Raw genomic sequence first — 128969 nt, 5'->3', positions numbered from 1 at the left:
GTCCATTTTCTTTTTCTTTTTGGGTTTCATATGATCTCGTATACTTTGAAAAAATTGTCTTTTAGTTTTGCCTATGTAAAAGCCACCACACCGGCATTGGGCAAAATATACAATGCCTGGTGTTTGACAGGTGGCTCCATGGTCATTGTAGTATCGAGGCTGGCAAGCTGCCCGGGCGCATGCGCACAGGCGTCTCTACGTCCGCCTCGAGCCGGTGACGTCACACGCCGGCTCGTTGTAGGACTGATTTATACCGGCTCATTAGGCTGTCAGATCAGCCTGAGCCGGAGGGAGACACTCGCTCTCTGACCTACGAATTGGGAGATAAGACGGTATACATCTGGATGCATTATTTTCTCATTTACCTCTCTGTCATTCTTGGACTCTGCACCAGTCTGGTCTGATTTGGAGACTGTTAGCCCATACCACTCTGTGTCACGGCTGGTGTCTATATCTGTATCTGTGTGTCTTGGCATCGCTGAGCGGGTCTACTATACACATACTCGGTCTGTGTTAGGTTATTCAGGTGTGAAGAGCTTCATTCCCCGTCATCTGTACTGGCTATTACCACACTTACTCACTTCCCTGCTGATGTTCAGCCATTAATTCGGATCAATCAGCTAAACTTCACAATGCCTTCACTCTTTCTTCACAGGCAAACTCATTAATCCACTTGTAGCCAAGGAACTACACAATACTTCATATAACTATCTATATTTATTTATTTATTTATTTATTTATTTCAGGTACTTATATAGCGCCGTCGATTTACGCAGCGCTTTACATATACATTGTACATTCACATCAGTCCCTACCCTCAAGGAGCTTACAATCTAAGGTCCCTAACTCACATTCATACATACTAGGGACAAATTAGACAGGATCCAATTAACCTACCAGCATGTCTTTGGAGTGTGGGAGGAAACCGGAGTACCCGGAGGAAACCCACGCAGGCACAGGGAGAACATGCAAACTCCAGGCAGGTAGTGTCGTGATCGGGATTCGAACCAGCGACCCTTCTTACTGCTAGGCGAGAGTGCTACCACCACACCACTGTGCAGAATTTTTTCATTCCATTTCTCTGTTCCCTTCAAAGAATAATCTTAGATTAAAAATTCCCCACCTTTATTATTTTTTAGTCTGCCTTTGCAGCCAACTCTACATAGGGTCTGACCAAAACCCTCCAATCGTCATTGTTCTTTAAGGACAATCTGATAATCAAACTAATATAAAACTCAGTGTGAGTATATACTTATATATTATTATTTTAGTGAGAGATGCTCAATTTCCTTCCCCATTTCCGGTCCCATCCCTTTCTCCCCCTCCCCCCCCCCCTCCCTTTCCTCCCCCTCCCACCTCCCTCCCCATTTCCTTCCACTTCTCCACACTAACTTATTATTCATATATTCAATTCAAAATTTAATATCATGGTAATTTCAATGTCCCCCAGTGTCTCACTATCAGCCCTCTATGACCTTGCCAAATTGACCCCCTCGGATTCTGTGTTTTTGGGATAAAGTCAGGGGACCGGCCAGGTGGTTTATGGGTGTAACCATCGCATGGGGTAAGTGCCTAGTTTCTTTAGGCAACTGGGTTCATAACCAACATTGATACTCTGTATGTATAATTTTACAGTGATTATCAAACTGTTGTTATAATTCTGTTTTTTTCTGTTTATCTAGTGGTCTCAATTTAATAAATCTCTTGCACATCCCCTGAGGAAGCTAAAGTAGCGAAACATGTCGGGCTAGTGTGCAATACCTTTTGCTGCGATTTATTACTCACCTGTATAAGATGTTCATAATCTCATACTGTTTATCCACAGTATTCATTGTCTGTTTTTTCTCTTAAGCATATCATGTAAAAAAAATTATGTTTTATCTATAACAAGTCAAGTATATATCTATATGTCTGACACCGTAAAAATCCCCCTATCCCCTCTTTTGATAAGCTTCTAAATGTTGTGCATAAAATGCCAGGACAGTTCAAAACCCCCCAACTGACCCCATTTTGGAAAGTAGACACCCCAAGATATTTGCTGAGAGGCATGTCAAGTCCATGGAATATTTTATATTGTGACACAAGTTGCGGGAAAAAGAAAATTTTTTTTTTTTTTTTTGCACAAAGTTGTCAATAAATGATATATTGCTCAAACATGCCATGGGAATATGTGAAATTACACCCCAAAATACATTTTGTTGCTTCTCCCGAGTACGGAGATACCACATGTGTGAGACTTTTTGGGAGTCTAGCCGCGTACGGGACCCCAAAAACCAAGCACCGCCTTCAGGCTTTCTAAGGGTGTAAATTTTTGATTTCACTTTTCACTGCCTATCACAGTTTCGGAGGCCATGGAATGCCCAGGTGGCACAAAACCCCCCCAAATGACCCTGTTTTGGAAAGTAGACACCCCAAGCTATTTGCTGAGAGGTATAGTGAGTATTTTGCAGACCTCACTTTTTGTCACAAAGTTTTGAAAATTGAAAAAAGAAAAAAAAAATTTTTTTTTCTTGTCTTTCTTCATTTTTAAAAACAAATGAGAGCTGCAAAATACTCACCATGGCTCTTAGAAAATAGCTTGGGGTGTCTACTTTCCAAAATGGGGTCATTTGGGGGGGGTTTGTGCCACCTGGGCATTCCATGGCCTCCGAAACTGTGATAGGCAGTGAACAGTGAAATCAAAAATTTACGCCCTTAAAAATCCTGAAGGCGGTGATTGGTTTTCGGGGCCCCGTACACGGCTAGGCTCCCAAAAAGTCCCACACATGTGGTGTCCCCATACTCAGGAGAAGCAGCTAAATGTATTTTGGGGTGCAATTCCACATATGCCCATGGCCTGTGTGAGCAATATATCATTTAGTGACAACTTTGTGCAAAAAAAAAAAAAAAATTGTCACTTTCCCGCAACTTGTGTCAAAATATAAAATATTCCATGGACTCAACATGCCTCTCAGCAAATAGCTTGGGGTGTCTACTTTCCAAAATTGGGTCATTTGGGGGGGGGGGGGTTGTGCCATCTGGGCATTTTATGGCCTTCAAAACTGTGATAGTTAGTGAGGAGTGAAATCAAAAATTTATGCCCTTAGAAATCCTGAAGGCAGTGATTGGTTTTCGGGGTCCCGTACGCGGCTAGGCTCCCAAAAAGTCCCACGCATGTGGTATCCCCGTACTCAGGAGAAGCAGCTGAATGTATTTTGGGGTGCAATTCCACATATACCCATGGCCTGTGTGAGCAATACATCATTTAGTGACAACTGTTTGTAATTTTTTTTTTTTTTTGTCATTATTCAATCACTTGGGACAAAAAAATTAATATTCAATGGGCTCAACATGCCTCTCAGCAATTTCCTTGGGGTGTCTGCTTTCCAAAATGGGGTCATTTGGGGGGGTTTGTACTGCCCTGCCATTTTAGCACCTCAAGACATGACACAGGCAGTCATAAACTAAAAGCTGTGTAAATTCCAGAAAATGTACCCTAGTTTGTAGACGCTGTAACTTTTGCGCAAACCAATAAATAAACGCTTATTGACATGTTTTTTACCAAAGACATGTGGCCGAATACATTTTGGCCTAAATGTATGACTAAAATTGAGTTTATTGGATTTTTTTTATAACAAAAATCAGTTTATAGCGCAAAAAATGAAAACCGCAGAGGTGATCAAATACCATCAAAAGAAAGCTCTATTTGTGGGAAGAAAAGGACGCAAATTTCGTTTGGGTACAGTATTGCATGACCGCGCAATTAAAGTAGTTAAAGCGACGCAGTGCCAAATTGTAAAAAGTGCTCTGGTCAGGAAGGGGGTAAATCCTTCCGGGGCTGAAGTGGTTAAGAAGTTAAAGACAAAAAGAAACAAGAATGAGATCAGTGAAAAGTGGAAAACTTTATAAATCACTACAATGCAATAAAATGATCCTAAGTGTGTATGTATATTCTCAAATAAACGTTATTTCCATAAAATCAAGCAGTCTCTACCTTTTGTCACAGTTGCACCTTCACTTTTTACATTTCAAATTGTACCAGCAAGGCAATCCGTTATTGCACATAATATTTAGTAAACCCACTGCCAGGAATGTTTTCATTGCGTGAATCTAGCGCACATCCCAAACACGTACTCGCCTCAACACCATGCACAGTGTTCTTGACAATCCCCCAGAAAGGTCCTTTAACAGGATGGGATCTAGCTGTTTCGTTGTGAACTGTCTAGTTCTTATCCTCATAAAGGATATTGAAATAATGCAGAAAGGTCCTTTAGCAGGATGGGCGCTAGCTGTTTCATTGTGAACGGACTAGTTCCCATCCTCATAAAGGACCTGTATTGACTTAAAGCAGAGTTACACCCGGGGGGGGGGGGGGGGGAGTCAGCAGCTACAAATACTGTAGCTGCTGACTTTTAATATAAGGACACCTACCTGTTCAGGGAGCCCACGATGTCAGAACCCAAAGCCGACCCATCTATCAGCTCCGGGTGCAGGCGCCGACATCCTTACTAAGGGAAACAGGAATTGAAGTCTTGTGTCTTCATAGCCTGTTTCCTACTGTGCATGCACGAGTCGTGCGCCGCTTTCTGAATGGACCCGTCATATTCTGGGACACACACAGGTCCCGGGGGGGGGGGGGGGGGCACCAAAAAAAGTGGAGGTCACGTACCTCGCTGCAGGGCCATGGGACATAAGTCCTGAAGAAAACATATCAAAAAGGTATGAAAAAAGATAAATATCCAAAAACGAGGGGGGGTGGAGTGTGCTTTTGTTTCAAACAGAGTTCAATTTTTGCCTGGAACTCCGCTTTAATGCAGAAAGGTCCTTTAGCAGGATGGGATCTAGCTGTTTCATTGTGAACTGTCTAGTTCCCATCCCTATAAAGGGCCTGAGCACTAGGGGGCAAAAAAAGTCCAGGGATTGGAACTAGCCGGCTCACACTGAGCAAGCTAGATTCCATCCTCAGAAAGGACAAGGGCCATCTGCGGGATGGGAACTAGTCGCAACCAGTTCCCGTCCCTTTATATGACCTGTATATTAAAAATTAAGAAAGGTCATTTAGCAGGATGGGAACTAGCTCCTTTATAGTGAACCGTCTAGTTCCCATCCCTCTATTTGACCCGTATGGTAATAATGAAGAAAATAGGATTTTTGACTTACCGTTAAAACCATTTCTCTGAGTTCATTGACAGACACAGCGCTTCCTTATTCAGATTCATAGGGTTATATCGCCCCCTACAGGAGTAGGACACTAGGCAGAAAAAAAAGACTTGGCTATGGCCATGTGCAGTCCTAGGTGATATACACCCCTATCTCTGCTATAGGCCTTCAGTTTTGTCATAAGCTGTGTCAGACGCATTAAAAACCCCATAGAGGGGTGAGTGCTGTGTCTGTCAATGAACTCAGAAAAACGGATTTTACGGTAAGTCAAAAATCCTATTTTCTCATTCATTCATTGACAAACACAGCGCTTCCTTATTCAGAACCATAGGGATGTCCCAAAGCAGTGCCAAACATGAGGGGCGGGGCAGCCAACAAAAACCAGGCCAACCAGACAATCTGGAGCTCAACGAGAACACCTAGAGCCCAACCTGAACAGCAAGAAAACCCCTTCATGAGGGAAAAATCCTCTAAACCACAGCCTGCAGAACCTTGTGGCCAAAAGAGGAATCCGCAGATGCCAGCACATCCACTTTGTAAAATTTTGTAAAAATGTACACCAACGACCAGGTGGCCGCCTTGCACACTTGCGTCACTGATGCCTGATGACGGAAGGCCCAGGAGGCACTCAGCGCCCGAGTAGATTGCGCCTTCACGGGAAGGGAGGAACCTGACCCCTGACAGAATAGGACTGAGTCACCGTCTGTCTGAGCCATCTAGAAATGGTCACCGAGGAAGCAGACAGCCCCTTCTTTGGCCCGTCCGCAATCACGAACAGGGAGTCTGACCTCCGAAAGGACTCAGTGGCCGCCAAATACACCCTGATCGCCCAAACCACATCTAAGGTGTGTATGGCAAATTCCCTCGGATGTTGTGGCCTGGGATATAGGGAAGGCAACACAATGTCTTCATTTAAATGAAAATCAGAAAAAACTTTTGGAAGGATAAGGACAAAAAACCACCTTGTCCTTATGAATCACCAGGTAGGGCGTGCGACAGGATAGCGCCGCCACTTCCGACACCCTGCAAGCAGAGGTGATAGCCACCAAGAAGGCCACCTTCTGTGACAGAGTGAGCGTGGGAATTTCTTGATTATTTTCAAATGGAGGCTTCTGTAGAACCGAAAGCACCAGATTCAAGTCCCATGGTGGCAAGGGAGATCGCACCAGTGGAACCACATGTCGCACCCCCTGAATGCTGGTACGCACCAGGGAATGCGAAGCCAGGGGGCGTTGAAAGAAAACCGCCAAAGCCGTCACCTGGCCCTTGATGGTACTCAAGGCCAAATTATTTTCAACGCCCCTCTGAAGAAAAGTCAAAATCCGAGCCACCGAAAAGGAACGTGGGTGAAACCTCACTGACTCACCATGAAATGTTCGCTTTACACGTCCAATAATATACCTTCCTGGAAGTAAACTTTCTAGCTTTGAGTAGTGTCGGAATCACAGGCGCAGGTAAGCCTCTATCTTTCAACAGCCAGGCAGTTAAAACCAGTGATGGTAAAGCAGGGTGGAAGATTGGCCCTTGGGATAGCAGATCCTCCCCGAGAGGCAGCCGCCAGGAGCACCAGGTTGGCGTACCAGGACCGATGAGGCCAGTCCGGGGCCAATAGAATGACCGAAATTCCTTCGGCCTTGATCCTGCGTAATAGCCGAGGCAGACGCTTGAGAGGAGGAAAGGCGTAGATCAGACGATACTGGCCCCAGTCCACCAGAGGGTCCCGAGACCTGGCCACAAACCTCCGCACCTTCCCTTTGACCCGGGATGCCATAAGATCTACCTCTGGAGAGCCCCAACACAGACATATCTATTGAAATACCTCCTGGTGAAGGGACCACTCCCCTTGGTCCAACAATTGTCGACTGAGGTAATCCGCCTGCCAGTTGTCCACCCCCAGAATGTGGACAGCAGAGATGGCTGGGACGAAACGCTATGCCCACAGGAGAATGCCTGCTACTTCAAGGCCCGCTAACACAATCCTTGTTCCTCCCTGGTGGTAGACAAAGGCCACCGCCGTGGCATTGTCCGACGATCCATATCGGGAACCCCTGAAGTCGATCCGTCCAATGATCCAGAGTCTGATCGCCCAGAGTTCCAAGATGTTGATAGGTAGCCTGGATTCCTCCAGCGTCCAGTGACCCTGAGCCGAGCTCAGGCCCAGGACTCCTCCACACCCGGACAGACTGGCATCGGTGGTGACCACCGTCCAGTACAGAGGGAGAAAGGATTTCTCCTGGCGAAGAGCCGGGGAATGAAGCCACCAGATGAGGGACCCTTTGGTTCCTTGGCTCAGCCGAATCTGACTGTTCAGAGACCCTGGACATTTGTCCCATTTTATGATCTGACGAGACAGATGAAGCAGGGGAAGGAGGGGGATGCTTCTTGCTAGTCTGCTGCCCAAGAGCCACCTCCACCAGGGACACAAAGTACCGTCAGTACGTCAACAGATGTCTGGGACCCAGAGGGACCTGCAGCCTCTGATAGGGGGTCAGGTGGGGAAACATGCTCCTGAGACTCCATAGAGGGAAGAAGAGACCCCCCACACCAAGAGCGACCACTGCAAAGGGACACCCCCCTACCAGAACACCAGAACACCCCACAGCCTGCAGCAGAGAGAGGAAGGGACCCCACCAGACTCACCACCCCACCGGCCTAGCGCTTGCTGCCTCAGGTGTAGACCCGCACACACGTGGCATCCGAGCAAGAGGATAACACAGGAGCCAGCACCGGGTTAAAAGGAGGAGCTTCCACCTGTTAAAAACGCCGTCTGGGCTACACAGTAATTGCCGCTGCCTGAGCACAAAAAACACCAAATCATGGCCGCCGAGCTACACAAACATGGCCGCCAGCCATAAAAAGTCAGCAGGCACTAGTGGGAAAAGACGCCGGCTACAGAAAAATGGCTGCCGGATGCGCTACACGAGGCTGACACAGCCCCAGGAAAGCCTGAGAAAGAGAGAATCCGGGCACCAGACCCCCGGGAGCACCCAGTGCCTCCCCCTCCCCCCGGTAAGCACTGCACCTGGCGGCGCGCACCCTCTGCCCACCAGTACTTAACCCCATCCCCCAGGATCCATCATGGCACCACACTACCTTACATAGAGGAGGGAGGGGGAAAGGGGGCTACCAGGGGACCTCCAGGGACCATCCACCCCAGGAAGAGAGGGTGCAAGGGCGGAGGGAAACCGACCGACCAAGGGAGGGGCCCGTGTCCACCGCAAACCTACCAAAGGGGAAAGGGGGGACATTTACTCACCATACCAAGACCAGGCAGGCACCGCTCCAGACAGAACCTCCTCACCACCGAAGTGGGGGCTGTCGGCCATGAGGGACGCTGTGACTCAAGCCGAGACCTGGTCGTATGCGACCTCGTGAGGTCCTTACTCCTGACTAGGCAGAAAAAAACTGAAGGCCTATAGAAGAGAGGGGGGTGTATATCACCTAGGACTGCCCATGGGAGTAGCCAAGTCTTTTTTTCTAATCTATCAATGGGTCCGCGCTTCAGACTTTTAAAACACTGCTGCCCCCCTATGCAAGTAGGGAACACCTCAGTGATACCCCAAAAAGGTTAAAAACAGAATATAGGAGATGGCGCTGTGTAAATGTGAGTGTTTAAAGTGCCAAGTGCTTTGATGCGTAGCACAATCCTACCTCAATACAAAAAATATAAAAATAAATATAAAGTAAAATAAAAATTGTGAATTGACCAAAAATTAATCAATATTGTGGGGTGATAAATCCTTAATGGAATTGCAAGTACTTATAATCCCATACATTAAGCAAACTCAATCCTAATATTGTCTAAATTGTGAAACATGTGTTAACAAAATCCACTAAAAATGCAAAGTGACAAGTATCGAATCTAAAAAAAGTTTGGTTGTCAGACCACAGTGCAACCCACACAGTGCAATAATGTGCAAATACCGTTGAGAATCGAAACCAATCTATTATATATGAAAATGTGTATCAAAAAATGCATCATGAAAAAATATTAAAAAATATTAAAAAAATTTATATGTATATAGTCCCAACAGCTATATAATACAAAAGTTCATGATGGAGATACAATTGCAGTGCAATAAATCGTGTAGCGTGTTTCCCAGAAGTTTCTTCTTTAGCAATGGAGATCCATGCAATAATTTTTAACAATTTCCCCCAATCTGATTGCACTCACCGGAGCTCCCTGCCCCTGCAGGGGTATGAGCGTGTGATGTTAATCCTTAGCCTATAATCGCTCCGATCTCACCGGTGCCAGTATTCTTCCACTCAGCCCAATCCAGGAGAACCACTCGTTGAGGAGGGGAGGGGGACTCACTGCCCTTTGCTGTAGCACAGATCCCAGCCAGGCATCCACTTTCATATGTTTAGATAAAAGAAAAAGATTCCTTCATAGCGTAACTTTGTTTCTAATTAATATTTTATTTGTGTAATACAGTCCAACGACTGAATCCACTCAAACCAAATATAAAACGTTTAAAATTGGCATTAAATCCACAGAGAGGGAGCTCACAGGCTCATTCGGTCCGGGGACGCAGCGCTGCTGCAAAAAATACCGCTTGCGTTCCACCGGCCTAGTTTCTGGAACCACGGTGTGCGGAAGTGACGTTGTACGTGCCAAGATAGTCCCACCTTACGCGTTTCGTTTTCGTCATACGGACGTCATCGTAGGCGCTGCCATCTTGGCACTCCCAACGTCTTTTATTCAGGGTGTAGTCATCAATTTATATTTGGTTTGTGTGAATTCAGTCGTTGAGTGGACTCAGCTCCGGTGAGTGCAATCAGATTGGGGGAAATTGTTAAAAATTATTGCATGGATCTCCATTGCTAAAGAAGAAACTTCTGGGAAACACGCTACACGATTTATTGCACTGCAATTGTATCTCCATCATGAACTTTTGTATTATATAGCTGTTGAGACTATATACATATAAATTTTTTTAATATTTTTTAATATTTTTTCATGATGCATTTTTTGATACACATTTTCATATATAATAGATTGGTTTCGATTCTCAACGGTATTTGCACATTATTGCACTGTGTGGGTTGCACTGTGGTCTGACAACCAAACTTTTTTTAGATTCGATACTTGTCACTTTGCATTTTTAGTGGATTTTGTTAACACATGTTTCACAATTTAGACAATATTAGGATTGAGTTTGCTTAATGTATGGGATTATAATTACTTGCAATTCCATTAAGGATTTATCACCCCACAATATTGATTAATTTTTGGAGTCAACGAGGAGAACCTTCAGTACGTGTAGAAGGCGATCAGAGATCATGGCTTACTACAATCACCAGACTCGTCCTCATGGCGTTCCTGATCAAAGCTTCCTCGCCACTAGGTAAGTATCTCTGTGTGAAAAAATCTCACTCTTTCTGGTTTAATGGCAATGACCCCCTATAGAGAAGCCACGCATAAGCAGCATGAAGGTCTGTCAGGCTGGGTTCACACCATCGCTGCATTCCGGCTCACAGCAGGGGTCCGGTGTGTCCTGGTTCAACGTTTCAATGTTACAGCCTTATTCCAAAATGGATTAAATTCGTTATTTTCCTCAAAATTCTACAAACAATACCCCATAATGACAATGTGAAAGAAGTTTGAAATCTTTGCAAATTTGTTAAAAATGTAAAACATAAAAAAAATCACATATACATAAGTATTCACTGCCTTTGCCATGACACTCAAAATTAAGTTCAGGTGCATCCTGTTTCCAATGATCATCCTTGAGATATTTCTACAATTTGTCCAACTGTGGTAAATTCAGTTGATTTGACATGATTTGGAAAGGCACACACCTATCTTTATAAGGTCCCACAGGTAACAGTGCATGTCAGAGCACAAACCAAGCCATGAAGTCCAAGGAATTGTCTGTAGACCTCTGAGACAGGATTGTATCGAGGCACAGATCTGGAAAAGGGTACAGACAAATTTCTGCAGCATTGAAGGTCCCAATGAGCACAGTGGCCTCCATCATCTGTAAATGGAAGAAGTTTGGAACCACCAGGACTCTTCCTAGAGCGGGCCACTTGGCCAAACTGAGCAATCGGGGGAGAAGTGGCTTAGTCAGGGAAGTGACCAAGAACCTGATGGTCACTCTGACAGAGCTCCAGCATTTCTTGGTGAAGAGAGGAGAACCTTCCAGAAGAACAACCATCTATTCAGCACTCCACCAATCAAGCCTGTATGATAGAGTGGCCAGACTGAATCCACTCCTCAGTAAAAATCACATGACAGCCCGCCTGGAGTTTGAGAAAAAAAATTCTCTGTTCTGATGAAACAAAGATTGAACTCTTTGGCCTGAATGGCAAGCGTCAAGTCTGGAGGAAACCAAGCACCGCTCATCACCTGGCCAATACCATCCCTACAGTGAAGCATGGTGGTGGCAGCATCATGCTGTGGGGATGTTTTTCAGCGAAAGGAACTGGTACTAGTCAGAATCGAGGGAAAAGGAACTAGTCAAAATCGAGGGAAAGATGAATGCAGCAATGTACAGAGACATCCTTGATGAAAACCTGCTCCAGAGCACTCTGCACCTCAGACTGGGGCGCAGTTTCATCTACCAACAGGACAACGACCCTAAGCACACAGCCAAGATAACAAAGGAGTGGCTACAGGACAACTCTGTGAATGTCCTTGAGTGGCCCAGCCAGAGCCCAGACTTGAACCAGATTGAACATCTCTGGAGATATCTGAAAGTGATTGTGCACTGATTCTTCCCAGCCAACCTAATAGAGTTTGAGAGGAACTGCAAAGAAGAATGGGAGAAATTGTCCAAAATAGGTGTGCCAAGCTTGAAGCATCATACTTACTGTGACCTATGGTTTGTTTAGTGTGCTGCTCAGGCTCAACCACAATGGGGAGTAGTCTGGGTGATGCTGCAATCACTGCAGGGGTGCGAGCAAGGGATGGAGCTCTTCCCAGCTCCTGTAGTCACTGGAAGGAAGAGAGGAAATATCACTGGTGCCTCACATCCATGGAGTTCTATGGTGGTATGAGAGAGACAACGTCAGCATGGGCTCCCCCCAGGCCACGCCTCCATGTTTTACTCCACCCCCTGGAGCTTAGTCATGGGAATCCCCATGACTAAGCTCCGAGGAATGGAGTGAAACGCGTTGGGGCGTGGCCTAATGGGAACCCAAGCTGAGGTTGTCTCTCCCATACCACCATAGGACTCCGTGGATATGCAGCACCAGGGATCTTTCCTCTCTTCCTTTCAGTATCATCATACTCACAAAGACTTGAGGCTGTAATTGGTGCCAAAGGTGCTTTAATAATGTATTGAGGAAAGGCTGTGAATTCTTATGTACATGTGATTTTTTTCGGTTTTTATTTTTAATACATTTGCAAAGATTTCAAACAAACTTCTTTAACATTGTCATTATGGGGTATTGTTTGTAGAAGTTTGAGGAAAATAACGAATTTAATCCATTTTGGAATAAGGCTGTAACATACCAAAATGTGGAAAAATTGAAGCGCTGTGAATACTTTCCGGATGCACTGTATATACTTATACAGTACATAGTAGCTGAGAATTCTTCCTTAGACAATACATAAAAAGGGTTAATCCCTGAAGGGGTTAAGGAAGACTCAGAGGAGTGCTGAAACTCAGGGGATAGTGATCCAAGCTGTCATTGTCAGGTCCTATAAAGGGGACACTGCAAAACCCCCAGCACTGTTAGTGGATCACAAGCTGGCCAGTAAGGCCCTGCAGCACCTCCCCAAGTACATCAGAGGATAAAAAGGCAGGATCCAGGGAGCATATTGCTAATACCAGTTTTCACACCTCCAATAGGCATAACCTCTAAGGGGTCTTCAACAACAGGATTTCCGCCAGACAGGTGCACTGTGGCCCTGGACCTGTAAAGCAGTCTGCGATTGCATAATGCAGAGTCCAGTGCAAAAAGACACATTACAGGCTGGCCCCCATTTCTTTTTTCCCAGCAGGGTCCAGATATGGCTTCTGAGGCAAATTAAGGGATTGACAAATCTGGAAAGCTAAAAAATGACCCCTTCTGGCTCTGCAACTTTTGATAGAACTTGCTTTATCAAAAATAAATCTTGATCAAAGGAAATTTTTTTTTGTCTCTGAGAAGAGTGAAGACATAAGTGAGACATACTGAGAGTGGGGGGTTATACTGGGCTGTCCAATCTCCTGAAAGCAGCAGCATAACCCAATGTACCTAAATTACGTCATCCTGTGTGCTATAATATACAATTAAGAGATGTGAAATATGTAGGCTTTGGTTTTAGGACTTTGTTGATTTTAACACAGAGTTTGTTTAACGTTTCAATAGGGCTCCATTAATCACAATTAATTAAGCAACAACCACAAATGAGGATGAGGCTGTTGCTAATAGTGACATGTTTTAAAGTGTTTTCAGTGATGGGTAAAAAAATAAAATGTTGATTACTATTGCCAGTGCCATTGCCATTGCCATTGCTTTTCCTAAGTACTGGGTTTCACATGTATGGCACAGCCTATGGTTATAATACTATAAACATCTTAGATGTTTTTAATTTTATGGCTATACCACAGTATGCAAGTCACAGTGTGAATGGTTTGGGTTTGTTTTCCTTCACATGGAATTCTATACATGTGGTATAGTACAAATCACATGAAATAAATGCAGCAGTACAAGCACAAGGGCAAGGGCCTTATAAGCACATAGTTCTGTTGAATGAATCAAAGTTGCACAGCCTTTTGTTGAATGAATCAAAGTTGCACAGCCTTTTGTTGAATGAATCAAAGTTGCACAGCCTTTTGTTGAATGAATCAAAGTTGCACAGCCTTTGTGCAAATTCACATCAAAAGATATGTCAATAAAAACATGTGGTAACGTGATCTAAAGCAGTAGTGGGTAAGCTGTCAGAAGAACACTTGGAAAGATCCCTGAATTTTTGTTTGTGGCCTACAGATAGCCATTATATAATATATTTTACTAGTATACAAGTTATTTTTTAAAAAAAAGACTCAAACTTGTGAAATCTGTGAAAGTGCTTTTATTTAATACAAAAAAATAGTAACAGACAAGATGATCTTATTTGATTATCACAAGCAAGAAATGTGAAATTTATTGACGAGGCAAAGTGACAGACAAAAGAATAATATAGATGCAATTCAAAGATTTACTTCTAATAAAAGTTAAACATACACAGCTACGAGCAAACATACAGTACAGAATATTGAAAACACAGTTTTCACTTTCCTGAGAACCATACATAAAAATGTCTCAGCATTTGTTTAGCTGTTATTTTAACTGCTGTGATTTTACACAATTATTTCATGTGACACTAATCTCACCCCTACACTCCCTGACATATACATGATATATAGACTGTAGACTGATGTGCTCTGTAATCCAAGATAATACCTTAGTTATTGAATATTACTCAGTAATGTCAGGCTTTTCTTCTAAGGGTTGGAATGTCCCCTGTAGGCACATATGTGATGTCATAACCGTTATTCACATAAGTGTGGAATGATCACTTAGCCTGAGGTGTGTCTGCTTGGAAATCAAGAAAATGATGAGGTCAACTGGGAAGGTATACTGTACTAATCAAAAACTGCCTTCCAGTTTTAAAGTTATAGACCTGTGTTTACCTTCATCGTTTTGCTGTGAAGCTAGTCATTTATTTCGCTGGTTCCTTGATTTATATAAAAAATATATACTTAATAGGCAACAAACCTAGTTTGGGTACATGCAGAATATTATCTGCTGCAAGTACATTGTAAGAAGTATGACTTTAGATAAATACTGATATAGTAGCTCTTGTATATGAACATACTTGGTCTTCAGCTGAGACTTTTGAAAGATACCTTGCCAAAAAGCCCACTTTTTCCTTTTATGCTATGCTCCCTTTCCCTGAGCTGTTGTGGTGGGTACGGACAAGTGCCACAGTTAACATTAAAGGAAACGTGAAAGTGATGGAGGACCAAGCATTTCAACAACTGCGAATGTTGGAGCACAAAGAAGTGATCTATTAAAAAGATAGTATAATATGAAAGATCATACAAAAAGGTAAAATAGAAGCTCAGTGCATCACTTTGCCCAAAACACATCTTCAGAGACAAAAGGTGTCAGGCCAAATGTTTTTACCCCCGGGCGTCTTGCAACCTCCAACATGGCCCTAGAGGATAACCATTTTCAGCAAAGCCTGGGCCTTGGGGCTTAACTCTATGTACTTTTCTAGTAATGACTTTAGTCCCTCAAGATGTGTGTAATATCTATGGAACATAACCATTACTAATTTAAGGCTTTCGCTATTCAAGAATGAATACAACACTTTCCTATTTGCTCTATTAGGTGTTTTAATTTCTATATTTATATTGGTTTCCAAACATTGTTGGACATTATTGACATGATATAATGAGATTCCTTAATATGACCAACAGTGTATTTTTGAAGAAGAAATTACAGAACATTTTGTTTATAAGAACATGGTGTATGATGTATATTATATTTACAATGCTGTGAAAAAGTATTTGCCCCCTTTCTGATTTTTTTTTTTTTTTTGCATATTTGTCACACTTAAATGACTCAACAAAATTTTTTTATTACACAAAGATAACCCAGGTAAATACAAAATGCAGTTTTTAAATGATGGTTTCATTTATTAAGGAAAAAAAGTTGTCCAAACCTGCCTGGCCTTAGGTGAAAAAGTAATTGCCCCCTAAACCTAATAACTGGTTGTGCCACCCTTGGCGGCAACAACTGCAATCAAGCATTTGCAATAACTGGCACTGAGTCTTTCACATTGCTGTGGAGCAATTTTGGCTCACTCTTCTTTGCAGAATTGTTTTAATGCAGCCACATTGGAGGGTTTTCCAACATGAACAGACTGTGTAACGTTATGATACAGCATTTCAATTGGATTTAAGTCCGGCCTTTGACTAGGCCACTCCAAAACCTAAATTTTGCTTTGTTTGAACCATTTGGAGGTGGACTTTCTGTTGTGTTTCGGATCATTGTCCTGCTGCATAAATTCACTTACATTGATTTTCTCATGTAGCGCGAATTGAGGCGACTAGGGACGACTTGAAGTCGGATCCAAACCAAAATTGCCCCTGTGTGAATGGGCTCTAACCCAAGTGCACTTGAGCTTGAGGTCACAAACTAATGTCCGGACATTCTCTTTTAAGATTTTCTGGTAAAGCTCAGAATTCATAGTTCCATCAATTATGGTAAGTCGTCCAGGTCCTGAAGCTGCAAAACAGCCCCAGACCATCACGCTATCACCACGCTTCCCAACATCTGACTGTTGGTATGATGTTCTTGTTATGAAATTCTGTATTAGTTTTATGCCAGATGTAACAGGACGCACACCTTTGTGTGTATATATATAGATATATATATATATCTATATATATATAGATATATATATATATATATATACACACTTACATACATATACATATATTCTCTTTCATGAAGCAGACACTTATTCACAGTACAGTTGCAACAAGTGTCTGTAGTGTTTGCCTTTGGAAAAGCAGTTGCTTGGATGAGAGAAATTGCAAGGACACTTTCTGGAAGCCATGTGGATACAGGACTTCACCATATACTGCAAAGAGAATTTATGCTGGATTATACAATCAGAATTTAATTCAGTGGCATTTGGAATATGTGGGTGAGCAATTTTGCATATGTACCTGGAACACATATTTCCGTCAAGCACTATAACATTTGATAGCTTTGCTGTGGGAAGGCTTATATAATTTACCATGTGATCTACAACCCAATATACTGCTGATACTGGATTTTTAAAACATTAAAGGGCAGCCTATGGGATTACAAATATTTTATGAAACAACATCCTCTGACAGTGATTTGGAATGTTCTGTAAGGTGACTTGTACATGTGCATGAAGGCAATCCAAGTTAAAATCAAAATAAGGATTTCCTCCAGACACTGATGTACACTCTAGGACATTTATTTGGGCAGCAATAAAAATCACATTTGATAATTTTTATGTATATTCAGCGTGGTTGTGTTTACACACGAATTGTATTTTTAATATTGATTGATACAGGCATTGTATAATATATTTTGGGGAATAAAGTGTGTGGGACCTATGTTCTTATATTTAAAGGAGATTTACAAATGTACATAGCAAAAGATTGTTTTATATTTACATTTAGATTATCCATGTGTCAACAGGTTTGGGATAACTTTATGACAACTGTGGAATTGACAATTGACCCACAGAAAATATAGAAGACCAACACAATACAGACAAATCTAATTATCAATGATACAATTAGCAGATAGAAAAAAAATAATGTTCTTTGTTAAACTATTGGGCACGGGGAAAAAAACTGTAATCTTTTGGACTGCACGTATCCCATGGCATTATTCAAGTTCTGACCACAACATTTTTCTAGCGAAGACATTTTCATTACAGTATGCCCTTTCTCAGCAGTGATCTACCATGTACCTCCAAGCTTCTATGCCACACATACATAAATAATACATAGTTAACATAACATTCCTCTTTAGACATAAATAAATCAGATTTTCTTCTCATGCTCCAAATGAAAATAACAGGCACAGTAAAGGCAAAGTACATGTTCACAGCTCCATATAATTTTACCATTTCATTACATAACGGAAATACACATCTTTTTTACATCTCAGACAATTTCTTCCTCTTATCTTCATGTATCACAGTACAATAACAAAAATTAGGTAATAGTGGGGTGTAATAAATAAACGAGCAGGTGTATTTCATGAACAGAATATTCAAGTACCATTACAGGCTGTTCTATTAAAAAAAAAAGGATTACAACCTCAGTTAGGATATGATGCTAATTGCATAATGAATTACAGTCAGGTCCATAAATATTGGGACATTGACACAATTCTAATGTTTTTGGCTCTATACACCACCACAATGGATTTGAAATGAAATGAACAAGATGTGCTTTAACTGCAGACTTTCAGCTTTAATTTGAGGGTATTTACATCCAAATCAGGTGAACGGTGTAGGAATTACAACAGTTTGTATGTGCCTCCCACTTTTTAAGGGACCAAAAATAATGGGACAGATTAACGATCATCCATCAAACTTTCACTTTTTAATACTTGGTTGCAAATCCTTTGCAGTCAATTACAGCCTGAAGTCTGGAACGCACAGGCATCACCAGACGCTGGGTTTCATCCATGGTGATGCTCTGCCAGGCTTCTACTGCAACTGTCTTCAGTTCCTGCTTGTTCTTGGGGCATTTTCCCTTCAGTTTTGTCTTCAGCACGTGAAATGCATGCTCAATCGGATTCAGGTCAGGTGATTGACTTGGCCATTGCATAACATTCCACTTCTTTCCCTTAAAAAACTCTATGGTTGCTTTCGCATTATGCTTCAGGTCATTGTCCATCTGCACTGTGAAGCGCCGTCCAATGAGTTCTGAAGCATATTGCTGAATATGAGCAGATAATATTGCCCGAAACACTTCAGAATTCATCCTGCTGCTTTTGTCAGTAGTCACATCATCAATAAATACAAGAGAACCAGTTACATTGGCAGCCATACATGCCCACGCTATGACACTACCACCACCATGCATCACTGATGAGGTGGTATGCTTTGGATCATGAGCAGTTCCTTTCCTTCTCCATACTCTTCTCTTCCCATCACTCTGGTACAAGTTGATCTTGGTCTCATCTGTCCATAGGATGTTGTTCCAGAACTGTAAAGGCTTTTTAGATGTTTAGCAAACTCTAATCTGGCCTTCCTGTTTTTGAGGCTCACCAATGGTTTACATCTTGTGGTGAACCCTCTGTATTCACTCTGGTGAAGTCTTCTCTTGATTGTTGACTTTGACACACATACACCTACCTCCTGGAGAGTGTTCTTGATCTGGCCAACTGTTGTGAAGGGTGTTTTCTTCACCAGGGAGAGGATTCTTCGGTCATCCACCACAGTTGTTTTCCGTGGTCTTCCGGGTCTTTTGGTGTTGCTGAGCTCACGGTGCATTCCTTCTTTTTAAGGATGTTCCAAACAGTTGATTTAACCACACCTAATGTTTTTGCTATCTCTTTGATGGGTTTGTCTTGTTTTTTCAGCCTAATGATGGCTTGCTTCACTGATAGTGACAGCTCTTTGGATCTCATATTGGGAGTTGACAGCAACAGATTCCAAATGCAAATAGCACATTTGAAATGAACTCTGGACCTTTTATCTGCTCCTTGTAAATGGGATAATGAGAGAATAACACACACCTGGCCATGGAACAGCTGAACAACCAATTGTCCCATTACTTTTGGTCCCTTAAAAAGTGGGAGGCACATATACAAACTGTTGTAATTCCTACAACGTTTACCTGATTTGGATGTAAATACCCTCACATTAAATCTGAAAGTCTGCAGTTAAAGCACATCTTGTTTGTTTCATTTCAAATCCATTGTGGTGGTGTATAGAGCCAAAAAGATTAGAATTGTTTCGATGTCCTAATATTTATGGACCTGACTGTAAATATAGATGCCTTTTAAATCAGTTTCATGAACGTCTGCAGGTCCTTCACGGTTTCATTCACAAGTTTGTCAATTAGCAACAGTTTAAAACAAAATTTTGTGAGTTGTCTCATAAAATATTTTAAAATCGGAACTTCTAGGGTTCATGAACAAAAACAACTCAGGGCAGTATTGTCTCAGACTGTGTTTGTTGCTCCCAACCTTTTTGAAGCCTTATGCCATGTACACACGGGCGGACTTTTCGACCCGACTGGTGCGACGGACCGAAACCGGCGGACAATCCGACCATGTGTGGGCTCCTTCGGGCCTGCAGCGGACTTTTTCGGTCAAAAATCTGATGGACTTTAGATTTGGAACATGTTTCAAATTTGTCTGATGGACTCGAGTCTGGTCGAAAAATACACTCATCTGTATGCTAGTCCAACGGACGAAAACCCACGCTAGGGCAGCTATTGGCTACTGGCTATCAACTTCCTTATTTTAGTCCGGTCGTACGTCATCACGTACGAATCCGTCGGACTTTGATGTGATCGTGTGTGGGCAAGTCCGTTCATTCAAAAGTCCGTCGGAAGTCTGTCAAAAGTCCGTCGAAAGTCCGTCGGACCAGTCCGGTTGAAAAGTCCGCCCGTTTGTACGCGGCATTAGGCTCTAATCATGTGCTTAAAAAAAAAAAACTTGTAGAAATCTATGCGTTCGGTGCCTTGCATAGAGATTAGGGGGCAGCGCATGAAGATTAGGGGGGCAGCGCCCCTGGGCCACTTATTTGTAGTGTGAGGCAATGAATGGAGAATCTAATTTGTTGTCATAGAGCACAAGGAGTTCAGACAATTCTTCTGTAAAAGGACACCTGTGTATGATTGCTACTGCTGACCCTCCCTCTCAGAATGCTTAATGTCTTGACCTGACTGAAGCATGCAGGTTAGCAAATCAGAATAAAGTTTGAACTCTTCATCTACATACTTGAGTCATTCACTCAAAGTACTGAAGCTATTCGATCAGCATCACATCAAATAAACTTGCATTTTCAGAACAAGAGAGAGCAATGGTAGCCTACATATTCACTCAGTACAGGTTCCCTTCATTAGTGTGGTGTACAGTTGTTAGAATTTAACAAAATTGACCAATATTTAGTACATGCATGTCTATCCAGCCAGCATCAACACAAGTGAATATATAAAGAATGCCCACTTGCATATTTTTTGTGTATTCTAAATGCAAACGTATAGTTGATAAGGGCCTTTTTTATTCTTAATGCTAGCTATTTACATCAATACATTTCAGCTAAGGTAGCAGAGATATCACTGTTTCCTATGCTATTCCTTGCATATCAGTATAGCGAGTATTGACAGGCAAGCATTTCAGAATTTTAGTTTGAAGTTAAATATCTTTTATTAGACTGGCAAATTTAGGCGCCTAAACCTGCTGAAAGCATGCAAATTGCTCAATTTGTTTGTAAATGCAGTTGTGTGAGTTTTTTTTATAGTTGCTCTTTTGGCCCTACTTTTCCTGTGGGTCACAGGAGTCCACTTCATTCTGCACTCCTGTGACCCATATTTAGTTGACAGTGGGCTAAAGTCCACTGTTGGCTGATGTCACTCAGTCAGTCCAGGCTCTGGAGATATTCTAACTTTAATGTCAGGATCCACCCAGATGCCTGGATGAGCAACTGGCTCAGCCTCTCAACAAGCCGCCAAGAGCCTGAGCCAGCCACTGCCACTGCCTATGCAGCCCAGCGCTCCAGTGAGCACTGGAGGGGCAGAGCAGAGTCGGTGACTGATAGTGCTGCATCCACCTAGGTGAGTATGTAGTTTTTTTTTTTACTCCTGCTTTCCTTGAGGCCTTTTCAAACAGGATGACAACTAGGTCCCAATGCTGCATCACAGTGGTCACCCCTGTGTCTCTGTGGTCAGTCCCCCCTGATGGTTGATTGTCAGCTGTTCTAACCATTTAGCGTGTTAGAGGGTGTGGAAAAATATGATCTACTGTTAGGGTCATAGGTAATAAAACTTTGTTGCAGTAGGAATTCGGGAAAAGTAAAACTGCTTTACAATTTCTAGAAAATTCCACCTGAGATGGGGTGCCTGGCTGGTTTAACCTGCAATTGACTGGGCAACATCATTAATTTAATACTGTTATACTCCACAATAAAATAATGGCTACAACTTAATGTCTTTCATAGCAGTTGTATTCAAACCTGGTCCTCAAGGCTGCTCCTACAGTGCTTTTTATAGAATCACAATAATCAATGTTTTCGTACACAGGACTGTGTTAAATTACTTATACAAGTACTAAACTATTTACCACATTTACCCTATACACATAAAAAACAATTCAGATGCATTTATAAAGTAGTGAATATGATATTCACCAAACATTTTCTGCAGTTGAATCTTGGCCATTTTTGATTCACCTGCAGTGATTGGTGAATGTCACATTTACTGTTTTGTTATGATTCTTAGTAGCATTTACCACAGAGCATGCTTTAGCAAATGAACAAATGTTTTTTTTTTTATTATTTAAATGCTTTTTGTAAGTTATTGCTCAATGCTAGCATTGTCTATTTCATCAACTACTTTGTACAAATTTACACTATTTAAATAATGTTGACTTTGTTACTTAGTAACTTCAGTTCAGTTTTGAAAACAAAAAATTAAGACCATCTCTTTGTACTATTTCAATCTAAATCAACTACACAATACAGCCCCAATGCCCTTTCAGAAGAAATATATTTGCTCTACTGAGGGTTTCCATCTATTTCTGGAGTAACAAATTAAATACAAAAGGAAAATGGGTTAAATGGTGGAAAATCCATTTAGAAAAAGGCATTACAAGAATTTCTTTGTTTCTGAATTGAGAACGAGTGGTGACTTTACATCCACCTGTTACCCAGAATCAGAGTCATTTTTAGACATATGACATATGTAAAAAAACATGCCAGCACAGTACTAAGGATTATAAGGCTTTAGGACATCTCATCTGTGATGGCTCTTTTCGACAGGCCAGAGGTTTAAGATTTGGCTAAATAGCAGGCAATTTGCATTGTTCTATAATTGCACTAAATACATTACTGGGTTGCAAAATGGCTTGAAACCTTAACCTCTCTCTAGCCATTGAAGGACTGCAAGCCTGTTCAAGGCAGATTGTCAGAAATATATTATATTATAGTTGGGATTTATGCTTAACAGAAATAAAATAGTACCAAGAACCAGCTTGGTTCTCTACTTACACTTGCCTTTGTTTTACCATACAAATGCATAAAGTAAAAATATAATTTACAGCAATTTGAAAAAAGTATAAAAAGGGCTAACATTTTCATAAGGACTCAGCCCAGCTGAATACATAGACAATTTTGTCTATTCTATTTGGATGCAATATATATCCAACAGCATTCACGCATTAAAAATATCAAAAAAATATTGTATTATACTACTGACTATACCCAAACCGCTGTGTTCATATCAAATCCACTGTACATGGCATCATCTTTTCTCTGATCGTTTTTAGAATATGTTTTATTAATTGTGATACATTTTCTAGTTTTGCCTGATTTATCAACTTTGATTTTCATGTCAGTTTGTGATGGGAAATAAAAGACACTTTTTTGTTTACTGGTCTTCTTACTCCTTTTAGTTATCTGAGATGTTTGAGCCTCCGGATGTAGCCAGCCTGGCTTCTCTTTGAGAAGTTTATCCCTGTCAGGACGCACACTTCTTAGGAATTTTTTGAAAAAGTTGGCTGTAAGGGAGAACTTTTTGTAGATCTCCTGAGATCTAGTGGCATTAAGTAAGCTTTCATTCTTTTCTCCTTTCTTTTCCATCTCAGGCAAATCTAGCCAGTTTCCAACAAGATCTGCAAATATATTGTCACCCAAGATAAGAGGCTGTCTGTTTCGGCTTTGTGACATAAGTGAAGATGTCCAGTCATTTGTATCATCATATATTGATTCATCACTGCATTGCTCTTGCCCGAAATATGAATAGGTGACATTGTTCAAATGGTGGCTTTGATGGACAGCACCTGGGGCGTGTGGTTCAAACGGGGGACACGTTTCTACCGGAGGCAAGACAGAAGATGATGTACATATAATGTCAGTCTGTCTTCCTCTTGCAGACAAAACCTGATGACCTAATTTTGGGCCTGGCACAGGAACAAAGTTAAGTGAGCTGTCAGCCAACGAGCTGTTGTCTGGACTTCCCCCACTTTCCATTGGCTTTGCAGCCTGTTTGCTGGATTGATGCCTGACCTCAGGGGCTTCTGTTACACTCAGACAATACTGATTTGCTCTCATACTTTGGAGATGGTTCTGTTCCCCTGAAATTTCCAGCTGCTCTAGAGCTGCCTGGACCTGGAGGAGTTTCAGTTCCTGGAGTGCTCCCATCATACAGTTCATCTGCTCTTGCAAACCTTCTCCAAATTCTCTCATTGACAGCTGTGGAAAAGAACATTAGAGCTCTAGTTACATCAAGGCAGATATAGCATAGTTAAAAATATATGCAACGGTATAAAGATTAGGAGGCTAAATCTGGACACATATGATGAAATTCTGTAAGGGAATAGACACTAGGGTCAGATAAGGAACATGATGAAACTCACAAACATAAACGCTCAGGGAAATTATACATTTTTTTAGTTGGGTGTTGTTTATTTTATGATAAGTAATTACTAATACATGAGGCAATCAACAACCATTTTAGTGTACACACCTTACAGTCTCAAGATCTGTATGCTATTATTTTTTTTTAATAGGATGCTTTAGTCATGTCAGTCCCACAGCCTCTTCCCCATAAGTCATAGAGCACCCTTTTCCTTCTGAGATGTGTTGGTTCAACACTTTGGGGTTTATTTACCAAAAGTCAAATAGGCTGTTCACTTTGCATGGGAATTCTTCCTTTAGTTTAGCGCATGTAGCAAAAAGTCACATTGCAAATACCCAATCATGTGTAAGGAAAATAAAGAAATGTTCTTTTTGATTGCACATGGTTGGATGATGGAAGTAAGAAGAGCTTCACCTCATTCACTAGGCAAAGGGAAAACTTTATACTTCTTTAAACTTCTTTAGTAATCAGGTGGTCACTGCAGGAGAATCTTCCTGGTACATTTGTTTTAAATTATAGTGACTGATTAACTACTTCCTTTCTCCGTCAGGGTCACCCAGGGTTCTGTTCTTAGTCCTCTCCTATTCTCAATCTACACCTCATCCCTGGCTCAAGTGATAGCCTCCCATGGATTTCAATATTATTTCTATGCCGCTGACGACACCCAAATCTATCTCTCTACCCCTCAGCCCACAACAGCAATCTCCTCATGCATCAGTAATTTACTGACTGACATATCAGTTTGCATGTCACACCACTTCCTCAAACTCAACTTGTCCAAAACCGAGCTCATAATATTTCCACCCCCGTGTGCCCCTTCCCCTGACCTTTCTATCAAGATCAATGGCAAAACCATCAACCCATCCCCGAAAGCCAGGGTGCTAGATGTAATCCTGGACTCTGAACTCTTTTCCAAAGCTTGCCGCCTCAACCTCTGCGACATCTCCAAAATGCATCCTATCCTAACCAATGACACCACAAAGCTCCTAATCCACTGCCTGGTTATCTCTCGCCTTGACCATTGCAACTCCCTGCTCATAGGCTCTCCCCCTTAAGTCCATCATGAATGCGGCTGCCAGACTCATCCACCTTACAAACCGCTCTGTTTCTGCTACCCCTCTCTGCAAATCCATCCATTGGCTGCCACTCAGCCAATGAAATAAATTCAAAATACTAACAACTTACAGAGTCATCCACAACTTTGCCCCCAGATACATCACTAACCTAGTCTCAAAATACCAACCTAATTATTCTCTAGTTCCCTTGTCACCTCCTCCCATCCTATGGAATTCAGTACCCCAGTCTGTCTGACTATCTCCTAATCGCTTTTTGGCAATTCTTGAAAACTTTTCTCTTCAGAAAAGCCTACCCTGCCTCCACCTAACAATTGTACTCTTTTTTTTTTTCCATCAGCCCACCCCCAACAGTTCTTACCTTTTGTATCACTTGACCCTCCCTCCTAGATTGTAAGCTCTAATGAGCAGGTCCCTCTGATTCCTCCTGTATTGAATTGTATTGTAATTGTACTGTCTGCCCTCATGTTGTAAAGCTCTGCACAAATTGTTGACACTATTCAAATCCTGTATAATAATAATAATATTCCTTTTAGCTGACACATTTTTTTCAGGCCCTCAAAAAATGTCTAGCAGAGGTGTAAATTAGTAGGAAAACTCAAATTAATTTTTAGCACAACTTTTAAATATTTATCACATCCAAAACATAACTGATGATATCTTCCAATTACAAGGCTATTGCATTTTTTACATAGCATAGCATAAGTGGTTGATGCTCATGAAATAAATGACTGGAAATTCCTTTTGCCATGACTTGGAAATATAGTGTTACATAATGGCACAGAGAACATTTATTGAGCACTCTGGAGCAGGACTGGAGACCAAGGGGATGATTGATTAGGCTCTTTGCGTTTGTACTAAATTGGCTGTCATTAGCAACTGTAAGTTGTAGCACCTACTGGGGACCCACCACAGCATTTAGGATCGGGTGCTGTCTTAAAACACATGTAATTGCAGTATCATTTTAAAATAATGCCTAAAACACAATAGACTAAAGAGTGATCACTTATGTCCCCTTCATTTTCTATCCATCCACTTAACTATTATTGGGTAGAAAATAATTTTCTTAGTAGGGCTCAATTTTCCATCCTGAAAAAAATAGCTAAAAGGTTAATTCAAATGAAACAATGTTCTAGTGAGTCAGTAATTTATGCATGTATTCTACTCCCCACAGTAAAAACATTGTTTCCACAGTATACAGTACTCAGGGAAGTTATGACTGTATATAGCATGTACATTGTTAGAATGTTCAGAGCACCCTTACTTACAAATGTGCTTCTCTATTAGCCCTTGCACAAAAAGGCCTTTTCTTGTGGCTTTCCCCAGGCTCAGTTTTGCTAAAGGTTGAGTAAAAGCTGGAGGGAAGAACATTACATTTTCTGAGACAATTCTTTATGTAGAGCAGGATATATTATTTAGGATGATAAAAATAACTACCATCAAAAAAAGCAAAGCACAATATTAAACCATTTTGCATTCACAACATTTTTTTTATTTTTTCCACACATGTTAAAATCTGCATTTTTTTCTAGAAAATTTTTTAAAACACCTAAAAAATTATATTTTATGAAAGCAGAGATCCTGTAGAATAAAATGGTGGCATCTGCAATTTTTTTATTTTGCACAATGTTTGTGCAACTGTTTCTCAAATCTATATTGTCATGATAAAAATATGCTAAAATAAATTTTCGTGCAAACAAATGCAACAGGGATGATTTACTAAAGGCCAATAGATTTTGCAAAGTGCAGTTGCTCCAGGGCTTAGTGATGAGGTAAAGCTTCACTTTGCTAAAAATGCCCAATCACCTGCAAGCAAAAAAAAAGATAATAAATAAATGAATCAAATGCATTTTTGCTTGCACATGATTGGATGATGCTCATTTACTAAGCTCTGAAACAACTGAACTTTGCAAAGTGCACAGTGTATTTTCCTTTAGTAAATCAACCCCTATATAATCCTGATTTTTTTTTTTATTTTGAAGATATAAAAGATAGGGATGCATCACGTAAATAGATACCAAATATGTAAAGTTTTAAAACTGTGTGTGTCTGCGAAATAACAAAAAAAACGATGGCACCCAAAAATGGCTATTGGAAACACTTAAAAAGCCTTTAGAGGCTATCAAAGTAGAGTTAACTGTGAATGTGGCCCCAGAATTAATGCTTTCACTCCAGTGTTTGCGTCAATACATCACATGCGTGGTGCAACAGCTGTTTACATACATGTGTGCAATTTCCATTCGCATGTGTGCCCAAGGTGATGGGGTTACTTTTAAAAATGTTATTTATCATCATCTATATTTTTAATACGTTATTTATTTATTTTTTTACCACATTGTTATTGCAAGGGTGTAACAATGCAAGGTTACAGATTCTCTTTATATTGAGATCAGGGGTCTTTAATGCCTCACCTGCCTTTCAGTCCAGCCATTCAAGCACAGCACTGTGAAGGTACAGTGGTGCCTTCACAGTACTGGTTGAGAAAAAAAAAGGTGCAAAGCTCATGGATGCTGCAGCAGCAGCAATGAGCCTGGTTTAAGCACTTGAGTTCCAGGCCATTTATAAATGACCTGTGAACAGCAAGTGGTTAATACACGGCTTTTCATGCAGCTTCTTTGAGTTATGGTATTTAGCAGCCCACTTTCCTATAGCTTTTTTAAATAAACTGTGCTACAGAAGAGCACATATGTGCAAGGTCTGGGGGTTGATGGAGAGTGCAAAATCTGATCCAGCTCTGAGTCAGCTTCTAATGTCAGCTTGTTCAATTAAGCTTTGACAAAAAAATAAAATAAGAAATAACTGAAAGCTGATTGGTTTCTTTGCAGAGCTGCACCAGATTTTGCACTCTCCAGTTTTAGTAAATCAACCCTTATGTGTATAATTGGAAATCACAAGGAGCAACAATCATGCATGCAATGCAGTAACCTATAACAACCAATACCAGCTTAAATATTGAACACCTGGGTTAACAGCTACACCCTGTGCTTCACTTAGCTGTAAAATAAGCTCAAAGTGAGACATAAACTGATCCTTATTTAAAAGATAACTTCACTTTTAACATAAACAAAGTTGCGCCTCATCCCACACTACACTTCTAATGGCACCATAGACTTCAGGTCTATGGTGCCATCTTATATCTTTCATATGAAGATAGGGGCCAAACAGACAGTCTGTTCCTGGGCAGTAGGAGATTATCATCTTAGGGCTATACTACCAACAGGAAATTTGATGTATATTGCTATTATTATTATAACACAGGATTTATATAGCGCCAGATGTTTATGCAGAATTTCACACAATAAATGGGGGCAGCGCAGTTACAATACAATTCAAGACATGATGGTTAGGAGGACCCTACTTTTTTCATGGGCCTAAAGGATACGTTCCTTTAGAACATGTTACATCCGTATTTAGGATATAACATGTTCTAGCATCCCCTCCCTCACCCTCCCCAGCCAATGACATATTAAAAATTGGGGCAGCTGTGCAGGGCTCTGCTATGTTTTTGGCTAGATTGCACACCATACACCAAAGGGCTGCATGTGGCTCTTGCGCCACAGGTTTGGCACCAGAGGCCTAGAAAATAAAAAAAATGCAGCCACTACCTTTAAGGGCTGGTAAGCTGCAATATATTACCCTCTTGCTGCCCACACACACATATATGCAGCAGCAAAAAAAGTGGCCTTTCATGCCCAAACACCACACATGTGTTGCTGGACGGCCAATGTTTCTTTGCTGAGAGAGAGCTGTGAGAGACAGTTCTTAGTCCCCACTAATGTTTGGTAGCCAGTGGGACCCACACCCAATCATGTGGCCACTGTGACAGCCAACCACATAGGTCTTGTGATCAGCCGATCTGTCCCACCCCCTGGCATTCAGAACATTTTAAAGGGCCACTGTGACAGGTAGAAAAGGGTTACATTTTTGTTTTTAGTATTAATACCACTTTACCAGACTTGGTGTATCAAATAGTATGCTTTTTCATATCTATACTCTTTGTGTGTTAATTTTAACTTTCAAATAAAACTTTTGCAAACGAGAAATAGTAAGCTCATTGTTTGCAGCAGAAGAGTGGCACAAAGATTGCAAAATACAAAATTTGGACCTGACTGTAAGAAAAGTGTTAGTTTATAATTACCTCTTGTAAACTGATAGCACAAAATATATTTTTATGCTTATGACGTGATCACACAAGGATTTTATCTTTTGGAGTTTCCATTTAAAAAATTATTTTCACTGTGAGGATATTTTCCAGCACAGATGGAGACTGCAAGTGTTCTGTAATTGTGCAGAGGTATCATATAGCTGATTTGTTAGCAGGCTTCCTAATGTATAATATTACTACCGTAGCAGCTTTGCACTTCTATCCCTTCCTTCCTATCATTCCTCTGTGCCCATTTGTGATTGGGTATCAAGTTTCTAACCTCAGATGTGATCATGCTTGCTCATCAATACACCATGACAGCTGCCTTTGGTTTTTACACTTTCCATTGAAAGTCTTTGGTTTTGGTATCCTGCTAAGGTCTGAAACATTTCAGCCTCCCTCCCACTTTGACATTCTTCATTCACACGCAAAGGGGCACTCAGCATTGAATGAATTATCCTTTTACAGCCTTGAATATACAGAGCTGCTGGATGTCTGTGTTAGACATCTTAGATAATTTTGTAGGTCAAACTGCACTATGTATTACACTGTAACCAGGCAGAATACCGGATCAGTAGCTGCATCACAAGATAACATCCACTACAAAACATCCACAAAAGTAATAGGAATGTATTTATTGTAATATGTTTTTGGTATTACAAAGTTTATGAAGAATAATAAATAATATAGTTGTGATAGCCGACAAAGGCGTTAATTTACTAAAACTGGAGAGAGCAAAATCTGGTGCAGCCCTGCATAGTAACCAATCAGCTTCTTTTAACCACTTCAGCCCCGGAAGGATTTACCCCCTTCCTGACCAGAGCACTTTTTACAATTCGGCACTGCGTCGCTTTAACTGCTAATTGCGCGGTCATGCAATGCTCTACCCAAATGAAATTTGCGTCCTTTTCTTCCCACAAATAGAGCTTTCCTTTGATGGTATTTGATCACCTCTGCCGTTTTTATTTTTTGCGCTATAAACGGAAAAAGACTGAAAATTTTGAAAAAAAATGATATTTTCTACTTTTTGTTATAAAAAAAATCCAATAAACTAAATTTTAGTCATACATTTAGGCCAAAATGTATTCGGCCACATGTCTTTGGTAAAAAAAATGTCAATAAGCGTATATTTATTGGTTTGCGCAAAAGTTATAGCGTCTACAAACTAGGGTACATTTTCTGGAATTTACACAGCTTTTAGTTTATGACTGCCTATGTCATTTCTTGAGGTGCTAAAATGGCAGGGCAGTACAAACCCCCCCCAAATGACCCCATTTTGGAAAGTAGACACCCCAAGGAAATTGCTGAGAGGCATGTTGAGCCCATTGAATATTTATTTTTTTTGTCCCAAGTGATTGAATAATGACAAAAAAAAAAAAAAAATTACAAAAAGTTGTCACTAAATGATGTATTGCTCACATAGGCCATGGGCATATGTGGAATTGCACCCCAAAATACATTCAGCTGCTTCTCCTGAGTATGGGGATACCACATGTATGGGACTTTTTGGGAGCCTAGCCGCGTACGGGGCCCCGAAAACCCAGCACCACCTTCAGGATTTCTAAGGGCATACATTTTTGATTTCACTCCTCACTACCTATCACAGTTTTGAAGGCCATAAAATGCCAAGATGGCACAACCCCCCCCCCAAATGACCCCATTTTGGAAAGTAGACACCCCAAGCTATTTGCTGAGAGGCATGGTGAGTATTTTGCAGCTCTCATTTGTTTTTGAAAATGAAGAAAGACAAGAAAAAAAAAATTTTTTTTTTCTTTTTTTAATTTTCAAAACCTTGTGACAAAAAGTGAGGTCTGCAAAATACTCACTATACCTCTCAGCAAATAGCTTGGGGTGTCTACTTTCCAAAATTGGGTCATTTGGGGGGGTTTTGTGCCACCTGGGCTTTCCATGGCCTCCGAAACTGTGATAGGCAGTGAAGAGTGAAATCAAAAATTTACGGCCTTAGAAAGCCTGAAGGCGGTTCTTGGTTTTCGGGGTCCCGTACGCGGCTAGGCTCCCAAAAAGTCCCACACATGTGGTATCCCCGTACTCTGGAGAAGCAATAGAATTTATTTTGGGGTGTAATTTCACAAATCCCCATGGCATGTTTGAGCAATATAACATTTAGTGACAACTTTGTGCAAAAAAAATAAAAAATTTGTCTCTTTCCCGCAACTTGTGTCACAATATAAAATATTCCATGGACTCGACATGCCTCTCAGCAAATAGCTTGGGGTGTCTACTTTCCAAAATGGGGTCATTTGGGGGGGTTTTGAACTGTCCTGGCATTTTATGCACAACATTTAGAAGCTTACGTCACACATCACCCACTCTTCTAACCACTTGAAGACAAAGCCCTTTCTGACACTTTTTGATTACATGAAAAAATTATTTTTTTTTGCAAGAAAATTACTTTGAACCCCCAAACATTATATATTATTTTAAAGCAAATGCCCTACAGATTAAAATGGCGGGTGTTTCATTTTTTTTTTCACACAGTAATTGCGCAGCGATTTTTCAAACGCATTTTTTGTGGAAAAAACACACTTTTTTAAATTTTAATGCACTAAAACACACTATATTGCCCAAATGTTTGATGAAATAAAAAAGATGATCTTAGGCCGAGTACATGGATACCAAACATGACATGCTTTACAATTGCGCACAAACGTGCAGTGGCAACAAAATTAATACATTTTTAAAAGCCTTTAAAAGCCTTTACAGGTTACCACTTTAGATTTACAGAGGAGGTCTACTGCTAAAATTACTGCCCTCGATCTGACCTTCGCGGTGATACCTCACATGCATGGTGCAATTGCTGTTTACATTTGAGGCCAGACCGACGCTTGCGTTCGCCTTAGCGCGAGAGCAGGGGGGACAGGGGTGCTTTTTTTTTTTTTTTTTTTTTTTTTCTTTATTATTTTTTTGCTTTTTTATCTTATTTTTAAACTGTTCCTTTCATATTTTTTTTTAAATCATTTTTATTGTTATCTCAGGGAATGTAAATATCCCCTATGATAGCAATAGGTAGTGACAGGTACTCTTTTTTGAAAAAATTGGGGTCTATTAGACCCTAGATTTCTCCTCTGCCCTCAAAGCATCTGACCACACCAAGATCGGTGTGATAAAATGCTTTCCCAATTTCCCAATGGCGCTGTTTACATCCGGCGAAATCTAAGTCCTAAAATGCTCGTAGTGTGAAGGAATGTGATGTAGATAATAATAGTAATCTGAAAATGTCTATTTTCTTATGTGCATACATATTTTTCTCCTTACTCATTATATAAGTATACAGATTAGCTCTGTTCCTATATTTTCTCAAGATGGCGCGTACCCCCTACCTCCCACACATCAGAAGAACGCGGAACTGGAGATAAAACCAAAGAGAGCCAAACCTCGTTATGAAAATTCTCCATCTTCTTTATCTTCTTAACCAATGAGATGTACCTATTAGACTGACATAGCAATGACGTATTTGTGTGTATAAAACATTAACACCGCCTTGAATAAATTAGAAGTGTAACAGTAATACTGTGAGCGTGTCTCAGAGTGTTCACTTTATATGCATGCATATCAACACTTTTCAAATTAGAGACAGCAGCAGATAACCTTGGGCTCGATTGGAGCTCTTAATCATTTCCATAACAGATGGTGCCGAAACCCGGGACCTCAGGCTACAGTCGAAGTTATACCGCGACAAGCATTCGGGCGTTAATTGAAAGATAACAGAGGGGGTCTTTGCGCAACCCTAACAGTACCGGTGAGTTGATTTATATTCTTACCACTGTACGACTCTCTTATCTTTCGGTTGACGGCTGGATTCTGTCGGTATGCTGAGACTGTCTTAGAGGCAGGTATTTCCTCGCCTGAGGTTGTTTAACGAACCTGTCAATGGGTTTCTGCTGGCTGTATTTGTTCACTGTCTGCCATTCTTTGGGCTACGAAACTCAGCAGTCTAAAAGTGCTACATGAGTGAATGTGTGTTCTCATCTCCAGACGAGCTGTCGGCCTCTGGCATGAGATAGTTTCCATGTGGCAGTCGTTTATAGACGGGCGTACTCTGGGTTCGAGGAACCTTTGAGGGTTATCTCAGCTGCTGGCTTTGCAGTCTGAAAGTGTTACAGAAGTCTCACCCCAAGAAGAGTTGTCGGCCTCTTGGTGTAGAGCTGTAGAAAAAACGTCTATAAACGGGTTTATTATGACAGGGTGGTCTGCCCTTGTGGTTATCTTAGCCTGCTGAGGCTTTACGGTTCAGAGAGTGGCAGGTGTAATGTCCTGTCCTGAGTGTATCTGTGGTCTATTGTTTGCTATACATGAGAGGGGGTGGGGACTGGTGAAAGTCAGAGAAGGAGGCTACCCGAAGGATCTGTTGGGTCGCGGGCCGTAGCTCCTCACTACCCCTGATGTGTTTGTTCTTGTTCTGAGATTAACCGTACATTAGTCTTATGAGCTCCCACCGAAGGAATTTGCTGATAAGAACGCTGAGAAAAATATTAACCCCTTGGTTGTACTAGAGAAATGAAAGTGATATTGCAAAGAAGATGTTGAAATAGTTAACAAAGTTGAAAGAAGTGGCGAAAGTTATGTTGCTGAAGAAAACAGGGAGAAAAATCCTGTGTGATAAAGAAAATTGGATAAAGGAAGTTAAGAAAGATGGCGATTGTATTATGTATGTTTATCACAGAGCTGATGATATGTTGGAACTTGAAACAAAGGAGGGGAGGGACAGCACTGCCCTCCGTCTAACAACCACTCCTTTCTCACTACCCAAGCACAACCCACTGTGACAACTCAGCCCGGCGGCCATCTTAGTGCACCCATGCCTTCACTTTCTACCCAGTCCAGTGCACTTCCTGCCGGCGGCCATCTTGGTACACCCAGTAAGCTTAAACAGCCTGTACCCAGCCCTCCCTGTTTTAAACCAAGATGGTTCATACCACACACCTGTCTTCCCCAATACGGGAGCATCACATTCCCAGGCCGGATATGTTAATGATGAAGAAGCATCTGAGTGGGAAGCCCGACAGCAGGCAGCAAGGCCACCCACTGATTTAACCCCCAATCCGGCTCCAGACTCTCAGTTCCGAGAGGATCTCAAACACATGCTGGCAACCGTAAAGAACAGTGCCCCTTGCCAGCCCCTGCCCCAACAACAGTCTCGGTTACCAGAAGGGGCACCAGTGATGTATGTCGCTTTTACTCTATCACAAGCAGCGGCCTTAGTGACAAGTCTGCCTGACCCAGAGAAGCAGCCAATTCCCTTCTACCACAGGATAGTGCAGATACAAGAAACTTACTCAGCTGCCTGGAGAGACTTGATCAGCCTATGCCAAATCAAAGCAGGATATGTCTTTTGGCCAGTCATGCAGATGGCCTTCAATGATGCCTGCCTGACAAGTGCCACTTCCTACACCTCAGGCGTGGAGTTCTGTGCACAGCTCCACGACTGGGCAAAGGAGAAGTTGACGGATCAGAAGACCACAATCCTAGATATTACCCAAGATAAAGGGGAGTCTGTGAAGAAGTATCATGCTAGACTCATAAAGGCACACACACACATGTTATCAACTGCTTTTGTTTCAGGGCTCAGAGAGGATATCAGAAAAGGCCTGATGGTGGCCCGCCCTGAATACCATTCAATGAAAATGTCTGATTTATTGTTGGTGACCAGAGGTATAGAAAATCAAAAAGGTAAAAAACCAACGCCCCTCATGGTAACCCATGACGAAGATCCCGCCTACACTAGTCCACCACCACTGCACAATACCAGGGAAAGGATCATCTGTTACAACTGTGGGAAACGGGGTCACTTCAGAAAAGAATGCAGAGCCCCAAGATGTCCCAGAGATGGACAGGGGTGCAGCCAAAAGTGTGTTGAGGGTGGTGAATCTGCCTAATAATTCTTTTCTTTCCACTATTGATGTTTCCTGCGTAGGAATGGATGGGGTGCCCCGCTCCAGTCCACTTCCTGATTTGTTTGCCAGATTTGTGGTGTCCTCTACATGTCCCTTGAATCTACTAGGAGCTGACGTGTTGTCCGGACTACAGGCCTCAATCAGGACACGCCTGAAGGGGGGATGAAGTTACATACTCCCCTATCTTTAGAAGACTAATCTGCTTTGTGTTCTCTGTCTCTCCTGATGACACTTAATGAAGAAAAAAACTTCAAGTTCAATACTGCAGGAAGTACTTGACAGAATCCCTGCGTGCCTATGGTCCACAGGACCAGAAGACAACGGTCACTTAAAGGTGCCACCAGTTTCAGTCAAGCTAAAAGAGGGCGCATCATTGCCCCGGAAACCACACAATAACCCCAAGAAGAGAATCCTAAAAAGAGAACCAGGTACCTACTGTGGATGCCTTTGACTGCAAAATACCTCACAGAGGTGGACCTTACAAACGTTTTCTTCAGTGTCCACCCTCACCCCTCCTGCTGGTACCTTTTTGCATTCATCCACGGAAAGAAACGGCAACATACCTAAACAGTTGTGCCACAAGGGGCACAGAACTTTCCAAGCCAGTTTGCAAAAGCTATGGCTATCATCCTTGACACATGACAAAAGGAACACCCAGAAGTGATTCTCTTCCAACATGTTGATGACCTTCTCTTTTGTGCAGCTGACTTACCCCCTCTTGAAGTCACCTCAGAAAGCCTGTTGTGCTATCTTGCCAACCAGGGGTGCAGAGCCTCAAAGCCCAAATTGCAGTGGTGCTCAACACCTGTCATTTTCCTTGGACTAATTTCCTAGTGCAGAGCATGGATTCCAGAAGCCTTCCTACTGATGCTCTGCAATCAGACCCCTTCCAGATGTCTCCTGAAGAAATATCTACGTTTGAGGCCCTCAAGTGTGCCATCTCAGGCGATAGGGCTCCCAGCCTACGACAAAACGCTCAAGCTCTTTGTATCCAAACGTCTGGGACATGCTGCAGGTGTACTCACCCAATCACACGGCATCAGCCTACGCCCTATAGGATATTATTCCTGTCGGCTGGATGCGGTAGCAAGAGGAGGCCTATTGTGTCTGTGAGCTGGCTTCGCTACACAAGCCTTGCTTGACAAAACTTTGAACTTGGTCCTCGGACACTGCCTCGTTGTGCTTGCCCCCCATGATGTTGTTGCCATATTCAACCAAGATCCAGCCGAAACACTTGTCCACTACCAGACACTTGAGACTCCAGTGTTCCCTCCTACTGGACAGCATTACTCTATTAAGTTGTCAAACACTGAACCCTACCACCCTTCTTCCACTTCTCGAGGGGGGAAAGGAGGAGGAGGAGTAGAGTCTTGACTTGTCACCCCATGACCACACAGGACACGCGGTCACCACTGAAAACACTGTTCTACAAGCTGAAGCCTTAACACCGGTGATGTCTACACAGGAGGCAGAGCTATAAGCACTTACTACAGCACGTAAATGGGCAGAGGGAAAAAGAGCCAACATTCATGGACTCAAGATATGCTTTCAGCATTGCCCATGATTATGGTGTTATCTAGGACAGAGGATTCCTGATGGCTGCAGGAACACCTGTGAAAACTTGATTGATGCCTTGCTTCTCCCAACCCAAGTGACTATTCTGAGTAAAAGCACACGACAAAATGAACTCAAAGGAAGCTTAAGGCAATCATCGAGCCAATACAGCTGCCAAACAGACAGCTGGTGGTCCGCGGGAAGTGGACAGCAGGGTGGTAGAAGAAGACCACCCCGTGCTTACCTTACAGACTTTCCCAGTGGACAGAGTTTATCTAAAAGAACTACAGGAAACAACAAGTCCGGATAAGAAGGAAAGCTGGAAACGGAGAGGAGCAACTCTCAGAAATGGACTATTCGAGTGCAACAAGAAGCCTTGTCTACCCAGGAGTATGTACCCAGCTGTGGTGCAATGGGCACATGGAGCTGCCCACTTGACAAAGACTTTTATGAACTCTCTTATCAACAAGTGTTGCACCAAGAGTTACTCCACTGACCGACAGCTTCTGCAGATCATGCATTATCTGCACCAAATGTAACCCAGGAAACACAGAAGAAGCACCTGGCAAAAGCCCTATACCCCATTCCAGAGGATGCAAATTGATCATTCTCAAGTGCCAAGAAGTGGCAGATTCGAATACGCCCTAGTGGAAGTGGTCACGACTGCCAGGACCACAGCTAAGAAACTACTGAGTGAGATAGTATGTAGATTTGGGGTCCCAGAGGTGATATTGAGAGATCAGGGACCAGCCCTAACAACAACCCTTACAAAAGAGATTTGGGCAACACTGGGGGTTCAGATGGCACTACACATCCCATACCACCCTCAAAGTAGCGGGAAGGTAGAAAGGATGAATGGGACACTAAAAACAGGATGTTAAAGATGGCCCAAGAGACTAACATGAGTTGGCCAGACAGTTAGCCCATTGCCCTGTTCAGTGTCAGACACACCCCCAGGGGAAACATGCCCTATCCCCTTATGAAATTACATTATCACGAGAATTAACCTGAATGCATGTCCAGGTGTTTTCTTCCATTCCAGATCCTGAATCAGATACAGGAACACACCAACTACTGTCTGGAGATCCTTGAGCCAAGTTATGATGGTCCATTCCAAGTTTTGCTGACCACAGCTACCTCAGTCAAGTTGGCCAGGAAGAACACCTGAATGCACGCTTATCACTGCAGGAGAGCGTGTTTTCGGGTGCTGCATATCCTTTTTCTGTTTGATCTAGGGGGGAGGGGCCCAGGAGGTGGCCATCACAAAAATGATAACATAATTACGTTTTGGTGTAACTCTTCAGGTACACATGTGACCACCTTTACCTTAGATTACGGTGACATAGTACCTTGTCCGTTTGACCCTTCATGGTGATGCCATTGGTACAGTGATATCCCTGACGGTAAGGACATATATGTATGCCACACAGACAGTTACTGGGGACAGAGTTGTGGTTTCTGTGGGGGCCAGTGGGTTGGAACCCAAGGCCAGACTGGGCGACCACAGAGTGCATTAGACAAAAAAAGATGAAAATAGAAAGCCCCCATATCCTAACCAAAGATACCCCTGATACATACACTGACCCAGCACACAGTCAGAGGAGGAAGCGAGCAGCTCTCTCTCCGGAAGCTTTGATCCTCATATACACATACATGTCATAGGGGTTTCAAGGGGGGTCCCTGATGAATTTAAAGCCAGGGATCAGGTAAAAGCTGGTTTTGAGTCTTTGATCCCCATAACAACTGTCAGCAAGAATGTAGATTGGATTAACTACATGTCATGGTTATGCAATAGAGTTTGTCGATCAGCATACCTGTCTCCATGTGTTCATCTCTAGAGACCAGCTGACCCTCACCAGACTGCTTTTGTAACCTCTCCTATAAGCATGGCCCCACCCCAGGCCCTATCAGGGAACCCTATATTAACCTGTGCACTGCAAGCCAGCAGTGCTGATCAACCACTGTGTGTTAGCCTCTGTGTGTACTTGCTATGTTTCCTACATCTGATTTCTGTTACCGACTTTGGCCTGTTCCCGGCCATCCCTGTTTGCCTGTGACCCTGATGTTCCAGACAGCTCCCTCCTTCCTCTTCTCCTGTAGTCTACCGTGAGCGTGAGCTGTGAGACCCTGGGGGCCGCGACCTGGAGCCAGACTGCAGCGCAGTCCATCCTCACCACTAGAGGCTCTGGTGAACACCTGCTGGCTCTTAGACTCCGCGCCCTGGGGAATCTATGCTCTAGCTCCCAGTGGGATCTGTGTCAGTGATCCAGTAGACCTGATTCCTGAACCTCCCAGGGTACAATCCGCAGCAGTCAGCCATAGGGACCACTACCTTGCGGTGCATTCCTGATCCCAACGGTGTACATCTGTCACCCAGCCTCTAGGTGACCTGACACTACACATATTATAACCAACAGAGATTTGTAAATTACTCTAAAGATGCCCTCCAGGGAATTTCTGATCAGTTAGCCCCCACTTCCTACATGACATTCCAGGACCGGATGGCCTTAGACATGGTGCTATCTGGGAAAGGAGGTGTTTTGTAAAATCATAGGAAAACACGGGAACCTGTTGTACATACATTCCTGATAATACTGGGCTAAATGGTAAGGTTACTCTAGCTATAAAGAAATTAGAAGATCTGTCACTGGAGTTGAAGAAGAACTCAGGTATCACAGACCCATGGGATCAATACTTTAGCTGGATGAGTGGGTGGCAGAAGGTGCTCGCCCAGATACGGGTAACAGTATTAATAATCCTGGTTCTTTTAGCCCTGATTGTATGCTGTATTCTACCTTTTGTAAAAAGTTAATGAACAAGGCTGTAGACAATAGCACACCTACATTTCTCCACCAAGAAGAAGAGGACCCCCTTATGATGGGAGATGACAAACCCTTTCACTCCTCTACAGTCACTCCCTGTCCATAATCTCACAATCCTATAGGGTTATAGGGATAGATAGCGCCTGACTGCACCTCTCCAGCTGTATCGAGGAGGGAAGTGAACAGTTACTGCCCAATTCTATATACAGCCTAAAAGAGTTGCTGAGGAGAAGGGCCAGGCCAAAGTGGGACCTTTAGTATTAGGGACAGAAAAGAGAAAATAGTCATTTTAGGGGGGATTGTGAAGGAATGTGATGTAGATAATAATAGTAATCTGAAAATGTCTATTTTCTTATGTGCATACATATTTTTCTCCTTACTCATTATATAAGTATACAGATTAGCTCTGTTCCTATATTTTCTCAAGATGGCGCGTACCCCCTACCTCCCACACATCAGAAGAACGCGGAACTGGGGATAAAACCAAAGAGAGCCAAACTTCGTTATGAAAATTCTCCATCTTCTTTATCTTCTTAACCAATGAGATGTACCTATTAGACTGACATAGCAATGACGTATTTGTGTGTATAAAACATTAACACCGCCTTGAATAAATTAGAAGTGTAACAGTAATACTGTGAGCGTGTCTCAGAGTGTTCACTTTATATGCATGCATATCAACACTTTTCAAATTAGAGACAGCAGCAGATAACCTTGGGCTCGATTGGAGCTCTTAATCATTTCCATAACAGTAGCTTCCGGTTTCTTAGGCCATAGAGATGTTTGGAGCCACTCTGGTCTCTGATCAGCTCTATGGTCAGCTGGCTGAATCACCGGCTGCATTCTCAGGTTCCCTGTTGAGACAGGAGAGCCAGAGAAAAACACGGAAGACGGTGGGGGGGGGGGGCATTCCCTCCCACTGCTTGTAAAAGCAGTCTAGAGGCTAATTAGCCGCTAGGATTGCTTTTACATGAAAGCCGACCGCTGGCTGAAAAGAATGATACCAAGATGATACCTAAACCTGCAGGCATCATTCTGGTATAACCACTCAAAGTTGTGAATGGCGTACCTGAAGACAAAAAAATGGTTAACAATAAAGCACAGTAAACGGTAAAGTATAAAAAATTGCATACCTGAAAAGCAAACATGATAAAACATAATAACAATAAAACATTGCAGAATAGAATACAGTAAAAAAGAGCAGAACACCAGAGAGAGAATAGAGAGAGAGAGAACAATAAAACGACAACTATTTTTTTTTATTTTTGTTTGTGTTTTTTTTTTTTTTTTACACTTTTTTTTTGTAACTGTAACTTTTATAACTGTAACCGGTTCCAGGTTCGGGTCTCTCAAAATGCGATGGCATCTTGGGAGACCCTGTGAAAGTGTGCCTAGTCTGTGCAATGCTGTACCCTACGCTAATACTCAACTAGTGAATGGTAGCGTTCAAAACATTCACCAATGCAAAGACCAGGATTATCAGGACAGGAGGGACAATAATAGCGGGTGTCACGCCTATATCCGCGCTTGCTGCAGACACATCTTTTTTGGGGGGGGTTCGTTGGGTAGGAGTACTCGGGAGGACATATAAATGCCTCTCATGCAGCCGACTGCATTTGGTTGGGGATGTGAATGGGGGAAATACGGGCGCTGCAGAAGTGGTGGGTTCCCAATTAGGATTGGCGAATGCAGCAGGAAGGGCATTATGGGCACGACGGGCCTGTGTTTGTCTTTTTGGTGGCAGCGGGACACTACTTGTGCTTGCCACCTCACCAGCTTGAACTGCACTTATGGGACTCGCCACGTCACCAAGTGTTACTGCAGTGCTGGTATGACTACGACCAGGGTGTACTAGGCTGCTGGTGCTTGCCAGTTCACCAAAACGCTACAAAAAAAAGTGACAGTGATCGATCGATACTGCACTTGGGTGGGCTGGGCCGGGCGGAGGGGCAAAACGCAGGTGCTAGCAGGTATCTGGGCTGATCCCACTAACACTGCGTTTCTGGGAACCCTAAACTGCTGGGGACGCTAGTATAGATCTGATCGGATCAGATATTGATCCGATCAGATACTATACCACTAAGGGAGGTGTACGGTGCGTGCGTGGGTGTTAGTGGTACTGGCGCTAATCTGACGCTGCTTGGGGCTGGTGCTTGCCAGTTCACCAAAATGCTACCAAAAAAACTGTTAGCGATCGCAGGGATCAGGCCTGACTCTGCGAACGCTGCAGTTATGCGTTTAGTGTTTTGTAAGTGACAGTGATCGATCGATACTGCACTTGGGTGGGCTGGGCGGAGGGGCAAAACGCAGGTGCTAGCAGGTATCTGGGCTGATCCCGCTAACACTGCGTTTTTGGGAACCCTAAACTGCTGGGGACGCTAGTATAGATCTGATCGGATCAGATATTGATGCGTTCAGATACTATACCACTAAGGGAGGTGTACGGTGCGTGTACGGTGCGTGCGTGGGTGTTCGCGGTACTGGCGCTAATCTGACGCTGCCTGGGGCGACGCATATCACCGCCGGGCGATCAGGGGACTAAACCTTTATTCGGTAATAAACGGCGGGTGCCCTGACACTAAAAAAAATAAACGAACTAACCAGCGTCACCCGTAACAGTTATACGGTGATCAGTGGTGAAAGGGTTAACTAGGGGGCAATCAAGGGGTTAAAACATTTATTAGGTAGTATATGGGGGTCCCTGTCACTATAAAACGCTGACAGCGAACCTAAATATTTACGTTCCTAACTAGCGTCACCAGCGACACTAATACAGCGATCAGAAAATGATCGCTTAGTGACACTGGTGACAGGGGGTGATCAAGGGGTTAAAACTTTATTAGGGGGGGTTAGGGGGGTACCTTAGACCTACAGGGGGCTAATACTAACTGTCCTACCACTGCTAACTGTCACAAACTGACACTATGCAGTAATCAGGAAAAAAACAAAACAAAACAAAAAAACCTGCTTGGTGTCAGTTTGTGACGGGGGGGGGGTGATTGGGGGGGGATCGGGGGGCGATCGGGGGGGGGATCGGGGGTGTTTAGTGTGCCTGCAATGTTCTACTGTGTTGTGTGTGTGTGTTGGTGCACTTACATGTCTTCTCTCCTCGGTGCTGGAACGGAAACTGGCCAGCCGAGGAGAGATGACATCACATCCTCTGCCTCTGTGTACTATACAGAGGCAGGGGATGTTTCTCATTGGCTGGGAGCGATCGCGAGGGGGGGGCCACGATCGGATGGCCTCCCCCTCGTCTCTCAACTCTCCCAGCCAAACGCCGACCGCCGATGGCACCGGGGGGGGGTCCGATCGGACCCCCCGCCCGCGGGAAGGCAATCACGTACCAGGTACGTGATTTTGCCTGCCCGTGCCGCTCTGCTCACGTATATATGCGTGAGGCGGTCGGCAAGTGGTTAACTTCAGCTTGTTCAAGTAAGCTTTAACAAGAACGCCTGGAAGTTGGTTGGCTACCATGCACAGCTGCTCCAGATTTTGCAATCTCCAGTTTTAGTAAATCGACCTCAAAGTAAACTAGTGACCATGCTGTAAACTGTGGAAAGGTAAACCATGCAACAATATATTAGCAAATATTAACAAAGTATACAGTGTTGGGTGCAGATGCATGTATTTGTATAGGCCCTTAAAGTGCAAGAAAAGCCTAATGCCCTGTACACACAACTGGTTTTCCCTTCGGAATAAACTCTGAAGGTTTTTCCAACAGAGTTACGATGGAATTCCGCTCAACCTGTCTTGCATACACACGGTCGCACCAAATTCCGACCTTTCAGAACGCTGTGACATACAACACGTATGATGGGACTAGAAAACGGAAGTTCAATAACCAGTAGCCAATAGTCTCGTACTTGCTTCAGAGCATGCGTCGTTTTTGGTACATCGGAACAGCATACAGACAAGCGGTTTTCCAGATAGGAATTGGTTCCATCGGAAAAATTTAGAACATGTTCTCTTTCTAGGTCCGGCGTAATTTTCAACGTAAAAAGTCTGATGGGGCATACACACGATCGGAATATACGATGAAAAGCTCCCGTCTGACATTCCGCTCGTGGGTACACGGCATAACTATTCTTAAAAATTTTCCCACCCCTACCTATCCTGCCTACCCTATATACAAAACAAACTATAAAAGAACTATATAAAAAAAAAAATGAGAACTTACCTTATTTTAATCCTGTCTGGTCTGGTCATGTGATTCTGCAGCTCTGGCTCCCCTGTGTCAGTGAATGGCTGCTGCAGAAAAAAGGAGGGAGCGCCGACAGTGGCTAAACCATGAGAGCCTATGGGTGACATCATGTCTATGTCACTGACAACTGATCATGTTATCAGAACCCCCATGAAACGTCTCCCATTCCTTAGCTAAAAGCAAAGTTCACCTTTTCCAGAAAAAAAAGCCCATGATTTAAACTGTCCCAGTTGGTTTAAAAAAAACCTGCAGTTTTGTAAAATGTTTATTCATTTTATTGTAGCAAAGTTGGGCTCTCCTGGAAGCCTGGTTGAAAAACTCCCAGTTAGCAAACCCTATATCCTGCCTTGCTGCTAGGATGTGAAAACCATTGCATTACAGGAGCAAAGACCAATGGTTTCCATGTCCTAGCTTTTTCAGTAGGGCTTCTGGAGGGACCCAATTGGCCTACAGGTATGCCAATAAAATGAATGAACATTTTCCAAAGATGCAGTTTTTTACTACCTACTGGGTCCCCTTGACTGCATATACTATTTTCTGGAAAAGGTAAACTTTGCCTTTAAGATTTCTTTTAACGGGCAGCAGCAAGGGGTTAATGTACTTTTTGGCCACTGAGCGCTAGATAACATGCCTAGCATAGTTCTTTCACACTAAAGAAACGTAAGTATAAATAAGAATGTAAGTATATTTACATAAAATTACACAATTGGCATAGAAAATCTGGAGATTTAATGAAAAAGTACAAGATTATCATAATCTGTGCATTTGTGGGATGCTGGGCAAATCTACTGATTAACCTAAAGTTTTCTGGGGTTCTTACCATTTGTGTTTTCATAGAGAGTTTTCCCTTAACTTTTTGTTCTGTAGACTTAAAGTGATTGTAAAGTCTCGTTTCTTTTTTTCTATAAAAATAATAAACATGTCATACATACCTCATCTGTGCAGTGGATTTGCACAGAGCAACCCGGGTCCTCCTCTTCTCTGGGTGCCTCTTCTGTGCTCCTGGCCCCTCCCTCCTGTTGAATGCCCCCACAGCAAGCAGCTTGTCACAGCTCCCTGTGTCTATTCAGACACGGAGCCCCAGCCCAGCCCAGCCCAGCCCAGCCCCCTCTCTCTCTTGATTGGCTAGCTGACTTTGATTGACAGCAGCGGGAGCCAATCAGGAGGGAGAGTCTCGTGGACATCGCTGGACAGAGATGGGGCTCAGGTAGGTATTGGGGACTGAGGGGCGCTGCTGCACACAAAAGGCATTTTATCTTAATGCATATAATGCATTAACATAAAAAACCTTCTACCTTTACAACCAGTTTAAGAGGAAGTGAGAGGATATATTTTAATGTAAAAAATATCAACTCTTATGCCGCATACACACGAGCGGACTTTACGGCAGACTTTGTCCGGCGTAGTTTTCCACAGACTTTACGACGGACTTTCCGAATGAACGGACTTGCCTACACACAATCAACCAAAGTCAGACGGATTCGTACGTGATGACGTACGACTGGACTGAAACAAGGAAGTTCATAGCCAGTAGCCAATAGCTGCCCTAGCGTCGGTTTTTGTCCGTCGGACTAGCATACAGACGAGCGGACTTTTCGACCGGACTCGAGTCCGTCGGACAGATTTGAAACATGTTTCATTTCTAGGTCCGTCAAACTTTTGAGAAAACAAAGTCCGCTGGAACCCACACACGATCGAATTGTCCGACGGACTCCGGTTCGCCGGACCAAGTATGCCGTAAAGTCCGGTCGTGTGTACGCGACATTAGACATTTATCATGGAGACAAATGTCTCTGTTGGAAGATTCCCTCTCTGTTCCTATTCCGAGGGTAATTCAAATTTTGGTGTTACCTTCGCTTTCATTGGCAATGACATTTGTAATGGGACTCTAAGTTATAGGCCTGGAGAAAGTATTAGTGTACTACAAGTATGGTGAGGTCAGTGTACTTGTGCTTCACTGAGAATTTGGAGACCCTCCGCCGCGATGGCAGATGGGATTTATAGTCTCTCAATTCTGTGATTAAATTAAGAAAATGACAGGAGCCTGTACAACACTGTATGTACAACTTCATGTATAAACAATCACAAGGAGTAATAACAAAGTTGTAGGGTAGTTAAAAAAATTACCACACAAAATGACCTTTGGAAGCACTCAATTTGTTGTACTTAGTAGCTCTAGAAGCTTACTTGTTTTTACTCATTTTACATATACAAATCACAAATGCTATATTAGTTTAGCTATAGTTGTTGTAACCATTACTCTTTACCCTGATGCTGTCTGCATGTAGCATTAATTGAAAATACCAAAACGAGCAGCTGCATCTTCAAGATCAAGAACTTGCTTGAAAGGCTAAATGAGTTGAATTTGAAGTGTCCAGAATTTGCAATAATTATTGGGGTGGATTAAAAAAGAGTGAGAGAGATGACAACCTTTATTCTGTTCTCCAACGGTTTACCCAAAGATGTTCTGCTTGGCAGTCGCTGCCACTGACCCCGGTGGGGAGGGTAAACTTAGTTAAAATGACATATCCTCCCAAACTTCTCTATATTTTCTGTCACACTCCAGTGATTTACCAAATGCTTTCTTCATTAAACTTGACCAAGTTATTACCTCATTTATCTGGGCTTGCTTGGTACTTCCTGTAGCTAGGGCCAAGTTGCGACTTCCGCTATCAGAGGGAGGACTAGCACTGCCATGTTTTAAAAAATACGATTGGGTAGCGGTAATGGTTACAGTTAGATGGTGGTTCACTCAGGATCGCAACAACCCTGTGGTGAACCTGGAAGCAGGGATCCTCGGATCCTACTCTGAACTCAGTAATGTGGTGTGCAGAGGCCCGAAATATAGTCCCCAGGTTACAGTTGCCATGAAAACCAATTTTTCAATAAACCTTCCTTCTGTTAAAAAAAAAAGAGTGAGACAGATACCTTTAACCTAAGAAAATAAAGCAGATCCTGAGAAAAAGGTTGCAAGCCCTTTATTATTATGGAGTCACCTGCTGGGTGTTCTGGGCTGTTTCTGGTGCTGTGTCTGTGAGAGACACTGCATTGAGAGCGGTTCAGCTGGAGCTGTATGCTACAGATTCCTTTGCATGCTCTCCTCTCTGCTCAGCTGAGTGCAGGCTCTGCTTGTATAGTGTGATCACTGCACGAGCAAAGAGGCATGTGAGCTGCCTGCTGACAAAATACATCCTGTACATCTAGCGGAGATCTGTGGCACTTATCTATATTGATATAGATCATTTTGGAATATAAACTAACACTGGTGGTGCAGATAGACTTAAAACAGGTCTTTTAGCTTGTTAATGTGGTGCTCAGCACATGCACCAGTTTCCTGCGACGTTAAAATTGGTGCAGGAAGCTTAGATATTTCCTCGGATTGTGCATAATATACCTATTTTGCAATTTACCTTTCAACTCTTCTAATTACCACCCACCCAAATGCTGCTTGTTCTGTAATAACCTGGCCCTGGAGATCTCTACATGGCTTATTAGTTTGCCTTTTTAAAGCTTGATAGCCAAATCCACAGCAGCAGCCTAGTGCCTGTTAGAAAACCAAACCCTCACCACAGGCTGCATAGGCTCTTGCCATGAGTAAAAGTGCCCAGTATCCCTCTGACACTATGTTCAGCGTACACATGTCTGTCTGGATAATTAGGCAGGCACAACAGGGCAAGTCACTTAATTTGACGTGCTGACTGGGGGACTTAGGTGACAAAACACCAGGTATTTATCAGCAAGATATGTGATGTCACTCTTTGGTGTTTCTGAGCCTTTATCTGCCTGATGCATCTGCTGCATGGTTTCTGTAAGGTAGATGGGCCCAACAGACTGACAGGTCACATTCCAATGAATGTTTGGCAGTACAGTCTACTAGTGAAAGAGTAGTGGGAATGACACTCAGTAAATAGTATAGTAAGGTAGAAATCTTTTAAACATGTCTCACTAAAGGATTCTCCAGTGGACTAGTCTTTCCCTGTATTAAGATCCATGCACAGGTCCTCTTTCCCATGGCAAATCAAACATTGTTTGATTGAATCACAATGATATGATCTCTAAAATAGCTTCCCCGTAATAGCATATGCTTCCAATGAGTATCACACAAAGAATGCCAAGATCTGTTTCTTAGTTCCAGAAACATTAATGCATGTTAAAATATGCGATCACCATAGAGATCAATCTGGTACTGTTAGGAGTGCCACCATCACACAGCCAACCCTGCTGAACTGTCATACCCATCTATAATGTTAGGAATAACATTAAAATAAATTTTAAAAGGTTCTTCAAATCTGTAAGCACTAAAAGGGCAAATTACAGAGCAAAGAGACAATCAAAGGAATCACAGATCATATACTATTGCTTTCATTTCTAAGGGGTAAATTGTCTGTATAGCCTAAACTTTTTTTATTTTAGTTAGTTTAGATAGGGATTCTATCCCTTGACTACTCTATTGGATTTTTTTTTGCTGGGGAGAAGTTACTTCACCTCCTGTCATTGAGGAGTTATAGGAAGTGAGGGCAAATCCTTCCCAAAATGAAGGCAATTCCAGAATATGTGTCCCCATTGGAAAGTTTCTCCTAATCTCTTGCTCTCACGACGACTTCAAAATGTATTATTATACAGGATTTATATATTAATAGATACACATACAGTATACATATATATTTATTAAAATGTATGACTTTCCCTAACTCTTTGCCTCAGGGAAAATTATCACAAGGACCACTAAAGGGATGAATCTCCCCAACGGGTTCATAGAATTTGACTTGGTCTAAGCCATCCCTGTCTTATCCAAAACTAAAATAAAGAGTTTTGCTTTTAAACTTTAAATTAAAAAAAAAATCAAAAATCAAAATTCGAGTGACATCTATTGCGATTTAAATGTCAAATACGTAAAACTTTTTTGCAGAACACCAGTATTCCAAGAGAATGTTTTTAACGGTTTGTTCTTCTTGATGGTTCTGTAATAAAAAAGGAAGGGAACATTCCAGTCACATTCCTAAATGAGGCGCTATAAGTCTCAGTGTAGCTCAAAGGTCAAACATAGCATAATTTGGTCCTTACGGTGTAATGTGTACTTAATATAAAAGCTTCCAGTCTTGATGAGTTTTTATTGACTGTGCCTGTGGCCGGTTGGTTTGCACAAACATGTTTAAATGGCCAGGAACAAACAATAACTGCAGTGATGCCACATCTGGGATGCAACTGTTTAAATCTAAGCTCTACAACCAAAGGTAGAGTTAACACTCACTCATTCTGATCGCTGTCATTAGTCCATTTTGCAGATATTACATTTTCATCCATTCCCTTTGTAGATCGCTGATACATTCCCCCTGCAAGTGACAGTAATGCTGACTGTCATTATCCTGTCCCTCCCGATTAAGACACAGGCTGGCAGCTTAACTCCTTCCTTTCCAAATGATTCTACTGTATGCATAATGGGAACAAGAAAATGCAACTCAATATAAATTGAAAAAGACTTGTAGTGCACCTGTCCTTTCACTACTGTAATAGATTGTGTCACTTACTACTCTGCTTCACCTTCACTGCAAAAAAACATATATTGGAGCAATCCTAAAATGTGATGGCTGCATTAGCTTTCTTTTTTTAGGGTTTTTTTACTTTATTTTTCCTATCAGTCCTGCTAGTAAGTGTTATTTTTCAACTTAATTAACAGAGCAATCTGTCTAGTAAAAGTAGCAGTTAGAGGATTGAGATAAAACATTTAACACTGCTGGGGTACCTGCAGTGATCAGCCTTTTTTCATTTGTGTAGAACCTTTATGCCAAAAAACTGTTCTAACAGCTTAAAAAGTGTGATCTGAGGTTTGAATTTAATTTGCCAAGTCCATCGAAATCTGCTAGTGCATCTAACACTAACCTCTTCCCAGATTGACAATGCAATTTGTCCAAAGGTGTCTCTAGTGCTCTTCCATAGAGTGTAGACACCCTAAGATAGAAAGTGTGTTACTAGCGGATCACTAAATTTACCCAAACCGTCTAGACTATGTTCCAGCTTGTTCCCATAACAAAATGCAGCTATTTTTTAATCTTTGTGCCATCATCACAACACTTGAAAACTTCTTGTAGGGATATGTGTTGGGGGGACAGTTCCTGTTGAACTTCATCTCCAATGATGGACCTTTCCATACAGACAGTGGACTAACTGGATAAAGGCAAATAGGCTGTTTACTTTCCAAGGTAATTTTCCTAAGCAAAGAATACTCAATCACATGCAAGAAAAAAAAATTTGTATTGTTGATTGCACCTGTTTGGATAATGGGAACCAGTAGAGCATAGGCGTGCACACAGTGTGTGCCAGGTGTGCTTGGGCACACCCTAATCATGCTGTGCTGCACAGATTCCCCCTGCTGTTTGGCTGCAGAAGAAGGGACTGGGGAATCTCTGTCTTAAAAGTGAGATATCAGGGGTCTGTTTAGACCTCTGATATCAAACCAAAGCCCCACTATGGAGCTCCTAAAAAATTGTATATATAAAAATAATAATAATAATAATAATAATAATAATAATAATAATAATATTATTATTAAATAAAATTGTAAAAAATAGAAAAATTGTTAAAAAAGTTATGATAAAAAAAATAATAAAAATAAACTACTGACATCAATCTCATCCCTACTGACACCGTCCACTGCTCTACTGATTATATATATATATATATATATATATATATATATATATATATATACGTGTGTGTGTTTGAGCTTTGGGTGCACACCGTAATGCCATGGTCTGCGCACACCTATGCAGTAGAGCTTTACTTTATTCACTAAGCTAAGTGCCAGTTAACATTATGTGGTGCGGCAACACACATCACATTCCTGTTCAAATCACATGCAGTTCTTAAGCAGTGTGATTTGTTCTGTATGGCTCAAATCGCACTGAATCTGCACCAAAAACATGCAGGACCCCTTTGTTGTCCGATCTGATTCTGCAAATCGCACTGCGTTTTGCTAACCGATTTTGGGTTGTCGCTATCACACACACCCACAGACGTTTGCATGAACAGAATGCGATTTGGATGCGGTGTGGAAACCACACCGAATTTGCTGCAAATTTGCAGCGCACAAGCATGAATCGGCACTACTGGGAAAATTCCATTGCAAAGTGAACAGTTTATTTGCTTTTAGTAATTCAATTCTGGTGTGTGAACAAGTCTTGGAAGTCAAGACGGTGGGGTTGATTTACTAAAGGCAAATAGACAGTTTCTCTAGAGATTACTAAGGACAAATAGACTGTGCACTTTACAAAGTGCAGTTGCTCCAAAGCTTAGTAAATGAGGTAAGACTTCTCAATGCAAAGAATTCCCAATTACATGCAAGGAAAAAAAAAAAACAGAATTTTTGCTTGCACGTGATTGGATGGAAGTCAGCAGAGCTTCTGCTCATTTACCAATCTCTAGAGCAACTGTCTATTTGCTTTTTGTAAATCAACCCCAGCAGGTTTGCCTTTCTAGGAAAGAAATCAGTGTATGCTTCGGGAGTGGGATAGTAATGGCTGAGGGATAAGCAGAGTTCTTTAGTCCAGTAGGCAGGGCTGACAAAACTGCTTGGGATTTCAGTGCAGGAGGACCGCTGAGTCCATTCAAACAAAAAGTTAGGAGTTCACAGAATTTCTGCCAGGTCCATTGTATGTTTTTGTGCTTGCGGTTTTTTTAAGAGAATACAAAAATAGGGGGGTGTGCATATATTACAGAGATGTACTCTGCATGTTTTTTTGTTTTTTTTTGCCCTAACATGCACTTTAAAGGTATGATGCATCAAAGAATTAGTGATATTCATGATAATACATATGATATTAGTGGGAGAGAGAAAGAAGTGAGTGTCAATACCTAAGAATGAGTGGGAGGCTTTCTTCCCAGTTAGGTGAGTGAGAGAGGAGCAAGAGGGGCCATAGAAGGTGTGAAAGGTGGTTGAACAATGGAGCAGGATGGGGAACCCTACATAAACTGATAGAAAGAAAAGAGGAAGCAGGTCCACCCTAAACACTTAAAGCGGGACTTCACTCTCTCAGTCAACATTAGCTATTTGTAATCCTTATGCTGCTAGCATTAGTAAATAGATAGGACGGTATATTATATTCATGTGTTTTAAACTGTTTTTCACATCTCTTCAGTTACTTCCTGCCTTACATGCCTAGGTAAATGATGTCATACATCCCAGGAGTCTTCAGGAGGGGAGGAGGAGTTCTCAGTGAAGCACATCTTCCTGCCTGCATGCCTAAGCTAAGGGCAATTGGATTCCAGTAAGTAAATACTACATGAATTTTCTGTCAAGATGGCCACAGACAGAAATGCTAGGGGGTGTGTTTCAAAGTGATTTCTGAAAAAAATAAAGAGACATGGATGGACGAGTGAGTTTACTATAAATAGTTACATAGTTACATAGTTAGTAAGGTTGAATAAAGACACCAGTCCATCCAGTTCAACCTGAGTAAAATATTAAAAATAAATTAAATAACGTTTTCGGTTTTGTGGTGCTCAGTTGCAGTGTAGTTCAGTCTTAAGCTAGCCATACACTCGTTAACTAAAATAATTAATCAAAAGGAAAATAGGCTGACAGTTGTGGGTTGCAATCCCTTATATCTTGAGTATAATTTATCAAGGAGCATAAAAATCAGCATGGTAAACATTGTAAGGTTCACTGTGCCCAGCTGCATGAGGATCGTTTTTGAAATGTGAATGTAGAGGTGTAACCTTACACAGGTTTGTCTTCATAACATATGTGTCTGAACTTAACAAAAAAATACACTTATCCTAATATTTCCTTTGGGCATCAGCATTTTCCTACAAAGCTCTTCATTGACTGTTGACAAGATAGCTTCTACTTTTGTGTTTAAAAAATAATCTTTGGAATTCTTCTTTGAGACCTACATGTTCTCAGGCCAAGGGGCTATGGTAGTTGATTACTTCAAGCAGACCTTCAGTAATTTTTTCAACTTTATATCCATTAAATCTTCTGCCCTTGTTGTTTTAACTTTGGATAGTAAAACATTTTTTTCTGCCAGTAAATACCTTATACAGCACACTTCCTGTTTCTTATCTGGTCATTAGCCTAGGCGTATGACATCATGCACAGCTCTCCCTCTCTCTCTCTCACTCTCGGGAGAGTTTTCCAGGAAGGGAGGGGGGTGATGAGTCATACGATGGCCAATGAGAGCTGCATGGCTGCAGAGCTGGAGGTGTGCCTCTGTGTAAATCCAGGAAGTGAACAGGCAGCAGCTTCAGCTGCCAAAAGTTAAAATGGCCGCAGCCAGACTCAGTGGAGAGATATTTCTGCAGCATATTTGGCAAGTACAGAATCACAGTATGTACTGTATAAAATAATATGCAAAGTGGTTGGAGGGAAGCTTCAGAATGGCAAAGATGTTTTTATTACAAATTATGTGAGCAGACTGCAGTTCCTCTTTCAGCTATTGAGGTAATTGCTCTCCCCATGTCATTTGCATGCCCATGCAACTCTTGCACAAATCTTCTGGTGTGTGCTTCAAAGGCATGCTAGTGACTTTGGAATGTGAAGAATAAAGCAATGCCTAAAAAATCTGCAACATACCAATTGTATTCAACAGTGGGTTAATGGTGAGTATTATGCTTGTCTTTTTCTATGCAGTAATAAAAAACAGATGTAACAAGTGGTTACAAGTTCTATTGTCCAGCTTATTTTCAATTTTGGCAGTCAACTTTGGGGAAACCCCACTATATGTTTGTTGTGTATTTCCATTCACACAGCATTTCTTAAAAATATATATAATCTTTTATATGTTTATCAGAAGGAGGTGTCATGGCTGAATGCAAGGTTTTCTGAACAATGTTTTTGAGTGAGCCTGTCCCAGGTCTGTCCTCATTAATTTACAATGCAAGAAGTCCAGCCTCTACACCTGTAACCCTTTGTTAGAGTAGTGTGCAAATCGAGTTACAACTGATAATGGAGATCTGTTTGCACAGTACAGACAGGGTTAATTATGGCACATACAGTAGCCCAGCCCCTTAATAAACAAAGAGAACTACCTAGGATTTTCTAAAAAAAAAAAAAAAAAAGGTAAGCCACAATTTGTAGGTGTTGTTTAGGTTATACTATATAAATGGGAACATGTTAACAAATATAAGATAGATGTTATCCCAATTTATCTGCAAAAGTGGAAAAACACTTTAGGGAGATAATGTTTAAGCAGTATATGTGAATCCTCACCTTGCAAAACAATGTATTCCATTTGAAATGGAAAAAAAAGTAAAAAACATTTGTGTAAAGATATACTGTAAAAACATTATAAACACAGTTATTTCCCTTTTTTTTTTATAAGTGATTACATAATCTCTATTCTCAGCTGCATGAAGGACTTAGAGAGCTGGGGGTGGAAAAGCAGCAGCTCACTGATCTTCCCAGTGAGTGGCTGTCCGGGAGGATGGGAAAATGTAAGCAGAAGTTTGATCATTGGAGGACAGACATACTGTGCTCCCTGCACAGCAAGAAACCTGACCACGCTAAGATGGATGTGCTGTCATGCCTAGTATGGTCAGTTTGCAATAGGAAAGCAGAGGGACTGGCAGGATCATCATCAGGTATTTCACATAAAGAAAGCAATACAAACAGAAGAGGATACTTTTTACCACAAGTACATGGTACAACAGATACATATCGGGGATTATGAAATGTTGGGGTAACATGTTCTTTAGGAATAAAACATGCAGGGAGAATACTTACATTTTCTGACGAAAAATATCTTAAAGACTTAGTGTATGTAAAGGCAAACTTTTATTTTTTTGCATAATGCGGAGGAAGGTTTAGTCCATCTGTGGAGTTTTGCTGGAGAGATTTACCCTCTCTATTTGCCCTGGTGTCCATTTTCTCAGAGACAGAAAGTGTGGGGAAAGTTACAGAGTCACCAGAGCAAATGGTGATGGAGAATCCTCCAATTAGGAAAAGTACATGAAAGTTAAAGTGGTAATAAACCTTGTTTATTAAAAAAAAAAAAAATAACAAACATGTCATACGTACCTGCTCTGTGTAGTGGTTTTGCACAGAGCAGCTCCGATCCTCTTCTTTTCGGGTCCCCCCATCAGCTCTCCTGGCTCCTCCCCTTGGAGCAGTGCCCCCCAGAGAAAGCCACTTGCCCTGGGGGCACTTCTACATGGTCACTTCCGAGCCGCTTTTCTATGAATCCATAAGACATGTGGCTCAGCCCCCCCCCCATGGGCTCCCACTGCTGTGTCAGCCAATGAGCAGGGTTAGTCCTGAGACAGCCGAGGCTATCACGGCCATCGCTGGATCGGAGGGAGCTCAGGTAAGGATTGGGGGGCTGAGGAGGGCTGCTGCACACAGAAGTTTTTTTTAACTTTGTGCATAGAATGCATGAAACATACTGAGATTTGCATGTGTTTGGTCATCATAACCATATCTTTACATAAGAACTTCTGTTCTTCCTATCATAAAAAAAAAAAGATTCAAATGCTTTTGCCAGATATAAACTTCAACCGCATAGTGCATGTTGGATGAGATACCACTAAGAAGCAGGTTTTGCTCTCCCTTTTTTAAGATAAATTCAAAGGTTCTGCTAACCTGATCACAGATCCATAAAACAGCTACCACCAGGTTCCCATTCTCATTCACATACTATTTTCAGAGCACCCAGGGATCCCCAAATGGGGGCACACTGTTATGCAAATAGCTTGCCTGGTTGTGCTGTACCCCACCACCTTCTATTCTTTATGCCTTACTAATAGCCAGCTTATGTGGTATGCCACATCAGTGGTCAATAACAAGGTATAGGTGGAGGGAGGATGTAGAATAAAACATGACCATGAACAATACAGTTTCTGTTTTCATATCAGAGCACTCAAAGGTTTGGGAGTCCTGGAGCACTCTAAGTGTAAGAAAATAATTTTAGGGTCCAAGGTGCCTAGTCTATGGACCTTGGGCGCTATAGCAGGTGATAGAGTAGACAACGCTGGTCAAGACTTTGCTGAAATCATTTTTGACGGCAGCTGAATTGTTTTTGTGTGACATTTTATCTGTGATTTGGGGTACCCTACATTCAGGCTGTGACAAAGTTGGGCAATTTCTTCTAGCACATACATCTTTTCGTGCTGAAAAGGATTTGCAAGATAATTATACAGAGGCTTTAAATAACTGCTGCAGATTCTTTTGTTTGCTCCCTAATTAACAAAGCACATCACTTTTCGTAGTGTATCTGAGAAGGTGAAAGCTGTTATAACAATGAAGAGGTTAACTTGCGCTGACATCTTGTGATGAGCTGAGCGTCTATGGCAAAAAGCCAGCTCTAATACCTACTTATCAAATGCACAGCATGTGCTGCCTGCTTCATTAGCCTGCAACCTCCCTCCTGTCAAGGGGCTAAGTAAGGTGCTGAGTTTTGATTGGCTCAATGAGGGACCTGTAACCATATGTCAGCTAGTCGGGACCCTGGGATCACAGCAATAATGATGCATTATCTCTTGCTTTCAAGCAGAAGGGAGGTAGGCTCTAGCATACTCTGGAGAACTTCTCACATCACTACTGCTGTAGGAGAAAAAGAAACAAGTGCCATAAAGATATTTTTTTATAATAATAATCATTTTTAAATCTATCTAAAACATTACTATCTAGAAAGTTATCTTATTTACCAATTTAGACACATAATTCCCATAGAACTATCCATGTTCATGTCTTTCTGTGATAACTGTAGTTGCCATTGGTCTTGGGTTTCCTAGGGCTCTGCAAGTTCTAAATGCAAATACAGTAAATCCTTGGATTGCGGGCATAAATTGTTCCAGAAACGTGCTTGTGATCCAAAGCGCTCATAAATCAAATATCCCCATCAGATATAATAGAAACTCAGATGATTTGTTCCACAACCATTTATTCATAAATCCTTCAGTCTATAGTCCATATAAAAGCATTATAGCAAAGTGACTTCAAGGCAACTTCGAGGCAACTTCAGGGAATGCGTGGGTAATCTTCCTGTAATGTCGGATCAAAATCACATCAATTAAGGATCCGACTTAGGGCTCATGCACACTGCAGCTCAAAAAAAAAAAAAAAAGCTGCTTTTACAGGCGTTTGAGCTTTGATTTCAGCTTGAAGAAGCTTGTGCTTTTTTTGTGCTCTTGTGCACGTTTTTATTGAGCTTCTTCAAGCTCCTTTGAGCTTCTTTGAGCTTTTTTGAGCATTAGCATTTTTTTTTTCACAAACCCTCCTTAAAGTCTATGAGCACAAGTCGGAATTGAAGTTGTACAGGAAACGTTTCTAAAGTCAGAGCGACTTCAGTAGTGCTAATTAAGACAGCTCTCATTGACTAAAATGGGATGTGACCCTACTCGTATTGCAAAACCCCGCTTATCAAGGTAAAGTTTATTTTAAAAATTTGCTCGTCTTGTAAAACACTCGCAGACTAAGTTACTTGCAATCCAAGGTTTTACTGTAGTCTGATGATCATTCTTTTTTTTTTTTTACCCGGAGACACACCATCCCATCCTGCCTCTTGGCAATAGATGCCGAGAAGGCGTTTGATAGGGTGGGATGGTGTTTTCTCCGGGAGACATTGAGGCAATGGGGATTGGGCCCAGTGCTATTGGAAAAAATAATGGTGTTATACCAAAATCCAACTGCGAAAATTCGTGCGAACGGTGATATATCCGATACAGTTACTATAGCGAATGGAACTCGACAGGGATGCCCGCTGTCCCCATTGCTATATGTGTTAGTTATGGTACATTTAGCGATAGCTATACGGAATAACAATGACATACAAGGAATAAAAGTAGGGGACATGGAATATAAAATGTCAATCTATGCTGATGATCTGCTACTTTATATCACAAACCCATTGGTGACATTACCAAATCTAATACAAGAATTTAAGCGCTTTGGTGAAGTCAGTAACTTCAAAGTAAATTATAGCAAATCAGAAGCTTTGAGTATTACATTATCCGATAGCATTGTAGAACTGCTTAGAAAAAACTTTTCTTTTAAATGGCAAGCAGATGCGCTTAAATATCTTGGAACCCATATCCCTAGAGACCTGGAAAAGATCCAGAAATATAATTACCTTCCAATATTGAAAAAGATTAAAAAACACTCCAACAATACGATAAGGGGGTATTTTCGTGGATGGGCAGGATAAGCATTATAAAAATGGACATATTGCCTAAGATACTTTATATATTTCAGACCGTCCCAATATCCCCTTCAACTAATATTTTGACTCAATTACGTAAGATCATAGGGAGTTTTATTTGGGCAGGTAAATCCGCCAGAATTAGTAGAGAAGTATTGATCAGACTAAAACAAGATGGTGGATTGGCCCTCCCAGACCTATCAACTTATTTCAAATCGGTATTTATAACTAGGATTGTGAATTGGTTTCACAATGATGATTGTAAGCAATGGGTAAAGTTGGAGGAGGAGGTCGCAGCCATAAAATTAAAATCATTACCATGGATAATAAAGGAAAGACGACCGCCTGAGGGTGAGTTGCCCTTTCTGGTTGCCTTAACATTAAAAGTTTGGGATGGAATACCAAACAGGGACTGGGGTCCTCTTATAGAGGTCCGATGACCCCTTTATTTAACAATCCAGAATTTCCCCCAACTCTTGAAGTTAGGACCTTTCTTAAGTGGCAGAGAAATGAGAACACTAGGATAATAGAGACTATGAGGGAGAATAGACTTCTTCCGATGGAAGCTTTAGGTATAGAATATAAAACAAATTGGATGCAATATCGACAGCTTCAGAAATACATCCTCTATCTGACGAAAGGGGCTGTACTGGATAGACCACTCGCGGAGTTGGAAAAATTGCTCCTGCAGGAACAAAAACCAACACATATCCTATCTAAGGTATATAGATTTTTAATCTCAAAATATAAGAAACAGGAGGTTATATATATAAAAAAATGGGAGGAAGAATTGGGGATAACTATCCCCAAAGCAAAATGGGAAAAGGCAATTACACTAACACATAAGTTATCAATCTCATATAGGCACCAAGAGAGAAACTTTAAGATATTAGCAAGATGGTATAGATGTCCAGTAGACCTGCACAAGATAAATACAGATAATGAGGACCTATGTTGGAGATGCCGAGGGGCAAAAGGTACAATGTCACACATATGGTACTTTTGCCCGGGGGTTCAGATTTTTTGGGAAATTTTTTTAGAGTATATAGGGCAGTGACAGGAATCAATGTACAGCCTGATATATTTATATCGGTATTATCAATGATCCCAGATTCAGTTAAAAGCATAAAGAAGGGTATTCTTAAACATTTTCTAACAGCAGCTCGCACAATCATAGCTAGGAAATGGAAAAGTGAAAAAGAGCCTTCTTTGGTAGAATGGGAGTGTGAGATGGATGAGATGCGTTTTTTTGGAGGAGAGGATGGTATTGGAAAAACAGATCATAACCTCTTGGCTACCGTGGGGAGAGTATAGGGCCTCAGTGACATAATGGAGGGAACTGTAGAGGGGAGGGGTAGGAGAGGGGGAGGGTGGGATTTTTTTTTTTTTCTTCTTTTTGTGTGAGTGTTTGTGAGATGGGAATGATTATAGGAATGAGTGGTAAAGCATTTTTTTCAAATATTTAAAGTCTGTGGTATGTATAAATAAATATAATTGGTTATGAGATTAGTTAGTAGGGATTTATTACGGAATTAAGGTACTGAAAATGTAATCATGTAATCTTTGAATGATTTTGTTATACTACAGACAAAATATGCAATTGTATATATGGTTAAAAAAAAAAAAATGTAAAAATGTTTGGTTAAATAAAGATAATTAAAAAAATGTGCTCGTCTTGTAAAACACTCGCAGACTAAGTTACTTGCAATCCAAGGTTTTACTGTAGTCTGATGATCATTCTTTTTTTTTTTTTGCCACATGAGGTTAGCCTGTTGCATTGTTTTTGCATATAGCTAAAGTGCACTAGGTGGGGATGCAGAAATGTAATTCCTATAAGGCACCCATACTACAGATGAGTACTATGTATCACTCATACAACAGATGAGTACTATGTATCACCCTAGATGATAAGTCTTTAGGTAAAGAGGGACATAAATGATGCAGATACGGGAAGTGTACTTTACAACATGCAACTTCTCATAAACAGGTACGCATAAAACAGTGTACAGTACAAAAGACAGACATTAATAGGTTCAACAAAACCACCACATCAGCAAAGCAAATATAATAATGCATTATACAAAGATTTTTTTATTTATGAGTCAAAAAGACAATTTATTGGGGTAATCTAGGCAGTAGTCCATAGTAATCTAGTCTGTGTAGTGCTACAATTGTTCATATGCCACCGATTTCCAGAAAACCAAGTCTCTTTGCTTTATACCCTTAGTATCAGCGGCACAAAAACAAACATCATAAAAATTAAGCAAATCTTGTACAAGTGTATTGCATTTTTTTTAGTTGGCTGAATGTTACTGACAAACAAGGACCAGATGTCTTGACTTCTTTGGGTGAAAATTTAAAAATAAACCACATGTGTTTGCAAGCAGCTGTAACACACTGTGGGAAAAGAATGACAGAAGGAAATCCAGCAGGAGCTAACAAACACCAACGGCAAGCCTAATGTCAGATATGTGTGAGCTTCTCAGCTAAATAACTAGAAATGGAGGAAAACCTATGACTAGTGTTAAACATTTGATTCATGCAAGTCAGGATTTAGGTGTTAGATCCATTCCTCCCACTTGCTCACTGGGATTGCCAGGCTGGATCATACCACACATTAAAGCTGAGAGGAAGAGTGTGAACAAATTTCAGTACAGGAACAGATATAGGAGATTTGGGTAAAGTGTCATGGTCAAGCCCAAGCTTAATCAACAACCCAGTGTATCAGTAATAAAAGTTACATTTTATTGTGTATATTTTAACCACTTGCCGCCCGCCATATAGCAATATGACGTCGGCAAATTGTTTGTGATATCCTAACCAGACGTCATATGACGTCGCCAGGATATCAAGCCTCTGCGCACCCCCGGGGGCGCGCATCGCAGCGTTCGTTGTTGCAGTGTGTCAGTCTGACACACCGCAACTACGATCTAGGTAAAGAGTCTCTGACAGAGACTCTTTACTACGTGATCAGCCGTGTCCAATCACGGCTGATCACGATGTAAACAGGAAGAGCCGTTGATCGGCTTTTCCTCACTCGCATCTGACAGATGCGAGTAGAGGAGAGCCGATCGGCTGCTCTCCTAACTGAGGGGGGTCTGTGCTGAATGTTTATCAGCGCAACCCCCTCCTCGGATGTCCACCCTGGACCACCAGAATGCCGCCACTACTACCAGGGATGGCCACCACACTGGACCACCAGATATGCCACCCTAGACCACCAGGGAAATGCCAATCAGTGCCCAGGCAGCTGCCAATCAGTGCCCAGGCATCTGCCAATCAGTGGCAATATAAAATGCCTGCCAGTGCCACCAGTGATGCCTATTAGTTAAATCTATCAGTGCCAGCCATCAGTGCCCATCAATGTTCATTAGTGCTGCCTATCAGTGCCCATCAGTGCCACCCATAAGTACCCGTCAATGCAGCCTTTCAGTGCCCATCAGTGTCGCCTATCAGTGCCAATCAGTGCCCACCAGTGCCACCTATGAGTGCCCATTAGTGCCACCTATCAATGCCCATCAGTGCCGCATATCAGTGCCACCTATCAGTGCCGCCCATTAGTGCCCATCAGTGCTGCCTATCAGTGCCCATCATCGGTGCCCATCAGTGTCACCTCATCGGAGCCCATCAGTGCAGCTTATCAGTGCTTATCAGTGACAGAGAAAACGTAGTTATTTACAAAATGTTATAACAAAAACAAAGAAAAACGTATTTTTCTCAAAATTTTCGGTCTTTTTTTATTCATTTAGCAAGAAATAAAAACTGCACAGGTGATCAAATACCACCAAAAGAAAGCTCTATTTATGGGAACATGTGATAAAAATGTAGTTTGGGTACAGTGTATCATAACCGCGCAATTGTCATTTAAATACTGACAGCGCTGAAAGCTGAAAATTGGCCTGGGCAGCAAGGTGCGAAAGTGCCCTGTATTGAAGTGGTTAAAAAAGATCTTGACATTGCTGTTAGTTGTTAGGATTTTAGACACAGTGGGGTTGATTTACTGAAACTGAAGAGTGCAAAATCTGCCAATCAGTTCCTAACTTCTGCTAGTTCAACTAAGCTTTGACAAAAAAAAAAAAAATGGAAGCTGATTGGTTTCAGTGTACAGCTGCACCAGATTTTGCACTCTCCAGTTTTAGGAAATAAACTCCACGGATTGCCCTGTGTGTATAATTCATACTCCCATACATACTACTTCAACTATGAAGTTACAATCAATTTAATATAATATGTAAAAATGTAAGCATCTTCGCCCAGAAAAAACTATTGTAATTTGGCATTGAGTGCCCTGTCCATCCATATAAAAGTTGGAGGAGGAAGTTTAGTTGCCACTAATCAAATGCCATAGCAGTGGCAAAAGCATGGAGTTGTGCCATTGTCAAATCAGTCATGAAATACTAGTGTGTTCTTTAATCTCAGGCACTGTTGACTGGGTGACCGTTTATCTTTCTATTTGAGTAGTAAGATGACCATGACTGTAACGGTTTTATATTAAATGCTGGGTATCAGTTAATCTTTCTCTTCAACTATAGAAGCCCTTTTCCTCAATTGTTGGAGGTAAATCTATGGTCGGAAAATGCTCAGATTGCCATGTAGCATCTGATTACACAACTACTGAATATGATGCATAGGATGTTAGGTCAGATAACAATGCAGAACCAGCTCAGGGTAACAAGGAGTAGACATGAAGGGAGTAAGGAGGAGTTTGATAAGTTTTGCCCTGAGATGTAGATTTATGAAGTGTGCTCTGCTTCTTAATAAAGTAACTCTGCCACTGTTAATGCTGTGGTTTCTGCTTCTCACTATCAGGTTGTCAGTAACTTGAGAGTTCTTTCAAACTTTAGGAGTTTGCAGGGAGGTGATACCTAAACCCCTTTAAAATCCAACAGTCTACATTGAAAAAAGATATATTCATTACTCACAAAAAAAATATATATTTTAAAGTGATACTAACGTCTCCTTTTTTATTTTGTTAACAATAACAAACATGTTATACTTACTTGCTCTGTGCAGTGGTTTTGCACAGAGCAGCCCTGTTTCTCCTCTTCTCAGGTCCCTATTCGGCGCTCCTGGACCCTTCCTCTGGTTGAGTGTCCCCACAGCAAGCAGCTTGTTATGGGGGCACCCGAGCCAAGTCGCAATTCGGTGTGTCTATTCAGACACAGAGCTGTGGCTTGGCCCCTCCCTCTCTCCTCATTGGCTCACTGACTTTGACAGTAGTGGGAGTCAATGGAGCTTCGCTGCTGTCTCAGCCAATGAGGAGGGAGAGTCCTGGACAGCTGAGTCTCTCATGCAAAATCGCTGGATCAAGATGGACTTCTGCCTTTACAACCACTTTAACATTTTTTTTATTTCTCTTTATGTGTTGTAATGTATTTGTTACCTTTTACTGTTTTGCCATTTGTTAATTGCCTCCTATTCAAGTAATGCATCTAATAAAAGGGGGGAAACAAATAATATTTTTTAAATAAAATAACAGAAACCCTGCAAAGATTGATTATTGAACAGTGACAAATATTTTGCGTTATTTTTTTTTTTTTCCATTTTCATTGTTTTACAAGTTTAAACAAAATCAGGGCTAGATGAAAGCCCTGGCCAACTTACTCAGATTCCCTGACAACACATCACTGCTAGCAGCTGGAACACAATTCAAATTTTTAGAACAGTTTTTCTTTCCACTATACATATACATCTGAACCTGTTAATGGCCCTGAAAATATTTTCACTTACTGAAAAAAGCTTAAAAAAGGAAGATGGTGATGGAAATAGCTGTGTGCAAGGGGCAAAAAAACCATGAGTCTTTGATTATTTGCAGCACACATGTAACTTCACATGCTTCTGGAAAGTATTAATACTTTACAAGTTTCTTTCATGTGCTATTGTATTTGTACTAATCTCCTCTACCGACAAGATCAGTAAAGATGTTATTACTGTTTTAACAGAGCTGCTCGTGTTCAGTGTTCTCACTTCAAAAGGTCTCACATTTCTGTAGAAATAAAAATTACATGTTTTTAAAATACATAGCTGCCTATTTTAATTTTCCATCCCTGTGGCAACAAGGTAAGTGACTTACTGGTAAGTGACCCACATTTTGTTTCTGCAAACACTTAAAAAAAGTCATAAGAAATTGGGTTACTTGCATATCTATCAAATTGTGGTAGTAAGCTGTAATTCTGAGCAATTCAGACTTTTGTAAGCAGACCTATCTGCAAAATAAGGTCTTTTGCTGCCCTTACTGAATATTTAATGCTTTAGTTTGGATAATTTAGGGAAGGGATGGGTTGACTACAGTGCAGAATGAAAAATGAATATTTCATATATCAACTTTTTTAATGGCTTTGAGTAATTTATTTTTGTATTTTAGCCACTTCCCGCCTGGCCTATAGCAAATTTAAGGCCGGGAAGTGGTTCTGTTATCCTAACTGGGCGTCATATGATGTCCAGCAGGATAACATGCCGGCGCGCACCCACAGGGGCGTGCAGCGTGCAGATTGCGAGTGCGGCATGTCAGTCCGATCATGGTAAGGAGCCTCTGACACAGGCTTCTTACCACGTCTTCAGCTGTGACCAATCACAGCTGATCATCGCGTGAACCAGGAAGTGCCGGTAAATGGCATTCCTTGGTTCACGCTGACAGGGAGGGCCGATCGGTGGCTCTCCCTGTCAGAGGGGGGTCTGTGCTGATAATCAGCACATTGATTATCAGCACAGCCCCCATCAGATGTGCCAATCAGTGCCCAATAGCTGCCAGTCATTGCCTCTCAATAAAGTCTCCCAGTGCCCACCAGAGCCCACCACAGTGCCCAGCAGTAACACCTGTCAGTACCTCATTATCAGTGCTGCCCATCAGTGCCATCTATTAGTGTCCATCAGTGCCACCTGTCAGTGCCCATCAGTGCCGCCTGTTAGTGCTGCCTATCAGTTCCCATCAGTGCCAACTCATCAGCGCCCCTCAGTGAAGGAAAAAACAACATTTTATGACAGAAACTAAGAAAGCCTTTTTTTTTTTTTTAAATAGTCTTTTTTAGTTTGTTTAGCAAAAAATAAAACCCCCAGAATTGATCAACTACCACCAAAAGAAAGCTCTATTTGTGGGAAGAAAATGATAAAAATTTAGTTTGGGTACAGTGTTGCATGCGAGAACACTGAAAATTGTCCTGGGCAGGAAAGTGCCTGGTATTGAAGTGGTTAAGCCAGTTTTATATCTCCTATTGTTTTACTATTTATATAAAATCCTTGTAAATATAGGATTCACAGAGCACTATGGGTTTCTATCTCTTTTCAGCCTGTGTATCTCTGTTTTAAATCTTGGGAGCCATCTGATTAGAGCAGGAGATGGAGTCTCTATTCTGATTTATTTAATCACATATGTAGATTTCAAAGTGAGCTATTGAGCTCTATAAAAAAAATAGACACTTAGGGCAAAGCAGATAAAGATAGCTGGGAAAACAGAGCTCTTTCTGCAAAAAAAAAATACAAAATAGGCAATACTTCATCTTTATCTGTTAAAAAAAAGAAGAAAATGTAATGTTTCCTTTTTTTTGTTTTTTTTTACAAAACCACTACATAATATCTTTTAAAGTGGTTGTAAACTTCAGACATGAAATATGAACATATCCCTCTATAGTGTGTACTTATCTCAATCTTTGGCACTAAGTGTAATTACTCTCTGCTATCTGGTTCTTGTGCTATCAGCATGAATCACTTTCCTGACACCAAGAGAAAAAAGGTGACAAGAGAGGGATCTCCAGCACACAGCCTATGATTGACATCCTCAGCCCTGTTCCTGTGTGCTATGTGAAGGGGGGTTTGTCTTTTCCCTCCAATCAGCTCTCCTCACTGAGCTCTGCAGAGTGTAACTTCAGCTCTCTGCCCCCTGCTTTCTAGAAGCTCAGGCAAGCTGTATAAATTCTGCATTTTGAACAGCTGTAGAGAACAGAAGACTGCAGATAAGCAGGTACAACCTATATAGGAGGATTTGTTTAATCTGTGTATTGCCTGAGACCAGTAACTGGGTATGTGTAAGGGTTTCTTTTTCTCAGACTGCACAACCTAAAGCTGCACAACTGGCAACTAAATCTCTCAGGATGATGTTGTACCTTGTCAATACAAGGCCCATTGCCAACTGGAATTTAGATGAGTAATAACTGCAAACCAAAATTTTCCAATAACACCCCAGTGCAAACCTGTTTGTCGTGTATTTCTGCCACACTATATACCAAAATATTGCCCTAAAGATCAAGCATAGTACGCAATAACATATATTGCCCCAAGCAGTGAACTAAGTATTTACTCTATGTATAGAACTGTAATATAATAGTGACTTGTAAGTTGTCAGATGGTAGGGTGGGAAAGTGCCTAACAGGCATCTTGCTAGAATATATTGCCATTGATCAGCACTTAGTAGTATCAATTTTCACCATTAGCAGCCTGACAAAGACAGATTTGGTTTCTTTTATGGATGCTTATTGTTACACATTGACTTTTTATAGGTCAGCAAAGAACAAGTACTGAAGACAGAATGTACTGAATTTTATTTTTTATTTTTTTTAATTTTCAAACTAAAACATTTTTATTCATTAATTTTAACCAAAACATTCAGTTTTCCTTATAGCCAGATTAATCTAGCTCTTGTTTTCCTTCTCTTTCTTTCTCTCTCTCTCTCTCTCTCTCTCTATATATATATATACACACTTTATATGTGTGTATGTGTATTAAATGATAAAAAAGAAAATGCAACACATATTATGGGGAGCTTTATTAAAGCGGGGGTCCACCTATCTATAGTTTTTTTTTTTTTTGAGTTCATTCACAAACTTTTCTTCTCAGCATTACATACTCACATATTGTGTGTAATATGTCCACCTGTGTCAGATTTCGTCGGAAAGAATAACTTATATTATTCACTGCAGGCGGTTTCCATCTTCATTGTGGGCATTTGAAGCCCACAAGCATTTATTTCCTGAATGCGGTGAATGCTGTGCTCCCAGCATTCACCGCTCGTTCCCGCACATGCTCAGTGGCATCCTGGGAAGCCTGAGACTAGCTCCCAGGAGTCTGGGAGAGGCTAGAAACACGCCTACTCGCACGGGAGGAGAACCAGGAAGTGCAAAGAAGAATAGAAAAATAAAAGGTAATTACTGCAATTTAAATTTTTTTAAACGGCATGTCAGCATCTAGGCAAGGAAGAGAATACATACAGATATTGTTCAAAATTTGGGTGGAACCCCGCTTTAAAACTGGTTCACTCAGAATCTGGTGGAACTCTGAACCAATCAGTTTCCAGGTTTTATTGTCAAAGCTTAACTGAACAAGCTGAAGTTAGAAGCTGATTGGTTACTATGCAGAGCTGCACCAAATTCTGTGTGCATCAGTTTAAGTAAATCTCCTCAATGAGTCATAGCCTTGACCAGCTGCTTATAGGAAAGGCTAGTTTTAACTTTTTGTTATAGGTCTAGGTTCACACTTGTACAGCCCATTCATTTGGATGGAATTGGATTTGCAAATGCGTAAAAAAGTCTGACCCTTTTTAAAAAGGCAGCCGCACAGAAACACATGGCACCCAAAAATACTTTGTGTTTTCCCATGGGTTGGGGTGACAATAACATTTAGGCTGGGTTCACACTAGAGCATGGAGCAGCTCACAGCAGGCAGTCCGATGCGTCTCCATTCACCGGTTCAGGTCCGATTTCAGTCCGAATTTTTGGCTGAATACGGACCAAAAGACGCACAGGAATACTGTGCAATTCACACTGGAGTCACTTCGGAGATGTGTGAACCGGCTCCTGTGATTGCAGGAAAGAAATTTGCTCCGTTTATGGCTGGCCTTACTCTGTAGAGAAGTCAAGATCAGGATGACAGCCCTGGGACAGACTTGGATCCTGTACCCTTAAGCACAATGTAAATGAGGTTATCTCCCATAGTTCTATTCTTACAGGTACATTTTAAATATCAGACAAATGTGCAGTTATTATGTTATTTAAGTGAAAGCTGCATGGTAATATCTGTTCTTGTTGATTGCCTTAATTTTTCAACCAGAAAATGGATACAGCGCTCTTTAACAGCTTTGGCACTTGTGGTGATCCAGCATGTAATCTCCTCCCCAGAAAATATAGTTATGCAAATTATTAAACTTGGAGGAGGTTAATTAAGCCCTTCAGACCGTATGTAAATCTTGCACACAGCTCCACTGCTGTGACTCTGCAGGGCATGTCAAAACGTGTTCATCATCCCATTTCTGAGTAGATGTGCAACTAAGACTTGCGTTTGTTAAAGGCAATTTCAACAGTTACATGTGATATTCTCTGACTGCTACTGTGTGTGTGTGTGTGTATATATATATATATATATATATATATATATATACACATACACACACACTCTTAGTACAGATTTCTCACTATACAGTACCAAATACTTGATACTACAGAGAATACCATTTTTATAGGAGTATAGTAAGTCAACTAAAATGTTAGAATCCAAAAGACTGACTTTTAAAAAAAAAGAGAACAAAGGTGGAAGGTCCCTTAGATACAGTTAGCCATACAGTAACTCAGCTTCGAGACTAATTAGCCCAATCTGTAACAGTATGAAATCATAAAGCAGAGCAAATTCAACTTTTGACTCCAAGGAAGGAAGGGTGCAATTAAAATGTATTTAAAACTAAAACTTTTAATTTTTTATGGTGTGTCGCTCTAGGGTGATTTCCTTTCATTTATTGACTTGTAGACACAATAAGAAGTAAGAAAACCTCTACTAAGTACTTTGTAGACATTTGTCATTTTAAAATTTCCTATCTAGTCTTGTCCTGCTGACAACTCAAAAGTTATTTTTTCCTCATTTCTAGTACCAGTAGAAGTGGTTGCCAGGATAAATCTCAGCTAATCAGAGGAAACTTTGAATTTATTCATAGAAGGCAAAGCTCCCTGTGAAAGGCTGAGGTCAGTCAAACTTGATTTTGTTCCGGGAGTGAAAAGGGAAGTTTCCATCCCACTTCCAGCACGCAGTGCTGTATATTGTGTGTAGCTGAGACTAACTGTACTTTCAAATAATTAAATCCTAATGACACCACTCTCTGTGGTATCTAAACGCCCTTGCACTTGTACCTTCATCAGCAGATAATGCAGTTGACACTCCCAGAGAAGCCTCCCTGCAGGCTTACATGTACTCAACACTCGGGGCTATGAAGAACACAGTGCCCCTGGCACTCTTCACATTTACTTCACTACTGCTCTTTCTGTTCCTGCTCCCCTCTCATCACTTCTCAGTAATATGCAGAGAAGAGGAAAGGTGGAGCCTGGAGTTTCTGGGCTTTCTGAGCACTTCCTCCTGCCTTTGGTGACATCTCTTTCCCAGTGCAGCCTGGAGAGGCCAGTCCATCCTCTGGGGAGTGCTGTGAACATTATCCTGAGAGAAAAAGGGAAGCCAAACATTGAGATGTTATAACCCAGCCACCACCTCCATTACTTCAGAACCCCTCCAGTGGGGCAGCCATCATTAACCATTTCAATACAGGGCACTTTCACCCCCTTTCTGCCCAGGCCAATTTTCAGCTTTCAGAACTGTCACACTTTGAATGACAATTGTGTGATCATGCAACACTGCACACAAATGACATTTTTAGCATTTTTTGGGGGTTTTTATTATTTGCCAAACAAAGGAAAAAAGACTGAAAAAAAAAGCCCACTGATGAGGCTGCTCTGATGGGCACTGATGAGGTTGCACTGATGAAGAGGCACTGATAAGCTGGCATTGATGAACACTGATAGGTGGCACTGATGGGCACTAATATGCTGCACTGATGGACACTGATATTCAGTTCTGATGGGCACTGAAATGCTGCATTGATGGACACTGATAATCAGGGCACTAATCATTAGTGCCCTGATTATCAGTGTAAATGCCCCGTCACCACAGGAAAGCTGGTTATAGGCTTTCCGTTCCTCAGACACTGACAGCGCTGCGGAAAGGAAATGACGATAACTGCCATTCATTTACTTGTGATCAGCTGTGATTAGACACAGCTGATTGCATGGTAAAGAGCCTATGTCATCGGCTTTTTACCGCGATCGGTGATGCGTTGTGCCCGAGGGACACAGCGCACCACAGATTGCAGCTCTGCATGCCAAGAATGGGAGGACATCCAGAACAAGAGCGGTCCCGCCCGACTGTCGTTTAACTGCTTCTCACTCACTGTATTGTAAAAGTACTGAAGGCAAAACTAGAGTGTAGAAAGATTAAAAATGTCAGGTTTCTATTGCTGTCTGGCTCCCTTTTAGGAAATTCACCCTCTCTATTTGTGCTGTGACTGTTATCACAGAAAGTGAAAGAAAATCCCAAATTTTGACTGGTGACCAGAATAGGAATAGAGGGAAAAATATTTCTGGTGACCATTGTGCCTACCAGGAACTTCCCTCACTTTAGAGGGATTACCTTTTACTTCGTATGGGACAGGAAGTGAAGGTAAATCTCCCTAATGGGACACGGATGGAAAAAAAACCTTACAGGGCTATAACCCCTCCTTATTTTAACCAAAAATGAAAAAAGTTTTACCTTCAGTTCTACTTTGCAAATTCCAAAATCCACATTTATTATGTATTGCTTTTATTTCCAAGATAAGTGTTTTATTAGAAATTCAATATCATTATTTATCGCTCTTCCCTTGTGAACTACTGAACCTTCTATATTATTATTTTTAACATGCAATCTTTATATCAGACTGGAACTAAGGAGAAACTCAATTTTTCTTCCTGTATTCTTTTACAATAAGTCTAGGATTTACCAGACCAAAATGGAGCAAATAAGAAAAGTTAATTTCAGGCTTTACAAAAACTTTAAAAGGCATAGAATGCATCTGGTGCTTTATGTGAAAGTGATGTCGGAATGCCCTGCTTTAGCAGTTGTTCTGTTCCATCACAAAAGACATGGAATGTTCTGTCCATGTGTTTAGCTGTCTCAGTTGTAAAGAACATTCTCATCCACCACACATCAGAACAGGTGCACGTAGACTTGAAAGAATCTAAACATAGACACCACAATTCCTTTCCCACAATCTCTTTGTTGTCTGCTGACTGTTGAAGTGAAACTAAGCTAACTTTGTGCTTTTAACTTATGTATACTAGCAGAGTTTGTTATTTTTTATTTTATTTCATGTGAGTCCAAGACTTTCCTGCGCTAGTTTATCTTTCTCTGTCATTGTTTGCCCATTACCCTAACACAAATTGTCACTTTAAATAAAAATAAAAGTATAAAGCTTTGTAACCAATCATTTTACTATAAAATTATTATTATTATTTTTAGTTTTAAAGTGCTGGGAAACAGTCATAAAATTAAACATGTGACAGGAATAACAGGCACTTTGAACATTCCCTCTCTGTATAATGTACATATTCTGTGAGTGATGGGTCTCAATGGCTGCTACACAGAAAAAGTATTTTGTAGAAACCCTTAAGGGAAATCGAGAAAACAAAGAAAGGGGTGTTGGGACATACAGAATTGCACTAATTAGATAAAGTAGCATTTTCCCCCCAGGTCTCCTAGGGTGCTCTTACATAATTAAGAAGATCCAAGATCTTCATGCTCAATCTCAAAGTTTCTATACAGTAGATGGCTTAAATTTCATCTGATTCCAGCTGAATTGGCCAACATGTAGGCCATGAGTTGCCCTGCAAGCATTATGTGGCTCAAAATAAGTTGGTTTAAAAATCAGCTGAGCCACGTGAAAAATTATTGACCAAAAATGGCTGCGTACTAACAGATGCAATTACTGTTTGTTAGTGCCAGTAGCCATGGGTGCCGCAGCTGTCCGAATACAATAGCCCTCAGAGCTTGAACCAAATGAAGGAGTGGCAAACTAAATTTATAAAGGAATCCAAAACAGCTTTTATGATTCACAAAACAGCCAACAAATAAATTATTAAAGCTTTGATTTGGTGCTCCATCTTTTAGTTCAAGCTCTAAGTGAGGTTCCTGGGTACCAATTGGATAGTAGCATTAGCTGCATGTAATCTGCATAACCAGAGCCCAATGAGCTTTCCCTTTACTACTCTATTAATAAGCTCCCAAGCCCCAGCGCCTCTTGAATGTATCTCCTTGAAAATCTGAGAATGCAATAACTGGCAATGGAAGTTCCCCCATCAAAATATGATTGATTTTCTCTCTCTCTCTCTGGGCTGAAAAGACAAAATTCAAGCCAATTATGGGAGCCTTTATTTAGACTTTGACAGCTACCATGGGCAGTCTGAGAACCTCTGTTCATCCCTATGTTGAACTGAGGCAAACAGAGGGTACCACCACATGTCCAGAGTCAGAGGACATGCAGTTCATCGTAAAGATTGTATGAAGGCAGCTACTGATGGCTATCCTAGTTTATGCAGGAAGCCAATGTTATGGTGCTCTGGGTGTAATCAAAAATGAATCTGGATGAAGCCATGTTGAATAAGTGTCTGGTGTTCCGACAGTGATATGCTGTCACATTTTTACATAAAAGGCTCCAAACCATTCATTTTCCATTTTTGATTGACTGGAAGTGATGGCATAAATTCCAAATTCTACAGCAATTCTTTCTGTTATGCAACACTGTGAAATTGCCTCTCCTGTGGTACCAATTTGTTAAGTTGATTGTATTTACATAGAAAAAATACAATTAAAATGTATTTAATGTCACGTTTTTTTGATTTTGGATAAACTACAAAAGGATTAAAACTTCTATTAGGCTAGGCTATTTTGCTCCTGTTGGGGAGATTTTTTTCTTCACTTCCTGTCCTGGAGACAAAACAGGAAATGACAGTGTATCTTTCCAAAGTGAACAGAATTCTTGTCTTAGAGAATTGTCAAAAAACAGGTGTCCCCATTTTCCTTCATCTCTTTGGTGTGTATTCATAAAAATGTTTGTAGAGCTTGTTCTGTAAAACGGCATGTATGTTCATTCTCAAGATTCTCAAGATTCAATTATTTCCAGCTATTCCTTCTACATATTGAATGTTATTCATCCAAAAAATGGTTATAGAATAAATAAGAAAATATGCCATTATGGTCCCTGCAATGAAGCTGACAGCTATAGCAAATACATTTAATTTGCATGAGCATCAGCTACATCTAGAAACGATAATGTGGTATTTCCCTGAGTGATTCTTTTCTGTATGAATGAATCTCATTTGACCTAGAGAGTAAATAGCCTAATAACATTTTTTTTTCCATTTGCACAAAACATATATGTGCAATTTCTCAGGATGAATAGCTCTGCAAAGTTTTTATAAATACACAATGTGTATTATAAAGTGACATTCAGCAGGACAAATAGAGGAATGAATCTTCCTAAGAATGGACAGACAGCAATACAAACCTGACAAAGGGTCTAACTTTCCAAAACAAAAACAATACCTTTCAATACACTTCTGTTTAATACATGCCATTTTATCAGCAGTGGGATAGACAGGGAATTGCTGTTAGCTCCTCAACACCATTAGTATCATAGAATACTTTACTCTAGTATGCAGGATATTTAAATCTACATGTTATAAACTGTACAAATGAGCTTAAAGACACATATCACACCACAACAATAACAGTTTGTGATGGGAGTTATTACTGTCTGATATAAGAATTCCTAAACTGCTATAAAAGGGTAAGTACTTTACAATAGACTTTATACACACAATCTCTTGCCATCAATAAACATATACCATCCATAACTGGCTTATGTCATGGCTTGATTCTATTCCTTGGGATTATAGTTTCTTGCCATTGTTTTGTTAAATAGACACTGTATACCTGATAAGCTCTGTATATTCATTAAATCATTGTTTATATTGGTGAGTGCTGAGATAAAGAATGACAATCCATGTTCAAATTGATGATTTGACAAATGATTGCTTTGCTGTTCACTGACACAACTCTCTAATGTTTAACCCCTAATAGTTACATAACATATTCTAGTTCTTCAGATACATTTGCAAATTTTGAGGATACGTTTAGGTACTGTGTTTTTCCTTCCAAAGGCATACTGGTAGGTTAATTTTCTCTACTCTAAATTGGTCCGTGTATGTATACATGTGAATTAGAGACAGGGGCGGACTGACCATTGAGCCACTCGGGCACTGCCCTAGGGCCCTGGGCCACTAGGGGGCCCCATCAGGGTTGCCAACCTCAGTAAAACCAGGGACAGTATGTATAAATCTGTGTTTTTTTTACATCTGTCTGTGTATACTGTGTGTACATGTATGTGTATACTGTGTGATTGTATACTGTGTGTGTGTATACTGTGTGGCCCTATAATCTCTGATTGCCTGGGGGCCCCATAATCTCCTATTGCCCGGGGGCCCCATGAGTTATCAGTCTGCCCCTGGGTAGAGACCTTAGATTGCAAGCTCTTTGAGGTCAGGGACTGTGAATGTACAATATATGTAAAGTGCTCTATAAATTGTCTGAGTGTTAAAAATACCTGTAATAAATACATATATAGAAAAATATGAGACAGTTAGGTTTGACTCTAAAAGTATTCTTACCAGGTCCTGCTTGAGTCTGCGAAGGTACTGGTCCATGCTCCTGTCTTGTGTGACTAGTAACACAAGTCCATTTGTTCTGTATGGTATATGATTCGATAGGTCTTTCTTTTCACTCAGTGACCCAGCATGGGTTCCCTATGTCAAATGCAGCCTTATTTCACTTTATCTTGTTCTAGTGGACTTTGCGTGCTAATGCTACTAAAAAAAAAATTTGTTTCAAAATGCATAAGCAGGCTAATTTCTTAGAGATCAGTGACCAGCACTCTAGACTTCAGTTGATGGGATTCCTAATGTTAGTCCTGAGAGATCCGCTGTTCCTGCAGGAGCTCAGAAATGCTAGCTACAGCAGCTGACATGCTGCTCTCTGATCATGCAAATCTTTCCTAAAGCAGAGAGCAATGAAAAGGGATAACTGCTGCTCTCAGCAGCCAATAGAAGCCAGTGCCTTTTGATGAGCAGACAAGCCCTGTCTATGTCTGTCCTACTAGTTATTAACATGAGGCCACAAGAGGGAGTAGCTACAGCAGACTAACTTCACAATGCACATTCTGTGAATGTTTCTATAAATTGATTCATCTTCATCCTAAACAAAAAAGTATTAATTTAGACCTAAATCCAATTAGTGAAATCCCATATAAGCTTTAATGTGTCAATATAATTTCAAAAGTTTGTAATTATTTTTTTTTAATCGGCAGCTTTTAATTAAATCGCAACTATACCCCAACATTAAAAAACAGCCAATTAAAATGTACCCACCAAATATAAAAGATATTGCCTGCTTTAACCACTTGAAGACCGGCATGTAAATCCCCCTTCCTGCCCAGGCAATTTTTCAGTTTTCAGCGCGGTGATACTTTGACTGAGGGTCAGTTATTTTCTGCATCAAAAAAGCATGGAAAGTAGACTCTATGGTTTCCAATGGCATAGTTTACACCAGTGTGATCAGTTGAAGGGCATTTCAGTTCCAGAAAAAAATGTAGAACATACTTCATTTTTCCTACATTGGATTGTACTGGAACGTGGCAAAACGCATCAAAAATGCACCGGAGTGCATCAGAAAGGCATCAAGAATGCACCAAACCCCAGTACAGTGAAAAAAACAGGAAAAATAAGAAAAAAAGCATCTGGAATGCATCCGGAAATGCATCACAATCGTGCCAAAAACGCGCATTCAGAAATGCATCTGGAGCAGATCTGGAGTGCGTTTTTGTGGTGTTAACAGTCCTGAAAACTACCCGGTCAAGCAACACTATGGGGTTTATTTACTAAAGGCAAATCCACTTTGCACTACAAGTGCACCTCAAGTGTACTTGGAGGGGCAGTTGCTGTAGATCTGAGGGGGACATGCAAGGAAAATTAAAAAACAGCATTTTAGCTTGCACATGATTGGATGATAAAATCAGCAGGGTTTCCCCTCATTTCAGATGTCCCCCTCAGATCTAAAGCGACTGCACTTCCAAGTGCACCTGCAGTGCACTTGTAGTGCAAAGTGGATTTGCCTTTAGTAAATCAACCCCACATCTAAATGACTTGTGTATCATTTTTTTAGACAGTTAGAGCTTCCTTTTGGTGGTATTTCATCACCATTTTTTTTGTTGTTACATGAAGGAAAAAAGAATAAAAATGTTGATCTGCACGTCAAGTGTGGTGGTGAATAGCCTTGGATATGCTACCAGGAGCTGGGCAGCTAGGTTGAACATCCATGGCTCCCCCTTCCCCTGTCAAGATCTTGAGGTGGTTTTAGGAGTGTGGCCACAGTGGAATCCTTATGCTGTGCCTAACTTCACACAATGTGAGTTTGACCATTGTAGTGTTTTTAACTTTACCATAATAAAGCCAAGTTACACTAGGGTGGCTTTACGCTCTCTTCTTTTGTATTTTGTGTACATGATTTAGTCGGTTTAAGGCCTCATGCACACTTGAGCTCAAAAACTCTGCTTTTACAGGCGTTTGAGCTTTTTTTTCATTTCTCTGCCTCAAAATGCCCCTCCATGTTAGCCTATGTTTCCATGCACACTATAGGCATTTACAGGTGTTTAGAGGCAAAAAAAAATTCCCCACCAAAGTTGCATTCAAGAGAGGAGTTTGAGCATAAAAAATGCCCAACACGACCAAATGCTTGCAAAAATGTCTAAAAGGCACCTAAGCGCTAGGCACATTTACCACTTGATAAATATTCTGGCTAATGCATAAATGCCCAAGCGCTTGACACCTAAACACATTTTGAAAGGGGGCGTGGCCACTGCATTCACGTGTTTCTTGAGAGCTCTGTGAGTCCCGCTCGGATTTCAGCACACACAGTAGCCTTTTGAGGGAGATCTTGGCAGCTTATCATGCCCTCTAAGAGGAAACCGTCCCTGGTGGTGGACCCCTTGGAGCCGTTCCAGCTCACTGGATGCCTATTTTACAGAGACCTGCCGGGGTCCAGTCAAATCATCCAAGATGTCGCCAGGTGAGCATGCCGCTCGAGCGGCCTCACCAATCCCCTCTCCACATCTGCCCTCACTCAGGCTTACTCCCACCTCCTCTCCCTTGGGCTCAGGCAGCCAGGACAGGCACTCTGATATGGGAGAAGTGCTTGGAGACAAGGACTTACGTTCCCATCTTCTCTCCCTCCCCACTAAGGCTGATCTGAAGCTGTTTGCTACCAGGGTTGAGAAGGCCCTGAGACAGGACATTGAAGCCCTGCAGGTGGATACTGCACATATTGGGGGTAGAGTAGAGGCCCTGGAGTCACCGTGGGAGGAAGTTAACCCTTCCATGCAGGCACTCACTGAGCGCTGTAAATTCCAGGACCAGAGAATTAACTCTTCGCTGGATCAAATGGACAATTTTGAAAATAACATCCGCATTAGGCCTTCCTGAAGCCACTGCAACCCGGAACATAGTCCCTACTCTGCAGGGATGTTTGAACAGTCCTAGGCCATGAGGCACCTGGCCACATTGGGATTGATCGTGCTCACAGAGCCCTCCGTTCACTTTCTGATGACCCGGGTAAACCCAGGGACATTAAATGTAAACCTCTAAATACTCCCTAAAGGAATGCAATATGTTCCACGTTAGAGGAATTCGCCATGTGGATTTTGATTAAGCTAAACTCTCCTTCTTCCCGGATCTCTCCAGACGCACCCTGATGCAACATTGTGCCCTCAAGCTGCTGCTGGAAGCCATACAAGGATGCAAATCTATTTTTACAGATGGGGCTTTCCATTCAGTTTTTTGGTCACCAAAGATGGACAACAGTTTACCTTGCTGAATAAGGATAACCTCCCCCAGTTCCTGGAATCCCTTGATCTGCCTCTTGTGGACATTCCTGATTGGAGAGCATCCCTGGAGATCCTGATCCTATCCCATCCACAGCCTTGGCTCCCGGAACGCAGCAGACGATGCAATCGACCCAGGAGTGGCTCATCCAGCCAAGCCTCACATTCCTCCTCTCCCAGGGGAAAACCTGACTGGATGAGATGGTTTCTGCTGACTTCCTAGCTATCCCGGGGGCTTCCCTCCTCCCCCTTGGCTGCTGTGTAATCATTTAAATTAGGTTAGGGTGCAGACATGCACCTTTCGTATGTAGCGGGTCCTCTTTTGGACTCACATCTGATGCCTTACCACCTACCCCCAGTAGTTCAACTCTTATGAGTTATGTCACCTTTCTGTGACCTATTGCTGCCCGCTGGCCTCTACTGTCTCCTTGTCTTGAGGATGGAGTGGAGGCTCCCACATATCGCTGTTTTTGCTCTTTGGTGTGCCTTTTGGGCTTTGTGCCCTCTATGTTGTTTATTATGTCTTTCATGTTTTTTCTATGCTATAACTGTTTGTTTTATAGGCTCTTATTCCTTCTTTTTGTGTTCTCGGCACTCCCTGATTCCTGGTCCGGTATGCTGTGGATCTCTCTCTCCACACAGGTGCTCCCCTGTGTCATCTCTCATCATGGCCTCCTTGAAAATCATATCGTACAATGTCCGTGGTCTGGGCTCCCCTTCAAAACGCAGTAAGTTGTGGCTTGCGAAAAAAAAAACCCCTGGGGGCACATGTACTTTTTTTTTACAGGAAACACACTTTCGCACTGACTCGGTCCCCCGCCTCCCTAACCATTTATATAAGTTATGGTACCTGAATAACTCACTGCGTCCCAAATCTGGAAAGGTGGCCATAGCTATTCATAAACAATGCCTTTTTGTTCCGACTGAACATTTGGCGGACCCCAGTGGCAGGTATGTGTTTCTTAAAGGCACTATTTTTGAACACAAGTTCACCTTTGCAGCCGTGTATGCCCCAAAATTGTAAGCAGCTTACTTTTTTGGAGTCTGTACTAGAGTCTCTCTTCTCCTTTAGACACGTCCTCGGGCCATTCTGCCCACTCGTTTGCCTTTCTAAAGCATTTCAGAAAATCCCTGCAAGCACACCATTTGGTTGATTATTGGAAACTGCTCCATCCCACTGGGAGGAACTATAGCTATTTCTCGGCTACCCATGTATATACTTGAATAGACTGTCTGGTGATGGACCAGTTTTCCCTTAACTCCCTATCTAGTGCGTCCATTGGCTCCATAACGATCTCGGTTAATGCTCCGGTTTCCATCTCCCTGCATCCACTGTCTCCTGATGTGTGGTCATTGACCTGGCGCTTGAACGAGAGCATCCTGGATGATGCAGTGGCTCAGAAACACTATCTTCCTGTACTTTGCTGAGAACCTGACAGGTGAGGTGGGGATGGGATCGGTCTTGGAAGAGCACAAAGCAGTGGTTTGAGGGAAGCTTATCTCCCAAGGCTCTAGATTAAAAAGGGCAAGAGAGGGGGAGCTGCAAACCCTCCTGTCAAAGATTTGCTCGACCGAACTCATACATAAGCACCGCGTTATCCCAGAGATGGGTACGGAACTGCAATCCCTCCGTTAGGAGTATGCTAATTTGCTTGATGTCCAGATTCAGGTTAGGCTGCGCCAGGTCTCCCATAAATTCTATGAATTTGGTAATAAATACAAGAGATTACTTACATGGGCTCTCAAACCTCAAAAGCCTCAGGACATGTCCATAAGCTTACTAATGCGGCGGGCCCTTCGGTGGTGCATTCAAAAAAACGGAAGCGTTTAGGGAGTATTTTGTCAAGCTCTACCACCTCCCTAAAACTTTCCTGTTCCACAGAACCCCAAAAGGTGGAACGTATACTGCAATGCTTTAGCTTCAGGCACCGAAAAGTCCAAAGAGTTGTTGATGGCCCACATCGTGGTCATCCCCAAAGAGGGAAAGGACAATACTATTTCAGGTAATTATAGGCCGATTTCGCTTTTGGATACCAACATTAAAATCTTAGCTAAGATTTTGGTCAACCGTATTAAACCGACCCTTCCAACGATCGTTCTCCCTGATCAAACGGGATTTATGGCAGGAAGGGAAGCAAGGGATAATTCTAATAGAGTGATCTAGCTAATCCATTGGGCTGAATTGCAAACTAATCACCCCCCTGTCTTCTGCTCTCCATTGATGCTGAGAAGGCGTGTGACAGGGTGGATTGGACATATCTCCGAACGGTCTTGACCAGACTAGGTTTAGGCCCTAATATGTTGTTGTGGATGTCTTTGCTTTATAGTTCTCTGGAAGCCAAGGTAAAGGTGAATGGGGTGTGTGTTATTGGACTCATTCCCCATTCACAACGGGACACGGCAGGGATGTCCTTTGTCCCCCCTAATTTTCACCATAACCCTCAAACTACTGCTTAACAAAATACTCCTTAACGCTGCCATTAAGGGTTTTATGGTAGGACCAACAGAGCATAAGCTGTCAGCCTATGCCGATGATATCTTATTCTATGTCTCAGACCCCTTGATCTCCCTCTCTAATAATATGGCTGAACTGAGAGACTTCAATCTGCTTTCTAATCAGAGACTCTACACCTGCAAGCCTCATTCTCCTTTATGTGGTGCCAGACCTCCACATAGAAAATGTTTGGGTGTCTATTTACCAGCCCAGTGTTCCCAATTGTACACCTGTAACTACGCCCTATTGCTTTCAATTATAAGAGCAGATTTACAAAACTGGGACAGAGCTGCCTTTTCCTGGATGGTCCGAGTCAGTGTCTTAAAGATGAATGTGTTGCACCGTATTCTTTTCTATTTACAAATGGTGCCCATTTGGTGCCCATTTCATTGCCCCGGTCTTTCTTCTCAACCCTAAGCAGCTTGTTTTTGAAATACATCTGGAATGGGAAAAGTCCTTGTCTGGCCCTTTGCACTTTACAGCGCCCTAAAAGAGGGGGAGGTATGGGTGTTTTTGGTCATCCATAAATATTATGAAGCAATAGCATTGCAATGGAGCTTGGATTGGTATCACAATGTGGGCACTAAATTATGGGTCCGGTTAGATACATTTCTAGCAGGCCGTAATTTATCTCATGCCCCTTGGCTCCCTCGGGACTGTCGGGGACTATCTGAGCTTGCCTCTTGCACGGCTATCCATGCCCTAGCAATCTGGGATGCATTAAACAAACAGGGACGGCTTTCCCCTCTGATCCCTCCCCTGGTTCCCTTGGGGGGTTTCCCCTGGTTCACTCCCAGGGAACATCCCTCCTTTTTCAGGTTTTGGTCCACTGATGGAGAGATGTGATGTGGCAGATTTATACAAGATCAGGGTTGATTGCCACTGGCTACTCTGAGAACACAATATGGATCCCTTCCTTTGGATGACTGGCGCTATAGACAGCGCCAACATTTTGTGGGCAGCCAACCCCAGACCAATCACTCTCCTACCATGGCATCCCCCTTTAAGCGGCTCTGTATGTCTTCCTCTGCGATTCCTCATGCTATATCGGTACTGTATGGGATGTTGCAGTCGCTGGAGAGCAGGGGAAAGCCTATCTACATAAGGGAGAGAGACCTTCAGCATGTCTTTACCGAAACACAGTTGGACCATTTCTACTGTCTCACACATGAGCTCTGTGGACACAAAAATGCAGGAAAATAGTTTTAAGATACTCACTCGGTGGTATAGGGTTCCCTCTAAGCCATTATCACAAGTCTGTCCAGCCTATTCAATGCAGCCAGATGGTTAGTTCCGATAGCAGTAAACAAATACTCTTGTGCACAAGTGTGTTGATCAGGTGATCTATAGTTCAAGATGGATAATGTCTCTGGCCTTGCTACCCTCCAGGATGGGGGTACCCTAACAGTCAAAAAGGGAATAAAGAAAAGAGGGAGCATCAGCCTTCTGCATTATCCTTAGATACGTTTATTTAAAAAACTAATTAAAAACTACTCACAAGTATGTGAAAGAAACTGCAATGTAAAAGCCTTTCAAATTATGGCAATCGGTCCGATAACCATAGTCTCCAGAAGATGAAAGAGAGGACCACTGCTAGCAGACGCGTTTTGAAGGATTACCAAGCTCATCAGAGCCTAGGATTGCTACATCCTTCAGCTTCCTATATATATATGTGTACATACATAGAACACCTCCCAGTCTAGGTTCCGGATTAGGACCAGAAGTGCGGTCCAAACGCCACTTCCTGTTCGGCCACCGTCGCGCGAAGCTGATGTCCACCGTTGACGTCCGCCATTTTAGTGTAGACATCTCATAGAGGACAGAGCAGACACATCTGCCATTCCCCTATATAGAGAACAAGATTACACATAAAAAATTTATATATGTACACGAGGAAAGGAAAGTGGGGAAGGGGAAAAAACTGCGCAATTCTTGGCAAATAGGCAACCTTGCTCTCTAGATCGAGCGGGGACAATGGGGTCCCTGAGCCTCTCCAGGGTACCATTAATGAAATTGGTTACCAGCCAGCACAGATATATATATATATATATATATATATATATATATATATATATGCACACACACAAAAAAGTGCACTCACGTACATGTACATATGAATCGATAGGTATGTGATGTGTGTAAAATTCTAAGTAAAAATATACGTGTATACAAATAAACAATAACACTAGATTGTAAATACCTATAACACACAACTGCACTAAATTGTAGAGAATTTTACTAGAGTGTAAATATTTAAAGGTAAAGCTGAATGGGCAAAAACACATATTTCTATATAAAACATATATATTTTTATATAAAAAATGTGTGATACATTACATAATATTATATTTAAAAACTAGAAAAGGTACAATTTCTGGGGAAATTGTGAAAGTGTTCTTGCCTCTACAACTGGAGTGGGCGGAGTAACTGGGTGGGGTGGAGTGGCTTGAGTAACTGTGAAAAGTGTTAAAAAGCTTAATATTTTAAAAAAGTATAAATAGTAGTAAAAAAGTTCCATCATTCGCTGAAAGAGCTGAACATTTTTTTCAAAAGTAATTTTTTTTTTCAAAAATGAATTTTTTTTAATCAAAAATGATTTTTTTTTAATCAAAAATGATTTTTTTTTCTTCAAAAATGATTTTTTTTTTCAAAGGTAATTTTTTTTTTCAAAAATGAATTTTTTTATTTCAAAAATAATTTTTTTTTCGAAATTATTATTTTTTTTAAAGTAATTTTTTTTTTTTCAAAAATATTTTTTTTTTCAAATATATTTTTTTTTCAAAAATAATTTTTTTTTTTAAAAGTAATTTTTTTTTCAAAAATATTTTTTTTTTTCAAAAATATTTTTTTTTTTTTTCAAAAATGATTTTTTTACTTTTTTCAAAAATGATTTTTTTGCTTTTTTCAAAAAATTTTTTTTTTTTTTCAAAAATATTTTTTTTTTTACATGGGGCGGTCATAATGTTTTGGCTGATCATGGGGTGGTCATAATGTTTTGGCTGATCATGGGGTTGTCGGCTTTTGTCACTTCCCACTCTAGTTTTGAACATTTCGCCATTCATTCCTATGGGACCAATTTCGCCGCAAAAACGTCATTTCGTGGACCATTCGGCAAAACATTCCACAAAGTAATAACACACCAATCGGGAACAATCCGCTCGTTTCAGTATATTATTTGTCTCTGTAGTGTGAAAACTGTGGGAGGAGTCTACAAGCATTATCAAGTCTAGCAGATGAAGTCACATGCATTTGGAGTGTCTCAGCATCTTGTGTTTACAACCACTGTTTCCTAGCAACGCTCATGCCCTGTTTATGCTTCCCAAATACTGCTTCATCAAAACTGCCCCATCATAATTACCCCATCAAAACTGCCCCATCAGAATTACCCCATCAAAACTGCCCCATCATATTCCTCTATTATAAATCAGTACATGGTGTGTCTGTCCCCTCCCCCGGGCTCTGTAATCAGAGCTGAGATGCTCCAGCCACCTTCCCCTGTTCTGCCATATAGTGTCCTTGTATCAAATAGTGTCCGCCTCGTACTGCGCAGGCGCTGCGCCTGCGCAGTACGGAGGAGCAGGAGATGCCGAAAATGTCCGAAGGTGATCAGCTGACCATCAGCTGTACATGGCGCTCGGGCACCTGTTAGCGATGGCAGTGTAAGAGGGCCCCTCGCGGGCTCGCTTCGCTCGCCACGCTTCGGGCACGGCCTCGCTGCGCTCGGCAAATATTTATTCTAACTCTATGTCCACTTGGATAGTGGGGAATGATCCTGGACATAGGGTAAGAATAAATGCGCAGGCGCCGTGTACAGCTGACGATCAGCTGTTGAACTTCGGAGACTTTCGGCGTCTCCTTTGTCCTCCGTACTGCGCCTGCGCAGTACAGGGAGGACACTATATGATAGGGGACTGAATTCGACAAGACACCCCCCTGTGTATAACAGAAGCTTTGGTAACCATGGCAACAAAACAAACACTAACAGTACACTCTGATTAATGGCTAAAATTTCCTGAAATGATCTCTAAACAAATGGCCGTATTTTAAAAACTATACATCCTACAGCGAAGATCTTTATATTGTGAGAATCACAAGACCCAGACCTAGATTTTGATGTATAGTATGTCTCTGAAATATTAAAAATGGAGGCACAGTCGCAGTTTAGAAATTGCCCTTCAAATTTGAAGGGGGCTAGAGTGTAGTTTCAATGAATGTCAATGGACGGCGTGAGTTGCAAACAAATGGTCATATTGTGAAAACTATCAGGACTATGGCTTAGCCGTGGACATGTTTAGTGGCAGCAGGGATAGCTGAACGTTTTGATATAAGATTTGTGTAGGTGGGCTTGAAAATGAGGGAGTGGCGGCAGTTTAGAAATCATGTTCTGATTTTCCAGCTTTTGTCATCTCCCACTCTAGTTTCCCCATTCATTCCTATGGGACCAATTTCGCCGCAAAAATGACGATATTTCGTGAACCATTCGGTGAAACGTTCCACAAAGTAATAGCACACCATTCGGGAACAATCCGCACGTTTCGGTATATTACTTGTCTATGTAGTGTAAAAACTGTGGGAGGAGTTAGGGTGGTAAATTTGGCTATAATAATAAGAACTAGAAAAGGTACAATTTCTGGGGAAATTGTGAAAGTGTTCTTGCCTCTACAACTGGAGTGGGCGGAGTAACTGGGTGGGGTGGAGTGGCTTGAGTAACTGTGAAAAGTGTTAAAAAGCTTAATATTTTAAAAAGTATAAATAGTAGTAAAAAAGTTCCATCATTCGCTGAAAGAGCTGAACATTTTTTTCAAAAGTAATTTTTTTTTTCAAAAATGAATTTTTTTTTATTCAAAAATGATTTTTTTTTCTTCAAAAATGAATTTTTTTTTCTTGAAAAATGATTTTTTTTTTCAAAAGTAATTTTTTTTTTCAAAGGTAATTTTTTTTTTCAAAAATGAATTTTTTTATTTCAAAAATAATTTTTTTTTCGAAATTATTTTTTTTTTTAAAGTAATTTTTTTTTCAAAAATAATTTTTTTTTTCAAAAATATTTTTTTTTTCAAATATATTTTTTTTTTCAAAAATAATTTTTTTTTTAAAAGTAATTTTTTTTTCAAAAATATTTTTTTTTTTTCAAAAATAATTTTTTTTTTCAAAAATAATTTTTTTTTTTCAAAAATAATTTTTTTTTTTTTCAAAAATATTTTTTTTTTCAAAAATATTTTTTTTTTTTCAAAAATATTTTTTTTTTTACATGGGGCGGTCATAATGTTTTGGCTGATCATGGGGTGGTCATAATGTTTTGGCTGATCATGGGGTTGTCAGTTTTTGTCACCTCCCACTCTAGTTTTGAACATTTCGCCATTCATTCCTATGGGACCAATTTCGCCGCAAAAACGTCATTTCGTGGACCATTCGGCAAAACATTCCACAAAGTAATAACACACCAATCGGGAACAATCCGCTCGTTTCAGTATATTACTTGTCTCTGTAGTGTGAAAACTGTGGGAGGAGTCTACAAGCATTATCAAGTCTAGCAGATGAAGTCACATGCATTTGGAGTGTCTCAGCATCTTGTGTTTACAACCACTGTTTCCTAGCAACGCTCATGCCCTGTTTATGCTTCCCAAATACTGCTTCATCAAAACTGCCCCATCAGAATTACCCCATCAAAACTGCCCCATCATATTCCTCTATTATAAATCAGTACATGGTGTGTCTGTCCCCTCCCCCGGGCTCTGTAATCAGCTGAGATGCTCCAGCCACCTTCCCCCCTGTGTATAACAGAAGCTTTGGTAACCATGGCAACAAAACAAACACTAACAGTACACTCTGATTAATGGCTAAAATTTCCTGAAATGACCTCTAAACAAATGGCCGTATTTTAAAAACTATAAATCCTACAGCGAAGATCTTTATATTGTGAGAATCACAAGACCCAGACCTAGATTTTGATGTATAGTATGTCTGTGAAATATTAAAAATGAAGGCACGGTCGCAGTTTAGAAATTGCCCTTCAAATTTGGAGGGGGCTAGAGTGTAGTTTCAATGAATGTCAATGGACGGTGTGAGTTGCAAACAAATGGTCATATTGTGAAAACTATCAGGACTATGGCTTAGCCGTGGACATGTTTAGTGGCAGCAGGGATAGCTGAACGTTTTGATATAAGATTTGTGTAGGTGGGCTTGAAAATGAGGGAGTGGCGGCAGTTTAGAAATCATGTTCTGATTTTCCAGCTTTTGTCATCTCCCACTCTAGTTTCCCCATTCATTCCTATGGGACCAATTTCGCCGCAAAAACGACGATATTTCGTGAACCATTCGGCGAAACGTTCCACAAAATAATAGCACACCATTTGGGAACAATCCGCACGTTTCGGTATATTACTTGTCTATGTAGTGTAAAAACTGTGGGAGGAGTTAGGGTGGTAAATTTGGCTATAATAATAAGAATAATATATATGTGAGATAACAGTAAGTGGTCTTGCTATGCAAGAACACTTAACTAGAAAAGGTACAATTTCTGGGGAAATTGTGAAAAGTGTTCTTGCCTCTACATGTGGAGTGAGCGGAGTAACTGGGGGGAGTGCCTGGAGTAACTGTTGTGTGGTTGGAGTAACTGTGGAAAGGTTGAACTGGGCAGATGGGCAGAGTAACTGTGTGGAGTGTTTGTAGTGAGTAAAGATAGTAAACATTACACTAACCAATTGATTGATCAAATTTAAAAAGTGCACAAGTGCTAATGATGTAGAAGGTAGAAATATCGGTAAATGACTTTGTCGGACACAGACTTAAGGGTTACCAGGATTTATTCCGCCCCAGCCAAAGCATAGCACCTGACGGACTCGCGTCCCAAAATCAAGTGTGTCAAAAACAGTTTACACAGTGTACATATAATTTCAATATATTGCATCACAAGCGAACTGGCGGTATATTTCCGTTATACATTAACATTAACATTAACATTTTGAACAGTCAACTTTTTGAACTTTTTGGATACCAGGCAATTCATTAAAGCATATACTTTAAACCCTTACAAATTTTCAGTTTCTCTGCAGTTTTGCTCCTTGCTGTTTCTTTGTCTTACTAATCAGCAAGCAGGCTATAGCACAGGAAGGAGAGGGTGAGTGTGATGAGGACAGTGTGATAGGGCGAGCTGACGTGCTGCATCTACCGTCTGTAGGACGGATGATCGTTTTAGCCAGCCGGCTTCTTATGCTTATTTGAATCTGCTACACTGTAAGTGTTATTTTAATTCTTTTAATAAACCTCAAAACCAGGATTACGCTATGTTGTTTCCCTCTCTTTTCCCGGGGTACCCCTAAATGAGAACAACCCCCCAGCTAGGAGTCTTTTATTAATCTCCATGATAAGAGTGATTTCCTGTGACTTGGTGGACTAGTGGTATCATCACCCTTTGGCTGTATGAAGTGGCATGTCGTTTCCTAGAAGCCCATCCAATGAAAGGCCCTGACCGGGTTAAGGTCGCAAGCCCCCTTGTGCTTGCCGTTTGGTAAGCGCGCATTTTATTTTCAGCTACCATCGTGGTGCGGTGGAGGAATTTTTTCTATTTTACATTTCCTGCTTTAAAAAAATGGGGTCTGAGCCTATGTATTTTCACAACATTTATTTGGACTTTATTCACTGTGTTAGGACTGTCCAGTGAACACTTATTGATTTAGGTTTCAAGAACTGTGTTAGTTATTTAATTTGGGTTCTAACCAATTAGTCCTATTCAACACTGGTACTAGTATTTACTCCTATTTACAGCGCTGCTATATTTGTTATATTGTTGTATTAGTGTGTGTATCTCACATAGAGTGGCTGCTTTTGTTATTATGTAGTTTTTTTTAATTTTTTTTCACTAAGTTATTTTCATCACTATTTTGGTTATCCCCTATTTGGTCATTTACAATATTTCACGAACAGGTACCCTTTTTGGGTGCACTACAGCGCGGTATTCCTCTTACTATATGATGAGGACAGATGTCTGTGATGGATGGGGGGGAGTAAGTGAGTTCAGTGTCTAACAAGTACACCGAACATGAAATATAGAGAATGATGTTTAGCTAATTGTAAATGGTCCCACATAACTATGGCCACGTAAACTGACCCTCATTGCCACTTTATCTGTTTGATGACCACTGTCTCACAACCACTGTTTCCTGGCAACACTCATGCCCTGTTTATGCAGGCTCTAAGCGTGTTCACAACCACTGCTCAAAACACAATACACAGGATAATGGTAGCTGTAATAACTGTGCAGTACTCCTGACTGGAGACACTGCTGCACCCTGGAGATGTAAATGTGATCCAACAGTGTGTTTTTTTCTGTGGTGGCTGCCCAGACCAGTTGAGTATATCCTCTTGAGTGAAGAAGGTCAGATATTGGCTTCTTTTCTCTGCACAGAAAATCTTCATTGAAATCTCCACAGAGTATTATAGGTTGGCAATCCATTATTTCCAAAGATTCCAAGAGGCCCAGCAGGTTAGTAAGGAATTGGCCAATACTGTAATCCGGTGGCCTGTAAACGACAGCGATCAAAGCTTGTACAGGGGACTCCAGTTTGACAACCAAGAACTCCAAGTCAGTCACATTGTGATGATACTGCTTTTCATAGGCCTTGAAATGGTTTCTGACATACAAGGCGACACCTCCGCCACTTTTACTTGCAATGTCAGGAAGGTTTGTGTACGAGAGGTGTCTGTTGCGTTTGAACAGGTTGTAGCCCTCCAGCTGGAGACTTTCAGCAACAGAAGAGCCTGAGAGATCGGTTTCAGTGAAACATAAAACATCTCCAAGTGTCAACTCATGGTGAGATTTGATATCTTCAATGTGAGCTGGTAATCCTTCCGTGTTGTGATGGATAATTGTTAATGTTTGCTGTTTGTCTGTTGTCTGTAGAAACTTTAAGAGGGGCATAACACTTTCCAGTGATGCATTCTTCATTGAATCCAGGGAAGCTGTGATTTCAGGATCAGCAAAGATCTTCTTCTCATCAAAGTCGGTTATGTACAGTCCTTGTAGTGTAGTCGTTCTACTCAGAGCAACATAGGCCATTCCCGGTTGGAAGACCCGTTTCAATGAGACCACTGCCGACTGTATCGACATCCCCTGACACTTATGAATCGTACATCCAAAAGCCAACTTCAGGGGGAACTGCCTGCGAACAACTCCTTTCTGTCTCAGGTTTTCCTCTACCCTTTCTATGTACACCAAGTTGTCAGCATCACAAGACGACTTGTTACGGTATCTCTGTCCTGCATTTGGATTGTCCAGCACAAGCCCAAGCTTGTTTACCGTAGTAGCACCATTCTCAGTCTGGATGATTATTCTTGCAATCTTGCCAAATGTCCCGTTAACAAGCCCGTCTTCTACATCAATGTTTCTTGTGATCATGATACGGGCACCTTCAGCTGCTTGCAGTGTGTCAATCAGATTGTCTTTGTGTCCTTTGAAAGGTTGGTGTTGCCTCAGCATCACTCCTGTCTTAGGGTCTTTTCTGTAATCGTCGGCATCTATGTTGGTGACGTTTGAATGGAGAACAGACACAGTTGCAGCATTATGTTTGTGAACCTCTTTGTTGGTGGCAAATATGTGTAGCACGTCATTAGGGCAGTGGGTGGGATCTGTAAAAGCCTGAGCAAGCAGAGCTTTGTCATCATTGCTTAAGGTGCCAGTCTTCTGCTTGACTCTGATTCTATTCAAAAGCTCAGCAAATGAAATGTCTTCCTTCTGTCGCATGATCTCTGTCAGCGTGATCATCTGAAAGTTGTCTTTCCAGACGTCATTGGTATTTTCCTCAAACACGCAGAGTGGCTTACTTTTTCCCAGCGGGGGGACCTGGTAAAAGTCTCCTACTGCTAGTACTGACATACCACCAAAAGGTTTCTTACTGCCTTTGATTTGCTGTAATCTCCAGTTGATGTAGGCAAACAGGGGCTTTGAAATCATTGACACCTCGTCAATAACAATTATCTCTGCATTTGACAGCTGTGCCCTCACTTCATCTATTAGATTTCCAAGTCCTTGGTAGGGTGGCTTCAAGCTTCTTGGCAACTTCAGCAGAGAATGCAATGTGTTGCCTGAAATGTTGAAAGCTGCTGTTCCTGTAAATGCAGTTAGTAAAACGCTGGGCATGGATATGTCTGCTTCCTCACGTAGTCTGGTAAGTTTACAGAGTATCTTTGTCGCCTCAGCATAGATGCACTTTATCAGGTGTGATTTGCCTGTCCCTGCACCACCAGTGACAAAGTAATAGAATGGGTCAGGATTTAGGCCACGCACACGGTTAGTGCACCAGTCACAAACCGAGTAGAATGTCTGAGCTTGTGTCCGGTTAAGGTTTCTGTACATTTTCCGAAGGAAATCAGGGCACATTTGTGGGGCTTTCACAGTAAGCGCAATTCCACCTGTTTGTTTGTGACGTGTATACTCCGGAACATCATCTTGTTCATTCTCATGAAGTGGCTCCCCTTCTTTGCGTTCCTCTACACATTCCAACCTATCCAACTCAGCTTCTGGGGCAAAGGTGTTCCAAGCATCTTCAACAGGTCCGTTTTTTACAAAGTCATCCAAGACTTGTTCCACAATTTTGTTGTGTTGTTCGAACTTCTTTTGGTTGCTGGTAACAATTGCAGACACTGCTTGGATTGCTTCTTCTCCTGGTAAGCTCACACAGGCGCCTTTGTAAAAATCCTGGTGTGTTGGGAACCTTACAGTTTTCAGTGATGACTCTATACGGTGGGGGAGGTACAGTTTAAGCAGTCTGCCGTAGTAGTTCTCAGGGTCCTTCTTCTCTGAGAAGCGTGCGTACCTGATGATTGCAGGCTTCCCTCTCGTGCGTTTTTGAATCATTCCCATTTCATTCAATAGGCTGACACGCTTGCTGTCTTCCTTTTTGCTTGCCATCTTCCTTCTGCTTGCCATAGACAACCCTGTAATGGGATGCAAAGTCTGCCAGACACATGGACTCAAACTCTGGTGTTTCAGGTCTGGCTCTGTATTTGTCGACAAAACTCGTCATCCACACATTAAGAGAATCGGCTGGTTTGTTCTGCAATGCACTGAGCGGGAGACTCATTTTCAGTGCGTTGTCACCAGTTGGCAGAAAAACAACCTCACGTGAGCAAGACTTCATTTTCAGGCTGCACGTACGGGCCACAGACTCCTGGGCGCTGACCTCTCTGTGTTTTGAATAAGCCTGAAGAACCTCTTTCATTTCTTCTCGTTCTGTCGCTGTTTCTGGGCTCATTTCTTTGACTATTGTTTTGAGATAGTCACTCAGCTCCCGTTCTGGCTTGGATATGTAGGACAACATGTACATGATGCAACCATACTCATCAAGAATGTACTGGATGTCCATGTTGGCGTTCCAGGCCGTCAGCAAATGTGGATTATAGTTGTTCACCCAGCAGTCCTTGACATCACGCTTCATTAGAATCACGCTTGAGGAGGTCAATGCCTGAATGTAGGAGTTGTACTGATTCAAAGTCATATCACACTGTGCCAGTAGCTGTGACATGTCTTCAAGCTGCACTTTTGGGTTATTAAGCAAATCCCAGACTGGTTTCAGTTTGTTTTTGGCTGCTTGTGGTTTCATTGCACAATCTCCTTGTTCTTCTGGCATCGGGTAAGTTATCCTCGTTTTTCTAATAGGTGGCTTTGGAAATCCAAATCTGCATACTCTGTTACCTTTCTTGCATGATTTTGAATGAGATCTGCTGTGCATTTGAAGTTCTGTTACAAATCTGTGAAGTAAGGCCTGTTTGGCTTCATCAGGCAGCTGGCATGAGACGTTATGATCTATAAAGGCACACACCTTGTCATCACTGTCTTGTCCAAATATAGGAGCTCCTGCTACCCAACAGAGACAATGTATATGAGGGCTCCCTCTCGCCTGAAATTCAACCCGGTAAAAGTAATCGATAACTTCACCAATTGGCTGTGCAGGACCCAACAGCAGCTCTCGCATCAGAGCATCAACCCGTTTGTCAAACATGCGCATGGTGGTCACTGGGTTGCCTCGAAGAATGTCACACTTTTCAGCCCAGTCTAGCCCCACAAAATCCACCTTTTGACCTTGTTGTGCCTTTATTGCCGTTATTACCTCTGGCCATCTGAATTCTGCAGCAGAGAAGGTAAGAAAAAATGTTGGCTTACCCAATTGTCTGACCATGGCTAGCAAATTCTTCAGATTTTTATCCCAGTAAGCTGGACTCCCTCTCAGTGGTTGCATGAACCTTGTGGCATCTCGGTTTCGCACCAACCTCTCAACCTCACACTTGTCCTGTAGCAGCTTGTTGGATATTTTCCGTCCATCCCTGGTATTGGGTTTTCCTTTCCTTAACTGGATGGACATGCTGCTTTTGGCCATGTGTGTTTCTGTGACAAACTGCGCAAAGAAGAGGTAGCTTGTGTCTCTTGCAAAACGAGTATCAACACAAAAAAGCCTTGCATTGAAATACATGCTCGGGGACAGTTTGACTTGTCTTGCCTGGTCCAATGTATTCTGTCCAGTAGGGAACTGAACAGGGAAAGCCATTGCCTCAAGCCTAGGAACTTTAAAGAAGCTGACAGGTGTGTTTCCTTGTGCAGGTGCAATGCTGAATATTCCATCACCGTGTGTCAGTGCTTCCTCTCCAAGGTCAGATGGCTGCAAACAACTGTCTAGGCCAATTCCAGGTCTTAGTGTATCCTTCTCATCCTCTGCATTGGGAGGTTGTTGGTCATGGCCTTCCTGTTGCTCAGAAGCAGCCGGTAAACATGCAGACTGTACCTCTGATGGATCACAATTTTCGATGCGTTCAAGTATCTCCATCATTTCAGTTTCGTCACAACTGTCGAGTTCCATCCCATCATCATTATCATCATCATCAGCGATTGTCTCATCCACTCTAATTGAAATGTCACTGTAGTCGGGGTGTGTGTCAATGAGTTTTGACAGACCTGCTACTACATTTCCCATGTTGACATAATGAAACAGCTGGTGGCCTTTGTAAGTCAGACGTCTTTTCAGCTTGACTCTGTGTAACTGGGATTTGCTGTGCGATCTTGGTAGAGTATTGACCGTGGTTTCCACCTCGGATGGCACACACACTACAGCGCCATGTATAGCTGCCTGTCGACCTTTGGGAAGTGTGATGATCTTGGCAAATGGCAGTATTTTGGCCAAAAGTTGTCTTTCCAGCACATTCAAATCGCAGAGCTCTGGGGGAATGGGCGCCAGCTCCATGTTGTTAGCTACAGCGATGGATGATTTGTGTCCTGCTTTTAAATGTAAATCACAGTTGTGACAAATCCATTCTTTGGTCCTTTCATCTGGTACGGTGCATTGTTCAGGTCCTTGACAGTGATTGTTGCACACATGGACATATTTCCCTGTCAAACAGGCAGCAACAATGTGTAGATTCTTCTTGTAATTGCTGTGAATGCAATGTTTCACTTGGTTAGGGAAAAGGGTGCGATGACACATCGTGCACACAAATGTTGGCCCAGCTTTAATGCATTCATGGAAAGTGGATATAGCTGTCTGCATTAGGCTGTTGTCCACTGGTTGACTGCATTCCCGCATGACACGAGTCCATCGTCTGTATTTCATTCTTATTTTGAAGGCACATTGCATCTTATGGGTTATGCGAAAATCTGCTTGAGTTTGACGCTTCATTTTCATGTAACTCATGCAATGTTGCAAGTGACGTTTTCTGAAAGCAGGATCATTATGATATTTTCTGGTGATGTATTGCTTCTGCTTCAACTTGAAATCGACATTTGTGGCATATTTTCTGGTGATGTATTGCTTCTTCTTCAAGTTGTAATCTGCATTTGTCGCATATTTTCTGGTGGTGTACTGCTTCTGTTTCAAGTTGAAATCTGCATTTGTCGCATATTTTCTGGTGATGTATTGCTTCTGCTTCAAGTTGAAATTGGCATCTGTTGCATATTTGCGAATGATATATTGCTTCTGCTTCAACTTAAAATCAGCATCTGCTCTGTATCGGCTGGTGATGTATGTCCTTTTCTTATTGGTGACAGACATCTTTGTAGCCTTGAAATCACGCCTTCTTTCATTTCTGTGTCTTGTCTTCAGTTTTTGTCGTCTCTGTGCATTTAATTTGGACAATGCCTTACTGTCCTTCCATATGCCCTGTGAGGATTTCGCATCAACTGACCGTGGAGAATGCTTGCTGGCTGGGAATCCAGTGTGTGTTACATCTTTGGTCATCTGTGTCACTTTGTTCTCCACATGCTTTGCATTATGTGGTTTGTCAGATTGCACCAGTGGGGACAGCAAACCATCTGACAGACGTCTTGCACGATGAAATGAGACTGGCATGAAGTCATACTGCAGTCCATCAATAGGGCCTCTGGTGTCTGTAAGGAGCAATTCATACAACTTATAAATCCTTGCCCCCATATCACTCAAATGTGTAAAAGTGATCATAACAGCTTTTCCTTTTCCAGTGGCAGGAAGTCCATCCTTATTTCGACTATGAGAATCAAACAGTCCATATCTCCCAGACTTGTCTCTGAACAATGCAATGCAATATGGCACTACTATAAAAAGTGCATGTGTAACATCTGCATTGAGGCACTGAAGTCTTGTGGAGAGGTCAACAAACCAACCTTGGTTGTCACCGTCTACCGTGTCTCTCATACATCCCGATAACACTGGAGATTTAACAACGTTATACTCATATTTGTCAGTGTTGACTCTGAGGGGCACTTCTTCCATTGTCAAGTGTTGATGCTGATAGACATTTCTTTGTTTTAGCTGTTTTATTGTTGAGCCATACAAGCTGTTGCCCTTCTTCAGTATTTGATCAAGATCACCCTTTCTCACATCATCAAGCTCACTGTGGTATGCCAAAAATGTCAGAGCCATGCATGTACACTGTTTGTTCCTTAACCTTCCATAGCCATGATGACCCTGATGAAATGATGCCTGCACAGAAATCTCACTTGGTACACATGGTTTTGCATGCCATGGTTTTCAGAAGTGCCCATCACACTGTCACTGTGCTCTTGAACTTGACACTGAGTTGAACATGAAAATGACACCACAGGTTCACTATGTACCTCCTGGGCACATTCACTGTCACAAACCTCCATATCCACTATGCTGCTGTGGGGCTCCGGATCCAGTTTAGTCCAGCGTATCTTTGCAGCTTTAGATCTCTTTCCTTTAGATGGCATGATGATATTTGTGGAAGGAGCTATAATTCTCCTCAGAGCTTTGTTCGAAGAGCTATAATTCCCCTCAGAGTTGTGTTGGAGGAGGAGCTATAATTCGCCTCAGAGCTGTGTGGGAGGAGCTATAACTCCCCTCTGAGCTGTGTGGGAGGAGCAATAATGCTATAATTCCCCTCAGAGCTGTGTGGGAGGAGATACAATTCCCCTTAGTGTTGTGTGGGAGGAGCTATAATTCCCCTTAGAGCTGTGTGGGAGAAGCTATATTTCCCCTCAGAGCTGTGTGGGAGAAGCTACATTTCCCATCAGAATTGGGAAAAAGATGAGGGAATAAGTGGGACTTTGTATGAGGTATAGGGGTGCCGTTCAGGTCCCCCCCTCCATCCCGGTTGAATGAAAAATGATAAAAAAAAAAAAAAAAAAAAAATAAAGAGGTAGCGGGACTTTTTATATAGACACTCGGGAGCGGGAATAAAATTAATGGCTTTTATTGGAATCAAATGGTTATAGAGTTTCTGTATTCGAATAATTCAATGCATGATGCTATATATAAAACCATTCGTACAAATACTACAATTCATTGAAACCAGAAAAGAGATATACATACATACATGTTCCAACAAGGAATCAATACATAATACATAATATAAAAACATTTAGAGCATGGTTACATGATTGAATGGAAAAATTGGAGAACAAAAAAAGGGAGAGTTTTAAATCGTGGGGGGCAAAAAACAAATTATTATGGAACGGCCTGGTCAGATGCATCAATGTATACACTAGGTTGTTTGTTGGCTCTACGCGTTTCAAGGTATTTAACCTATCATCAGGAGCAAGGAACCATAGTGATAATCTAAAAATTGAAGGAAAAATATTTAATTGAAAGTATGAGGGAAAAAAAAAAAAAAAAAAAGAGGAGAAGGGGAAAAAAGGAGAGAAAAAAAGCTCAGAACAGGCAGGGAGGGTCCTAATTGATGGGCCCGAACTGCCTGTGCACTTACATGTATGGTCCACACAGTGGCGGTGTGGCTACGAAACGCACAGGCCAGGCCAAATATGCCATGCACGGGAGCTGAGGGGACATGTCGCTACGGGCAAAACACAGGAATGGACGACGTCCCGCAGGAGTGTCATTGTAGATGGTGGTGAACCAAAAAGACCAATTCTGTAAAGGAAAAGAAAATGAAGTGGCTGTGAAGTGGATGTGGGGCAAAAGTGAAAAGAAATGGGTGGAGAGAGAGAAATGTAGAGCAAGGGAAGGAATAAGGGGGGTGGATAAAGATTAGTGTGAATGGCAAAAAGGTATGAGAACATGAAAGGGGTGGAGGGAATAAGAGAATAAAAAGGGGAAGAGAGAGAGGGTAGAATAGGCAGGGTGATGCAAGAGGAACAATATGTGAGGAACAAAAAGGGGCAGGAGTGGGAAGGAGGAGAGGGAAAATTAGAAAGTCATGAAAGTGATGAAGGGAAGGTGAAACTTAATTTGAAGGTCAAGAGTAATGAGAGGGAGTGTGTACCTGATAATCAGAGGGTCCAGCCAGAAATGCATTGATGCATAGGTGATAGGTGGGAGCAGGTGTGTGCCAAACAAAGTGCGGAGTCCATGCGGGAATGGGGTCCATAGCTGCCAAGCCCCCGCAGCCATGTCCACAACGTCAGACGCTGGCCCACAGATGGGGAGAGAAGGGGAGAACACCGACAGCCCAGGAACCAAGCCCTTAATGGTCCCAACGGCGGCGGCGGCGACCAAATCACCCCCCAGTGGGCCAGGGGATAGTAATCACTCGGACGGCATGCCGCGCTATAAGGCGCCAGCGTGCCCGGCCGGGATGTGTGACGTCGACGCGCAGTGAGCACAAGCCCCGCCCACCCTCCGTCACAACAGGGTGGAGGGGGGGTCCGCAGTGCGCGTCGCAGCTCCCGAACAAGACAGAGAGGCAGGCCCGGCAAACCAGCAGACGCACGCACCACTGCGTGCATGTAAGGAAAAAAAGAGAAAAAGTAAATACTAGGAATTGGAAATAAAACTAAAATTGGAAATCAAAAGAGAAAATAAGGAAGGACAAAACTGTAATTATCGAAACAGATGAAATTAAATATGGGATTGAAAAGTAATGTTAATGATTATAGAGGCAATTAAGCCTTTGGCAAATAGAGATAGGAGTCAAAATAGTATTTTAATGTAAATTTATGGTTAACGCCGCCGTGTGCCTATCATCCCTAATTGGTTAATAATAATTGGGAAAAAGATGAGGGAATAAGTGGGACTTTGTATGAGGTATAGGGGTGCCGTTCAGGTCCCCCCCTCCATCCCGGTTGAATGAAAAATGATAAAAAAATAAAAAAAAATAAAAAATAAAGAGGTAGCGGGACTTTTTATATAGACACTCGGGAGCGGGAATAAAATTAATGGCTTTTATTGGAATCAAATGGTTATAGAGTTTCTGTATTCGAATAATTCAATGCATGATGCTATATATAAAACCATTCTTACAAATACTACAATTCATTGAAACCAGAAAAGAGATATACATACATACATGTTCCAACAAGGAATCAATACATAATACATAATATAAAAACATTTAGAGCATGGTTACATGATTGAATGGAAAAATTGGAGAACAAAAAAAGGGAGAGTTTTAAATCGTGGGGGGCAAAAAACAAATTATTATGGAACGGCCTGGTCAGATGCATCAATGTATACACTAGGTTGTTTGTTGGCTCTACGCGTTTCAAGGTATTTAACCTATCATCAGGAGCAAGGAACCATAGTGATAATCTAAAAATTGAAGGAAAAATATTTAATTGAAAGTATGAGGGAAAAAAAAAAAAAAAAAAAAAAGAGGAGAAGGGGAAAAAAGGAGAGAAAAAAAGCTCAGAACAGGCAGGGAGGGTCCTAATTGATGGGCCCGAACTGCCTGTGCACTTACATGTATGGTCCACACAGTGGCGGTGTGGCTACGAAACGCACAGGCCAGGCCAAATATGCCATGCACGGGAGCTGAGGGGACATGTCGCTACGGGCAAAACACAGGAATGGACGACGTCCCGCAGGAGTGTCATTGTAGATGGTGGTGAACCAAAAAGACCAATTCTGTAAAGGAAAAGAAAATGAAGTGGCTGTGAAGTGGATGTGGGGCAAAAGTGAAAAGAAATGGGTGGAGAGAGAGAAATGTAGAGCAAGGGAAGGAATAAGGGGGGTGGATAAAGATTAGTGTGAATGGCAAAAAGGTGTGAGAACATGAAAGGGGTGGAGGGAATAAGAGAATAAAAAGGGGAAGAGAGAGAGGGTAGAATAGGCAGGGTGATGCAAGAGGAACAATATGTGAGGAACAAAAAGGGGCAGGAGTGGGAAGGAGGAGAGGGAAAATTAGAAAGTCATGAAAGTGATGAAGGGAAGGTGAAACTTAATTTGAAGGTCAAGAGTAATGAGAGGGAGTGTGTACCTGATAATCAGAGGGTCCAGCCACAAATGCATTGATGCATTGGTGATAGGTGGGAGCAGGTGTGTGCCAAACAAAGTGCGGAGTCCATGCGGGAATGGGGTCCATAGCTGCCAAGCCCCCGCAGCCATGTCCACAACGTCAGACGCTGGCCCACAGATGGGGAGAGAAGGGGAGAACGCCGACAGCCCAGGAACCAAGCCCTTAATGGTCCCAACGGCGGCGGCGGCGACCAAATCACCCCCCAGTGGGCCAGGGGATAGTAATCACTCGGACGGCATGCCGCGCTATAAGGCGCCAGCGTGCCCGGCCGGGATGTGTGACGTCGACGCGCAGTGAGCACAAGCCCCGCCCACCCTCCGTCACAACAGGGTGGAGGGGGGGTCCGCAGTGCGCGTCGCAGCTCCCGAACAAGACAGAGAGGCAGGCCCGGCAAACCAGCAGACGCACGCACCACTGCGTGCATGTAAGGAAAAAAAGAGAAAAAGTAAATACTAGGAATTGGAAATAAAACTAAAATTGGAAATCAAAAGAGAAAATAAGGAAGGACAAAACTGTAATTATCGAAACAGATGAAATTAAATATGGGATTGAAAAGTAATGTTAATGATTATAGAGGCAATTAAGCCTTTGGTAAATAGAGATAGGAGTCAAAATAGTATTTTAATGTAAATTTATGGTTAACGCCGCCGTGTGCCTATCATCCCTAATTGGTTAATAATAATTGGGAAAAAGATGAGGGAATAAGTGGGACTTTGTATGAGGTATAGGGGTGCCGTTCAGGTCCCCCCCTCCATCCCGGTTGAATGAAAAATGATAAAAAAAAAAAAAAAAAAAATAAAGAGGTAGCGGGACTTTTTATATAGACACTCGGGAGCGGGAATAAAATTAATGGCTTTTATTGGAATCAAATGGTTATAGAGTTTCTGTATTCGAATAATTCAATGCATGATGCTATATATAAAACCATTCGTACAAATACTACAATTCATTGAAACCAGAAAAGAGATATACATACATACATGTTCCAACAAGGAATCAATACATAATACATAATATAAAAACATTTAGAGCATGGTTACATGATTGAATGGAAAAATTGGAGAACAAAAAAAGGGAGAGTTTTAAATCGTGGGGGGCAAAAAACAAATTATTATGGAACGGCCTGGTCAGATGCATCAATGTATACACTAGGTTGTTTGTTGGCTCTACGCGTTTCAAGGTATTTAACCTATCATCAGGAGCAAGGAACCATAGTGATAATCTAAAAATTGAAGGAAAAATATTTAATTGAAAGTATGAGGGAAAAAAAAAAAAAAAAAAAAAAAAGAGGAGAAGGGGAAAAAAGGAGAGAAAAAAAGCTCAGAACAGGCAGGGAGGGTCCTAATTGATGGGCCCGAACTGCCTGTGCACTTACATGTATGGTCCACACAGTGGCGGTGTGGCTACGAAACGCACAGGCCAGGCCAAATATGCCATGCACGGGAGCTGAGGGGACATGTCGCTACGGGCAAAACACAGGAATGGACGACGTCCCGCAGGAGTGTCATTGTAGATGGTGGTGAACCAAAAAGACCAATTCTGTAAAGGAAAAGAAAATGAAGTGGCTGTGAAGTGGATGTGGGGCAAAAGTGAAAAGAAATGGGTGGAGAGAGAGAAATGTAGAGCAAGGGAAGGAATAAGGGGGGTGGATAAAGATTAGTGTGAATGGCAAAAAGGTGTGAGAACATGAAAGGGATGGAGGGAATAAGAGAATAAAAAGGGGAAGAGAGAGAGGGTAGAATAGGCAGGGTGATGCAAGAGGAACAATATGTGAGGAACAAAAAGGGGCAGGAGTGGGAAGGAGGAGAGGGAAAATTAGAAAGTCATGAAAGTGATGAAGGGAAGGTGAAACTTAATTTGAAGGTCAAGAGTAATGACGTTGTGGACATGGCTGCGGGGGCTTGGCAGCTATGGACCCCATTCCCGCATGGACTCCGCACTTTGTTTGGCACACACCTGCTCCCACCTATCACCTATGCATCAATGCATTTCTGGCTGGACCCTCTGATTATCAGGTACACACTCCCTCTCATTACTCTTACTCCTCCTGTGAGAGGAGCTATAATTCCCCTCAGAGCTTTGTGATTTTTTTTTTTCAAAAATGATTTTGTTTTTTTGTTTTTTCAAAAATGATTTTTTTAAATGATTTTTTTTTTCAAAAATGAAATTTTTTTTTTCAAAAATGATTTTTTTTTTAATTTTTTTTTTTCAAAAGTAATTTTTTTTTCAAAAATATATATTTTTTTCAAAAATATTTTTTTTTTCAAAAATTAATTTTTATTTTTTTCAAAAATATTTTTTTTTTTTACATGGGGCGGTCATAATGTTTTGGCTGATCATGGGGTGGTCATAATGTTTTGGCTGATCATGGGGTTGTCAGCTTTTGTCACCTCCCACTCTAGTTTTGAACATTTCGCCATTCATTCCTATGGGACCAATTTTGCCGCAAAAACGACGATATTTCGTGGACCATTCGGCGAAACGTTCCACAAAGTAATAGCACACCAATCGGGAAAAATCCGCACGTTTCGGTATATTACTTGTCTCTGTAGTGTGGAAAATGTGGGAGGAGTCTACAAGCATTATCAAGTCTAGCAGATGAAGTCACATGCATTTGGGGTGTCTCAGCATCTTGTGTTTACAACCACTGTTTCCTAGCAACATTTCCTTTTGAACATTTTGCCATTCATTCCTATGGGACCAATTTCGCCGCAAAAACGACGATATTTCGTGGACCATTCGGCGAAACGTTCCACAAAGTGATAGCACACCAATCGGGAACAATCCGCACGTTTCGGTATATTACTTGTCTCTGTAGTGTAAAAACTGTGGGAGGAGTCTACAAGCATTATCAAGTCTAGCAGATGAAGTCACATGCATTTGGGGTGTCTCAGCATCTTGTGTTTACAACCACTGTTTCCTAGCAACGCTCATGCCCTGTTTATGCTTCCCAAATACTACTTCATCAAAACTGCCCCATCAGAATTACCCCATCAAAACTGCCCCATCATATTCCTCTATTATAAATCAGTACATGGTGTGTCTGTCCCCTCCCCCGGGCTCTGTAATCAGAGCTGAGATGCTCCAGCCACCTTCCCCCCCTGTGTATAACAGAAGCTTTGGTAACCATGGCAACAAAACAAACACTAACAGTACACTCTGATTAATGGCTAAAATTTCCTGAAATGACCTCTAAACAAATGGCCGTATTTTAAAAACTATACATCCTACAGCGAAGATCTTTATATTGTGAGAATCACAAGACCCAGACCTAGATTTTGATGTATAGTATGTCTCTGAAATATTAAAAATGAAGGCACAGTCGCAGTTTAGAAATTGCCCTTCAAATTTGGAGGGGGCTAGAGTGTAGTTTCAATGAATGTCAATGGACGGCGTGAGTTACAAACAAATGGTCATATTGTGAAAACTATCAGGACTATGGCTTAGCCGTGGACATGTTTAGTGGCAGCAGGGATAGCTGAACGTTTTGATATAAGATTTGCGTAGGTGGGCTTGAAAATGAGGGAGTGGCGGCAGTTTAGAAATCATGTTCTGATTTTTCAGCTTTTGTCATCTCCCACTCTAGTTTCCCCATTCATTCCTATGGGACCAATTTCACCGCAAAAATGACGATATTTTGTGAACCATTCGGCGAAACGTTCCACAAAGTAATAGCACACCATTCGGGAACAATCCGCACGTTTCGGTATATTACTTGTCTATGTAGTGTAAAAACTGTGGGAGGAGTTAGGGTGGTAAATTTGGCTATAATAATAAGAATAATATATATGTGAGATAACAGTAAGTGGTCTTGCTATGCAAGAACACTTAATTATATCATAAATGTAATTTGATAAAATTAGCATAAATAGTATTGTTATTTTAAATTGATTATAAAAAATATATATCCATATATACATACATATATATATATATATATATATATATATATATATATATATATATATATATATATATATATATATATATATATATATATATATATATATATATATATATATATATATAGATATATATAGAGATATATATATCTATATATCTCTATATATATCTATATATATATATATATATATATATATATATATATATATATATATATATAGATATATATATATATATATATATATATATCTATATATATATATATATATATATATATATATATAGATATATATATATCTATATATATATATATATATATATATATATATAATATATGTCGACACATATTGTGCAAAGGGCAAAGCTTCACTCGCAAATAACCAATTGATAAGGTATAATAGGTGCAGGAATACCATTTCTACATAAGGGGCCCATCCTATACCTAACTGTATACTACCACTACTACTACCACTACTTTTACACTATTTTGTGTATTTCTGGGTTTTCATTGAGGCCTCCAAGGGTGAGACTACCAAGGGTGAAGATCCAGAAGGCTTCTCGCTTACATAACTTCTGGTGCCTTCTCCCTGCGTCTAAATCACCCCCGATTGACTTTATCCCGAACACTCTCATGCCCGATGGGTCTCCTTGATGAGCTTCTTGAAAGTGCCGAGGGAGTGGGTATTTATCTCTTAGATTGTTAATACCACATTTGTGTTCACCTATCCTCTCATAGGGCGGGATGTCCAACCCACATAAAGACGACCACAGGGACAGAGCATGCCATATATGACATACTCTGTTCCACAGTTTATAAACTGTTTTAGTTGGTGAATCCTGCCATCCTTCCCTAGAATGGATTTCTTCCTGTGCCACATATACATGCACGTGCCACAATTCTTGACACTGCACTTATAGCTCCTTTTTGGTTAAATATTGTTGACCATATACTAGTGGACTTATTAGTGGATATTTTCAAGACAATATTAGGACGGCCAGGAAGCCTGTTGTCTAACACAGGGTCTTGTTTAAGGATACTCCAATTTTTCTTCAATATGCTTTGTATCTCGAAAGCCTTGTTTGTATACTGGGTGGAGAACCGAGCCTGATATACACCTGAGTTAGTAGGGGATGAGACTTCTTGATTGTGGTCCAGTGGGTTATCGTATGGAGCAAGGTACTTATTAAAGGCAGTCTCTATATGGGTCACATCATAGCCTTTCTCTTTGAACTTGTTTCTAAGAAGGTCAAATTGTTCTATGTAGTCTTCTTTTTTTGTACATGTACACTTTGTACATTGTACAAAATTGTCCATAAGGGACATTCTGTATCCATCTAGGATGATGATTGCTTTTGGCATGCAAGTAGGAGTTGCCTCCACTTGGTTTAAAATCGGTTCTAGAAAAGATGCCACCATCAGGATTTCCCTAAAGCTGTAAGTCCAGGAAGACTAAACACTTTTTATCAATGACATGTGTAAACTTTATACTGAAAGGATTGTCTTTACAATATTCCAAGAAATTGCATAGCTCTTGATCAGTCTCATGCCAGATGATGAGGATGTCGTCGATATACCTAACATAGAGAACCAGGTTTGCCCCAAATGGATTATTTTTCCATATGAAAGAATTCTCCCAATATCCCATAAAAAGATTTGCATAGCTGGGAGCAAACCTGGCCTCCATAGCTGTGCCTCTGGTCTGTAGATAGTGTTCTCCCAAAAAGAGAAATGATTATGTGTAGGGAGTATTCAACACAGTCCAACAGAAATTTAGCCTGTAAGGGAGTATTCAACACAGTCCAACAGAAATTTAGCCTGTAAAGGATTAAAACTACCTTCCTCCAACAAGTAGTGCTTAATGGCTCTTAAGCCATGTATATGGTCAATGGACGTATAGAGAGAGGCCACGTCCAAAGACAGCCATCTATAACTAGACTGCCATTTGCAATTGGATAGAATTTCAAGCATGTGGCCAGAGTCTCTGACAAAGGATGGGAGACTGGTCACAATATCTTGTAGGAAATGATCAATATAGCATCCTAAGTTGCTAGAAAGGCTATCGATCCCAGCAATTATCGGTCTTCCTGGGGGATCTACATCAATCTTGTGCACCTTAGGTATGTGGTAAAAATGTGGAGTCACTGCATGTCTATTATAAAGGAAGAAATATTCACTTTTTGTGAGAACTTCATTCAATAGAGTTTGGTCTAAAAGTGTTTTAAGTTCTTTTGTATACTCCACAGTAGGATCTTTTCTCAGTTTTTGCTTTTCTAATAATCCCATCCTGATTTGTCTTAAGGTTATTTATAAAGAGGCCAAATTAATATTAAATGATGGACTACCAAGTTGAAAAATTATTGTCTAAGTAGAGACAACCACTCACCTCATCCCAAATTTATAGGAAAAAATGGAAAGAGATTGCCCCAGGGATTTTGTGGGTGAGGGGGAAAGGAGGAAAAGATTGTGGAAAATAATAAATATATGACTGGTATAGATCAAGTGATCAAAAGTAGTAAAAATATATACTTTATTCAAAAATTACCACAAAATATTTGGTTAAAAACAATGGACTACTCATACAAATATTTCACTAACATCATGTAAACGAAGGTTCTAGTGAAAGAAACACATGCATACATGATATGTTAGAGACCCAACATGTTTCAGAATATTATAGGTATAATTTCTTCTTCAGGGGTTTCCTATGAGGTTGTATTGTATGATCTAAAAAAATGCATGAGTAAAGCATACCAATCACACAAATAAATCAAATGTATCATAATGACATATGAATAATGAGACTACAAGGAATAGGGGCTTGGGAGGAAAGAGAGAGGAAACAGTTGGTGGTGGTAAGAGAACTTACTAGTTCACAAAGCCGTAACTGTATCCTGGCCCGATAATCATTGATGGTTTAACAAATGACACTCCAAATTCCGATCCCCATAGTACGAGTCAGAAATGTCTTTTGAAAAGTAAAACAATATATGGGCACAACTGTTTAGAGCTAATTGTTGAATATTGTATAGAATTTCTTCAATATATCTAAATGGATGGCAGCAGAAACCCATCGGGTATGTCAGGCCCACGGAGTCTACAAGGAACAGCAACAAGAAAAGAGGTACAGGACCCTAAAAGTAAATATATAATATGGTAAGGTGTAAGTATAGCTATAAAGGCAAAGCATGATCGCAAGGAGCCCAGAGTGAGGCCCCACACACAAGATGTGTGGGGCCTACCCGTGCCGGGGGACATCACAAAAGGCACTAGGCAATAATCCGATGGGGTAAATGATGGTGGATACTTACTTATCGAGAAAAACAATAAATAGTAATGAACAACAAAGATAGGACCTGGTATAGGAGATCAGAAATGGGGGTGGAACTAAAGAGGAGGAAACATACATTGATTATGTGTCCATCACAATACAATGATACAGGCTACATAGACAATACAGCATAGATGTCATAGCTATAATTATATAATAACAACATTGTACATGTACAAGCAATATGAGGATATAAAACAATACCCATACAGACATAAGTACAAAGGTGAAATATTAATAAGGTATATAAAATAACAGCATTGTACATGTACCAACAATATGTAAATACAGAACAATATCCAAACAAATGTAAGTGCAAAAGTAAAATGTTGAATAAAGTTATGAAGTATATGGAGTATGTGGAACTACAGGTCACCTTTATAGCCCCCTGATGTGGAAACCCTGTAGAAAGGGTTTGAAACTTAATATCTCCTTCAGGACTGGAGGTGAGGTGGCATTCAAATTCGAAATCCACCTCATCTCCCATTGGAGGAGTAATTTATTTAAATCACCTCCTCTGGGGGTTTGGTGGAGACGGTCCAGTACCAAGACTGATACCTTTGGAAAACGTTCATTATGGACTATAGCTACATGTCGTCCCCAAGGAAAGTCTGAATTTTTTGTTTTCATGGCTGCAATGTGGCGATATAAGCGTTTACACAGTTTTTGGCTGGTTTTTCCCACATAATAGCAGCCACACTCGCATTGTATCAAATACACGACAAATGTGGTCTGGCAGTTGGCGTAGTGTATGGGGGAAAACATCCATCCATTGGGAAGGCGTGGGTTTTTAACTGTATTCATGTATCGACAATAGCCACACGAGCCGCAAGGAAAAGTACCGAGAGTATTACAGGGGTCCCCATAAGTGAGTCCCCTGAATTCATTCTTGACTAGCCAGTCACCAACTGAAGTATTATGTCTGAAGGTGACCAATGGGTTTGGAGACACAAAAGGGCTCACTAGAAGCCAGAGCCCTCAAAAATCGCCTTCTAGATAGAGGCTACAGCCATAGATGTCTAAAAAGAGCTTTTAACAAAGCCAATAATCGTGATAGACGAGATCTGTTAAGATCATATAACAAACCTACCTCTGCCCCAAATCCTTACACTAGGATAATCACGACCTTTTCAAACGAACACACAGAATTAAGACAAATTTTGACTAAGTATTGGCACATTCTAACCAACGATCCAATAGTGGGCCCTTTTGTGTCTCCAAATCCATTGTAAGTATAGCTATAAAGGCAAAGCATGATATATGTCATTAGTAAAAGCTGGCAGAGTAGAGGAACATGGAGGGGGGAGTTTTAATGTGTGTAATTATGTGCACAATGGGGGGAATTATTGAATGCAAAGAGTTACAGACAGATATGTGGTCAATTGACCTCTGCCAGTTAATTGCATACAGGTGGAAGGAAGAAACATATGCAGATCATGGAACAATATAGTGGAACCCTTTACATCATAGATTAAAGAGTATCCATAAATAAAAAATAATAAACACACTGTATAAGACCCGATAATGACTGGTACGGTGAGGTATACAGTGCAACTAGATGTTATATTTATAAAATATACCATTAAAGTGTACATGAAAAACATGATTAAATACCAAGATTAAGTGGCTCCTGAAAGTGAATCATAGCACAGATAGGCAGCGAGGCTAGGTACTTACTACACGATTAAGATTGCACTGGGATCAGTCTGTTCCTAGATGTGAAGTCAAGGTGTGCAGAGGAGAGATGTTGCCACCCAGAGATTTAAGTGCCAGCTATTCATGGGAAGCACCGCCTGTAAGGGGCGGGGAATCCCATACATGGTGGTGATCTAGTAGGGGAGGTCGAACCAAGCTCGGCGCCACACCTCCGTAAGCTGACCGGAGTGTCAGCAGGGAGGTAGCAAGTCGCAGAGTACTGTTCCCTCGGCACAGTGGCGTCCGGCGTCACTGCACCGTAAGGCGCGATGACGTCTGACATCAGAGCGCCGCTGACCCAGGAACGAAGGGCATGTCCACAGCTGGCCCAAGGATTAGCTGCATCACGCACGGGCGAGCGGCAGATCCCGTCAGATCGCAAGGAGCCCAGAGTGAGGCCCCACACACAAGATGTGTGGGGCCTACCCATGCCGGGGGACATCACAAAAGGCACTAGGCAATAATCCGATGGGGTAAATGATGGTGGATACTTACTTATCGAGAAAAACAATAAATAGTAATGAACAACAAAGATAGGACCTGGTATAGGAGATCGGAAATGGGGGTGGAACTAAAGAAGAGGAAACATACATTGATTATGTGTCCATCACAATACAATGATACAGGCTACATAGATAATACAGCATAGATGTCATAGCTATAATTATATAATAACAACATTGTACATGTACAAGCAATATGAGGATATAAAACAATACCCATACAGACATAAGTACAAAGGTGAAATATTAATAAGATATATAAAATAACAGCATTGTACATGTACCAACAATATGTAAATACAGAACAATATCCAAACAAACGAAAGTGCAAAAGTAAAATGTTGAATAAAGTTATGAAGTATATGGAGTATGTGGAACTACAGGTCACCTTTATAGCCCCCTGATGTGGAAATCCTGTAGAAAGGGTTTGAAACTTAATATTTCGTTCAGGACTGGAGGTGAGGTGGCATTCAAATTCGAAATCCACCTCATCTCCCATTGGAGGAGTAATTTATTTAAATCACCTCCTCTGGGGGTTTGGTAGAGACGGTCCAGTACCAAGACTGATACCTTTGGAAAACGTTCATTATGGACTATAGCTACATGTCGTCCCCAAGGAAAGTCTGAATTTTTTGTTTTCATGGCTGCAATGTGGCGATATAAGCGTTTACACAGTTTTTGGCTGGTTTTTCCCACATAATAGCAGCCACACTCGCATTGTATCAAATACACGACAAATGTGGTCTGGCAGTTGGCGTAGTGTATGGGGGAAAACATCCATCCATTGGGAAGGCGTGGGTTTTTAACTGTATTCATGTATCGACAATAGCCACACGAGCCGCAAGGAAAAGTACCGAGAGTATTACAGGGGTCCCCATAAGTGAGTCCCCTGAATTCATTCTTGACTAGCCAGTCACCAACTGAAGTATTATGTCTGAAGGTGACCAATGGGTTTGGAGACACAAAAGGGCTCACTAGAAGCCAGAGCCCTCAAAAATCGCCTTCTAGATAGAGGCTACAGCCATAGATGTCTAAAAAGAGCTTTTAACAAAGCCAATAATCGTGATAGACGAGATCTGTTAAGATCATATAACAAACCTACCTCTGCCCCAAATCCTTACACTAGGATAATCACGGCCTTTTCAAACGAACACACAGAATTAAGACAAATTTTGACTAAGTATTGGCACATTCTAACCAACGATCCAATAGTGGGCCCTTTTGTGTCTCCAAATCCATTGTAAGTATAGCTATAAAGGCAAAGCATGATATATGTCATTAGTAAAAGCTGGCAGAGTAGAGGAACATGGAGGGGGGAGTTTTAATGTGTGTAATTATATGCACAATGGGGGGAATTATTGAATGCAAAGAGTTACAGACAGATATGTGGTCAATTGACCTCTGCCAGTTAATTGCATACAGGTGGAAGGAAGAAACATATGCAGATCATGGAACAATATAGTGGAACCCTTTACATCATAGATTAAAGAGTATCCATAAATAAAAAATAATAAACACACTGTATAAGACCCGATAATGACTGGTACGGTGAGGTATACAGTGCAACTAGATGTTATATTTATAAAATATACCATTAAAGTGTACATGAAAAACATGATTAAATACCAAGATTAAGTGGCTCCTGAAAGTGAATCATAGCACAGATAGGCAGCGAGGCTAGGTACTTACTACACGATTAAGATTGCACTGGGATCAGTCTGTTCCTAGATGTGAAGTCAAGGTGTGCAGAGGAGAGATGTTGCCACCCAGAGATTTAAGTGCCAGCTATTCATGGGAAGCACCGCCTGTAAGGGGCGGGGAATCCCATACATGGTGGTGATCTAGTAGGGGAGGTCGAACCAAGCTCGGCGCCACACCTCCGTAAGCTGACCGGAGTGTCAGCAGGGAGGTAGCAAGTCGCAGAGTACTGTTCCCTCGGCACAGTGGCGTCCGGCGTCACTGCACCGTAAGGCGCGATGACGTCTGACATCAGAGCGCCGCTGACCCAGGAACGAAGGGCATGTCCACAGCTGGCCCAAGGATTAGCTGCATCACGCACGGGCGAGCGGCAGATCCCGTCAGATCGCAAGGAGCCCAGAGTGAGGCCCCACACACACAAGATGTGTGGGGCCTACCCATGCCGGGGGACATCACAAAAGGCACTAGGCAATAATCCGATGGGGTAAATGATGGTGGATACTTACTTATCGAGAAAAACAATAAATAGTAATGAACAACAAAGATAGGACCTGGTATAGGAGATCGGAAATGGGGGTGGAACTAAAGAGGAGGAAACATACATTGATTATGTGTCCATCACAATACAATGATACAGGCTACATAGATAATACAGCATAGATGTCATAGCTATAATTATATAATAACAACATTGTACATGTACAAGCAATATGAGGATATAAAACAATACCCATACAGACATAAGTACAAAGGTGAAATATTAATAAGATATATAAAATAACAGCATTGTACATGTACCAACAATATGTAAATACAGAACAATATCCAAACAAACGAAAGTGCAAAAGTAAAATGTTGAATAAAGTTATGAAGTATATGGAGTATGTGGAACTACAGGTCACCTTTATAGCCCCCTGATGTGGAAATCCTGTAGAAAGGGTTTGAAACTTAATATTTCGTTCAGGACTGGAGGTGAGGTGGCATTCAAATTCGAAATCCACCTCATCTCCCATTGGAGGAGTAATTTATTTAAATCACCTCCTCTGGGGGTTTGGTAGAGACGGTCCAGTACCAAGACTGATACCTTTGGAAAACGTTCATTATGGACTATAGCTACATGTCGTCCCCAAGGAAAGTCTGAATTTTTTGTTTTCATGGCTGCAATGTGGCGATATAAGCGTTTACACAGTTTTTGGATGGTTTTTCCCACATAATAGCAGCCACACTCGCATTGTATCAAATACACAACGAATGTAGTCTGGCAGTTGGCGTAGTGTATGGGGGAAAACATCCATCCATTGGGAAGGCGTGGGTTTTTAACTGTATTCATGTATCGACAATAGCCACACGAGCCGCAAGGAAAAGTACCGAGAGTATTACAGGGGTCCCCACAAGTGAGTCCCCTGAATTCATTCTTGACTAGCCAGTCACCAACTGAAGTATTATGTCTGAAGGTGACCAATGGGTTTGGAGACGCAAAAGGGCTCACTAGAAGCCAGAGCCCTCAAAAATCGCCTTCTAGATAGAGGCTACAGCCATAGATGTCTAAAAAGAGCTTTTAACGAAGCCAATAATCGTGATAGACGAGATCTGTTAAGATCATATAACAAACCTACCTCTGCCCCAAATCCTTACACTAGGATAATCACGACCTTTTCAAACGAACACACAGAATTAAGACAAATTTTGACTAAGTATTGGCACGTTCTAACCAACGATCCAATAGTGGGCCCTTTTGTGTCTCCAAATCCATTGGTCACCTTCAGACGTAATACGTCAGTTGGTGACCAGCTAGTCAAGAGTGAATTCAGGGGACTCACTCGTGGGGACCCCTGTAATACTCTCGGTACTTTTCCTTGCGGCTCGTGTGGCTATTGTCGATACATGAATACAGTTAAAAACCCACGCCTTCCCAATGGATGGATGTTTTCCCCCAAACACTACGCCAACTGCCAGACCACATTGGTCGTGTATTTGATACAATGCGAGTGTGGCTGCTATTATGTGGGAAAAACCATCCAAAAACTGTGTAAACGCTTATATCGCCACATTGCAGCCATGAAAACAAAAAATCCAGACTTTCCTTGGGGATGGCATGTAGCTATAGTCCATAATGAACGTTTTCCAAAGGTATCAGTCTTGGTACTGGACCGTCTCCACCAAACCCCCAGAGGAGGTGATTTAAATAAATTACTCCTCCAACGGGAGATGAGGTGGATTGCGAATTTGAATGCCACCTCACCTCCAGGCCTGAACGAGATATTACTTTTCAAACCCTTTCTACAGGGTTCACATCAGGGGGCTATGAAGGTGACCTGTAGTTCCACATACTCCATATACTTCATAACTTTATTCAACATTTTAAATTTGCACTTATGTTTGTTTGGATATTGTTCTGTATTTACGTATTGTTGGTACATGTACAATGCTGTTATTTTATATACCTTATTAATATTTCACCTTTGTACTTATGTCTGTATGGGTATTGTTTTATATCCTCATATTGCTTGTACATGTACAATGTTGTTATTATATAATTATAGCTATGACATCTATGCTGTATTATCTATGTAGCCTGTATCATTGTATTGTGATGGACACATAATCAATGTATGTTTCCTCTTCTTTAGTTCCACCCCCATTTCCGATCTCCTATACCAGGTCCTATCTTTGTTGTTCATTACTATTTATTGTTTTTCTCGATAAGTAAGTATCCACCATCATTTACCCCATCGGATTATTGCCTAGTGCCTTTTGTGATGTCCCCCGGCATGGGTAGGCCCCACACATCTTGTGTGTGGGGCCTCACTCTGGGCTCCTTGCGATCTGATGGTATCTGCCGCTCGCCCGTGCGCGATGCGGCTAATCCTTGGGCCAGCTGTGGACATGCCCTTCGTTCCCGGGTCAGCGGCGCTCTGATGTCAGACGTCATCGCGCCTTACGACGCAGTGACGCCGGACGCCGCTGTGCCGAGGGAACAGTACTCGGCGACTTGCTACCTCCCTGCTGACACTCCGGTCAGCTTACGGAGGTGTGGCGCCGAGCTTGGTTCGGCCTCCCCAATTAGATCACCATCTTGTATGGGATTCCCCGCCCCTTACAGGCGGTGCTTTTCATGATCAGCTGGCACTTAAATCTCTGGGTGGCAACATCTCTCCTCTGCACACCTTGACTTCACATCTAGGAACAGACTGATCCCAGTGCAATCCTAATCGTGTAGTAAGTACCTAGCCTCGCTGCCTATCTGTGCTATGATTCACTTTCAGGAGCCACTTAATCTTGGTATTTAATCATGTTTTTCATGGACACTTTAATGGTATATTTTATAAATATATTATCTAGTTGCACTGTATACCTCACCGTACCAGTCATTATCGGGTCTTATACAATGTGTTTATTATTTTTTATTTATGGATACTCTTTAATCTATGATGTAAAGGGTTCCACTATATTGTTCCATGATCTGCATATGTTTCTTCCTTCCACCTGTATGCAATTAACTGACAGAGGTCAATTGACCACATATCTGTCTGTAACTCTTTGCATTCAATAATTCCCCCCATTGTGCATATAATTACACACATTAAAACTCCCCCCTCCATGTTCCTCTACTCTGCCAGCTTTTACTAATGACATATATCATGCTTTGCTTTTATAGCTATACTTACACCTTACCATATTATATATTGACTTTTAGGGTCCTGCACCTCTTTTCTTGTTGCTGTTCCTTGTAGACTCCGTGGGCCTGACATACCCGATGGGTTTCTGCTGCCATCCATTTAGATATATTGAAGAAATTCTATACAATATTCAACGTTTAGCTTTAAACAGTTGTGCCCATATATTGTTTTACTTTTCAAAAGACATTTCTGACTGGTACTATGGGGATCGGAATTTGGAATGTCATTAAACTTTCAATGATTATCGGTCCAGGATACAGTTACGGGTTTGTGAACTAGTAAGTTCTCTTACCACCACCAACTGTTTCCTCTCTCTTTCCTCCCAAGCCCCTATTCCTTGTTTTCTCATTATTCATATGTCATTATGATACATTTGATTTATTTGTGTAATAATGATTGGTATGCTTTACTCATGCATTTTTTTAGATCGCACAATGCAACCTCATAGGAAACCCCTGAAGAAGGAATATTATGCCTATAATATTCCGAAACATGTTGGGTCTCTAACATATCATGTATGCATGTGTTTCTTTCACTAGAACCCTCGTTAACATGAGTTAGTGAAATATTTGTATGAGTTGTCCATTGTTTTTAACCAAATATTTTGTGGTAATTTTTGAATAAAGTACAGTATATATTTTTACTACTTTTGATCACTTGATCTATACCAATCATATATTTATTATTTTCTACAATCTTTTTCCTCCTTTACCCCTCACCCACAAAATCCCTGGGGCAATCTCTTTCCATTTTTTCCTATAGAGAGGCCAAAGGGATCTAGATGTTTGATACTACTGTTCTTATTACCATGATTGAACTTCATCTTGAATGTATTATAGACCATATTATAAAAAGTTTAAATAAATTTACCTTTGGCCCAATGAGGAAAGAAGGAGGATTTCGGTTTAAATCCAGTATGGACTATTGCACTCTCACATGGGGGACGAATTGGGACAACGTTTGTTCATCTTGTTGAGCCTCTAAATAAAGCTCTTCTGGGATATTTAAAATGGGATCCTCCTCTACAGTCTTTTCAGAAGTTGGAAGAGCTACTTCCTCTGCTGCATTACGAGTATCATTTTCAGCTTCTTTGAGTATATAGTATCTTTGAATAGTAGGTTGGCATATGTATTTGTTAAGATCTATAAATAGCTCAAATAAATTAGGTGTACTGGGTGGGGCAAAATTGAGACCCTTTATGAGGAGGTCCAGTTCTGTCTCTAAAAAGACAGAGCTGGAAAGATTGTAAATGTAATAGCAGAGTGGGTGGTTTCTATAGTCTGCCTCTATTTACATCTCTTTCCTCCTCTCTTCCCTCATCTTGTGCCTCCTCTCTTTTTCTTGTTTTTTTTGTTAGTGGGGTGGACAGTGGAGGTTTCAAATTCTTGTTGTCTGTTGCAGAACCCTCCGTCTTTGCAACTTCCTTTTCTAAAAAAGTCAAGGCAGGTGTGGTGTCAGATATACTATCACAGTTACTATCCGACTCTATTCTCAAGAACTGTAAAGGGATTGTGGGTCCGTATTCTATTAAATGGCTCTGGATCAATTCCTAGGTCAATAGCTACTTTTCTAATAGGTATATTGGAAATGCTGGCCATAGGGGAGGATGGAGTGTGTACAGGGTCATCAATTGATATTTTACATGCTCCCCTGTAGGTAGTGGGCCTTTATCATCTTTGTTCTTATTTTTAGGACCTTTCATTTGTATGGATTTTACAGATCTAGTTTCTTGGGGTTGGTTGTCATTACTCCTACTATTATTATGTTTATTGTGTGATGGCAAAGATTGGGTATTTTTATTATTAGAATTATTCATTTTATTAGAGTGTTGTTGATGAGTGTTGGAAGAGGAAGAGACCACAAATTCCTACTCGGGCGGAATGGATCCTCTTAGTGAATAATATAATGGCTGTGGAAAAGATGGATGGCGAAGTGTAAAGATCAATATGACAAGTTCTATAGTATATGGGCCACTTGGATACACTATACTGGCAAGGCCACACCGGGCTCTCAGGGGACTCCACCTATTGCAACCCCTCTCCCTAAAGGGTTTGGGAATGTGGTGGCTCTTGATCCTTAGCCACACCTGATCAGCCACTGTACTCATGTACATGTTATCAGCCTGGTTATTTCATGGAGTGATGTTTAGTTTTGTTTTGTTTTGTCCCCCCTTTCCTTATTCCTCCCTAGTTTCTACTCCACATTCTGGGGTCTACGTCACCTTAAGCCTCACGCAGTGAGGGGTTATTTGAGGCAACACATTTATGCTTATGTTCATCAGATGAAGTATGGTTATGATGCTCTACTTGCCTTCTTCCACTTTTTCTGGTCATTATATTAAGCACCACGAGTGACACTAATGTGGACCTATTTGTATGATTTTATTCTTTTCTATGATGTTTTTGCTTTATATGCTTTGTCTGTTATATGATGCAAAAAACTTTTAAATAAAGATTACATAAAAAATAAAAAAAACACATTTGGATAAACACAGCTTAGGAACTTTTTAAAGCTGTTTTTCTCCTGCCAAGTCCAAGTGTGCATGAAGCCTAAAAGTTATAGTGTCTACAACCTATGGTATACATATTTGCAATTTAACAACCCTAATGTTCTCACCTACTATCTCATTTCTTGAGCTCTAAAATGCCAAGACTGTGCAATGCCCAAAACTGAAACATTTCCTGAGAAGCATGGTGAGTTTTTTGAAATTGCAATTTTTTTGTCACAATTTTTTGAAAAATGAAAAAAGTAATAAAATTAAATTTTTTCCACAAAGTTGTAATTTTAGCAAGTTATTTCTTACATACAGCATAGACATACTTACAATTAAACCTCAAAACACATTCTTCTACTTCTCCCAAGTATAGGGATACCACATGTGTGAGACTTATGCACTGCTTTGATGCATAGAGGTGTCCAAAATCCAAGGAGCACCTTCAGGCTTTCAAGGGGCATCAATTTTGCATCCGATTTCTTGACTACTTACCATATTTATTGAGTTCCTAAAGTGCCAGGACAGGAGAACACCCACAAAATTACCACAATTTGGAAAGTAGACCTTCCATTGTGTTTAATTAGAGACATGGTGAGCCTTTTAAAGATCATATTGTTTGCCACAAGTTTTTGGAACATGAAGAAGGAAATGAAAGTGTATATATTTTTTTTTTATATACAGCTATCAATTATTTGGATATTTCTAACACATAGCATAGACATACTTAGGATTACACCCCAAAAAACATTCTACTATTCCTCCACATACACTAGCGGTCAAACATTTTAAAACACCCCCATTTTCCTTTTTTTTTTTACATTTAAACAGTTCAAATACAGTGAATAACCTGAAATAGTACAATGATAAGTGGTAAACTCCCAGAGGTGAAAAAAACTGTTTAGGTAAGAAAAATGACAAAATAATATGCTAACAATTCCTACAGGTATCACAATTTTTGCTGATTATTTACTCTCTGTATAAAAGCAGTGTTGAAACAGACTGTGTTACTACACCCTCTTAAGCAATATATGGACAGTATTGTACTGCAGAAAGTAGCATATTGCTCTCAAAATAGCAAGAAAAAGGCAACAAAGAAGAGGTAGACAAACAGACTATTATAACCTTTAAAAGTGTAGGTATTTCCTTTAGAGAAATTGCAAAAGAAAGCCAAGATGTCAGTAAGAAAAGTTTCCTATACCTTCAAAAGGCGCTTGGAAACCGGAGGAAAGTCTGACAGGAAGCCACAACAGAACCAGAAGACAAGTTTCTGAGAGTTAACAGTGTACGTGACAGGTAGCTTACACTTTCAGCTGCAGGTTTGACAGGTCGACTGGCTGTAAGAAAGCCATTGCTAAGAGGGGAAAATAACAAAAAGAGGCTTGCCTGGGCCACGAAAAACTGCCAGTGGACTACTGAAGACTGCAAATAAGGTCTTATGGACCGTTTCATAAAAATGTTAGATCTTTCACATTTGTTATGTTCGCAATATGTAAATTCGAAAATCTGTAAATTCGTAAATTCGAAAATTTGAAAATGTGAAAATTTGAAAATGTTAAAATGTTAAAATGTTAAAATTTGAAAATTCTTGATAATAACTAACTAATAATAACTAACTAATAAATATTAGGTATTGGAATCTCCTTTCAAATTTGGCTGTTAGTGAACATAACGAATACGAATTTATCCAAAGATAAGAATTACCTGAAATAACGAATGCCGTATCTAATCAAATGGAACGGAACAAATTAATATTAAATAATAATAATAAAAAGTTTTTATTATTGTTATTTATTATTATTAATTTGTTACGTTCCATTTGTTTAGATACGGCATTCGTTATTTCGGATAATTCGTAAGTTTGGAAAAATTCGTATTTGTTACGTTCACTAACAGCCAAATTTGAAAGGAAATTCCAATACCTATAATTTATAAGCTAGTTATTTCAGATTTTCAAATTTTCGTTTTTTTTTTACTTTCGAATTTACAATTGACGAATTTACGAATTTTCCAATATTCAAATTTACGAATATTCGGAAAAATTTGTTAAAGGGTTTTCATTAATTAGGATGTTTCCGAATTAAGGAATTTGTTGAAATCCGTTAAAAAACTAATTCGGAACAAAACTAATTGCACATGTCTAATGGTTCCTTGGTGTGCGACACCAACTATCAAACATGGAGGAGGACGTGTGATGATCTGGGGCTCTTTTGCATGATCCAGAGTAAGCAACTTTCACAGACTGAGTGGCACCCTAAACCATACAGTGCCTTGCAAAAGTATTCATCCCCCCTGGCATTTTTCGTGTTTTGTTGCCTCACAACCTGGAATTAACATGGATTGTTTGAGGATTTGCATCATTTAATTTACAGAACATGCCCACAACTTTGAAGATGTTTTTTTTTTTTTATTGTGAAGCAAAAACAAATAGGACAAAATAACAGAAAAAGTCAATGTGCAACTATTCACCCCCCTAAAGTCAATACTTTGTAGAGCCACCTTTTGTGGCTATCACAGCTCCAAGTCGCTTTGGATAAGTCTCTATGAGCTTGCCACATCTTACCACTGGGATTTTTTGCCCATTCCTCCTTGCAAAACTGCTCCAGGTCCTTCAAGTTGGATGGTTTGCACTTGTGAACAGCAATCATTAAGTCTGACCACAGATTTTCTATTGGATTGAGGTCTGGGCTTTTGACTGGGCCATTCCAACACATTTCCATGTTTCCCCTTCAGCCACTCAAGTGTTGCTTTAACAGTGTGCTTGGGGTCATTGTCCTGCTGGAAGGTGAACCTCCGTCTTAGCCTCAAATCACACACAGAGTGGTACAGGTTTTGCTCAAGAATATCCCTGTATTTAGCACCATCCATTTTTCCCTCAACTCTGACTAGTTTCCCAGTCCCGACTGCTGAAAAACATCCCCGCAGCATGATGCTGCCACCACCATGTTTCACTGTGGGGATGGTGTTCTTTAGGTGATGTGATGTTTTGGGTTTGCGCCAGACATATCCTTTTATTTGATGGCCAAAAAGTTCAGTTTTAGTCTCATCAGACCAGAGCACCTTCCTCAATGTGCCATTTTGTTTTTTGCTGAAATTAAAGTTTTCTTCTGGCCACTCTGTCATAAAGCCCAACTCTATGGAGCATACGGCTTATTGTTGTCCTATGTACAGATACTCCAGTCTCTGCTGTGGAACTCTGCAGCTCCTCCAGGGTTACCTTAGGCTTCTGTGCTGCCTCTCTGATTAATGCCCTCCTTGCCCAGTTTGTGAGTTTTGGTGTGCGGCCGTCTCTTGACAGGCTTGCTGTTGTGCCATGTTCTTTCCATTTGGTAATGATAGGTTTGATGGTGCTCCTAGGGATCACCAAAGATTTGGATATTTTTTTATAACCTAACCCTGACTTGTACTTCTCAACAACATTGTCCCTTACTTGTTTGAAGAGTTCCTTGGTCTTCATGGCAGTGTTTGGTTAGTGGTGCCTCTTGCTTAGGTGTTGCAGCCTCTGGGGCCTTTCAAAAAGTTTTTTATATGTAATGACAGATCATGTGACATTTAGATTGCACACAGGTGGACATCATTTCACTAATTATGTGACTTCTGAAGGTAATTGGTTGCACCAGAGCTTTTTATGGGCTTTATAACAAAGGGGGTGAATACATACGCACATGCCAATTATCAGTTTTTTATTTCTGAAAAAAGTTTTATGTATATATTTTTCAAATTTTACTTCACCAACTTAAACTATTGTGTTCTGATTCATCACATATAATTCAGATTAAAAAAACATTGAACTAAAGGCTGTAATGTAACAAAATAGGTAAAAAGCCAAGGGGGGGTGAATACTTTTGCAAGGCACTGTAACTACTACCACAGCACTTTGCAGTGTCATATCCTCTGGAAAACACCTAGTTAGTCTGGGGTTCAAGATAATGACCCAAAACACCTCCAGGCTGTGTCAGAGCTAATTAGAAGAAAAGAACAAGACGGTAGACATCAAATCATGGAATGCCCAGCACAGTCTCTGGACTTAAACCCCATCTAGTCAAAAATGTAGATTACACTTTGTCAAAGAAAACTATTCCATAATGTTTAATTGTTTATTTGTTCTATGATTTATTTCCAGAGTACACTGAGACAGTAAACTGAGTACATTTCATCAAAAACTGGAAAAATAGGGGTGTTTTAAAACATTTGACCTTTGTGTGAGTGTACATGTGATTTTTATGCAGCCTAGCCACATAAAAATAAAAGAACACCTTGAACCATCTAATTTTCTGACCACATATCATTTGCTTGGAGGCCCTAAAGTGCTACCAAAAACACTCACAAAATGACAAAATTTTCAGAAAGCAGATACCCCCAAGGTATTTTTATAAGAGACATAGTCAGTATTTTGAAGAGTTTTTTTTTTGCCAAAAGAAAATTAAAGCTTTTATTTTTCTTATACAATGTTGTAAATTGATAAAATATTTTTAACACACAGCATGGGCATATGTAGAATTATACCCCAAAACACATTATGCTACTCCTCTCAAGTATACCATACTGTATGTGTGAGCCAATAAGAAACACAGCTGCTGGCTTACACTGGTCCGGTGATACTGGGATTGGTGTGAATATACACTGTTCTGGCCTACTCTGCTCTGGTGACACAGGCACTTGTCTGGCTAGGTATCAGGAACATTGTTCCTGACTGCACTGGTCCAGTGACACTGTAGTGGAGTGGTTAGCAATCAGAGACACTGGCTGAATATTGGATGTCTGTGCTGGTGATACTGTACTGTGTCTAGTGATCAAGAACACGGGCTGGCTGCACTGATGACACACTGTACTCTACTGTGTAAAAAAAAAAAAACAAAAAAAAAAACCCTGCTGATCCATTTCCTCTTATAGCACAGAGATTTTTTGGACATGTGTAGGATAACCAGTGTACATCACTGGTTAAAACTTAACTCCAGTTGAATGACGTGGAGAAGAATTTGATCCTCTAACAAGTGTTCCATGATCTCTTGGTCTCCAGTGGATAGATTCCCCCTCACTTTATATCCTAATGGCCACATAAGAAATTACACCCAACAAGGTCACAGACAACAACAAAGCATACTTTATATTTCAATACATTCCTGGCTGTAAAAAAAACAAGTGATATAATTGTAATTGCTTTCTGATCTGTTCTGAAAGGTTCTCTTTACATCTGGTTCTGTTGACCTCTGCAATAGGGTTTCAGACAACAACAAAATTCAGACAGTAGTTTTAACACTCCCTTACGATATGCTGATATGCAAGCCTAAAATATAGATTTTGCCAGGATTTGGAATTAAAAGAAAAATATTTATAAACAGATCAGAGAGACAGAAAGGCTGGGCATGACCTTTCTGTCCTATCCCTTGGAATCAGCATAGGAAAATACGGTGAGGATCTTTGCAAATTAATTTAGAGTACACCATATATGTTAAAAGGAGGGATCACCAAGGTTTTATTTAAAACAATTCCTGGGATGTTATTAGAAAAGCATTATTATTTGACCCAAAAATGACAGCTGGATTATCCCTTCTATTAAAACATTCCTAACTTAAGTAAGTAATTATACCTGTTGATATAATTGGTTGTGAGAAAAGGCTCTCTTCCTTTTTTTGCAAATTCTGTTTTTGATGTTTTGTCTTTCTGGTTACACAGGTAGAAATTAACCCAGTAAAAATGGAAGGAATTCATAACAAGGTTGATTTACTAAAATTGGAGTGTGCAAAATCTGGTGGAACTCTGCAGAGAAATCAGCTTCTAGTTTTTTTGTCAAAGCTTAATTGAACAAGCTGAAGTTAAAAGCAGATTGGCTACCATGCACAGCTGCACCAGATTTTGCACTCTCCAGATTTAGTAAATGAACCCCAATATGTTTTTTTTTCCTGATCTTCTGTCTGTTTCGGTCCTCTGAACAGTGGTGGCCCGTGCATTGTGGGCGCAATGGCGCCGCCCACCTATCCCTGCCGCCACCCCCTATCCATGCGCCCGGCCCCTTTCAGGAAGCCGGATGAATGGACTCCTATGGCGGGGGTGGACAGGAGTGTTTTTTTAAGCACCTGATTGGAGTCAGAGGCTCTAATAGGCTTCAAAATAGGGTGGGCTTGGGGCGCAGAGAGTGCTCCACGATCCCACCCAATTGTGTGACGATAGTGAATGAATTTTCCCTATTTTCACACTAACGTTCCTCTCCGCCAATCCGGAGGCAGGTCATCAGACCTGTTTTCCCGATTGGTCAAACTGCCAGGCGATCCTATTAGATGCTGACAGTGTGGAGTGAAATGCCTTCCCCTAATGAGAAAAGAGAGAGAGCGAGTCAGGGGCGGACTGACAACTCATGGGGCCCTCGGGCAATAGGAGATTATCAGGCCCCCGGGCAATAGGAGAAGATTATGGGGCCTCCGGGCAATAGGAGATTATGGGGCCCCCAGGCAATAGGAGATTATGGAGCCCCCAGGCAATAGATTATGGGGTCACACAGTATACACACACACACATGCAGTATACACACAGACACACAATATACACACAGTATACACACACACAGAATACACATACACACACTGAAAGAGGCGAGGCAGCTATAATCTTGGGATTTTTAAAAAAACACAGATTTTTACATAGTGTTCCGGTTTTATTGAGGCTGGCAACCCTGATGGGGCCCCTTAGTGGCATGGGGCCCTCGGGCAGTGCCCGAGTGCCCGAATGGTCAGTCCGCCCCTGGAGTGAGTCAAGTCAAAGCAGTCAGGGGAGGGATGGGAAGGGGGGGGGTAAGGAGTAGGGAGACCACGGGTGGATCACAAGAGAGGAGGGATTTAAAATTTAAAGTGGAAAAAATGATAGAGATTGTATATGTCACCATAAGGAATCACACAATTTTTTTTTTTTTTTGGTGAAGTTATGGGGTTGTCCTTAAATTTGGGGGAGGAGTAGGTCAAGAGGATTGTTTACATGTAAATACAGTTGATAATATTTTAACACATGATACAATTTTTTTTTGTGTTTTTTTTTTTGTTATTTTGACAAAATGGCCATTAGTGGCCTCTTATATTATACGAGGTTTTGGTAGAGAGGGAATCAACACTTTTTTTTCCTTTGGTGGAGTTATGGGGTTGTCAAGTTGGGGGAGGAGTAGGTCAAGATGGTTGTTTACATGTAAATACAGTTGATAATATTTTTACACACAATACAATTATTTTTATTTTTTTTTTATTTTTGACATAATGGCCATCAGTGGCCTCTTATATTACATGAGGTTTTGGTAGAGAGGGAATCAACACTTTTTTTTTCTTTCTTTCCCTTGTGACACAGAAAGGCACAGCAGGAATAAACAGGACTCAAAGCAAAAGGAATGGAGTGGGAAGGGATGGAGTAGATTAACTCCAGGAAAGGTGGGGAGGAGGGAGGAGCAGGGAACTGAAGAGTATTCTTTTCCTTTTTTTGTTTTTTGTTGTTGTTTTGTCTCTTTGGGGGGGGGGGGGGTAGTATAATTGGTAAACTTTTGACAAGATAATTTTCAGTTTTTTCTTGCAAGGTGTTTATTTGGGTGTTCTTAATGTAAAATATGGAATACAATAATGTATAATATTGACTGGAAGTTTATAATAAAAATTACAATTTGATTATAAAAAAAAGATACCTGGCGCTTAGGAAGAGGAGACATGAGCAGAGGAGACATGCGCTGGATTCTAGGAAGCACACCTCTGCCGCCGCTCTGGAGGAGACAGGAGCACTCTGAGAGGACTCAACAGCCCGGCGGTAAGTGCCGGACCTCCTGGGGGTTGCGGGGTGCTGTCAGTCTGATCTGTAATGCTATATACCCGTATCTGTGAGGCTATGCTGTATATACCCTGATCTGTGATTCTATATACCCTGATATGTGATGCTATATACCCTGATCTGCGAGGCTGGGCTTTATTCCCCGATCTGCGATACTATATACCCTGATCTGTGATGCTACATTCCCTGATCTGTAAAGATATATACCCAGATCTGTAAGGCTGAGCTGTACATACCTTGATGTATGATGCTATATTCCCTGATCTGTGATGCTATATACCTGGATCTGTGGGGCTGAGCTGTATATACCATGATCTGTGATGCTATATACCCTGATCTGTGATGCTATATTCCCTGATCTGTGATGCTACTGTATATACCTGGATATGTGAGGCAGAGCAGTATATACCCCGATCTGTGGTGCTATATTCCCTGATCTGTGATGCTATATACCCGGATCTGTGAGGCTGAGCTGTATTTTCCCTCATCTGTGATGCTATATACTCTGATCTGGGATGCGTTATTCCCTGATCTGTGCTGCTATATACCCTGATCTGTGAAGCTGAGCTGTATTCCCTGATCTGCGATGCTATATACCCGGATCTGTGAGGCTGAGCTTTATATACCCTGATCTGTGATGCTATATACCCGGATCTGTGAGGCTGAGCTATATACCCGGGTCTGTGAGGCTGAGCTATATACCCTGATCTGTGAGACTGAGCTATATACTCTGTCCTGCGATGCTGAGCTGTATACTCCTGACACTATGGGCAGAAGCAAGTGGAATACAGGGGACAGAGTAGGTGGATTCTATAAGGGGTGGGGCTTGTGAGAAGCTGAAGGGGTCAAAAAGTAAGGGCACAGTCTAGCGCCCCCCCATCCTAAAACTTCACCAGTAACCACTGCCTCTGAAACTAATGCAGGCCACACATGGGTCGAATTCCAAACAAATTTTCTTTCAAAAATCTAAAATTTTGTGCATTTTGTGATCTGATGGTGCCACCATTGATTTCGAAATTCGACCAACCAAGCTATCAATTTCACCTCATGTTGCTACAGAAAGGAATTTTCGTGGGTGGGACTCTTCTTTTCTTTTTGGGAATTTTCTTTTCTTGCACTCATGTTTCACTTGCACAATTCTCCCATCATTGATTAGAAAATCGTTTGTTTTTCTAAAAAAAACAACAACAACATGCCAATCACTTAAATTTGATGGCCGCATAAAAATCGGCCATTGCTGCAGCCTATTAATGGTGAGAAATTTGAATGAGACTTCTTAGATAAATTTTTCGAAAGAAAATTAATTCATGCTGGATACAAATCTGAAGCCTTTAATATTGAAAGAGGTACCCGACAGGGTTGCCCATTATCTCCCTTATTATTTGCCCTTATACTCGAACCCATGGCCCAATACATCAGAACAAACCAAACTATAACTGGCATTGAAGTAGGAGGTATTACACACAAATTATGTATATTTGCAGACGATATATTACTTTTTCTATCATCACCACAGGTCTCTGGTCCTAACTTAATACCAGCTCTTGATGGATTTGCAGCCCTATCCGGCCTTATGATTAATCCTAAGAAATGCCTAGTGCTTAATATTTCACTCACAAACATGGAATTGATCCCGGCTAGGGCTGCACTCCCATTCACATGGGCAGAAAAATCAATCCCATATCTTGGAATTTATTTAACAGCATCTCATTCTGACTTATTCTCAACCAATTATCCTCCTGTATTAAGACAGATCACAAATCTAATAAAACAATGGTCGCAACTTCCTTTATCCTGGATAGGGAAGATTAATGCAATCAAAATGACTATTCTACCCAAATTGCTTTATCTATTCAGAGTCCTCCCTATTCCAATTCCTTCCTATTTTTTGAGAATAGTACAAAAAAGAGCAACTTCGTTTATATGGGGCTCTTCTAAACCACGTATACCTATACACACACTACATCTTCCCAAAAATAAAGGAGGCCTGGGATACCCTAATTTTACTAACTACTACAGAGCAGCACATTTGGCCAGTCTGTCCAAATACCATGCAAAACAGGAAATCCCATTATGGGTATTTATAGAGGCTTCAGAAAATGACCCTCTATTAATATCAAATTTATTATGGCTTGATCCTAAAGACCGCTTTAAAATTCATAATCCCATAACTAAACACTTCTTATCTCTCTGGGATAAACTAAAAACCAAATATCAGTTACAATCTCCACACAATCCTCTCCTTTCTTTTATCAGAAATCCGGCCTTTTATCCGGCATGGATCTACCCAAATTCTTTTAAAGCTTGGACAACATCAGGCATTCAGACACTAAATGACTTCATAGCATCTAAATCATTCCTTTCATTCCCATCGCTTAGAGAAAAATATGATCTACCAAACTCTGAGATATTTAGATATCTCCAAATCAAAAATTTCTATACACCATTCCTAAAGGGGGATACACCATTATCCCAATTATCCATTTTTGAATCAATCTGTACAAAAGATCCATTTGCTAAAGGTACAGTTTCATCACTTTATAATCAATTATATGGAGTAGCAAATCTTAATAGACCCTCTTACGTTCAGAGGTGGGAGGAGGACCTGGGACGAACTTTAGAAGACACGGACTGGTCTAACATATGGCTCACATCTAAGTCATCTTCACCCAAAATCTTAGCACTGGAGACAAATTATAAAGTCCTAACTCGCTGGAACCTTGTACCCGCTAGAGTGGCAAAATATTCACCTAATACCTCAACTCTTTGTTTTCGAGGATGCCCAGAAATAGGCACATATTTACACATATGGTGGACGTGCCCAGTAATCCAAACCTTCTGGAAGGAAGTCTTTGTGATTGCATCTAAAATATTTAAAAAAATAATACAACCAGATCCATATTTAACTTTACTTAATCTAAAACCGGAATGGTTAACACTCTCTCAATTCAAACTTATGATCCAACTAATAACGGCTGCAAAACAAACAGTGGCCAAGGCATGGAAATCTCCTACATTGGTACTAGCAGAAACAATTCACAGAATGAATAATACAATGTCCCATGCTAAGATGGTAGCCATCGATCAAAATCAAATTCCAAAATTTGAAAAACTTTGGCATCCTTGGATAAAACAACAGTTCCTGTCAAACTTCAATGACTCTGTCCTGTTGCCATGGTAACAGATTAAATGACTTACAGAGACACCCATTCTAAGGCTTCAAAGAGAACTAAAAAGAATAATAAACTGACGAGCGGGACAACCTTGTGGACCATACCTCTACCTTTCAACCCTTTTTCTTCTTTCTCTTTCCTTTTCTCCACCTTACGATTAAAGCTCATTATCAGAATTTATTTGACCTATATACACTCTACTTGTAAACAATATGTATAGTAGGTATAAATCATTTAAATACCTACAAAAGTAACTAAGGAAATGATATATATCTTTAATTTAGGTTTACGTGAACCCAATGTTTAATATTTGAAATTTCATGATATTTACCTATATAAACCCTACTGTAAAACAATGAGCTTACTTTATAGATCCTTGTAAACTTACTTTATGTATCTTTATAACATTGTATACTGAATAAACTTCTTTTGACAAGGAAAATTAATTCAAAATTCGACCCATGTATGGCCAGCCTTAGACATGCCTGTTCTCAAGTAATCTGAAATCTGTAGATTATAGATAGTATCTTATGGAAAGAAAATGGTGATTGCATGTAGATTACATAATCATCTTTAAATAAATACATCTAAAATACAATTTACAGATTCATTGCAGACACTGAAAAAATGTATTATTCTTTTCACACGTTAACATGTGGTGTGAAGGCCGATAATTATTTTTTCGCAAAAATAATTCTGTATTATCTAATAGTTTAGTCTTTTTGTGAGTATGATTTCACCCGTAACATATGTTTCAGATTTGAATAAATATTTATGAAAGAATTAAACAATAAGAATCTGATATTCCTCTAAATAGTTAATCCGTGATTTACCGTTTCCTGTCTGAACAAGACACTGGATTCTGATCTCTTTAAGTATTAATACATTTCAATTCACCCTATATACCAGTTAAGCAAAAATACAGTATGTCATTCTCAAAAATAAACTAATTTGCAGGTAGAACAGACAAAATCTTTTGTTGATGGCACAAAATTGCAGGTACTAGCTTGTGCAATGACACTTGCAGCAACCGTGAAAGACTTTTCTTCAAGCTGGAAGCATGTTGAAAATCTGTATCTTGTCAAGTCTGTAAATTCATAATATTTTGAGAATCTAGCCAAGCATCTAGTGCAGATATTGTATGTCATGTACATATTTTTTCATGGAGATGACTTAACGGGTCTTATACATTTTTCAAAACAGTTATAAAAATCTGTTATGAGGGGAACTCCTTTTAGGTATTCCAGCTGCCCTCTCATCAATGAAAAAAATAGACTTAAAGAAAAAATTTCTTAGGAAAGACCCCTGAGAAAAAGGGGTTGATCACTCGCCACATGGCTTGTGCCAACTGAAAAAAAACACACTAATGCTAATCAAACTCTTTATTCCAAATATTTATACAACACTATTAAAGGATAAAGAAGAAGTAGCTCCTAGGGGGCAATTATGTGAACCAGTAAGGTTCCCTGCCCAATCTTGGGCTCAGTGGCCACTTGTCTGTGATTCCCTCAATAAATAGTGGCATGTCCATGAAGAGTGCTGAAAGTCCTGAAACACATCGCAGGCGATGGCCCGAAAATGGTGGCCCCAGGAGAGTAAGCATCAGTGAACACCTCAGTGATATCAAAAAGAAGGAGCCTGAGAGCCTTTTGGCTCAGCATTTTGTGTTGGCCCATGGTGGAAAGCTGGATGGTAGACATGTGCAATTCGTTTTGG

The 128969-nt window shown here is 41.1% G+C and overlaps 1 protein-coding gene across 2 annotated transcripts; it reads right to left on the bottom strand.

Annotated features, from left to right (window-relative positions):
- Positions 1-19541: 19541 nt before the first annotated feature.
- Positions 19542-74977, bottom strand: INKA2 (inka box actin regulator 2). Of its 2 annotated transcripts, none has more exons than XM_073615738.1 (2): positions 74556-74977; positions 19542-24043 (listed from the first exon to the last, which is right to left on the bottom strand). In XM_073615738.1, the coding sequence occupies exons 1-2, from the start codon at positions 74589-74591 to the stop codon at positions 23048-23050; spliced, it is 1032 nt and encodes a 343-aa protein (XP_073471839.1). In that variant the 5' UTR covers positions 74592-74977; the 3' UTR covers positions 19542-23047. The 2 variants fall into 2 exon arrangements, with proteins under 2 accessions (XP_073471839.1, XP_073471840.1); XM_073615739.1 differs by lacking the exon at positions 74556-74977 and adding an exon at positions 49170-49295.
- Positions 74978-128969: the final 53992 nt, after the last annotated feature.

Source organism: Aquarana catesbeiana, linkage group LG02 (genome assembly GCF_042186555.1).
Source record: "Aquarana catesbeiana isolate 2022-GZ linkage group LG02, ASM4218655v1, whole genome shotgun sequence".
Classification (NCBI taxonomy): domain Eukaryota; kingdom Metazoa; phylum Chordata; class Amphibia; order Anura; family Ranidae; genus Aquarana; species Aquarana catesbeiana.
This window is presented reverse-complemented; position numbering and strand designations above follow the sequence as displayed.

Excerpts from the sequence above, each read along its gene's own strand:
- INKA2 (XM_073615738.1), bottom strand. The coding sequence starts at position 74,591 with ATGGACCAGTACCTTCGCAGACTCAAGCAGGACCTG. Across the intron at positions 24,044-74,555 it reads GCAGACTCAAGCAGGACCTG|CTGTCAATGAGAGAATTTGG; the intron begins GTAAGAATACTT and ends TCTTTTCCACAG.